Source organism: Strix aluco, chromosome 4 (genome assembly GCF_031877795.1).
Source record: "Strix aluco isolate bStrAlu1 chromosome 4, bStrAlu1.hap1, whole genome shotgun sequence".
Classification (NCBI taxonomy): Eukaryota; Metazoa; Chordata; class Aves; order Strigiformes; family Strigidae; genus Strix; species Strix aluco.
Genome location: NC_133934.1, coordinates 87645452 through 87787179, shown reverse-complemented (window position 1 = coordinate 87787179; position 141728 = coordinate 87645452). Strand labels below are relative to the sequence as shown.

At 48.3% G+C, this 141728-nt stretch overlaps 4 protein-coding genes across 4 annotated transcripts in view; 2 read left to right on the top strand and 2 right to left on the bottom strand.

Moving 5' to 3' along the window:
• The window catches only part of SPI1 (Spi-1 proto-oncogene), a 20774-nt gene extending 15299 nt beyond the window's left edge, over window positions 1-5475 (bottom strand). Inside the window, exon 1 of the mRNA XM_074823950.1 lies at window positions 5155-5475. Within this exon, the coding sequence (XP_074680051.1) occupies window positions 5155-5199 (45 nt within the window). The 5' untranslated portion in view covers window positions 5200-5475. The remainder of the gene's footprint in view (window positions 1-5154) is intronic.
• Window positions 5476-41094: 35619 nt separating this feature from the next.
• SLC39A13 (solute carrier family 39 member 13) lies at window positions 41095-61852 on the top strand. Its single transcript, XM_074823948.1, has 10 exons — window positions 41095-41348; window positions 48240-48539; window positions 48976-49089; window positions 50773-50894; window positions 51005-51157; window positions 56495-56584; window positions 56949-56999; window positions 57215-57347; window positions 57478-57577; window positions 59088-61852. Exons 2-10 carry the CDS (start codon window positions 48272-48274, stop codon window positions 59161-59163), a joined length of 1107 nt encoding a protein of 368 aa, XP_074680049.1. The 5' UTR covers window positions 41095-41348; window positions 48240-48271; the 3' UTR covers window positions 59164-61852.
• A 2352-nt stretch (window positions 61853-64204) lies between these two features.
• On the top strand, window positions 64205-78391 carry LOC141923230 (transmembrane protein 178B-like). Its single transcript, XM_074823949.1, has 4 exons — window positions 64205-64589; window positions 73323-73436; window positions 74825-74962; window positions 76725-78391. The coding sequence occupies exons 1-4, from the start codon at window positions 64211-64213 to the stop codon at window positions 76967-76969; spliced, it is 876 nt and encodes a 291-aa protein (XP_074680050.1). The 5' UTR covers window positions 64205-64210; the 3' UTR covers window positions 76970-78391.
• Window positions 78392-78857: 466 nt separating this feature from the next.
• Window positions 78858-86782, bottom strand: PSMC3 (proteasome 26S subunit, ATPase 3). Its single transcript, XM_074823947.1, has 12 exons — window positions 86575-86782; window positions 86413-86493; window positions 82560-82685; window positions 81696-81800; window positions 81540-81602; window positions 80979-81116; window positions 80707-80850; window positions 80339-80487; window positions 79734-79830; window positions 79443-79588; window positions 79183-79264; window positions 78858-79071 (listed from the first exon to the last, which is right to left on the bottom strand). Exons 1-12 carry the CDS (start codon window positions 86599-86601, stop codon window positions 78961-78963), a joined length of 1269 nt encoding a protein of 422 aa, XP_074680048.1. The 5' UTR covers window positions 86602-86782; the 3' UTR covers window positions 78858-78960.
• Window positions 86783-141728: the final 54946 nt, after the last annotated feature.

The following is a 141728-nucleotide window of genomic DNA, read 5'->3' as shown; positions in this document are numbered from 1 at the left end:
TTTTTTCTGGTGAAAACTACATCAGAGTTACCACTGCTCATTAACTCTACTCTAATTCTTCTAGTTAACTTCTTCAGTGCATTCTGTTGGAATTTGGGGATTTAGAGATTGTCCTTTTCTAGGGATGTAATTTCTATGATGACGTTGAAGAAATGAGATCAAGAAAAAGAGAGACTTATTCCCAGAGGATTAAAATGTTAGAACACAAAAAATATAGAAAATACTTTTAGAAATTAATTTGGACCTTGGTAGATCCTTAGTAGCAGCTGCATACCATATTAAAAAGCACTAGTAAGATTGCCTAAACCATCATGACTTCCAGAATACACACTAGCTGGGCATCAGATCCATGGAAAATTCAAAAGCCTCAGGAGCAAATCTATTGCCTGGCTGTCAGCTCCCAATATAATCTGTGGTGGGGGATAATTGTTTTGGGGAAATCTTGAGAAGATAATAACCCACAATAAAGACAATCTAAGGGAAAGACTAAGTAAAAGGAGCAAATCATCATTTAACTGTATCCACAGCAGGGATACCAGTGACGGGACTCCTCTTATTTCTGGTCTCCAGAGGATGTAGGTGCAGTTTCCCTTTCCAAAACAAGATGTTTCCAATAGAATTGTCCTTCATCTACACAGAGATGTAATGGGAAGTGTAACCTATTTTCCAGATTTCAGAGGGGTGGTCAAAGGAGACAGTACAACATGGATTCTTTGTTGCTTCTGGTTTTCCTCTACATATTTTCTTTGTGTTCTCTCTAACCATGACTGGTTATATGAATTCACTCATCCCATTCCTTAGACCTGTGGTGTACTCTGATCTCTGACAAGAAAAAGTAATAAGACTGTGTTTTGCTTTCTTCAGGATAAAGGTCTGAATGGAATTTCTACTTTTCATTCTCTTTGCAAATTAGTTCACCGCACTCCCCCATTTCCTTTCCATAAATATATGCTTCCTGTTAAAACATGTCAACCTGAAGAATATATGAAGTTTTTGCCTTCATATTCAGAATTTTTAATTTTTCATAACTCAAAGGAAAGCGTTCGTATTCTGTAAAAGGAGAGACCTCAACATCCAAATGGAAAATGCACATCATGCTAGTTGGGAGAAATGGAGGTTAAAAAAGTCATATGAATTTACATAGTTTGAAAGAAAATCTTTGTTTCCTGTCAACTAAAATATTAGAAACTGACTGAAATGATAAAGATTTTCATATCTAAATGCATCAAAGTTTGTAGCTCTGATAAATATTTACCCAAAAGTAAACAAATTTCCAAAGAAATCAGTGTCCTGTCAATTTAGGCTTAATATGCTATATATAAAATTTCCACTGCTACAACAAAAACTCTGTCACTCATATCTTTACAGAAGTATAGCTTGGCAGGAAGGCCAAGCATCCATCCAAAAGTAGATAAACAATACATATCTTAGGCATGGGAAAGAACATTTCACTTTTCCTAGTTGTGCCCTTTCATTGTTGTCTCTTCTTCCCTAGGATTTTCCAAAATCCCCCATTTCAGTCTAATATACTGTAACAGGCAATAGTGTTTCACAGTCTGAGAGCTGAGATTGAAGTATTTCTACCATTCAAAAGCTAGTTTTACAAGTTTAGATGTGTATTCAATAACCAGAGCTAAAGGAAGATGTGTTAAATAGACTCTTTAAAAAGTGATTCCCTTAATATTTACAGATCTGGCTGAATGCAGAGTGAGTTACAGATACTCAACATCTAAAAACCAGTCTGCTTTTTCATAGATCATTGTTTTTTTACATACTCTGTTTTGAAAGTCTGGGACTTAAAATCTCTTTATTATGGATTGTGGAGATTTTCTTAATTGAATTTGTTTTCTGTTCAGTTGATAAAATATGTATGTGTATGTCCTGTTAATTAATGCAACCTGGACCAATCCATCCCCACAAAGGACTTGAATTGACACCACTTTCCATCTTGCTGTCTGATCTTCAAGAGTACAGTAACTAATATGGAAAGACATATATAAAATATTTAAAAGTTTATGTATCATGAACTTAATCAGATGGTGGCCAAAGGAGACAGTACAGTGTGGATTCTCTCTGATTATCTTTATGCTATGGGAAGGTGGGATATTTTCCTCTATTCATCAGAGAAATTATTTCCAATAACCTGTTTTTAATCTCTCTCTGTTTTGTTTTGTTTTGGTTTTAAGTTTTATTAAAAGCTTTTTCTCTAGTTAGAAGAGGTTTCACCATGTGCTGCTGTTGCCTCTTGTACCAGTCTTTACCCATTTGCCCTGTCCTTCTCTGGAACCTCCCCACCCACACACCCATTTCATCATCTTACTTACTAATAGCACTTCCATGACACTGAACTGTTTTGTTTCCCCTGACAAAAAGCAAAGAATGGCTTATGTTACAATTTAATATTTAACTGATGTCAATGGCCATTTGTTCTATTAATTGTTTTCATGTAAAAGAGTGACAGAAGGCTTTGTTAGGAAGTCATAGCTGTGGTCTGTTGGTATCTCCTTTCCTACATGCCTGAGGTGCAGTATGCTTTCTAAAACCATATTCCAAACTCAAGCAAGAGGTGAACAAACAACAAACTATCTGTCACAGACTTCGATAAATGGAGAGTTGCCTTCATCCTCCTTCTTTGCCCTGAAAATCAAGGGAAAAACCACAAAACTACTTGGAGAAAGCTTGGTTGGCATTGGTTAAGAGACATACAGGGGACTCAACTGAATAGCAATCTGAAAACTCTTTGTTTTCACTGAGACTTTGTCAGATGATTCCAGGTGATTGTAAATTCACTAAATGCTGATCTTTTTTTTGTTATCCTGACATAACTATTCACTGGCATGTGATTCAGAAATCCTCCACACAGTTTCCAATGATGTGCTGTTGAGACAAGCTTTAAGGCCAAGATTAACTGTGTTTCCTTGGAAAAAAAATTAGAGCATAACTATTTTAGAAAAGATGAGTAAAAATATTGACACGATCACTCATTGGGCCAGCCTCACTGGACCATGCTGGCAATGCAGTTACATGGAACACAGGGCTTCTGTAGGGCATTTTTGCTCTCATACCAATATACTTCCATTCAAAGCCATGACTTCTACAGGTAGACGTAGGGATTCACATATAACTGGGGCCCTCTTTAGGCAAAGGTGTTCGGCTTAATAACTTTTTGCCCTGTAGCACAGCTAGATTCTATCATGCACTGGAAGACATGTCAGTTTGCAGAATTTTTCCATACAAAATCCCTAACCTTCAGAGAAAGATGCAGTACTTCTGAATTATTTGAGCAGTGTTTTCCAAATGAAGGGTAAGAGTTTCCTAGTGTAGTCAAAAGGAAGGCAGTTACTGACCCACCCTCAACTGAAATGGGAGGAGCAGAGGAGGGAAGTACTGCTTCACAGAAACCCGTGTCTAGAAACAGGCTTATGTCTCCCCTCTGAAAAAGTCCCAGGAGGCACAGACATTTATAACGATGCCATGTGGGGCTGTAACTGGCAGTGCTCAAAGTGCACTTAAAACAATTTTGAAAGTACAAAACACAAAATTATTAATTTGGGGGCATTTTAATCACAAAAATAAAAACCAAATTACCCTGTCAAGTGCTCCTGTAAGATGTAATTGTATTTTCACTGCCTGTTGGCTGAACAGAGTTCAGCCAGAATATTAATTGCAACACAGATTAGAATATGGGCCAGACTCTGTGAGATTTTCATTCCATTTATTCAGTGTATGCCCTGGAACTCAATACTGGATAAAAGAGTCCAGAAAACTTGGCTATGAGTGAATGAGTGGACAGAAATTTAACTTTTTTTTTTTTTTTTTTTTTTTTAAAATGGAGAACCTGGTTTCTGGGGTAGTTGAGGACAAGGTCTGAGTTTCTTTTTCATTTTTTTTTATAGCCCAACAAGTAACACATTGAGAAATCTCTGTGTACTTTTAAAATTTTCTCAGTTTCTTTTCAGATTTCTATCCTGACGCATTTACAGTAGATCCACTGGGCAACTCAGTGTGTTTAAGAAAAAATATTTTTAGGGTCTTCTCAGTCTTTTCAGGGACTCTGATGATGAATTGCTAGAATAAAGGGTGTTCTGAAAAGAAGATATGTATTTTCGGTCAACATGGATACCGATCATGAAAGGAATTCAAAGGGCCATCTTCCAGGGTGGAAGATAAAGAAACACGTCTTTAGCCTTCATTAGATGGCTCAAGACAAAAAGAAAACTTGATACAAGTTTTGTTAAAAGGACTCTTGAATCTGCATTGTCTCTTTTTGTTTTCTGGACGTATATAACAATTACTGTAAGTCATCTACCACATAAAAAGCCAAGTGAAAACACCTTATCTGACAACTCTTCAGCTTTTACAAATTTAAAATCTAGTTAGGGCCTCTTATACCCATTCTGCTTAGAGATTTCCCATTAAGATTTGTTTCTGAACAACAGGTTAATGACATTATGTTCTTCATAAATACTAATTTCCAAACTCTCCATACGATAAATTACAGCAATGTAACAATGCTTCAGAGTTAAAGAAAGGATAGAAACAGCCTCATAAGCATACAGAAAAATTTGTATCTTAAACATTGAAAGACCCAATTAGGGGATGCAGGTTTTCCCCCTCATTCACCAATTGCTGTTTCATAGCAAGTGAATTCAAGAGAATTAGCTCAAGAGAAATTGAAGTTAGAAACTAAAATACCATCATTGCAAATTGCAGTCCTAAAATCTGCAATACGTAAAATCAGCACTCAGAAACTCTTCTCTCACAGATTAGTAGATTGTTAAATACATAAACTATGTCTGATACTCTAGATTATTAAGAATTACAACTTGAAGAAAGACTTGGCCTTACATCATAAAGCCAGCACTGAAGAAAAAAAATTTACTGACTTGCTATACGCATACTGTGCAAAAATACCATACATTTAATCTGTGAAAACAAATGGAGATCAAAATCAGATACAAGTTTAGGGAGGAAATGTTAATTTCCCATTCATTGCAGTGTTGTCACTAGCTTTATATATTGATCTAAGACCAACTTCCTGGCATTACAAGTACAAACCAAAACAGAGATATTCTCAAATAATAAAATCTGGTTTACTTTGCCTTTGCCACTGAGCACAATGATCCATATTAGGAATAAACCCCATATACTCACAGGGGGAATGAGGGGAAATCCTTCCATTTTGCAAGCTTGCAACATTCAGCCAACTTCTGAGTGAATTTTTCTTAATTCAGTTTTCAAACATCCAGAATAACTGACTTGAAAAAATCACATGAAACAAAAAAAAAAAAAGGAAAAAAGAAAAAAAAAAGGGAAAAAAAGGAAAAAGTGAGATCCTTGGACTCTGTGAAGTCCCTTTGCAGTGATGGATCTCAGGATAGGAAAAGGACCCTAACAAGTTTTCATAGTTTGCCCTAATAGGTTCTGAGGTGAACTTCTTCCCGAGTTGTATGTGAAGTTCCTGATTTTATCAAATGTCTGTAGAAGGGAGATAGCCCTTGGGTCTATCAAGTGCACTGTGACATCACTGGCAAAAGTTTGCATAAATCTCATTTCAGGCAGCCGCGGCGCTGTAACAGGAAGTCTGTCCTGAGCCAGATCTGCCATGGGCAGGTGCTTACTGTATAATCAGCAACCCAGAGCCTGGGCCTGCTACCAATAAACAAGCATATGGGTGCAGTGCTCTGTGGAAGACTATGTGCTTCCCACTGTAGATGAACCATAACAATGGTGCTGCTCTCCGGTTTAATGATGTATCTCAGAGACACGGTCCTGACAGGTTCTGTGAGGACGGTGCAGTGGCATGGATTTGCTTTAATAATCGTTCTGTGTCAGAATTAAGTGGCAATACTTAGCAGAAGGGAAAAAAAAAAAAAGATTATTCAGTTTCAAATATACAGTCTTAGGTTTCTACAAAATGCTTAAGCCCATGAGATTTTCTTCATAAAGTTTTCAATAGAGCGAAGTGATTCATTGAAAGATACTTAGTCCTCTTATTTGTTTCTTGTGATTTCTTTTCTTTTCTAGCTCCTGCAAGGAGAAAGTGAGTGGGGGAAAAGGAGAAAGTATTACATGTCCCATGCAATTACTTGACTTCTCTCAGATCCTCAGTGCCTTTAACAGTGAATAGTGAACAAGATTTGTAGATTTGTATCTGAACAGTCAGGTGCTGCAAATTCTTGTAGTGATTTTTCCTTCAGCTCTTCTCACATGGCCTTCTCCCCTCTCTTTATCCCACTATTTTACTTGCATTTGGCTGCATTGAACAAATGCCCTTCATACTGAGGTCCTGGCAGGGGCAGGGGTGAGTGGGCCATGGGGCAGGATGTAGAGGGTGGGGCCTTGTTACACGGGGAGAACGCTCTCATTCTGCAAAATGACTTCTTGCTTTGCAGTTAGATACTAATGTCTTGGAAAAGTGAAGTTTCTTTGTCTGGGTTGTTCCCCTTCAATCTATGCCCATGTGCCACAGGTTCTGCTTTTGAAAGTAGTCTGTTCACCACTCACCTGGGTCTATGGGTGAGGGGGAATTTCAGCCACTACAGACTTCCTCCCTGGTACACTGGTAAAACCAGAGCCCACTCACAAGTTCCTCTCATTCCCCACCCTAAGGAACTCAACAAGCAAACCATATTAGCAATGGGATAAGATCAAGAACATGATGGGAGATTAACTCTTGAAGCCCCAAAGTGAATTTCACCAGCTTCACTTGATACATAAGAATGACATTCTCATTTTATTTGTACCATGAAGTCTTGACTTTAACCTAGAAATAAACAAGCTCCTGAACTTCTGTCTCCACTTCTGTCTCCAAGATGGTTCACAGGTCTCCCCTTGGATACCAGCCTGGAAGTGATCAGAACTAGCTGGGGAAAAAGGAGAGAAGCAAAGTACAGTCCCGATGATAAAATTCAGTGCAAACAGAAGAGAAAGGAGTGAGCAACAGCATACACAAATCTTAAAGTGGGTAATTGTATAATAGGTGATAAAAGTAATTGTGGAAATTGTGTGCCTGTTAAAAAGGCTATTCAGAGCAAAGAAGATATGCTATCTGAATCATCATAGACTGAAAGATAGCTTAACCATCTACTGGAAGGTTTAAAAATGTAATGGTTTACACAGAGGCTTCTATTAAAGTGGAATGCAACTATATTTCATACACTGGAGGATATTTCTGCACTGTCTCTTAGCACAGGAAATTACCTAATAAGGATAGATATTTTGCACCAGCCTTACTGCATGCAGGGAATGCTAGATTACCAACATTATCAACCATGTTTAATATATGAATAATCATAAGCGCACCAAAGTTGTCAATATAGTAATGAAATTGATTCTCTGCATGATGAATTAGAACCAGATGATAAACCATAAAGCTTGAGGACCAGCAGAAAGTCCAGAAGTTGAATAATCTTCCTAGGAAGGAGAGTATCTCCATAAATGGAAAGGTTAAAAGTGAAATAAAATGCTTGTCTACACTATCATATTTGTATAGGAACATCACTAGTAACAATCTTGCTAAAATTCAACATGGATTACTTTTTCACTGTTGCATGTAACTGGTGTTTTATCCTATGTTTGTAATCACAGAATCTTCTCACTCCTAAAGGAAGTGATGATACTTTTGGCCCAGATCCTTGCAGTACCTTATTAGATGACTTACATGCAGAAAACAGATGAAATTACCAAACGATTGTATATTAGAGAACCACTTTCCAGAGGCATATAATGTGAAGTGCTGCTCACGAAGTGTAATCTGACCTTCAAAAAGGCTTTTGAAGTAGGGTAGGAATCCTTCCCCATGATAGGAATTTGAAGAACTAGAGAAAAACCTACTGAGTCAAAAGATTCATTTTCTGAACAATTATTTCTGAAAACATTTAACATTTATATTCACCTGAGACATTTTCCCTCTAAGCATCACCTCACTGCGTGCAATTTTTTGAAACAGTTTTTCCCCTACCTCTACCCATTTATTCTTCAAGCTATTTCTAACCACAAGCTACCAAAGCAAAAGGGTTTCAACTTGCAGCCACATCACAGAGAGGTCCCCTTACCTCAAACCTTGTTTGGTGCTTGAAAGGTAATTTTTCTCCCTACTAAAACCACATACAACATCACTCATCCTGAAGTCTCTTAGTCAGAAACAGGTATTTACATAGATGCTGCTACTGAGTTTTCTTGTAACAGTAAGACAAGACCTCTAAGCAAGGAATCTCTCGTATGTTCCCTATTCTTCCCAGAGCTATGTTTTCCATTGAACTTGTTTCATCTAGAGGTAATATAGCTTGTGAGTCTTGTATATCAACCTTTAACATTGAATATCCATTCAGATGACATGATGGGGTCTGCCCTCTTTTCTTAAGAGAGCCTGTGAGTCTCTCTGACTGTGGAACTTGTGGGGTCTGGAGCTCTAGACCACAATCCTCTGCATTTAACACTTCATTACATACACTGCTACTGAGTTGAAGACATGAGTTAAAATACCTTTGTTGCATTTTTCCATAATAAGAGAGTAGGAGCCAGAAAATGGCTGCTGCAAGTTACTGGCTGAGAAAAAATTGTTACCACTTTTTCTCATGTGGAGCTTCACCTTAGGATCTTTAACAGTCTGAACATAGACTCCACTGAAATATGTGCTCCCCTAGGTTATCACTCACTGATGTTCCCTTGTGATACCCACAGGTTTATTGCCATGGCTACATTTGACCAAAGACTTCTCCTCACTATGTGGGCATCCCCTCCTAGAGTTGATGCAGCTCCTAGTAGCATAAAAGTCCTTTTGACAGTCCAGCTTTCATGAGTTCCTGAGTTGTATGTAACAGCGTCTGTACAAGGACTTTTGCCAGTGGGAAATATCATAAAAATATCATTAAAATATCACAGTCTTAACTAACTTTGCTATATTGTCAAAGATTTTCAATCATAGACTAGACTAAATCCATATCAGAATGAAGATAACCATTTTCACTGGGAGGAAGAGGAGTAATTTGAGTCAGTACTAATCCAGAAAGCCTCATGGATTTTTTAAGAACCATTATGATATGTAGTCACCTACAGAAATGAAAAGCACTTAATTTCTGATTTTATTTGTAACTTTTAAACTGTCCATAAAGCAGAATTCAACAAAGAAGAAAATCTCCCTTTGGTAATTTATATGGCTTCAAGATCAGTTTACATCTCAGCTACATTTTATTATTTACTGTATTTGGAAAAACTTGTTTTGGCTTTAAGGCATGTTCAAATAGATGTAAAATTTGATGTCAGTTTTTAATGATCTGCATTCTGCAGGCAACAGATTTTCAATTTACATATTCCTGCTCATTTATAGTCATTCAGTCTCAAAACTTTTGTATAATTTCAAGCAATTAACATGGAAGAGTGGTCTAACACCATCTACTCTTGAAGTCTACATCCAGTCTACAGACTACATACTGTCAGTAGCACCAGTAAGGTGCAAGCAGTATTGTCTAGCACTCCTTCATAGAGTTGTGCCTTGAACTTACGGTCCAACTGAAGTTCCACCTCCCCCCCAAATCAGATACTTTAATAGTCAAAATTAAACTATAATGATGAGGTGCATCTGAGATATACTCAATAAGAGCATATCTGTAGAGATGAAAAAAGTTGTTGCTGAAGGCTCAGCAACCACCCTGTATTTCCCTTGGGGGGTGGCACTTCAGACTGGCTCTCGTCTGATGCCATGGACTGAATTCCCATTTGCAGCTGGAGTCCTGAGCCACATCTTCAGTTTCATCTGAAAAGAATCCAGTTTATGCACTCTAATACTGTTACGTGGTGCAAATTAAAAGTGGGGAGGATCAGGAAATTAATTTTAGAAGTGCACTTATGATCTGAACTGGATTGCTGATCTACACTCACCATTAGAGAGGATTCCTTCCCGAGGTCTGTAGTGACCTGTGTCAAGCTGTGTCAGAATTACCTCTGCTGGAGTTTGAGTTGGATATTTAGGCAGCAGTTCTTTCTTGAGAGTGCAGCTGTATCTAGGAAGAAGTCTTGCTCTCCTAATGTAAATAATACTTTCCAGACTTGCATTTTATTAGGATTATATCTCTTCGTAATCTCTCTGAATTCTAAAGAGAAAAACACAATTCACAAATAAACATGTCTTCAGGTATCCGGTGGGTTTACAACTGTGCTTCCTGTTCTCTGCCACCACTTTCACAAGGACTTTGTATCTGGAATTCTGCATAAACAGAGGAACTGAAGTACTAGAAGCCAGTGCTCTTTATACACCCTCACAGCAGACATTTGGCTGTATAAGAGGTGAAGGATGCATGCAAGCCTCATGTCACAGCTTTATGTATATGACTAGGACAGGTGTGTATGACTTGTGTATGACACACTGTAGTATATTATCTATAGAGACATTTTTCTTACAGAAGTAGTTACTGATAAGAAAAATTGTGTTTGGATTAATTACGTTTCATTCTTTTGTAACCTTAGACTATATTTACTGTATAAGTCCCATGCAGTTAGATTCTTTAGTCTTCATTTTTGCTTTCTTTCTTGTGGGTTTTTTCAGGTGCTTTGAAATCTGCAGGTTTGGTAAAAAACTGACATCTTTCAGTAATCTTCTGGTAGAAAAAATTAGCAGTCTAGAGGTAAGTAGCTCCATCTTAAGCTGTTCAGTTTTTTAGAAGCACAGTTTGCTTACCATTTTGACAAATGCTACATCAGCCATATAAAGACTACAGGCCCATTGAAGGAGTTGATAATTTTTTGGTTGGTTGTAGTTGTTTTGCTCTGTATTTTCGTACTATTTTTCTGGTAAAGTTCTTCTGCTAATAATATATGGGTTGATACTTTATTTCCTCCCTCCTGTTATTCTCTCAACTGTGGTTATTGGTCTTCTTATTTTGCAATTTTTTTTTTTAATACAAGCAATTTTCTGTGCCTACAGTCCAGTATTTGACTGCACTGAACTGTATTTAACTTTTCTTCTTGTTGTGCCAGAAGTATTACATCAAAGATTAAACAATTACATTATTGTATCATATTATACATTAAAAAAACAAAGACTAGGGAGGACCAGTTGTGTGAAGAGTCTTAAAAGGACTTCAAAATTTGGTTTTAATGTGGTATTTGAGAGGAATATAGTGAAGAAATACAAAAGATAGTGTTCGAACAGTATCTTGATCTCCCCTTACACTGGAGAAAGGAGAGAAAGGGAAAAGAGGGTCTGAAGCCAGGAAGGCCAGAGAGAAGGAGACTGCCATAGTTCAGGCCATTGGTGGGTGGGAGTTTAGGCAATGAAAGGAAAGTGAAAAAATTTCATCTTACAGGTGTCCTGCCAGAGGAAGCTGCACATCCTTGATAAAGCCTGCTTGTGTAGGTTGGCATAGTGTCAGAGACAACACCCAAGTGACAGCAAGAGTAAGAAGAATAGCTTTGCTAAAAGGGGGTAGAAGGGAAGGAAAACAGAGAGGTTTTGTTTTGACCATGTTATATTAGTGGTAGCAGTGAAACATTTCAAAAAATGTTATAGAGGAATAAGCTAAGAGGCATATATTTATCTCAGAAAATGAGAAAAATGCAATTATTTTCCCATTTTAGGAGAAGAGACCTCCACAAATCTGACCCAGTTAACATTGTGGAGAGCCTAAGGTCTCATGACTAAGATTTCACTGCAGTGACAGAGGGGTGCAGAGGAGCTGAACGTGTTGGATGCTGAGTGCTTGTATATGGCTGAAAGGGAAAAAGGGAAAGAGGAACTTGGGGTATCTTAGTTTGTAGGACTGGATCAATTCACAATAACTCCCAGAAGGAGTTAAACATTTTCTGGGGTTAAAGTGAATCAGAATCTGTACACCGTGTGCTGGAAATTCCCTAAATGACTTCAGTGGTCATTAAGAAAAGGGAAATGGTTCTTTTCTGAGTAGGAGATGGTAGGAGACAGAGGAGTAGACACCAAAAGAGAGCCACGACAGAGTATTTATAACTCAGCTGACTCTGTCCCCAGATTGCAGGATTCCTGCCAGCTGAGAAGGGGACAGACTTTCCCAGGGGCTTTGTCTGTTGAGGGGGGTCTTGTTAGTAACCATTGTGACCCATTGTGACTGATAACACAATGGGCTGAGATAGTTACAGCAAATATGGGTAAAGCTGCTGATAAAATGTGCCCTGCTGATAAAAGGAGCTTCAGCTCTTCTACAGTCACCTTATTCCCTCTCCTAGTCACCTTATTCCCACTCCTATACCCCTGGGTTTACTCAAGTTTTTTGTCTCTTCAGTCACAGACCTCACCTACATACAAAGCTTTAACTGATTATTTAAAATTTGAGTACTGGATTGTTTATTTTAAACAGTGATTAAATTTAACATAGTTTACAGTTGCAGTGTGTTATTACCAGTGGTGTTTTCATTTAATTCAGTAATGCAGAAATCAGTTTCACTAGTACAAGTACTATGTTTAGGCCTATATTTCCCAGTCATAATTTACTGACTTTTCAACTCATGCTTTGTAGGCCTTTGGAAGTCCATGGAGTATTTCTGAGGGATCTGAGAAAAATAACAAAAAGTAACCCTGTTATCAGTGGGCTTAAACTGACCACGTAAATTGCGTGTATGTTTGCATGTACATGGAAACATTTTAGAGATCTGCAAGTAAAAACGTTTTTGAACTCTGTGACCTAGAGGAACCTCTGATTTTATTTTCTTTGTATAGCTTTTCTTCTGAGTACTGTTTGCCTCCAGCCAAGATCTTGCCATCATCCCCCAGTCCCTAACTGGCTGTAGGATTTCTGTTGTGGTGAGAAGAAATACAACATGTCTGTCCCAAGTTAGTTTCTCCACCAAACCAATGGCAAAGTTTGCCTTTGGAGCAGCAGGCAGCGGACAAAGACTTCAGGAGTGCTGGTGCTGTTTATCTCGCTATCCCAACCCACAGTGTTTCCTCAGTCCTAGTCCTGATCCTTCTCCTCCCTGTTGTTACTTCTGCCTACTTTCCTAGTAATCTCTTCTTGATGCTGTGGCTAGACAGAGCTTTTTCACTGTTTTATTCCTAATCGTTCCTGTAATCATAATCTTTCTGGACAGCACTTTACTCACCCATCCACCCTCTCTCTGGTGTTAAAGATGTCTGAGGTATTGTGTAAGATTCCTCTACAAATTAAGATCTTCTCAGTATTGCTTTTTGCTTCACAGCTATTGTTCTGGTCATGATATCACTTTGCACGCTCAGTGCAGATTACTGTCAACCTAGAATAACCCAACATTACTGACCTCCCTGCCGTGGTTTAACCTTCCAGAAGCCATCACTCCCATATGCATTGTGCAGAAGTTCTTTACATTTATGGGAATGCATTTCCACTTTTAGTTTATGCTACATAACTGCATACATTTAGTGCAAAATTCTGCTTTATACTGAATATTTTTTAATATGCAAAGCTGTTTGAGTGTTCTGGAATGAAAATTATGGTGGTGGGTACAGAATTTAAAGCAAATCCGGTCTGCAATTAAACACCAACCCACAGCAGTAGCTGCTGGACTGAGCTCACCATGTAGTTTCCAAACAAGCTGACAGCAGTAGGAATCGTGGTTTATAAAAAGCTGCTAGCAGTGCTGAGCTGGTGAAGAGAAAGAGGAAGCTACAACGGGAAAGAGAAAAAAAAAGCACAACCAAAGGCAACTTCACTTCTCTGCCTTTACTGTTTTTAAATAGATTTGGCTCTAAGTTGCTGTTGAGGGTGCTGTGAAGAACAGCGATAACCTCACAAACTGGGAGCCCCACAATGTTTATCCCTTTCTGAACACCCTGCAAATCACATCCCAATTCTGAAGGACTCCTTTATGGTTCTGTGCATACATGTGAGGATCTGTGTATGTATTTAACTATGAATATACACCATGTTACCAAAACTATTGCTCAATAGCATGCATGCCAGTAAATAGTTTACCAGAACAGCTTTTGCCATTTTACTCCTGCTTTGCACGATATGCTGAGCTGTTCTCCTGAGATTGTTTCCTGATGTCACCATCCACTTCAGGCTGTGGATTTCACTGGATTATTCTTCTTGTCCTATGAAAAGTGAAAGACTGGTTCTCACCCTCAAACCACCAGTAGCAGGAACTCATCTAAGGCACTGTTGACTGCATCGTCTTGTACTGGGTTTTAGGACTATGGGAAGGTGCTCTTGAAGAGTTCAGTCAGGGATGGGGGCACAGACTGACTCCTTTCACTTTGGGAAGGGAATCTAGCTGATCAGAAGCTCTCTAGGCAGAAGGCAAGCCTCCTGTGAGGCTGTATCTTGAGTCTTTTTACAAGTGCTAAGCCAGGTGGTGGAAGATACGCTGTATCAAAGGGAGAGTGTAATTGGAAAGCTAAACCCAGAAAGCAGAGGAATAATGTGAGAAAGGCTGGTGATTAAAATTGGTTGGATGAGAGTCTCCTTTATTTTGTGCCATTCTGGGATCATAGCTTTGATTCTGTGTATTTTAGTTGAGATGGGATTAACTTTTTGTAGACCCAGTCAGAAGACTTCAGGAAAAAGAAAACATTGCAGAGTGAGAGACCTTAGTGGCTCTGCAGGTTAACTGCATTTTGTGTTACACTGTGTAGTTAGCTCTCTCAGAGAAGGACCTGGCAGAGTCTCTGCAATGTTCATTGCTCTGAATCTGAACACAAAGAATCAAAATGAAAACCATACAAAGATGTCATAATCTGTTTCAGTAGCTGTGCTAGTCCTAGGAAGAGGGCTGCCACTGGCGTTCCCTAGAAGAATTGGGCATGATCCTTGAGGATAAACTGAGGACATGTTTAATCTGCAGTATGGGTCACAACACTAGTCAACTCTCCTCTGTAAGTGGGAGGCAAAAGGCAGTAACAGAACATGTGAATCCCATGACTTCCCAGCATCTAGAATGCTGAGTGTAGTTGCAGAGGGTTGTTTAAGCACCCAAACTTTATAATGATTACTTCTTTCCCTTTATTACTGACTTTTCGGCACCAAACCTATTAGTACATTTGCTTGTAGTGCCTGAGATATCAGTATATATCAAAGTGGTTTTGGCTCTGGTGGCAGAGCCCTTTGTAGTTACTAAACAGTTATGAGTGGGATCTGCAGTGCTCTTTTTCTTTTCCTTGCTGAAACATTAACACCATGTCTCTTCAAGAGAGATTCTTTTCCTTGCTGAAACATTAACACCATGTCTCTTCAAGAGAGACAATCCTAAAATTACTTCCTTTTGTAAGTTACCTCTTGACAATGAAAGGATGGCCTAATGGATATGTATTCTTCCTCAGAATCTCCTTCAGAGAACATTCCCCGTTTCTTTCCATTCCCATTTTGCATGAGGTCAGAAGAGACAAGGCTTTTCTTTATGACGAGTGTGTGTAGGCTTGGAGAGAGACATTGTGTAGCTCCCTTTCCATCCAACAGATACATTTAGTTCTTGTGCAATGTGCGCAAGCCTGGGATCACTCCCAGCTGCCTTTCTGCTATCATGGAAAGAAAATTTCCTAAATATTTTTCTGTTTATTCTCCTGATCCATTCATTTTTTGGAAAGATCAAAATTAAATGCAGCTATTCATAGTTGCTCATAAAACCAAGATTCCTGAGACAAGAATAGTGAACAGATCCTCGACACCTTCATGGTCAGACATCACCAAATGGTCTAGATATGCTTTTAAAGAAACAAGGACAAATTTTTCACCTTGACCCCAAAGGACTACATCTGGATTGGTGTTGGAAACATTACTGATGAGAGATGCTTGATTGAAATATAAAAAATAATCCAAATCAGGAAGTCATTATCATGCTGTTTCAGCAAAAAGAAATGTAAACCATTTTCAGTGGTTTCTTTCAAGTAAAGTCTTAATCCATCCCAGATTAATTTTCAAAACCTTTATTCTTTACATTCCTGAAACCATCAAGACTTAACTTTTGAAATTAGATATGTTAGCCTGTAATCCCAATTTAAAAGGCATTATATTCTTCTTAAGTCTGATTCATGCTTATTTTCCTATAGGGAACCACCTCCATTTTGGAAATGCAAAGATCTGATGAGTCAAATTTTGTTAAATCTGTGATAGTCTATTTATTTACCACCTTTTCATCGACAACTGTTTATTGTTGCTATCACTTCAGAAAAGGCAAGTTGTCCGAAAATAAGTTCTCTTGGCAGATCCTCAATACAGGGTGATCTTGTGACAATAAAGCCTCATGCAAGAGTAACTAAAATAGCTACTAATTTAAATGTCAGTGAGTTTACAATCTCTCAGGGATCTTTCCCTAAAATTTATTCCTATGTGCTATGATGCTAAACACACACCTCAGAGACTGAGGGCCTTCTATTCTCACCATAATTCTAAATAGTTTAGAGGGCCACAGTAGGATTATCCATACCCCAGAGTGCAGTAGCATCGTCAAGATCCTGCAGACAAACTGGTATACCTACATAGTAAGGCACTAAGAAGAAACTTCACCTCAGCCATGGGTCTGGCCATGCCACTGTACGTCAGGTACCTCCCCCAGGCATCAGTCTGAAGATCTCTGCACAATAATATATTATTCATGGTAGACATACTTTGTGACAGTTTATAACATGCTGAAAAAAATGTCCCCCAGAGAATTTGTCTCAATCCTAGGACAATTTTCTCACAAATCCTGTCAGCCATCAGGACCATCCTCTTATTTTAGCATTTTAGCACACTCCCCTGAGGCTAAAACCTCAGCCTGTCTAAGATGTATTGCATTTGCATTACATTACTCTGTACCTGACTGACAGATTAGATGTTAGATTTGGGGGAGACCTCTTCCAGAATCTGTAGTAAGGACTCCAGTGGTCATCTTCCTAGCAGTCAGAAATTGCTAATTTGTCATTAGGAAATCCACTTGGAGTCAATGTGAATATCTGAAGTGGTTTTAAAGTGATTATGTACTTCTGCAGTTTCTGATACTTCCATTTTTATGCGCATGGATCCCCAAGCCACTTTCTTCCTTGACATTTGTTATATGCCTTTCACCAATGAGATGTTGGATTTGTTGTGGAACATATGGCTATTAGGACAAGGAACTACTTTTCTTTATTTTTCTTCCAGCTGGATAAGGATAAAGGACTCACATCCTATTCAGTACTGATTATTGGACAAAAAATTTAAGGCCTCTCATGCATACGCGTGCACCACAAGTATGACCTACGTTCGCCAGCCTTGCACAGGAGAGGAGTTTTCTTTCTTTCTTACAACAGAGCCTCTCCTTCTCTGGATATTGATAAATCCATAAATTACTTATCTCTAGATTTTGTGTATATGTTTCAGGGGAGCATGTTCATTGTATTTGACTGGACTGGAAATGCAAGGAATTTCCACAAAGTATTTCTTTAGTCATGTTTCCCCTGGGTCCAGTTTCTTCAAATTGCATATAAAACTGTTCATAAAACAATCAGAAAACATACCTTGGAACAGTTTATTGCTGAGCTTTGCTACTCCTTTCATATTTCGCAGTGGCTTTGGTTGTATCTGTCTCCAGCATATGCTTATGCCCATATATAGAAGGGAGTCAAAGAGGTTTCACCCAGGCTAGGAAGGTTTGTTTTTTTTTTCACTAGTTTCTTATTACAGTGTTGAGAGCATATTACTTGTTCTCCCAGTTTGATTAGAAAAGGAACTTGAAGAGAAAGAGTGAAAACAAGATGAAGGAAAGGACTTTTGTTTTTTAAAAGTAGTAGTATCTTTTCACAGGCCTCTTACATCAGAACAGAAGCTCTTGCTCTTCTTCCATATTCCATACCATTTTACCCAAATTACAAAACTTGTAGGTTTGATATACACACATGGTCTTGGTCCTGAGCAGAGAAGAGAGGTTACCTGGAAAATGAGAACTGGGCCCTGAATGCCTAACTACTTTTTTGAGTTGTCATCCAGTTGGGCCCTGCAACTTCATGTTCTTTTATGCAGTGATATGAATTTGTTAAATTCTGGGAAATTCTGTCACCACAACTTTTCCCCTTTAACAGACTTAAGATTTATCTGTCTGATAGCTACAAGCTCAAGCTTGTATTCATGCCCGTACCACCTGACCACCTGAAGTGAAAACATGAAAGTTATGTGAAAGGACAAGACTGCAGACAACCAGTGTCTGGAGTGGACTCTGCTGATGATTAGCTCTATGGGAAAGAATAAGGTTCCAGATTGCCCAACACTGCATATGCATGATTTCCCTAGAACTCCTACATCCTGCACTTTGCTAGTGCTGTCCATATTGGTGTTGATCAGTCTGTGTTTATCAAGCCTTGAAGAAGAGAGGAGTAGGATTGTTTTTAGTTACCTTATTCATGGACTTCTGCTGGAGCACAATCCATGGACACAGTGCATCATCTGTTACCATAATGCAATTTAGAGGCTCTTTCTGTAAAAACCTGCTGTTATTTCATGTATGTTCTTGCTGCTGATAATCAGTGGACAAACAACTTTCATAACAACACTGCAACCCCCCCACCCCCACCTAGAAGTCTGACAGTTGACTTGATGGTTAGCCACGGACTCGTAGCAGTCTTGGGTAGCCAGTTTCCAGATAGCAGCCTGCCTTTCTGGTCAGTATGGGCTCTGTCACTCATGGTATGTGGTTCCAAAGGACCAGGCAGGTTTATCACACAGGTCTGCAAAGGCCTGCCTCCTCATGCGGAAGTTTTGGAGCTGCTATTGTACATCAGTAACTGCAAAGTGGTGTAATTTAATCCTCTGTGTTAGTTCAGTTCCAGAAAACACTGTTGGACATTTTGGGAAAGTGAGTGTAATTCATCATGTCATCCAGAATGATGGACGCTGATAAATCCGTAGATGACACATCACTAGATTTTGTCTTTTTTTACCACCATCCATATGCATTTTGCCACCCTCCACATCTTTTACCATTGCATTTCCTCTCAAGTTCCAAGACCTGTCTGCACCTCTCTACACTGCTTGACCAGTTTGTGAACACCTCAGTTGAGGTTATAAGGAATTGCTCTGCAAGCACCATGCTAGGTCCATATTGATGCAAAGTGAGCTGCATGCCAGACCATCAAAGATGTATTGGGGACTGCAGTCATTCTGTTTTTAAAGCCAGGAAGGAAAAATAAATAAGTTAGTTACCTTATAATGCACCATAGTCTGAATCTCAGAGTTTTGCTCAGTGGTATGGTAAGGAAACTGGGATGTGCCCCTTCTTATTCTAGTGTTTTATATGCAAAACCCTGTGGAGATACTGGTAAATAGGCTTGATGAGATTTTCAGAAAAGAATGTGAGTAAAGAAATGGATGCTTGAAGTTAGAGCCACAGAGCCAGATGAGGAGATATCTAATGGCATGTCCTCATTTCTTGCATCCTCTAGCAGCACCAGTGGCTTCATCCTATGAACTGGGAACTCAGGAACCCTCCACTTGAGCTCAGAGAGCTTCAGATTAAATCAGTAAGTGAAAAGAGGAGAAAGTGAAACAGATGCAGTGTGAGGAGAGGAACTCAAACTCTTTCGTATTCACTTCTCTGTGAAAACTTAGGGCAGGCCCATGACAAGAATTCAGAAAGCAAAGGGACATTCATCCATATTGAATATTTGTGTAAAACAGAGTCTACGACTATGGGAGACCAGGGAAGAGTAGGGAGGGTGTGAAGGTCCAGGAAGTGGAAAATGATGTGCAAATATTTGGGAGTATTTTAAACAATGTATCATGTGGTTCAAACAGATGGTTAAAAGCAGAGGTGTTAGCATACAGGTAACAGAATAAAAAAGCATTCTCTAGTATGTGTGTTAAATGCATCCAGCACAATATAAACATTTGACAGTCAGTTGGATTGAACATATGATCTCTTTGAGGCACGAGACTTACAATAAGATCAAGGAGTAACGGAGCTATTAGGTTTAAATAGTAGTCTCTGTTCCTCTCTGGGCTGGCTCCAAATGTCAGGAGTGACCACACATACCTCCCCAGGAAGGTTGCACCAGTCCTTCCTTTGACCACTGCTTCTTTCAGCCTTAAGAGAGATTTTCTAGGCTCTTATTTTCTCACTGTCTCCTTTTCATTTTGTGTAGGTCTTGTTTCCAAAATGTAGACCTGGGCTGCTTTTGGGCATGGCACTGAAGACAACAACAATGAATTAAGACTTTAGTCATGAAACTATCTGGAGCAGGCTGGGGTGCTTAGATCTGAACTGAAACAAGTTTAAAAAAAAAATCACGTTAGTTTACTAAAAACCTCTAGATGGATATCTTAAAGCATAGAGGAAAGCCTAATATTTAATTCAGTGAGCTTAGTGCATGGTAAAGTGCACAATGCCCTGTCTATGCAAGATTTCTCAAGCATATTTATTAACATATGTTAGCTAACAGGTGTTAGCCTCAAATTTCTAGACAATCTAGGGGCTGATGTGAGTCTGGTACAGTCTGAATTTAACCGCTTTTTTGGTTTGGTTTCTTTTTTGTGTTGGTGTTGTTGTTGTTGTGGCTTTTTTTGTTCTTGCAAGCAGGTGCTTCAAATATTCATTTCAGTTTTGAGAGCATCCTGCTCAGGAAAGCATCTTCTGTAATCCTGGTTATATTGTAGTTATTTGTAATAGGTATGGAGAATGTCTCATGTTGATACAAAAGTTTTAATAATAACCAGTTTTAACAGGATAGATTTATTCTGCAACTTTTATCCTACATCAGAGGAATTTTTTTGTCAATAACTCTTCCCTTCCTTTCCTGTCTTTTACCAAAAAGTTCCCTTCTTTTATCAACAAAATTAATTTGATGTGTCCTTGAACCCTCCAATGGTTTGAATGTTTATTGGTCAAAAGTCTGTGCAAAGGTTGTTCTGGGTTTCAGTAACCTTCCTGTCCATCTAGTGTTACTAACTTGTGGTTTTATTAAAAGTCTTGTGATGATACTTTGTGTTTTCCAGATTAAAAAAGAAAGCATTTCTTACTCTTATTGCAAAGAATGGGATGTATCTCAAAGAATGGAAATTAAGTGAAGAGAAAAAAATCTCTTCCAAAAGTTGTATAATTTTTGAACAAATCTCATGATCCGTTGTGGTCTGGCTCTTGATTTTTGACTGTTAGGTCCACCCTCTTCTTAATGCACGAGTAAGTAGCCCAACGCTACCAGAGTTAGAGTTCCAACTCTGGAAAGATTCGGGATTTTTCTGTAAGATTGGGATGGTGATTCATTCTGAGCTCTCACAAGACAATCATGCAGCTGCCCGTTTCAAAATCAGCAGCCCCGCCAGCTCGTCTCCATCAGCCTTGAGAAAACAGGAAGCACAACGGCCACCACAGGAAGTGGTGCGCTCTTACACCCACCCCAAAAACTTTGCTGCTGAACCTATTGCAAAATGTTAACAGAACACTGCAGGGTACACAGAGAAAGAGAGGAGAAATCTGCTGACCTCTGGGTGCCTCTGCAATTCCTGGCTTCAGTTTCTCAGGCCTATAGACTAACTCGGCCCCCAACGTGTCCTGTGTTTCTCAGTCATTGCAGCTTAAATTCCCTATAGTAGGATGCTCTTACCCAGGATGTGAAGACTGTTTCTTAATTATTTTGTTTCATCCCCCAAATTTGTACAGAAATGCAGTAAGAAGCTTCTTGTCTGGAGGGCTGACAGACTGCAAGATAGAAATAGAGAAGGTGGAGACGACTATTTTGTTCATCATGATTAACTATGTACTCATTTCCTTGGCAACATGGAAGAAATGGGTGTTTTTAGGGTGGAGAATTATATGTATATCTTGTGATTTGGATGTTTTTCATACTAAACCAGAAAAAATAATTCTCACTCTCATGGTTGTGGAGAAAGGACTGTACCATAACATTTCAGACAGCTGAGGTGCCTTCTGCATATAAAAGGAAGAGCACAATGAACTGCTTTAAGTAGGAAACACCATTCCTTGGGGGTGCTGTGGGGCATGGAATAGAATTAGGAATGGCTGAAAGAGAACAGGGTGTTCCACAACAAGCAAAAGAGACAAGAGAGATACAGCATGCAAAAAGATTTTAAATTTGAGAAGGTTTTTTATTGTGTTTGGGTACTAAAATCATCTTGAAAATTTGTTCTGCAAAATCAAAGGGGAAAAAAATGCAAGTTTATATGCTGCATGATTTGCAAGTAAAATTTTAGTAGGGGCTTTTAAATTAAAAAAGCAGGATTTGTGAATTAGAGAAGCTGCTGCAAAAGAAGTGCAATAATATGAAGGCAGGAGATGATCAGGAATGGAAGATGATGTTAGCTATTGAGACTAGATCTAGACATTATTTTTCTGCTAGATGTTTCATTTGTACAATAAATGCAGATTTGAGAATCTGGTCCTGGAAACCAAACAATTTGTAAATTCTTGTTAAATTTTCTGAATTCTTTTGTCAACAGTTGAAGCTTTTGAAAGCTGGAATTTTTTTCTTGTTTCAAAATTTAACAAAATTTAAAATGAAAAAGTGTGTCATTTTGGTTTGACACAAATGTTTCATTCAACTCATAATTAAATCATGGGGGATTTCCATTTTTGTAAGAAAATGATAAAAATTATTTAGAGTGGAAATTAATTCCCTAGCTTGCTTTTTTTTTTTTTTTTTTCCTTTTTTTGATTCAGCCAGTAAAACTCAATTTATTCCCACAACTCCAACCAAAAAGAAAAAAGCAGTCAAAAAAGAGAAAAGCAGTCAGATTCCTAAAATCTGGTCTTCAGCATTACTGGAAGATGGAGAATATGAAGAGCTATATTGCAAGAGTGCTGAAAGTCCTACACAGAGGGTAAATGTAGATTTGAAGACAGTGTCACCAGAGCATTAGACAAATGTCCCTAGGAAGTTGGTTAGGTTTTACTAAAGCAGCAAAGTTGTATGTGGAATCTTTAAGTGATCTTGCCTGGATGTGGATTACAGACAAATACCCTATTCAGCAGCATGGATCAGTGCTTTATCTCTTTGTCTCTCAGCATTAGCTCTTAAGTGCCTTCTTTCTCTGTCACAATTCAACTGATCTTACTCTTCGGTGAATGGAAATGCAGTTTTACCAAAACCAAATTTAATATTTTACCTGCTGCTATTACCATGGGAGTCTTCTATCCAGATTTCTGTTCTCCAGATTGCTTTAGAATGGAGTTTATAACACTTTCAGCACAGTTTACTTTTGAAAATACTTAATCTGAGATGAAAACTCCATAATACTTCCTTTTGAAGTAACTTATTCTATACAGATTGTTTCTGTTTTGCACAGTCACTCAGCAGGCAACTTCAGTTTGTCTTGTAACTCCCCTCATTACGTTAACTCTCTTAACAGCACACACTTCGGAATTTTTCTAAAGCTTGTAACTGTGGTTTTTTCCTGCCATGAAATACATTTTCATTTCAAGTGTGCACAGAGATTAGCAACATGACTACTTCCAATATTAACACATGCATATTCTCTTCATTTTGATCTAACATCTCTCTCTTCCTGCTGGTTATTCTGTCTGTTGGCTATTTTCAAAGTTCTAAAAATATTAATAAAATCATGAAGTTTACTGGACAGAATACTGCTGTACTGTTCATGTCTTGTCTTCTGAAAACTACAACACAGCTATCATTTTCTCTTGGTGGCAGACTAGGCAAAATATACAGCTGATCCTGTTTGTTTCTAGTAAAATGTCCCAGTTCACACACTTGTCACAGATTTTCCATGGAGTGCTTAATGAATTTTTTTTTTTTTACAAATTAGCATATCCTTAAACTCCAAGACACATCTTACCACTCTACATACACACACACACAAAAAATCACTAGCTCACTTAAATTTGAGGTCTGCACTGAATTCTGTACCTTTGGGAATACTGTGCATGTACTTGAGATTGGACTTCTGGGATTCCATCTCCTGGCCGTGTAAATGTGAAAAATAGCCTGTCCTGAGCAAGGAAGAGATCTTTATCATGCCTGTTACTGTGAAAATCAGTTGTGGAAACCAAACATTCAGAAACAAACTATTCCACCAGTTCTTCCTCATTTATTTTATTCAACTTTGACTACAACTCACAACTTGCTTCCAGATGTTTTCCAGAGGTCTGATGATTTGTCTCAGCCTGTTTCTAGCTTAACATTTATTGAGGATGATTTTTTCCTTGTGACCTATCCAAAGTGAGTATTACTAAATTTTGCAGATAAGAATTTAAGTACTGTGAGGAAAAAATCACACATTAACATTAATTTGCATTGCACTAAAACACAAAGCCAGTGAAGGTGATCAGGGAAACCAGGGGTTTTCAGTCCTCTTAAACTTTGTGTGTTTATTAGACTAGATCATGCTCTCTGAAATTTGTACCTTATTAGTGGTCTAATATGCGGTATGAAAATAATCTAATGTGTGAGGCAAGAAATAGAAGGAAAGGGGTGCATTTTATGCAAATGAACTCAGAAAGTGTTCAGGACTAGTGACTTTTAAGTGCTTAGGAAGCTGAGAGGTTCTTTTAGTCAGAAAGACTTTTTCCGTGCCTCTCGGTGGAGAAAGCATTGATTGGCTGGATTTGACATAGCCCTTTGCAAGTCAAGTAGGTACAAAATTGCCCTTAAGGCTAGAAAAAACGCCCGCTGTGAACAGAGGTATAACTTGTATTAAACTGTATCATGTAGGTGCAGATTGGAAAATGGAAAATGGAAAGCAGTCTTTCAAATGTGGACATGATCAGTGTTTTGAAGAGCAAAATGTGTCTTTTAGGAGGCTGTTAGTTACATTTGATTACATTTCAATCAATTATTTCTTACTATTTTTTCAGAGAGAACTTTTAAAAATGCCAAGCTGTGGGCATCCCTCCTGCCTATGACAGTGCCTGGGCAGTCTCTGAGCTGGCTCCTCTAGTTTTCCTTTCAGTTGTTGTTACCAAGATTATAGAAGGCTTCAGGTAAGGACCATAAATGCGTAACTTTATAGGCCTTCACTGAGAGCAAGAGGAAGCATAATTTCTCTGGTAGTCATTCTATAATACACATTTCTTACTTCAAAACCATCTGTTCTGATTTTTTTTTTAATTTGAAAATTATTCTGCACACTTCACTCTGTCCCTTCATTTGTTCTCTTCAATTTCACTGGCAAGGTAACAACTCTGGTTGTTCTGTACCTATACTGTGTTTTCAGCAGTCAGCATCTTCTTTTAACCCCTCATAACCTGATTTTGCTAAGCTAGAACCCTTTAGAACTCATTTTGTCAAATATAGTTCAGGTTTATTTGGTTATTTTGTTGTCTGGTTGTTTGTATTAATTGACAAAACTGACAGACCAAAAAAGAATTGGAGCAATGGAGAAAGAGAAAAATGAAAGGAAGGCTGAAAGCTCAAAACACAGTTTCAGCACTTTCAGACTAACATATATTTTAGTCCAGCAGTTTCTCAATTCAACCTTAAGTCAAAACATATTCTTATTACATTAATTGAAGCATAATTTTGTTTAATACAAGTTCTGGCCCTGTTTATTGTTTCTACAGTGTGAAAGGGAAATTCTTACACAGTTAAAACTTGATTTTCATAGGTCCTGAGCTCTCTTTATTTCAACTGCAGTTGTTGGAACATTTAGACTACTAGATATTTTACCAATAAATAATCCAATCCTCTTCGGAGCTGTAGATGATCTATAAAGTATTTGATAGGATCAGTAGTACTTTTGAAGCTAAACCAGTGCAGAAAAATACTTTCAGCTTTTCTTGATATGATCAGAATTTAAGGGAAAACTCATCATTAACTTCATTTATTGCTTAAAGAAAATGCTTTAGCTTTGCTTTAATAAAATCAATATCTAAAATATGCAAATTGTGTATTTTGAATGACGGAGGGTTTCTACCTGCCAATTCCATTCTGGTTTCACCAATTTTTTTTAGAGGGAGTAACTTCCATATGTCAGGATTATGTGACAGAGCTAGAGCTATGTTTGGGATAGACCTGACCTCAGAGAAAGAGCAGATTTTTGTTTCCCTTCTTTGTGAGATTTTTTTAGCAGTTTTAGCCTTCTTTAAAATTATGCTTGTCCCAGGTTTCAATTATGCAGATGCTCACAGTACTTATTCCCTTTGAGTGGACAGCTTGAGTCTGAATCAGATGACAGAATGGTTGGACAAGGTTGTCCAAAGACAGTGGTTGTTCTGCTCTGGACATTGCAAAGGGAGGGACTGCAGCTGCCATAGACCTGCCTGGTGAATCCACACTTGCTTATTCTACAGCCCTCAGGAATGTAAGATCTTCCCTTACTGCATAAAACTTCAGAAGATCAGGTAGAAGATTTTCCTTAAAATGGGTTAAGGACCACTTTGAGGAGATCAGCTCAGATCTTCTCTGGTTTTTCAGTGATTCCCATCTTACTTTTATTTATTGTTTTCCACTAAAGAGTTAAAGATTGATTTTGGTGCAGCATCTTCCAGAACCATTAGTTTCAGTCTCTAGCCTTCAAAACCATCAGTCTTGGTCTCTCTGATTATGGGCTTCATTTAGGATTTGCATTTCCTGGGAAGAAAAATAATTAAGACTTGCATGAAGGAGGAAAAAAAAAAAAAAAGATAAAGCAACCAGAACATTTCTACTCTGCATTTTTTCTAGTTGGTGGTAAGATTGACTGTATCTCTCCCCCACCCATGCAAACATTGAGCTTTGTTTCTGCAGGTCACAAATGGCATGATTTTGCGTTTCTGCCTGCCTGCTGGTTTGGGTGAAGTAAAGCAGTGGGGCTTTGCAGAGTGGGACAGCTGGGTGAAATGCTTCTTGGTCTCTTGATTCTTTCTTTCTCTTTCAAACTGAGTTGCACTAGTCCTTGTGGGAAGGAAGGAGAAGATGGTGGTTTTGCACAAACATTCTCAGTGACTTCTTTTCTTTGGCAATCTTGGAATTTCCCTGAAGGCTTTTGTTACTTGGAGCTCCTCTGATATATTTTTTTCTTCAGATTCTTAAGTCTCTGAGCCCCGAACAAACCTGGTCGCTCTCTTTCAGTAATATAATGGAAGACTAACCTTTGACCCATCCAGACCCTTTGGAACACCAGGACTGTAATAAACTACAAAAAGATGTGGAGGTATGGCTGCTGCTTGCCTCTGGTAGATGGATTTTATCAGAAAAGGTAGTGCTGATTTATATCACCCAGCCACACCAAGGTTATACAAAGAGCAGCAAAGCCCCAGGAGCATAACAGTCGGTCTGCTCTTAACCTCAACCTTTATCTCTCACAGCCAGCTTCCTTCCCACACCACAAGCACCACGTGTTTTTTTACACTGAAGCAACACTCAGCAACTGAGGTCTGTCTGCCCAAAGAATGGGAAGGGAAAAGGAGGATGACATGAACACGAGATGGGTGGGCGGCATGAGGACTAACAATTATGGAGCAATGCTCTTACAAACCACTGCCAATCTACTACCTGACACAGTGTGAGAACTTCGCAGTGGTCGGGATGGGCTCTTCATCAGTCATTTCTTTTTGTCTCAAGCTGTTACCTTCACTTTTAGGTGATGAGCAGTGAATTTGACTAACAACTGCTGAATGAAATGAGAGGGAGCTGAAGGAATCAGAGGGTGATAGCACCTGCTTCAGTCTGCCGGAAGGCACCCATGACTAAATCAGTGACCCCCCCATGCCCCAGGGGGATATATATTCATTGTATTCGGAACTTGGTGGCAGCTCCTCTAAGGTTCCATCACTAAAAGGTCACATCAACCCACATCTGATTTGAAATTTGTGGAACCCCATGAATAAGTAGGGAAAGTGATTGTACTCCTTTATGCGTTTCCTGTAAATCAACTCTACAGGGGGAAGAGCAGTGCTTACTGGACTTCACAAGGAGTGAGGCCTTCTAAAGCCTTTGGCAGGAGCTAAATCCCTGAGATATGTGCCTGGAGAACAAAAAGAAAACAAAGGAAAATCTGAATCCCAAGGGTGAAAGTCTGTCTGAGTAAGAATGTGTTGGTATTTACTATTTAAATACTAACAAACAGGACACATATTTGGTTGCTGAGGGTTTTGTGATGAATACGTTGCAGAAATCAGAACAGTATTTCTTACTCTTCATCTCCCTGATCTGCAACAAAAAATTATAAGCCATTTATAAACATGAGATGGGGTAGGCAAAAAAAAACCCCCAGAGACAGCTGCACAGACCAGCAGCTGTGACACACACAGGAAATTTGGATGGAAAGAACCATTAGTGCATTGAGACCATCTCCTCGCCTGTTAGCAGGGCCAGCCCCCTTTTAGCAGACTTTGAAAAAGCAGCTCCTTCATGACAGATATGGGTGACTTTAAGATTTTGTGCTTCTTAAATAACCTCTCAGGGAAAAAGCCTTTTGCCTTTTCATGTATCAGTCTCTGCTTCACCTTTTCTAATTTGAACTTGTGTCCATCCTGCAACAGAAATAGGCCTATCCTCTGTATTTGAAAGACCTGACAAACTACCATTTGCTCTGTATTATCCAAATAATGACTCTTTCTTTGTTGTTCTACAGCAGGTTCAATTACATGACAAAGCCCATCCTAGGATAGGCATATGATGACTAGGAACAGCTATTTTGCATGCAGTTTGTCGAGTGATGGATGTGTATCTTAAATGTTAGAGGAAATAAATAGCAGGCAAGATTGTACATGACTGTGGGCCAAAATGCACATCTCCCATCAAGCCTCAAATATTATAGTTTTGCTTTGCAGACCATCTGTTTATCCTCTCAGTCCCTTAGAAGTGGAGAGTATTAAACGGTTGATAAACACAAGTTCAAATTTTAGAAACTTTGTGACAAGTCTGTACTTGGGTCATCCTGTTTTCCTGCTGATAATCTGACTGATTTCAAATTAATTCTGAGGAAAAAATCCAAAGTAAATGTTCCATGTGTGACTCGATAAATTTCATGGCCACTCAGTGTCCAAGAATATTCTATCCAAAAGTAAAACCTTTTATTTTATCCTATTGCAAACTACTAAAGATATTCAGTGGAAGTTTTTTGAAGAGCCACATCTGGGAAACTACTAATTGCATTGGCTAAATAAGAGCTCTGAAGTCTGGCCTGGCTCTTAAGCCCAGCCTATCATCTTCCCCATCTTGCCAAACATAGAAAACCATGTGTTTTCTGTCAAAGTCCCACAGCAAACCATGTGGAAAACAAAAGGCTATAAATAACTCCTCCTCAACATGAAAGGTGACTAATCTGCTGCTTCCAATAACATCACCCTCCAAACCCCAACAATTTTACTTTGCCTTCACCTGTCTTTGTATTAAAGCCATATTGCTGTGCTCTTTTCCTGAACACCTCTCTCTTAACATCTCAGCCTACTACATTTGGTATTCTCTTTCAGTCCTCAAATACTTGCAAAAATGTCACTTTAATTACCTGTAACCTCCAAATTACTTTTGTGGAAAAGTAGATTTCATAAAAGAAAATGGAATTGCAAATTTTAACATAGGAGAGTATGATCCACTGTTTGGGGTCAGGCTTGTAATCTAGGATATTGGGTTAATTTTCTGGCTCCTTGACACATTAGCTGGCCACTTGCATTCTCTCTGCCTTTATTTTTTCTGTTGGTCATGGTGGGGTACATGTTCAGTGCCTTATTTGAAGTAAAATACTGTGTCTAAAGAAGAGTAAAATGTTTTGAGATCTGTTGATTAAAAAAAAAAAAAAGCAAATATAAGCACTAAATATTACTACCACAGAGAGAAGTGAGCTGAAACTGTGCTACAGAGCTTAAAATCCATACAGGTCTGGGGAAAAAAATACAGGGAAGGATTTCCTCTTGCTGTCACTGCCATCACTCACCCTTTATCAGTTATGGGGCATAAATCACCCACATGGTCTTGAATCTGTCCTACATTTAATGGAAATACAGTGCCAAAAGTGGTGCTGTCTTTACTAAGCATATGCTAGTGATTTCAAAGGGAGAATAAATCAACAGCTGATGACGTTATAGCACGGTTCTATAAACCTTCATATAATAGTGGTACAAGAGGATGTTTTCTCAACAGAATTGGGATGGATATGTTTAAAACTATGAGATACATAAAGCACACGATAGGGAAGTTTATGCAGAGTTTTAAGGCCTGCTTTAACTAACCACTTAGTAATGATTATGTAAGTATTTTTAATTTTGTACTGTGTTTTAGTGTGCTATGAGCCAAACAATGATAGTTGAACTGAGCAAGGGAGATGATTTCATTTGTTGTTAAAAAATAAATTTTTCACATGATTGAAGTCACACAGTTAATGTAAGTCACTAGCCTTATTTTTTAAACTTATCTTTTCTCCCCAGTAATTTCTTCTGTAGGTTCTGTCATTCACTTGTTGCATTTGATTTCAAGTTAGGTTACAAGATTTTTCTTACACATGTATCATTTCATCAAATGTTGTTCTCACCTACTGCTAAAATAATAATAGCAACAATAACAGTTCTGTAATGTGTTGAAAATCTGTCGTGGTTTAATCCCAGCTGAACCCAGATCAAAAACAATGATTTGTGTCAGCTACAGTATTTCATAATTCCAGAGCAGTTTGTTATTTTGAATTTATTATGTATTTTGATAATCTTAGGGTGAGTCATAGTTAGTGGGGAAGACTGTCAGTAAATGAAGAACTGAAATCTTTATTGCTTTTCCATGTTTTCTTTTTGAGTACAGCTTTTTGTCTGTTTGTTAGCTGGTTGTAAAATCAGAATTTGGAAGAGACCAGCAGAGGAACAGTATTCCAGTGAAAGAAATTACAACTTTCTTTTCATTTGTGAATTTTCCTAGATTTTTCTAACTGATGTCACAGTTTTAAACTAAATTTCTGCAAGAGATCTATAGGTATCTTTTCCTGATAAATTTGTTTAAACAGTCAAAGTCTGGAAGTTTCCCCTGTATACTTTAGCAAATCTATATGGACTCTATATATTAGTTTAAAGTAGGACAGTTAAATCTCACTGGGCTATGAAAAGATGGCTTGGAAAAGCATTTATCTGCACATAAAAATTTTAAATGCTTATGACTTTATACATAGAAAATTTTGATCATTATGAAGTTTTTTGGATGGCTTGATAATAGTGTATTTCTTTCCTCTTGTTTTGCCAGGCCTCTCGGACTTCCTCTTTGAGAAAACTTACTCTCGTTCCCTGTATATTTTAATATTTCATTTTTCTGTAACTTCTTGTCTCTGGGCATCAGTGTCTTCCTGACTATAACCATGGCTCCCCCTGCCTCTTTCTTCTCTTTTCTGTGTCATTTTTGTGTCTTTCTATGTTGTGTAATGCTTTCCAAGTCGTTCTATTCCATGCATCCCTTTCCAGGTACTGCACCATTTTCTTTCCTCAACGCTCTGGTTTGCTAAGGAATCCAGTTACAGTGCTGAAAAGGCAAACCATAGTTCAGCTCCATCTACAGCCTTAGGAATAAAGTCTGTTGTAACTAAGCACCCTAACAAAATATTTTTGCAGTGCAAATAAGTCCTCTGTGTGGGAGGCCAACTTTTCAAATGTGCAGTGTATAATTTGAAAAATTCCCTTGGGGCTCTGACCTTGTAGGCAAATCTCTTAGAAACTGGTTCCAAATGGCTTTTCATGGTAAACTGTCCAGACAGTGTCTGCTCAGCAAGGCTGCCTTTTAACAGGCCAGAATCAAATGTTGGTTGTGTCTGTACATGTACTTTATCCTAGCCTGAATGAAGAGAACTCAGCCTGCTTCACCCAAAGTGCCAGGGCAGGAGGAGCTAGGACAAAAAATCAGTGACTCCATTTTAACACAGGCAGGAAACAATGAGAGGGAGGGTGCCTTGTTTCTACAGCATAAACAATATTTCTGTGACTCCCATATCATGATTCAGCAGCTCTGATGTCAAATTACAGTAACAAAGGAGACAGGAGATGGTCTGTGTGGGAAGGAGTGTTGACAAAAGCATCTTGTACAACTTCCTCTGGGCTCCTCAGCTGTGTTATCAGGGGTGGGCAGCTGTGTAAGACAAGCCCAGCATTAGGGGAGCAAAGCCCCAGACTGCTGAGAAGAGGTCTGGGGCAATAGCAAGAAATAAGGGTGGTAGATAAGCTTTCAAACTCAGGATCTGTGATCTTTGTGGGGCCACTGGCTCTGCCAACCTGCAGATGCATTTGCTCAGTGTAAATGCCTGTGCTGGAAAAAACGTGCTGTGCACTGTTCAGAGCATACCCCATTTCTCATAATGCAAAATCTGCGAAGCTCAAAAATACAGGATGAACCTAAAAATGTCATAGTTGGTTAAAAATTTTTTAGATCCTTGCAATATTAATTTGGGGTTCTCTTTTTTTGTGTTTAGATTTTTCAATTTTGGCAGTTTCATGTTTTCAAATTTTTCAAGCTGCCTGATAAAAAATTTCTGAAAAAAAGAGAAACTGAGATTCCACAGGACCTCGCAGTATGCTGAGAACACAAAACAAAATATGAAATACAAAACACTTTGTGTGAAGTTCTGGGGAGAAAAAAGATTTGGCAGTACTGTATCACAACTTTTCTCAGCTATCTTTTCTCTGTCAATGCAATTGCATGTAGCATGGGGAATAAACAAGAGGAGCTAGACTGCGCAAGCCTGCAGGGCATCACGGATCTTCTTGGCATCACGGAGATGTGGTGGGATGGCTCCCATGACGAGTGTGGGAATGGAAGGATACAGGCTCTTTAGGAAGGACAGGCAGGGGAGACGAGGAGGTGGGTCACCCTCTATGTCAGCGACCAGCTGGAGTGCACGGAGCTGACCCAGAGTTTATGGGTCAGGATTGAAGGGAGGTCAGGGACAGGAGACGTTATAGTGGGGGTCTGCTACAGGCCACCTGACCAGGAGGACCAAGCAAATGAGGCCCTCTATGGACAGATAGGAGCAGCCTCATGTTCACAAGCCCTGGTCCTCATGGGGGACTTCAACCACCCTGATATCTGTTGAAGGGACAACACAGCAGGGCATAAGCAATCCAGGAGGTTCCTGGGATATGGTGATAACAACTTCCTTCTTCAAGTGATGGAGGAGCCAACAAGGAGAGGTGCTGTGCTGGACCTTGTTCTCACCAACAAGGAGGGGATGGTGGGGGTGTGAAGCTCAAGAGCAGCCTTGCCTGCAGTGACCATGACATGGTGGAGTTCAAGATCTTTAGGGCAGCAAGGAGGGGGCACAGCAAGCTCACTACCCTGGGCTTCAGGAGAACAGACTTTGGCCTCTTCAGGGATCTGTTTGGTAGAGTAACATGGGATAAAGCCCTGGAGGGAAGAGGGGCCCAGGAAAGCTAGTTGATATTCAGGGATCACCTCCTCCAAGCTCAGGAGCAATGCTGGCCAACAAAGAGGAGGTCAGGTAAGAACGCCATGAGGCCTGCATGGACGAGCAAGTAGCTTCTGGACAAGCTCAAACACAAAAAGGAAGCCTACAGAGGGTGGAAGCAAGGACAGGTAGCCTGGGAGGAATACAGAGAAACTGTCTGAGCAGCCAGGGATAAGGTTAGGAAAGCCAAATCCCTGATAGAATTAAATCTGGCCAGAGATGTCAAGGGCAACAAAAAAAAGCTTCTATAGGTACATTGGTGATAAAGGGAAGACTAGGGAAAATGTGGACCCTCTCTGGAAGGAAATAGGAGACCTGGTTACCCAAGACATGGAGAAAGCTGAGATACTCAATGACTTTTTTGCCTCAGTCTTCACCAGCAAGTGCTCCAGCCACACCACCCAAGATGCAAAAGACAAAGGCAGGGACTGGGAGAAAGAAAAACCACCCACTGTAGGAGATCAGGTTCGAAACCATCTAAAGAACCTGAAGGTGTACAAGTCCATGAGACTTGATGAGATACATCTGTGGGTCCCAAGGGAACTGGCAGATGAACAGACACTATTCAGTATTGGAGAAGTTGTGGCTGTCTGGTGATGTTCCCACTGACTGGAAAAGGGGAAACATAACCCCCATTTTTAAAAAGTGGAAAAAAAGGAAGACTTGGGGAACTACAGGCCAGTCGGTCTCACCTCTGTGCCCAGCAAGATCATGGAGTGGATCCTCCTGGAAACTATGCTAGGGCACATGGAAAATAAGGAGGCGACTGGTGACAGCCAACATGGCTTTACTAAGGGCAAATCATGCCTGATGAATCTGGTGGCCTACAACAGGGTTACAGTGTTGGTGGATAAGGGAAGAGCAACTGACATCATCTACCTGGACTTGTGCAAAACATGTGACACTGTCCCATGTGACATCCTTGTCTCTAAATTGGAGAGACATGGGTCTGATGGATGGACCATTCAGTGGGTAAGGAACTGGCTGGATGGTCACACTGAAAGAGCTGTGGTCAACAAGCAGAGAGCAGTTATGAGTGGCATTCCTCAGCAGTCGGTGTTGGAACCGGCACTGTTTAGCATCTTTGTTGGTGACATGGACAGTGGGATCGAGTGGGATTGACACCGAGCTGTGTGGTGTGGTCAACACGCTGGAGGGAAGGGATGTGCCATCCAGAGGGACCTGGACAGGCTGGAGAGGTGGGCCTGTACAAACCTCATGAAGTTCAACAAGGCCAAGTGCAAGGTCCTGCACATGGGTTGGGGCAACCCCAAGCACAAATACAGGCTGGGCAAGGATTGGATTGAGAGCAGCCCTGGGGAGAAGGACCAGTAATGGAAAAGTGACTGTGAGCCAGCAATGTGTGCTCACAGCCCAGAAAGACAACTGTGTCCTGGGCTGCATCAAGAGAAGTGTGGGCAGCAGGTCGAGGGAGGAGATTCTCCCCCTCTACTCCGCTCTCGTGAGACCCCCCTGCAGTGCTGTGTCCAGCTCTGGGGGCACCAACATCAGAAGGACACGTCCCTTCTCGAGCGGGTCCAGAGGAGGCCATGAAGATGATCAGGGGGCTGGAGCACCTCCCCTGTGAGGACAGGCTGAGAGAGTTGGGGGTGTTCAGCTGAAGAAGAGAAGGCTCCGGGGAGACCTTAGAGCAGCCTCCCAGTGCTTAAAGGAGCTACAGGAGAGGTGGGGAGGGACACTTGATCAGGAAGGCAATGGTTTTAAACTGACAGAGGGCAGATTTAGACTAGATATAAGGAAGAAATTCTTTGCTGTGGGGGTGGTGAGACACTGGCACAGGTTGCCCAGAGAAGCTGTGGCTGCCCCCTCCCTGGAAGGGTTCAAGGCCGGGTTGGATGGGGCTGTGAGCAACCTGGTCTAGTGGAAGGTGTCCCTGCCCATGGCAGAGGGGTGGAACTAGATGATCTTTAAGGTCCCTTCCAACCCAAACCGTTCTGTGATTCTATCACTATTGTAACTGATACTGTCCATATCCAACTACAGTAAGATCAGTTTTCTAGACCTCATCTTTGAGATGCTATGCCTGCACCCCAATTTTCTCCTCATAAGACTTACTTTGAGTTGGTCTCTATACAACCTTTCTTGCCCCAGGCTGCTTGTTTCCTTATTCTAATCAATCCTTTTAATGTCTCTGCTAAATTTACTTCTGCCTGCACCTTTTCTTCATTGATCATAGCACCAGGAAACCACTGCTGTGTACTAGATTGCTTATCTTGGATGTTGCTTGTGAATTGTTCTGTTTAACCAAAACTTCGAGTTTCCCAGATTACTGGTAACAATGAATGTTAGTTGAGCTTCAGTGGCAATTCTCTTCGCTATTCTTGTTCTGAATCCTCCTCCATAATAATGTCTGCCACTGAGTTTCAGTGTTGCCTGTGACACTCCCACTATTACTCCAGTCCTGGGTTTCTTTGCCAGCTAGAAAAGAAAAAAAAAGGGCTTCCCCCACCTACTTTGAAGTACCTCAGATGAACTTTGCTATCAATTGCATTTTTTTTAGTGCCAGCTTTATACAACTTCTTGGACAAACAGAAATGGAAAAACCCTGATCTCATAGTTTTCTTCCGTCTTTGAGAATGTATTCCATAATGCAGCATGTCAGATTGAAACATAGCAGGAGATGTTCTCCTTGGTCTTCTTAAAGAGCTGTTTGTACCAACCTACTGAGTAGTTTTGTATTTTAACCAAATGGAGACTGCATAGATTCATCAAGAGTCTGGAAGGAGACTGTGAACCACTGACCTCTACACCACTGTGGCCTCCTCATTAGAAGAAAACTGGACTAGGCTGCAATACCTGGACTTAAGTGGTGAATACTAATAAAGGATCCTCCTGCATTTAAGAAGCTGGGGAATTTAATTCTGTCTCTGCCACCACCCTGAGGTGGGCATTGTTCTCAATCACAGTATTACTGTTTTGGAGAGCCTTTTGCACTCCACAAACCCCTTCATCACAGGGGGCCTGATATTTAACCCTTTCTGCACACCATGCCTTAGCAAGTAAACACTAATCTCACAACTCTGCCAAGTGATGGCTACTCCACTTACAGGGTATGTAGCACTGTACAGTCTGGAGCTTGCAGCACTCAGGGTGAGCGACAGGTCCCACTACTCGCAGTAGCTCAGAGTGTGAATCTCGGCACTAGCGTTCAGAATATAGACCTCACTAGAGAGGGATGTAGATCTCACTCTGTGCAGAGAATGAAAGTGTGAATGTTGGTTGTAAAGTATTTGTATGCCTGCAACACTGATATTGAAACATCCATACTGAACTGCAGCCTGTCCTCTGTCAACTGAAGGGCAGGAACCGTTGTTTGGGCTGTACCCTGGAGACAGGAAGAAGATGTATTAGGTTGTAGAAATCAGGATTTTCATTATTGAATGCTGAAGAACATAAGAAAACCCTCTTTCATAGTCAGAACCCAACATTAACAACATTTACATATAAGATAAGACCGTGTATCAAACACATAACACATACTGATCCCCAGCTGGGCAGGGTAATATTGTGGCCTCATTATTTAAGTCTGAAACGTCAGCAAAAAACGCATGCTGGTCTTCTGCTAGAGGTCTAGATTCTGCTAGACCTTCCAGCAGTATTTGTTGTTCACGGTCATATAGATTTCCCTTCATTTTCTTGCTAATGTTTGTTAAGACTAGGTAGAGCACCTTTCCGTGATGAATCTCCGTTCTAACTTCTGTAAATCCTCCATGGCCCATCTGCCCCATTTCACTCATTTCACCCTGGCAGGTTTCTGCCCTAACGTGCTCTCTTTCCCAGACCAGACCCGTCTTTTTTCTTCTTTCTCCAGCATGACACTGAAAACTGCCCAGATTAAATAGCACTCACCAGGCAGCCCATTTACTCCTTACAAACACTAGTGAAGTGCAGCGCCTCAGACTGAGCTCCCAGCTGGAAGCTGTGCATCTGTGCATGGAGGCACGCCTAAAGGAGTCACTGGGGCTGGCTGACAAACTTGTGGTACACACAGAGTTAATATGCTGACAGAAACACTGAGGTTTACATCTGAAAAACCAAATATAAAAATAATATGATGAGTAAGACTAAAATTCCCTGTTCTGAGCTTCCATGGGGCCAGCTCCCCTCCCCCCCATTGAGGGCTCAGCAGTCACTTCTCCTTTTCTGCTGTGCCTTGCAGAAATGTGTTCTGGGATGAGTCAGAGCAGGACTTCCAGGCAGTAGCATTACTGCATTTGGCTCCCACCAAACAGCAGGCAAAAATGCCTACTCCTGGGGCCTGGCAGCTCCTTTCATGCACTTAGTGGGCTCTCCCTCTGATTCATTTGTTACCCCTTGATACTGTTTTTTTCTGAATCGTAGGATCATAAAAAACATTAGGTTGGAAAGGACCTCTGGAGGTCACTGAGTCCAGTCTCCTGCTCAGAGCTTCACAATTAGATCAGGTTGCTCAAGGTCAAGGCCAGCCAAACCTCTGAAAATCTCCAGAAAATACCACAGCAACCTTGGACATCTCTTCCAGTGCCTGACCACCTTTATTGGGAAGAACTTTTTGAAATCTTCCTGCCCTATCCACATTCATGGTCTGTCCCTGTTCCTCTGCTTGTCTGTGCCCCGTCTGTCAGTGCGTAACATCTAGCCTTACACATGTGGGCCCTCCAGAGATGTTTTTATGTGCCCTTTCCAGAGATTTTGCTGAGGCTCTGGTACCTTCTCTTTGCAGCTAGTGCACTTTCAGGACACCATTCATGTCCTACCCTTTTTCAAAAGCAAGCTTCTGACTGTATGTTTAAGAATGCCCTGGGGACAGAGTGCAGAGAGTACTATCAGGTGTGAAGAAGCATGAATCTACTGAGCCACTCTGATCCCTTTATTAGCAAGTTTTATGGTGGAAATTCAGCTGCCAAAACGTCTTCCCGGGAAAGCACACGCACCCCCCTGCCCCGTGGTGGAGAGGGAGCCAAGAGTACTCCAGAGGGTCCCCTCCTCCAACCAAAGCAGATGCTTGCCAGGCTTTCATGAGACACTCAGGGCCTAAATCCCACTGAGGCTGTGCCTGGCTAAAGGAAAGTCTCCCACAGCACCCGAGTGACCAGAGGAAGGTTTAGCACTCCCTGGGCTTGGGGTGTTCCCGTCCTGCCAGCCCCAACCCCGACTGCACACAAAGCCCAGGTACCGTGCAGAGCTGTAAATCCCGACGGCAAAACAAGTCATTACCAAGCTCTTGCTGCAAGGTGCCAAATACCCGTGGGTATTTGGGGGTATTTCACAAAGGCCACTCATGTAGTATTACCCTTGAGTTTAATTGCTTGTGTTCAGTAGCTGTGTGAAAGATCTGATCTAATCTACCAGCTTGTATCTTCTTCCCTGCCCTGACGCTGGTGAAATTCCCTATTTCCCCACCAAAACACGCTTTAGTTCTAACCCGGGCAGGGAAAGGGGAAGTCGGTCCGGGCCCAACGATCTCTTTTTGCGGGCAGGCGGCACCTCCCTGCGGTGTCCCTGCAGAAATACAGCTTTACCAGGATCGCCGCTTTCCCCAGCTCCCTAGCAACAGAGAGCTACAGACTCCAGAAACCTCAAGAACTAATTAAGCGTGTGAGCATAACTGCTTTTCCATTTTTTCCTCTTGCAGTTATTCCCCTTTTTTTTTTTCAGTCTGAACACTCTAAACGGGCTTTTCAGATTGGTGACCCAGCCAATAATGTACTACTGTATCAAGCAAAGCAAGGCTTTAAAAAATAATAGTAACAATAAAAAAAATCAAAAGTAGTGCTTTTAAAATCAACCTGTTTGCAGCATTTGTCATTAATTGACTAATACTTTTGAGTGACAGAATTTTTCAGTAAACAAATTATTTGCCCAAAAGATAGCTCCACTGATATCTCTTGGCTCTTTGGAGGCCATACATGATGTGTACCCCATGCCTCTGTCTTCATGGGCGCCAGCGAGCTATAATGGGTTCACATTTTTTTTCCAGAAAGCTCTTCGGTTCCATCATTGTCCCACTCTAGCAAGAAAGACACAAGAGACCACAAATTGTAAACAAGGGTAAGCGTTGGAAACATCCAGGTAAAGATCTTAGAGAGGCAAGAACATCGGTTACAAGTCAGTGAGGACTGGATATACAGTGACTGGTTTTGCTAGTCTGCCTTTAAAAGTGATCTATTTTTTTTTCTCCTCAGCTGAGGAAATAATTCCGTAAAGAACACAGAAACATAAATGTCGTTTTCAGAGAAATCAGGTTGAAGCAGCTCTGTGGCTTTGGGGGGGGGGGGGGGGGGGGGGGGCAGGAGAAGGTCCTAGGCCCCTTCTCCAGTCATCTAGTTGCTATTGTGACAAAATACCAGCTTTTGGACCCAGCCTGCTGGGCTTTGATTTTGCCACACTGATCTCTAGACCATCACTGAAAATTTACTCATACAGCCAGCAACTGTGAAAAAGCTCCATCTGATGCATGTCTATTAGCAGCTGCCACCTGACGACATGAGCTACTGAGTGCGCATTTCATCCAGAATTCTTCCTGTGTTGGCTTACGGCGGGATGTCATAAAAATTGAAAGTCTTGAAGTCCTACATCACTGAAGTCAAAAGCAAACTCCCACTCATTTCTCTGAGACCATGATACCGCAAGTCTGAAATTCTCGGTGTGGCTTGATTTACCTGAGGGGGTGTCTGTTGTAACTGTGCCAACCACAGGTATGATCCAGCAGCACAGGGAACCGTGTCCCTGGAGCAAGGCTGGTGACAGTTATTCAAGCAGTGGGAGGGTGGCTGTGGACCACAAGAACCATAAATCCCTCAACCTGAGAACAAAATGCAAAATAGCTTTCCTTTAAAAATTCACTTTCAGAGTTCAGCTTTCTATATAAACATTCTGCTTGCAAGTGAGAAAGAGAAAACTTTTCTTAAACTGCATTTGCAGTGCAGCAGCATGTAGGATTGTGTTCCCGTTACGTGAATGCAGAGAGAGCAGCTAAACCAGTGCAGGCAACTGGGGCTGACTTAATTCCTAAATCCTGCTCCGGGGCATGGCATCTGTATGATGCAACGAGGCTAGGGTGAAACTGTAGAAAGAAGTGTCAGCATCAGCAGTGTCTCCTTGGGCAATGGGATTCATTCCAAAAATTGGGAGTGAGAAACCAGTTCTCGGGGAGAATGGTAAGAAGTGGAACTAACATCTGTACGTTTTGGAAAGTGTCTGTATTGGAAACTATATAGCTCCAGACTAGCTCAGCTTGTATAAAGTAAATCTTTGTCCTCCTCTGACCTAGTTGCGTGAGCACATGCACTTTCTGCAAATCTCTGTAAGAACCTTCACCACTAACAGTCAGGACGGTAATGCTTATGGAGCCCTGGGGTTACGCAGGTGTCATCGTGAAGGTTGTAACAAACCTGTAAGGAGGGGGAAAACTGTTTAAAAGTCATCGTATCTTTTAAAAACATTTGGAGGCTAAGCCCTAGAGAGCTGCTATACTTTCTTGTGCTCTAACAACTTCCAGAAATTCTGCTCAGAACCAGGTTTCCACGGTGCTCCTCTTTACACATCTGTAGCCCGTAGAATTTATAATCCAATTAGGCAGATTTTAAAAAAAAAACCAAAACAAACAAACAAACCACCCCGTAAGCACATTCTAGAAGGACGGGTCTTCCACAGCGTGCCTGTTTCTGTCCCGCTGCCCAGAAAGCTCGTCCCGGGGCTGTGGGAAAAACCCCTCCCTCTCCGTGCGCGGTGGGAACGGAGCTCGGTCTCCGCCGGGGCAGGACGTACCCCCCCGGGGGCTCCCCCAGGCACCCGGGCCCCACCCCGGGAGGCGGCGGCGCTGGGGGGAAGGGCGGGGGGGCTCGGGCCGGCCCAGCGAGCTCCGCTTCCGTCCCGCCGGCCCGGGGCGGGGGAGGCGGCAGGAAGCGCGCCCGGTGCCCGCTCCCCCCAATTCCCCCCCTCGGCGGTGGCGGCGGCCGGAAGCGCGCGCGGCGGCGGGTCCCCGCCGGGGCGGCGACGCTGGTGCCGAGGAGGCCGGGACCGACGTGGCCGGGCGGGGGAGGCGGAGCCGAGGGGCCGCCGGGCGGGGCAGGCCCGCGCCGAGCCGCGGCTGGATGGCAGCGGCGGCCCGGGGCACGGCGGCGGCGGCGCACGGTAACGGCGGCTGGCGGCCCGGGGCGGGGGGGGGGGGTGTCGCCGGGCTGCCCCCCGCTCCGCTACCGCGGTGGCGAGGGGCGATGGCAGGGGCCGGCGGGACGGAGTCAGCGGCGGCGGAGCGGCGCGGCCCGGGGCAACTTTCGGGAAGACGTGGGGGGCAGCGCCTGGCCGGGCCGCTGCCGCCGGGCTCCCGGGACCGGCGCGTCCCCCCCGCCGTGCGGCCGCCGCTGCGGGCGTACCCGGGGCTGGGGGCTCGGCCCCGGCGGGACGCAGTGGGGAAAGTTTTAGAAGTCGCTCCTCCGGCAGCCGATGCGGCGGGAGGGGCTCGGCGGCGGTGGGGGGGGGGGCCCGCTCCCTGCCCGCCCCCCCCCGCCCCGGATATGTCCCGGCTGCGCGGGGTGGCCGGGGGCTGCGCGGCCACCACAGTGGCACATGGACCCCCTGAGGGGCAACTAACGTAATGGTCCAGTAAGGTGCGTGAACAGGGTTAATTACTCCCCCCCTTCCCCCCTCCCCGGGGAAATATGTCTTGCTTTGCGTGGGTCAGCATTCCGCTAACGGCAAACCCATCTGTCCCGGCAGCCGCCACCCGCGGTGCTGTTAGAAACAACTGCAAGAGCGGGGCCGCCGTCTTAATCGCCCGCAGATAAGGGCTGTGCCGGGGCCTGCCCGGCCTCTGCCCCGGGCTGCTGGGGGGAGAGAACCCCCCCTCGCCCTGGGGGGGTGAACGCCATTGCCTGACCCGCAAACTTTCCTCTTTCATCCCGAGTAGGATGGGGAAGGAGTCGCTGTCTCCCAAACGACGGGGGTGCTCAATCAGCGTTTTAACCGCCTCCCTTGCCAGCTCTTGGGTTTGCCCGGGGTCTGTAATCCCTTCGGATCTGCGATACCCCGTTGTTCTTAGTCCTGCGCATCTCCAGGTTTGGGCTGCGCACGCTGTGATGTGCGTGATTTGCAGGAATGCGGGGCTCTGCAAAGCGGGGTTTTGTGAGAGGGGTGGGGGAAAGGGGAAGGGTCCCACCGGAGCAGCGTGTTCCCTGAAGGTGGGCGCTGGCTGAGAGAGAAGGGAGCGCTTGGAGGGACTGGAGACCTTTGCTGCCTCTGCCGAGGTCAGGGCTTCCAGGAGGAATTCAAAGCTCTCCACAGGGCTACTGAAGGGAGGCAGCTCGTGGAGAGTTTTTTGGCTGAAAATTATGCTTCCTCCCTGGAAAATAACTTTTTTTCCATTCCATACAGTACTCTTTTGCAACTGTAAGACCAGGCAACGAGCTTCCAGGGAAAACACTTGTAAAAAAGCGTTTTCTTTTTCATTTTTTTCCCCCTAACAACATCTAAAATGTCAGTGTGTGGCAATGAGCGATTGGGCTGAGACTAAGATGAAGCTGTGTGGTCTGAAAAGACAGAGTGTCTAAGGGGAGGAGGCGGGTTGCTGCAGGAATCGCTGTTGTGTCAATATTTTATTTTTTCTTTTCCAGTAGGTTTTTGCCTTGGCACTTAAAGTTTTGTCCTTGTTTTTTCAGACAATGCCTGCTACAGAGGTGCTCAGTGAGTGCTGTGAGGGGAGGGAGGCCCTGTGACCCTCTTGGAAGGAGAGCAGGAGCTCTTCTAGAATGGTTTGGGTTGGAAGAGACCTTCAAGACCATCTAGTTCCACCCCCTGCCATGGCCAGGGACACCTTCCACTAGCCCAGGTTGCTCAAAGCCCCGTCCAACCTGGCCTTGAACCCTTCCAGGGAGGGGGCAGCCACAGCTTCTCTGGGCAACCTGTCCCAGTGAAGGAATTCTTTCCTATATCTAATCTAAATCCACCCTCTTCCAGTTTAAAACCGTTACCCCTCATCCTATCCCTACACTCCCTGATCAAGAGTCCCTCCCCAGCTTTCCTGTAGCCCCTTTAAGTACTGGAAGGCTGCTATAAGGTCTCCCTGGAGCCTTCTCCTGTCCTGGCTTGGTATGCAGCCTCCCCCTGCCCCTACTCAAGGAATGTAAATTCTTATTCTTTTGTTTCTTATTCGTTTGTTCTTCCTGATCTGGGAAGACCTCATGGTTATTCCAGTGATGTGGCAGAAGGAGCTGAGCAGACCTGGCTCCTGAATGCTGGGCTGGGAGCCCTGCGCAGGACACATGGTGCTCTGGAGACTGCTCCAGTGGAAATGGTGACAGGGTTGTGATCCGACATGGCTGGGAGCTGTGATCCCAACCCATGGTGTTGTCAAAACTGACAAGGGAGTGATGCACTGGCTATTTCTCTCCCATGCATGTTCTTAAATAGGTTGTATTACCCTTCCTGAGAAAAACACATCTCTATAAGCTTGTTATGCCTCTGTCTCATAGTGACCACAGACTTCTCTGAGAACCTGCAGGTGCTTTCTCTAGAAATTTCTCAAGACCTTCTTTAGCTGGGTTACTAAAAAAGATGCTGTTGTCTAAAATAAGGGATAGGTAAAGACTTCTCCCACCGTCTGCAACTTTAGTGACAGGGCATTATTTTCTCTCTTGAACTTTTTTTTTCCTAGGACTACATATTGACTGCTCCTTTTCTTCCTCTTAAATATTTTTCTTAGGAGCAGCCAGTTTGAATTTAGAGACTTTGCAAACACTAGGTAAACTTCATGTCTCATGAGGAGCATGTACTAGTGAGATAGAGAAGCAAAGGGGCTATAGAGACAAAAAGTGCATTTTTTTAGAGCAAGTGGTTATGATAGGAAGAAGCAAATGCTGGGAATGTGCTCAAAATATTTATCTGGGCACAAAGATCAGTTCAGGCGTGTCCTGGATGATGCACCAAGTTCCTCATAGATGTTTTATAAGCATTATTGCATGAGATATGGGGATGTTCTTGAGCCACAGGGTAATGGTCAGGCAGCACAGGTGTAAAGAAACGTACTGTTTTTCCCTTGTGTAAGTAACAAGAGAAGAAAGACTAGTGGGCCACAGAAAGTTGACTGACACAAATGTGAGTTAGGGGAATCGGTTTTCTGCCCCTTTATTGTCCATCACCATCTCTTTTTGGAGGAAGCTGGTCCCTTTTGCTGCTGGAAGAAGGACATGAAGCCAGGTATGCAGCCTGTTTTCAGAGCCCTGAAATGCCCGTTATCCTGTGTGCTGTTGCCTCTCTCCAGGATTTTGGTCACTTAGTCTCAAAGACCCTTTCAGGTGTCCCTCGGAACAGATGTGGGCTGCGAGTGTGGAGAACGAGATGGAAGAAATGGACCTGTTGGATCGGTTGCAGTGATTACTTTTCCAGACTGATTCTCAAAATCTGTGACGACAATGTTGCAGAAGAGGCCAGTTTGTGCCACTTCCCATCATTGCCGTGCTGCAGAGAACAGTCGTTTTGCTGTGTGTGTTTGTTGCCTCTTCATAGGCATATGGTGGTTGTATAAATCCTGATTTTTTTTTTTTTTTTTCTCTGTTCCTCACGAAGAAGCTGTTCTCAATCATTTTCTAGGTCTAATCCCATCATAAATGATGAGGACATCTGCCAGGCCTGCTCTGGGATTGGAAGGGGTGCCTGTCTTTTTTAAAGCAGGAAATTCTCTAACTGCAGGTTGTTATGCAGCAGCTAGTAAGCAGAGAGAAAGGCTGTGGCTGGTGTAATCTGCCTGCAGAGTCCCATCACCTCCCTGTGCAGATGCCTCTGTGGCTTATGGTTTCAGCCTGTGTGGGTCCTCAGGACAGAAGAAACTCTGTTCAGTTAGGGGACAGCTAACATTTTAAGAGCTTCCTATCTTTTTGTGGGTTTGTTGGTTTTTTCCGAAGGAGAAATTTGGGGGGTTCTGTGGCGTAGTTTTACTGTAGTTGTGTGTGTCTGTTTGCATAGCTGTGGGGGAACCTGAACCCCGGTGAGGGGAGCCAGAGGGCCTGGCAGCGTCCCAGGGGTGTGCGTGTGGTGCAGCTGGGCAGAGGGCAGCATCTCTGGCCTGTCAGGCTCTCCTCGCCGTTGTTACTAGTGCCCTGAGCATCAGCCCAGTGCCTCTTCACCTCAGGGTCTGAGGTGAGTTGGTGTGTGGAGGTTGTGAGAGATGAAATTGTCCCTTGCTGCCACCCCACCCCAGCCCTTCCCTGTTGTTTTGAAGTGGTTGTGCCAATAGTGATTTACAGCTGAAAACCTGCCCTTTTTTGTAGGGTCTTGCCAGTAGAACAAAGATCTCACCAGCTTACATCAAATCACAGGTGCAGGGCTGGAGGGTCTTCAAGAAGGAATCTAGTCTTTGCAATGACATAGCATCTGCATCAGGTGTTTATTCTTTTTCTCAAAAGAAAAAAACAAAACCACACAGTGCCAGAGATTCTGCATCATAGGGAACCTGTTTCAGTATATCACCACTCTGGCACTATGTAAACTTGTTTCTTCCTCTCCAGTCTGAATCTTGTTTACCACTTGAGCTGATGCTACAATGTGGAGGAAGAATTGAGAGCTTTCCCCCTTTCTTGTGACATTTAATATATGCAGACTGTTCTGTTCACTTCAGTGTTATCTTTTTAAGACTAAACACACCCAGGTCCTTCAGTCATTTTTTCCAAGTCATGCTTTCTACACTCTAATTTTTGTTTCTTTCCACTGTGATGTCTCTTGATTTTTACATCTGTTCTATAAAGAAGAGTATGTGAGGCTGGGTGTGGTCTGTTTCCTGAGGTCTTGTGTGTGGAGGGGAATGGAATTACTGCTTCTGTGTCACACCTACAATGTAGTTACTAACATGTCCTAGGATGTCATTTGTCTGCTTTGTAGCAACATAAGCCTGCTGGCTTGAAATTAATTTCTGAATCAATGTAATGCATGAATGCATTTTTATTTTGTGGCACATCAGAGTTACTGTTCTGTCATGTCTGATTATTTTTTTTTTTCCCACTTAGTATACAGTTTTATAGTGGCCTTTACTGAGATTGGTTTGATAGTATGCTATAGGTAGGTTTAGGGTTCCTGCAGCCAGATCAAAACACTGCAATAAGATGCCACAAAATCCAGAGCTGGTTTGAACTTGCTATGTTGAAGGATTTTCTTTTCCCTGTCAAAAAAAAAAAAAAAAAAAAGAGTGATGGGTTTTGTATGGGTCAGTAGAGTTTACACTTGATCGGACATTATCTTGCCACAGAAAGTTTTAGTGGTTCTTGCAGAGCTAACCAAGCCAGTGTCTTCCTAGGTTCCTCCTTGCATCCTTCCTGTTCCTATAGTGCCCACGGTCGCTGTGCTTGGAGCTCAGCACACTCCTTCATGGGAGCCTGTCCTTTAATTTTTTTTTTTTTTTTGATTGCTCACTGCAACTGGGTCTTCCTCCCGCAGTGACTGAATTCAGGGACTGAATTTTGAAAAGGGCCAAGCCTTTAAAGAAATAGTTTTTCCTGATAGTTTGTTCTGAGCCTGTTCACTCATGGGGTCAGGTGTGAGCATGGGGAGGGGATGCGTCATGAGGGGGGGTGGGGGACAAGGGGCAACCTCGCTCTTTTCAGCTGTAGTGAGCCCTTAGATCAGTTCCAACACCCTGAATTTTGTCTTGATAATTTCAGGCCCCTTTCTGTCTGGCTGTTACTTAATGCTTTGCTATCTTTATCACTTTCTTATCTTGTAGGTAACTACAAACTGATCATTTAACTTGATCAAGAATCTTTCAGAGGATTGAAGTTACTGGTAACTTCTTAAGTCTTCTCCCACCTTTTTTTTTCTTTTTATAAAGGTAGGTGAGGCATGATGCTTCTCCAGCCTTCTGTGGCCTTCCCATATTCCTGTAAATTCTCAGAGATGGTCACTAATGCTTCAGAGATTACTTTGACTGGTTTCTTACATGCTTTCAAGTGAATGCCGTTATTCCCTCTCAATCTACAGCTGTTTTGCGAATATTTGTTAAGTTGTTCTTTTATAACCCGCTATTTTCTTCCATTTCCAAATTAATTTTGCTTGTCACATTTCACTTTTTCTTTTGGAGACTGAAGGAGCATTTATACTTCAGCCTTTGCATCATTTGCTTTCCTTTCCTGTTTGCCAATGAGAGGGTAATTATCATTAATTTCCTCTTCTAACATGCCCGCTTCTCTTCAGTTTTCTTGTGACTGAAGAGTTCTTAGTAACAGCTGTGCTGATTTTGACTAAGAGACCATCTAACCCAGGATCCTTCTAGGAAAGACTAAAAATAAGACGAGTATGTATATTTTCCAGCTACTCTTCCAGCCTCCAGCTCCTTTCAGATAAGGGGATTTCCTGAGTCTAATGTGAGCTCTCTAACCATGAACGATCAATAGGTTTGTCTTTCTAGTACTTGTCCTGCCTTTTGTTGAATCCATGTAAAATTTTTCATAATTTTTGGAGAAGTACTACCACATGAGTTACCTGCTGATGAAGAGTCACATTTTTTTGTTTTGTTCTGAAGCTGACCCTCACTGGCTTCATGTGATTGCTCTTAGCACTTACGTCTGAAGAGACAGTGAATAATCTACCCTTTCACCATCGTTACGCCACTCATGATTTTACAGACCTCTGTTATGTTGCCTGTTTTGCATCCTAATTTGTTACATGGATGCAGTTCCATGGCAAAGAGAAGACTTATCTGGGTAGTATCTCTGGTCAATACCTTTCTCTGAAGCCTGAGGACACTGAAGGGCAAGGACAAGGATACTTGGAGTCCTTGTCCAGCCCACCTGAGGGAGATGCTGAAATCCAGACTCTTTCACAAGATGTCTCATGTGCAGTTTCGTACACCCGATGATAAACAGCCTCTCTGTCCTTTAGTGCTGTGTTGAAATCGGGAAGAATTTCAGATATTCCTTATGGGGATCCCTACCTGTGCTAAGGTGCTGAGGGAGGGGGTGGTGTGACCGAGGCCTTTCCTCCGGGACAGTGGGAGGGAGTCTTGGGCATGCTCTCAGAACTGCTCTCCCCTGCTCTTTTCAGAGATCGGCCAGCCCGGCTGAGACCACTTAGCGATGACCAAACAAAAGCTTCTGCTTGATGGGACGCTCTCCTTGTTTCTGTTCGTGGCCTGTGAAGCTCAGCAGCTCCCAAGGAGTCATGTTGCTGCTAGTTCTGGTCCTCTGTGCGAGAAGGAGGCAGAGTCCTGGGGAAACCTTTTCAGCAGTGAGCGGCTGGATGCCTGGATCTGTTCCCTCATCGGTTCATTCATGGTGGGGCTGAGTGGGGTCTTCCCCTTGCTGGTGATCCCATTTGAGACAGGAGCTGCTCTGCGGTCAGAAGGTAAGCCTGATACCTGCATTAGCCTTTCTGAAGCCAAAAGTCCTGGGTTGTGACTGAATGGCACGGTGGTGAACGGGACCTTGTCACAGAAGTATTGTCCTCTGAAATAGACAGTCCATTTCTGGTACTTTAGGCCATACCTGCCAGTTTGATAGGGAGTCCTCGGACAAAAGCCCTGGGTGGAGCTTGTACAAAGGGTATTGTTTGTTCTCCACCCTGCGTGCTCCAGGACCCTCCCACACGCTGCTGTCCCAGCCACGTGGTGCAAGGGCTTTTTCTTGCACTCCAGCTATTTGTTTTGTGCTCTCACCTTTGAAAACTTGCTTTGCAGATGCTTCCAATTTAGGTCTCTTTGTGCGAAATCTCAGCTGGAGATGTTCTGGCTCCCAGCTGAGTTGTGATCAGTTTTTGTTTTGGGTGTTTTTTTTCTTTTTAGCTGGATCACACCGTTTGAAGCAGTTGTTGAGTTTTGCAATTGGTGGACTACTGGGGAATGTGTTTCTGCACCTGCTTCCTGAAGCCTGGGCCTACACATGCAGTGCAACGACGGGTATGAAAGCCTTATGTACCAAGAAGCAGTCCATGCTATGCCTACTGCTACATTTTTTGAGTCTGTTCCATCTTGAAAATACAAGATCAGCCAGGCTGGGTCAGCCCAAAAACTGGTCTAGGCTGGTATTCTCTTTCAAACAATGTGTAAAAGCAGATGCCTAGGGGAGGATATAAGAACAATAAAAACATATGTAATACTTCATCTTTGTACTCTGCAGTCCAAAGATTTTGAGATTGGAGGCTTCCTGAGTTGGCCATGGTTTCTTTATGTTCAGTAACTTCCAATGGATTTCTTATCTATCGACTTTTCCTATGTTACCCCGTACTCCTGTAAATCTCTGTTGATTTTTCTTTGTCCTTTCTGTAAGAAAAGGGAATGCTGCTTTAATCTGGTGGGAAATTGTGAATGTGTGTGTGGTCTGGTACATGAACATGTGCACCATCTCAGGTGGGGATTCTGCCCCATCAGATGCAGCTTGTCTAAAAATCTGTCCCTATAACAGTGTTAGTCCTAGAGCCTCTTTCTTGGGACTAACTGGAGTCCCTCTGCTGGGTACTTCGATCTATGGGAGCCCAAATGTGTTGCCCTCTCAATCTTTGCTCAAGGAGAAGTCATGGAAAATTGTCCACAGAGCCATGACTAAGATGGAGGAGTGGGGTCAGGGGGAGAAAAAGGAAATGAACGTGACAGAAACCTGTGTGCGCCTGCAAACTAAACACTGTTTGGGTTGGGATAGATATCAGTGTATCTCCTTCACCCCTCAGATAGCCAGGGTTGTTGAAAGCTGTAGTGATTGCATCTCTCTGCTTCAGCAAACTGATAGCATAGAAGGCAAGTGCTGCTGCATCCCACCTGTTGAGAGACCAAGAAATCATTTCTTTGCTGAAAACATGAGAGAGGGAAAAGGATGCCCTGGGTTTCTTGGACTTCCTTGCACATATGGCCTTGGATTTCAAATCTGCTGGGCCTTTGGTCCTCTTCCTCATGGCTCTAGCACTGCCAGCAGAACCTGCTGTCCTTTTTTTTCCCCGTTTCTACAGTGGTTCCCAAATGACTCTGTCTTCCTGCTGTAGCTTGTTTGCTTCTGCCAGACTGTACTGAAGCATAAAGGTTTCCTTGACCCATGTAAGCCCCATTACAGAGTCGTTCTGTTCTTCCACTGCAATGCAATCTCCATTTCTGCAGCCAGGGTGAATGGATGATTATCTCACAAGCTTGGCTGTAATTGAAAAGAAAGTTTATAGCTTTGGGCTTAATAACTTGCCTAGGTGTGGCAGAAAGGGGAAGGTGAGTTTGTAGCTCCACTAATGCCAGATTTCATGTCAGGGCTTGCCGCTCAGTAGATACAGCTGCAGGATTTTTGTGATGTAATCTTCACTTGCCTCTGGAAGAAGGAAATTCCTAGTGTTGTCAGGAAATACTCTGGATTGCACTATTGAAGCAAAAGGGGTAGGGGCTCTCACTCTTAGTGTCCTGAGATGAGGATATGTTAGATCAAGAATGAGCAAGTTAAGCTAATTTGCTTTGAGATATGTTTGCTCCTTATTCCTTGCAGGAGGTGTTTCTATTGTCTTGTTTTTTGTCTTGGAACTGCTGGTTAAACTCTCTGGTGCGGCGTGGGTTTACATGTGGGAAACACTGTGTACTTGATAATGACATGGTTTCTCTCTTGTCCCTCAGGAGAAGGGCAGAGCTTTCAGCAGCAGAAGCTTCTGGGTCTCTGGGTGATTGTTGGTTTCCTGACCTTCCTGGTGCTAGAGAAGATCTTCCTAGAGAAAGAAGAGAAGGAATGTCCTGGTGTGGTAAGTTAGCAGCCAGAGGGGAGGGAGTGCTGTTAGGTTTGGAGCACTGTACTAAGCGCCTCATCTGCCCTGACAAAAAGGCAGTGACAAGTTGTTTTCCCTTAATTTAGGGCTGTGATTCCAAAGCATCAGCTGGAAAGGTTCCCAATGGCAGTGGCTACCCCCTACCGAAGGTGACAGGCCAGCCCCAAAGAGCAGGAACAGATTCAGCTCAGTGTAATGGCTCCTCTCTCCAGTCTTGTCCAACAGACAACAGAATCAAGGTAAGAGACCCACAAATTGACCTTTACATCTTCTGTTTTCGGGGTACGTATTTTAAAATTCATTCAGGAGAATGAGTTGTCTGTGAAAAGAACTGTGTCTGAGTGGGGAAATCAGTGTTTGAGTGAGTTGTGCTTAATTTTGCTCTTGTCAAAGTGTCTGTCCAGGTCACAACAGGGAGGAAATAGCGGACTTGGGAGAAAATCTGCACTGCAGTTTATGCGCAAGAGGCAGTCACTATTGTGAAGGCATAAGTCTGATGATGTTAGTTTTGGCTGAATCCTGAGACCGAAGTGCAGTACTTTCACGTTTTGGTACTCTATATCTTATAGTCATTATATCTTTGCTTAAATCTTTGTGCCATGATTTCTCTGTTCTCTAGTACCTGATTTGTATCACTTGTGAACTGCACGTTTCCTTTTAAGGCACCTTTTGGCAGCATTTTGACAGTTGAAGCTATCCACTGTAAAACTTAGCAGTTCAGTTTCTCAGATAAACTATTTATCTGCTGCCAAAAAGGGCTGCTTGTCCACCTCTGCCTCCAAACCTGTATTTCCCATTACTTCCTTTGCACTGGACCTCATCTGACCCCACAGTGAGCCTATTCATGGAGCTAAACAGGCGAAGAATTGACTTTTTTCTTTTTTTTTTTTTTTTTTTTTCTCCATCCGCCCCAGGTTTATTTCTCTCTTAACTTCTTGAAGCAGCTTGGCATGTTGACAGACAGCCTATAGTGCTAGGATAAGGGAGATCATCAAGCTCATAGGATTGGAGGTGGAGCAGGGAAGAGGAGGAGTACTGTACCATTGGGCAGTGGCTAACCTTTAGATCGGCTTTGCTTTCAGTTTTATGTTACTATCTTTGCACTGCAGAAACCCTTGTCTGGGTGAACATCACAAGAAAGAGAGTAAATGACCACTTTGGTGAAGGAGGACCTATAATTTGAGTTTGAAAGCCCATAAAAATCTTCAGGATGGTAGGAGAGTAACTATGAACAGAAAGCGTGGTTGCATGAACTAGCCCAAACCTGGATATGTGGTCAGACAGAGGCCCTTCAGTCTTTCTATTTTAAAATTGTTTTGCTATAACTTTATAGCTCTTACTACGCAACGTGACAGATATGGTGAGGTCACTGGGTATTTTTGGTATGTCGTATTCGTGTAATCTGTACAGAACCCTGCACAGACTGCAAGGTGCCGCGTTGGTGTTTCTAGATGTGATAGTGGTGAAGGAGCCAGTATTACTGGGATATGAAACATTGTGCCATGGTTTTAGAAAGGTTTATATAAGGAACTGTGGACTTAGAGGATGGTTAGTCTACCACTGATCTCAAGTAGAAATGAAACACTGGTGGGGGACACAATTGCTCAGGGCCTGGTCCTAATGTAAAAAAAAAAAAAGGTAATTAATGGTGCTAATTGATATGATCTTATGGAAGATAAATACCTGTCAACCAGACATCTTTCCCTGCCTTTTATTCGGTCATCAGATTGTTTGATAAAGCTAATGACACTGACAAAAGTATATAAACCAGAACTTTAGCATTCTAATGAAACCAGTACTGCATGAAATCAACTTTGCTCATGTTAGCTGTATTAAATATCAGTTATTCTGTATTATCAACAGGGACTGGATTAATGCAGCCCCCCCCCAATCTGTTCACTGGTTATGATTTTTTTCCTAAGTGATTATAAAACCAGTATATCTTCACATTTGCAGATACTGTAATATTACTTAAATGACACATTGTGACTGGATGAGATCAGTGATATCAGCTAAACTGAGTAACTTCATCAGAGCTGAATTTTTAACATGTTTTGATACATGCAAATATTAAGGAATAGATTAAGAAAGAATGCAGGTCATATTTACAAGATAGGGGTGGTTTCTAGGAAGTCAGTGCCTTGGAAAAAGGTGTGAGAATCACAGTAGGAAGTTGTTTGAATGCATTCTTCCATTATGATGCTACAGCCAGGAGGATGGGTGAGTAGGAAATAGTATGTATGAGAAGAGGCAAGTGTTCCTCTTTCTGTACAGCAGTAATGAAATAGGTCTCTGACTTTTTCCAGTAGCATTATTCACAATATCCAAAATACTATGATAATTTGTAAAGTGGTCAGGAGAGAGCTGAAATAATTAAGTCTGCAGTACGTGATAACAAGTGGTTTTCTTTAGTCTTTAGCTCTGTAGACGACAGATCAGGGGTGACTTAAAATACACAAATACCCATGTAAGAGGCGTGACTAAATTTTAATAATTAAACCTATACCAAACAGTAGCAGACTAGAAATCAAAGACAACTCTGTAACTGAGGGAACTTGCCAGTGGACCAACTTACCTTAGAGACACGGTAGATTCTTTGTCACTTGTGGGCTTTAAACTGTGATTTAAGCTGCTTTCTGCAAAGTACATTATAGCTTAAGAAACTGGGCTTCGTGCAGAAATTGAATGAGACTCTTTCAGCTGTGTTATGTAAACTGTCTAGACAACCATGGAGAGCCCTTCTAGCTTTAAAATCCTAACACCTCTGTTCAGTCTTATAGCTGTTGTCAATATAGCATGAAATAGAAACTAATGAGTTAATGTGTGTAGTTTTAACTTTCTACCTTCTGAGCATATAATCTGAATATGTTAATAGTCTTTCTGGTAGGGGGGAAATTACCAAAACTACCAAGATATTCCTGCGTTGTTAGCCTGTTTCCTTAGGCAACAACATAAGCAGTCATTCCATCTGTCTGTCCATCTGTTCTGCCCTTCATTTTCAATAACTTTTGAACCCGTAATTAATTTTACTTGAGTTCAGAAGAGGATAGAAGTCTTGAGGGTAATCAAATTTCTGCAAGTTCCATAAAAACCAGCATGGTGATAGAGCAGGAATGCAAACTAATGCCCTACTGAAAAACTGGCAGAATGTAGATGCTGCATGCTGCTTGACAGGTCCGTGGGGCTGGCAGAGCAGCAGGTCAGCCCCACTGCCCCTGCCTGGTGGGGAAGTGGCTGTCATGGAATGCAGGGTGGCAAAGGGGTGTGCAGGGAAACGGTGTTGCTGGAAGCAAAGTAGGTGCTTGCAAAGAAAAGAGAGAAAGCCCTAAGAAGCCAGACTTCTTTGGTTCTACTATTCACCCAGGAACACCCCCCCCCCCCAACTTTTCCCAGAAAACAAAAAGGGAAAGATACTATTTAAACAAACAAAGTCACCCTTCAGGGCTTAATGATTAGTAAGCTGTAATCAGTTGTTCTTTGTCCATATATATTAGCACTTCTGCTCTTTAGCTGCTGCTGTAATAATTTGTCCTGGCTTGAAAACTGCAGGTGGGAGGCTTCCTTTGTGCCCAAACATAGATCAGTTCTGTCCCGCATTGCAGCCTTTATTCCTTCAACAAGTAAAAACATTGTGGAGTACTTTTGCCTTGCTTATTCTTTCTTTTTCCCTGTGGCACATGGGGTCCTTGCTGATTTGTAGAAGTATGTTTTATTGCATAGTGACATTAATTCTGAAGCATGAACATAAACACTTCATCTGGCTGTGCTCTTTATGAGCAACGAGAACATCCTATTAGGATTCACAGAATGTAAATGTCAGAGGCTCATAACTGTCAGATCAACCCAATTTATTTCTGAGCACTCCAAGGCTTTGCTTCTTTCAGTGACAGCTTTTGCCCAAGCCACTGACAAGAAAAAGTCATAATGTTTTAATCATGAAGTCTATTTTTTCCCCTGTACAGTGGTATGGGAAAGCATTTTTGTGTAGAACTTATGTGAATAATTATTACTAGCCTTTGGGGAAGATGCAATCACATAAAATCCCAACATGAAAAGGAGAAATTTTAGACAGTCATATTCGACTGAAAATGAGGAATGAGAAGTAAAACTGCTGTGTTCATGGGTCTGCCTGCACGCATCCCCTTGCGTTCCCCTTCTTAAAAAAACATGCAGGAAACTCTTCTGCATCCATTGTGGAGATGTTACTTAGATTATTTCTTAAATGTGATCTGTAGTTAGACTTTGCTTAATTCTTTCTTTTCATATTTAATCATCAGTGCACTCTTGAAAGTATAGAGCCTATAAAGGTGTCCTGAGATTGTGCAGTAGAAGTGCCCTGCAGAAAGGTGGTGCTTTGGAGAGAGAGGCTTGGCAGAAAGCCTCACCTAAGCTGTGGAGTACAGATGGCAGAAAGAAAAGATGCCCCAAGCAGAGGTTGATAGAAACAGGGTAGAGCAGACCAAAGCGGGGTCATGAAACCCATCAGCGCTTGTGTTTTTCCAGCTGAACTTCGGCATCTGATGCTATGGTGAAGTAAGAGGTTAATGCCTCACAGTTTCTAGACAGTCTCTCCACTCACTGGATGCTGCCCTATATGTGGGGTTAATGTATGCCAGCTTAGTTCTTGCAGTCCAGAGACAGCCTGATGTATTGGCTTACACCTGGTTTGATAATAATTTAAACTGCAGTGCTGTATACTGAACTGCAGTATCTCAGGACCCACACGCAGTGGTTTTTGTTAAATCTGATGGAAAAAACCACAAAAACCTGTGAGCAAAAGAGCTGGGGGTGGTACCCTCATAAATCACTTCAGGTCAAATACTCAAAATTTGTCTGGAGATGACCACAGTTAGCATGATAGGGAAGTCTAACATGGAGATGGACTTGTGAGGAAGGAAGCTGTTTTATGCTTGTAATTTTAAGAAATGTGTCTATATGCAAATGGATATACAAGCTATCCAGCCTTCTAGTAGGTGGTTTTTTGGTGACTGTCATCACTATCTTCTCTTTTTATTCTTTGTTAAGGGAAAGCAAACCCACAAGCACAAGCTTTTTTAGTACAATGTTTGAGATTTGTTTAGTTATAAAAAGCAATTTCAACAGCATTTGTTCTGTTGCATTGTTCTTGCCAGCGTTTGAAGAGGAGATATTTAACAGTTGAATATTAAAGTACCTGACTAGAAAACAAGGTCAAGTCATATTTGAAGCCAATCACCTGTGTGAATTAGTCAGTGTTACCTAAAATTGGTTCAATTTAGAATAAGATCTATTCTTGCATTTTGGCTTTCTTCTTTTTCCTTTCTCTTTTTCTGTTTCTAGAGATCTTCATCATTTGCATAAGATGATTATCCTAATCCTGGACAATACTTTCTTACCCTAAAACTTAGTTTACTCTAAAACTGAACATAACATTTAACTTGTACTTGAGCACTGACACAGCGTAAGATCTTCACCAGAAGTCCTACGTCCTGACCTTTCCCATCTAATTGTGACTCTGTATAACCTGTATCTAAGCCACGTGCTTTCTTTTATCTTATGTCTCTTCCCTTATCAGGGGCTCTTTCTTCTCTTTGCAGATTAGTGGATACCTCAATCTGCTGGCCAACACCATTGATAACTTTACACACGGCCTGGCAGTAGCAGCCAGCTTCCTGGTTAGCAGAAAGGTAAGGTTTCTGTTGCCAGCTGTGTATTGGAGAGGCCTGTTCTCAAGTGTGATGCAACATGCAAAAAAACCAAAGATGTGAGGAGTCCCTCCTATTTTCTGGAAGTTTCTGAGAAAATGGAGACTACAGTAAAAAGCAACCCTATCCTGACCCTCTGATGCAGAGCTCCTTCAAACTTGGGACACGTTAGTCATTTGTACTGGCCTTACAGGAAGGGTTAGCTCATCTACCCTTTCGTTGAATAGTTCTAAGCTCTGAGTAACAAGTCTTAACTTGGAGAAAGGGGCCCTGACATGCTGTTGAAAGTCTCATCTCTCAGTCTTGGGGGGACTGTTTCCTAATCACCTTTTCTCCTCTGCTGCAGGTTGGGTTCCTAACCACGATGGCCATTCTTCTGCATGAAATCCCACATGAGGTGAGAGGGCTTTGTATTGTGCCATCATGAGGGATTGCAAGGGTGCTTCATCTACTGAGAGGAGGGCTGGGTCTGGTTAATGTTTTCTTGTCCCTTTGAAAGCTGCTTTCTCTGAGAGACTGGCAGCATGGAAAAATAGAAATGGTCTTGTTACGGATGGCCTTTGTGACTGAGAATGTTCATATTCACTAACTGTCAGCTCTTGGTTTTCTTAGGTTGGAGACTTTGCAATCCTACTTCGGGCTGGCTTTGACCGCTGGAGTGCAGCCAAGATGCAGCTTTCCACAGCTCTGGGGGGGATTCTAGGGGCCTGCTTTGCAATATGTGCTCAGTCACCAAAAGGAGCAGGTGAGGCTCCCTGGGACCTCTGTAGCAATAGGAGGGTGGGCCTATTGTCCCCATGTGTGTATCTTGTTTCCCTTTGTTCTCTCTCTTAGCTTTGTTTACATAATAACAAAAGTCTTGTGTATTTGTGCAGGGGAAACGGTAGCCTGGATCCTTCCTTTCACTTCTGGAGGATTTCTGTATATTGCCTTGGTAAATGTTGTGCCTGATCTCCTGGAGGAAAAGAATCCCTGGTAAGTGCTCCTGCCTGTTATGTCGGACAATTCTTGCTGCCAGGGAGCAGGGAGTTAACCCTTCCCCATGCCTGTTCTGGGAGCGCATGAATGCCAGCTTTCCAAATTCCATGGGCAAGGCTGGAATCTAGATAAACTGCTCTGCTGGCTATTGTGGGACTTATTATGGGACTACAAAGTATTATGGGACTACAAAGACCCTATAAAGCATGCCAACCTTCAGCTGTGTCAGTCCCAAAGATTGTGCTAGCACAGTATGTAGCATGACCAGCTAGAGCAGGTTGCTCAGAAACATACCCAGTAAGGTGATCCGTCCCCCAGTCTGTTGTGTCAGCTTCTGGCATATACTGATTTAGGGACTGTCTGAACCAGGGCCTCATAGAGGTGTGTGTGTCAGGTAACCACACATGAACTCATCCTTCACATGCTTCTCTCATCCGTTCTTGACACTATCCATTACTTTGGGCTTCTGCGATTTCCTTTTGGCAGCAAGTTTAATAGTTTGACTGCACTGTGTGAAATGATGCTTATTATTATTTGCTTTTTAGCCTTTTGCTTATTAATTTTGATTAGATGTTGCTGTGTGAGTAGAAAATAAGTTTTCTTCTCTTTATCGTTCAGCATTTCACAGTCTGTTATTGTATCCCACCTCAGTCACCTCTCTTCTACACTGGTGTGTATATATATATAGTGGTATATTTGGCCTCCCCTCATCTGTATTGTTCTAGTTTCTTGCAGTCTGATTAAGGCTGCAGCAGGTCCAAATCCAGCTGTACTACAGTAAAGGCCCTCTCAGATCTGCTGGGAGAGCTGCCCCTGAATATTGCCTTCTGTTTCAGTTGTAATCAGACAGGTAACTTCCATAATTTGAATAAGAGGCCTTGGCTCACCTCATTCATTTTGACTGAAACACTTAAGGAAGTACTCAGAAAACAGCTCCACAGTTTTATATCTGAGGAAGCAGGAACTTCTGGTGGAGAAATGTTAATGACCACTTGGGAGCTTGCTTTGGGTTGGTAACTTCTCGCTGGCAGAGCTGTTGGCAGAGTATGCAGAGGTGGTAGGTACATAGTCACTTCAGTCCAGCATAAACCTGAGATGGTGCTAAAAGAACAATAACATTTACCAGCTTTTTTTTTTTAAATTTTCATAACCGTAGTTGTTAGCTAGATGAGGTCCCTAAAGTACCCGCAAACATGCTGCAGAAGTGCTGGTTCTCTTGTGAGAGAAAGGACAGGAATATATACCTGGGTAGCTGCATGACTGAATTGGCTTAAATTGTTTTTGAAACCTGAAGTTGGGCCTTGCAGCTGAGTGGAACATGTCAGTTTATAGACAGCTTCTTTGCTTGGGGTGCTGGGAAAGAGTCTTCTCAGCTGTGTTAGTGACTTCACGTTATGTTCTTGTGGTAAATTTGAAAGGGCAAAGAACAAACCATTCATGAGCCTCTATGCTGCTGCCTGTTGGGACTGGTTTAAGGCTCCTCCTAATTTTGCTGTTTCTTTCCCAGGAACTCCCTGCAGCAAATTCTGCTCCTGTGTACAGGCATTACAGTCATGGTGCTACTCTCGCTCACAACTGAGTGACCTCTGCGCAGACCTCATGATGCCTCCCAGAGCCACCACAGTGACTCTGAGCTGTTACAAAGCAATAAGGAACACTAATTTTATTTCCTATGTGTGTGTGTGCAGATCTGGCTGCTAGTATGAGAAGCAGGTGAGAAAGAGGTCTGGGTGTGCAGGACTTCATTCCCTGGCTCTCCTATCCCTGTTCTGCTAAAATCCACACATCAGGGCTTCCGTTTTTTTGTTTATTTTATGGAGCAAAAGATACAGCGAGCAGAAGTGAACTGAACAACTGCTCCACAGTGAATGGACAATGTTTCATTTGGTTCATTCTGATGGAACTGCACCTCCCAAGCTCTTGTGTGAAAACAACAGAGGCGATTCCTGTAGCTGATGAAGAGGAAGTACTTTTCCCGCCACTCTAAGGGCTGGAGTCAGAACAGGGATGGCAAAGCAACAATAAACAGCTTTAGCCAGAACTCCCTACCCATGAGAAGTTAATGGTGCTATGAGATAGAGGGGAAAGGACCCTTTCCAACTTGATCTCCAGCTTTTCATTGACATCACTTGTTCCTAAAGGTAGCACTAGCCTCAGCAGTCCACCTTTTTGGTCTATTTTGTATTTGTTTATGTTGAAATCGAGCCAAAAGCTTGAGGCACTTTAGGATAGGTCACTACAATTAAATGGCTCAGCTTGGAGATTACTTGCCTCAGCTCTAACCACTCCAATAGCCAGCACAGCCTGTTTATCTGAAAAATGGTCAGTAAACCTTTCTTCTATTGACACACTGTCAGCTCACCTTCATCTGGAAGGAAAGCCATGAAGCTGTTATGACTGAGCTCCCTCTCCTCATAACCATTAGCTGAACGTGGCTCTGAGCCTGCCTCGAGACCCAACTCACCCACCATCTGTCCTACACCACGTTTCAGAGCTCTCTTGAGGTGTAGTGTGCTAGCCCTGCCTGTCATGCTACAGCAGCTCTAGACTGTCACGGCAGAGATCTGGGCAGTTTGGGCAAGAGTCGAACACTACAGCCTGGTCAGCAGCCGATAACCCCTGGTTAGCTTTTCCTCTGTTCAGTGTAGACTATTTAAGAGCATGCTATAACCAAAAATATAGATGGTAGCTGATTTCTGGGCTTCTTACCTCACAGTGGAGTTAGTCCAGGATGAATGGATAAGAACTAATACTGACAGCCCTTAAAGGAAGGGGCACAGCAGCAAACAATACTGGAGGGAGGGTGAAGTGGGAAGGGAGAAACTGCTGGTGAAAAGGTTTTAAAAAATGGGTCTGGAAAAGCTGTGTGCTAAGGAAGGAGAGAAAGGGATATGAAAGGGTGACAATAAGTATATTTTAAGAGGAGTTTTCTGTTGTATGACACTTGGGATAAAATTTTTGGTAATTTGAGACCAATAAAAATAAATGACATTTCTAGTGCTTTGCTGCATCCCAGCTCATGGTGCTGACCAGGCCATCATTCCACAGGGGCGCTTTGTCGTCACAGAGATGTGCGCAATTCCTAGATGATCCTCTTTTTTTTTTAAATCTGTTTAAAAACAGGTCTAACTGAACTAGCGGAGTCACTGGACGCAAAACAGGTGCCACAATGTGAATTGCACCAACTCAGCTCTGTCTTTAAACAGCTTTTGTAAATCAGTACAGCTCTGCAGTCTGCACAGGGCCTTATCGAGGGGGCTTGTCCCTTGAGAGGGCGATTTGGGTCAGAGCAACGAGGCAGGTATGCTCCCCACAGCAGAGGCATTTACTTCCCTAAGAGATTTCTGAACTGTTGACACAGTTCTTTTTTTATGACATCTCCTGTCCTACTTTTCAGAGAACGTTGGAGAGCTCATGCTTGTGGTTCTCTCTGCCCAGGAACTGCTGTCTAAAATTCTTTCAGCTTTCCTTACCCCAGGCTTACATCAGTAACTAGCTTCACTGCAACAACGAGGGAGGTTTAGTGCAATTTTTTTATTCCTCTTTATGAAGTTGCCTTCCTCTGCCAACTACTCCCTCCATCATGCCATTGTCACGAAGTCTGAAGGTAGCATCTGCTTCCTGCTTTCCTGGAAGGAGGATTAATCTGATTAGCCTGCAGGGACTGGGGGAGTGTGCTAACCCTCTAGTTTCCCCCCCACCCCGGGACTGCAGCTAAACGGACCCTGTAGTAGGGCTCTGGAGGAAGCAGGTTTGCACAGAAGGATGTGCCTGCTGTTTCCCAAGACGTCTTTCACAAAATGAGGCTGGCATTTAAGTTGAAGCATTGCCAGGTGAGTGCCCATGAGTTGGCGTTGTTGCATCAGCACTGAGCCTTGCCAAGACAAAACCACAGTCAGGATTTTGTGCTCAGCGTTCAGGAACGCGAAGTGGATGACACTGAAGAAAGAATTTCTGAGTTTTTCTTGGCTGCTACCACAGGCCTGGACAGTCTGTGGTTCTTGGGAAGATAACCTGGTAGGAGGTAGCACAGGGCTTGTGGGAGAGAGGGGCTTCTTAGTTTTCCACTACGTCAGCCCTGGGGCTGAGGATGGAGAGCCTTGGGAGGAGATGGAGCATCACTCCACCACATTTGTCACTTTTGGAAATGCAGAGAGAATCGTATTTTCTAGCTCTATTTTTTCAGCTGCTCTTATGCATTTTCCCCCTTCATCTGTATTGGTCTGCTCTGCATGGAGACAATAGAGATGAAATAAATAATTTTCCATGTGGGTTTGTGTTTTTTTTGTTGAAGCAACTACTTTTCTTTGAATTACAAATTTAAATCAAATTTCATTTGAATTACACAGCAGTATCTCTGGGTTAGTCTAGAGAAAGCTGGGCTCTGTCTTGCCCTCCTTTCTACTCTTCAGAGTTTCACAATTGAAAGAAAAGGTTGTGTAATCCACTTTCCTGTTGCTATTGCTGTGGCACTGTGGACCAGGAGCGGTGCGGTCTCATCATAATTCTTGGCTGCTAGTCTGGCTTCCCTGAAGAGCATCACTGAGTGCATTGCTCCTCTTTGAGGGGAGAGCTTGCATGGTAACCGACTATCCAGAGACTTCTGCAAGCATACTTCGTTGTGATCCGTTATTTGTTTAATCCAAAAAACTCAAGGCCTATCTGGTGTCAGTTAACACTAAGCTGGCTACTTGTCATGTGGGACAAAGGTGCGCTCATCAAACGTGTGTAGGAATTGCCCAGAAAGGTCTCAGTGGATTTTCTCTACCCTTCAAAAATGCAGGTTCAGAGCATGTCTTACCCCACTCTTAATTTGAAAGATTTTCAGCCTATAAATACTGAATGGTAGTACGTGGTTCTCCGTTCTCACCATAAAGTGTTCTTTAAGAAGAAGGAAAACCATAACCCAAGAGCTGGAAGAAGATGAAGGTGGGTAGGTGATTTGCAAAGGCATGGTTTCACAGTCTGGGGACTTTGACAGCACACGTTTTGGAGTCTCTGTCCCTGGCTTTGCTGTGCTGCACTCTGGCTGTGCTGGCGCCCCTGCCTGTGGGGCTGTGCTGTGAGCCTCCCTTCCCCCTTCCTTTTTTCTTCTCAGAAATAAACAAAAATAACATGGATTAATCAGCTGCCTGGTTCACAGGCTTCACAAAGAGCTCTGACAGTTGCAGTAGTGCAGAGGAGAGAACAATTTGAAGGAGTGTTGTATGTGGGAACTTTCTAAGGTGATGGTCTTGCCAAAGCCCCTGTCTTCCAAAACTATAGCCTGAGGAACTGACGTAGAGAGTAGGGTGGCATAATAGGATTGCAGATTTAAGAAATGTGAATATTCGGATCCTTCCAGGAAAGAGCTGTTATAATTGAAGGATTTTTCCATGTTATCTGGAGCAGTGATTATATTTGAAAATTATTTTTCATTCTTGATGTGGAAGGCTTAATTTAGTTGGCATATGTAAAAAAAAAAAAAAAAATTCTTTTGACAGCAGCCCTTTCAGTTTGTCTGCCTTGAAGGCACTAATGTGCAGCTGCATGGATGGTAATCCTGTCTGTCCAGTGCAAACTGCTGAAGAGGATCATGCTGAAATGTTAAAACAAGCTTTGTCTGTGGCTGCTGCGTGTTTCGACCAGGCACAGCACTCTGGGGAGAGAAGTAGTGCTCTGTTGTTGGCAGGGTCGCTGGGAGAAGTGCTGGGGAGGGCATTTAGGTTGTGCTTGGTGTGGCCAGGAGAGCAAGAAGCGACAAGGGGGTGGGGGAAAGGATCTGACTCGCCTACAGTTGAACAGTTGCTCCTGGGAAACAATTTAAAGTACTTTTAACCAAAGGAAGGATTTTAAAACTGGACATTGAGTTTGTAATTTAGGCTTACTGTATCACTAGATCATTTTATCTGGAGGCCACACTCGAAAAGGCAATGCCCTAACCACTGGCTTTGGGGGCTGATAGTGCTGCAGCTGGAGGAACAAACAGGATCAAAAGGGATTTTGTGCCCTTAGAAACGTTGTATTTAACTAATGGCTCGGATTTAGCCGTTGCATAAAACAGATTGCCGTTTTTCAGCTCTTCAGGTCGTATCTTCCATTAACTGATAATGAAGGCTTGAGGAGGAATGGTAATCAGAATGCCAACAAATGCCGCTGCTAACGGGCTTGCATTTCATCCACGTTCTAAAAACTGCAGGAGCCGCGGGCCCTCGGGGGCGGCAGGACTGGGCTCTGCCGTTCCACCCCCCTCCCCCGAGCGGGCCGGCCCCGGCGGCCACCTCTGGCCTCGGAGGGCCGAGTACGAGGCGAGAGGAGGCTGCGGAAACGGTCGCGGGCCCCCGTCGCCCGTTCCCCCCGGTCATCCCCCGTTGGCGGCCCGTAGCGCGGGCCGGGCGGGGCCCCGTACCGCCGAGCAGGAGCCGGGCGCTGTGGCGGGGCTTGGCGGCGGGCGGCCCCGGGACCCCCTTGAGCCCGGGCCCGGAGTGCCCCGTGGGCTGCGCCGGCGCAGGACCGAGCTCGCGCCGCGGGCCGGTGTCGGGGAGCGGGGGGCGCTGGCCCCGTTTCCCTTCCGGGGGCGACGCGGCGGGCGGAGGCCCCCAGCCGGGCTGCAGGGGAAGCGCCCGCCCCTGCCGCCCCCGGCGCGGTAAGATGGCGGCCGCGGCTCAGGCGCTGAGCGGCTCCGGGCTGCTCCTGGCCGCCGCCGCCCTCGCCCTCCTGGCCGTGGCCATCGGCACCGACTCCTGGTACGAGACGGACGCGCGGCGGCACCGTGAGCGCTGCCGCGGCTTCGGCCACAAGCGCAGCGACCCGCCCGGCTCCATGTCGGCGCCCAGCTCGCACCTGCCGCTCCGCGCCCGGCCCCCGCGGGCCCTGCTGCCCGGCCGGCCCCCGGCCCCCGCCCCGGCCGCCGCCGCCGCCGCTCTGGACTCGCATTGCGGCCGCCGCTTCAACTCCACCGTCTCGGGGCTTTGGAGGCGCTGTCACCGCGCGGGCTACGAGCCGGACAGCGAGGAGCTCATCCGGAAAGGTGCGGCGACGGCGAGGGGGTGGTGGGGGCCGCCCCGGGCCGGCGGGAGGGCGGCGGGGCCCCGCCGCTGTCCGTGGTGCTGAGCGCGGCTGCCGGCGGGGCCCCGCGGCTGCGGGCGGGGCGGCGGCTGCCGCCGCGGCGGCGTGACCGAGCCGGCGGAAGGGCGCGGATGCGGCCCCGCACGGCCCCCGGGGCTCCCGGTGTTCCTGGTCGTGCGGGAAGCGGCGAGCCTGGCCGTGACCCGAGCCCGGGGTCCTGTGCGCCTCCCTGGCTGCTTCCAGTGCTGCAGCGCTGGGTGGGACCGCGTCCCCGGGGAGCCCCGGCTGCGGCCCGGTGCGGGGCCTGCCGCTCGAGCAGGGTGCGGTGGGCATGCCCCCTCCCCTGACACCTGCTTGTGACTGAGCGCTGAGACACGGACGGGATCGTCCAGAGCTCCGCGGTGTTTGCAGCCAGGGGAAAGGGACCTGTTGTTCCCGTTCCAGCACGGGGGAGTTCTCGTTGTGGCAGTGGGTTGATCGCCAGGCCTTCGCGGTAGCAGATGTCGCTCAGGGCTCCAGGGGTGACAGGAGGGAAAGCAGTGGATCTTCTGCTATTGTGGCGGGTGGTACAAAGCCAGGCAGTTCACAAAGTATGAATAAAATTCCTGGACTGGATGGTTCAAATAATGCAGTGGCCTGACCCTTTAAGTCAAAATAAGTGACATATAAAACAAGCTTAGGAGAAGAGGTGCCAAGTATGGTTAATGATAAATAACAGGACTTATTGTTCCAGCAGGTATGTGTTAGCACAGGGAGAGTAGGTGTTGGGAGAAGTGCTTCCATTGAGGCACAAAATGGAAATGCTATCTTAAGAAAGTGGGAGCAATTCTTCAGCGTGGCTTCCAACTGTGACGCCAGTCCTGCACAGCAGAGGATGGATAGACTGACACTGTGAAGCTCAGCTCGTCTTTGTCTGTTCTCTCCAATGCACAGCTGCAACTTACGTTTAGAAACTCCAGTGCTGTGTGATTAGCTTCTTTCTATTTAATCTCCTGGGACCCATTTTACATGTTTTCATTTTTATTTCCATGTTGATCTCATTTCACTGAAAGGCAGCTCATTAATTTCTTTCTATTAATTGTGCCTGTCATGTAAAATATTTATCTATTTTTTGCTTCTCATCAAGCCAAATGCTTTCAGCTCCCACTGAGATTAGTAAAGGTTGGGGGAAGGGATGGGAAGAATACTAGTATTCTCAGTGTTTCTGTTTCTGAGGTATTTTCCCAACACTACAGCGATTAGAGAGGCTGGAGTCTGCATTCTGCATGCATGAGGGTGTTACAGGGTGGTGAATGATCTTCCACAGGGTCTGATGTGCAAAACTGGAGAGACATCAGACCCAAAAGGTTTTCCTTCTACTTTCTTTTTTTCTTCAGCTGTTCTAATAAAAGACCTTGCCTTTCACTACAAGCCTTGCCTCTCTGATATTCTTTGCCTATTAGGTCTGCAGTTGCTCCTGTAAAGATTTATGCTTTATCTTATAGAGGGAAATTATTAATAATAGTTCTTGTGGAGTCAGATCTTTAAATAGACATGCCTCTCTTTTCATCCCTTCCCCTGACCTGCTTTGGTAGCAGCCTTTCCTTGTTCCCACTGTGTCTGTCTTTTCTCTGACAACTGTGATTAAGCAGCCTTTTCCGGCCGATGGTCAGGTGTGACTGTGGCTGAGCTGTTCTCTCAAGCACGATACTAGATCTGGGGCTTCCAAAAAGAAGAAACAGGCATTTTTTTCCTAGTGTGAGCTGAAGATCACTACTGTGCACCTCTGAAAGTCCTACTTTCTCCTCAATTTGCAGTAAGTTTTCAGCTAGCTCTTTGGTGATGTGTGATGCCTTCTTATACTCCTAATAGGCCTTAACCTAGGGATTTTTATAGGCTTTTAGTGGCAGAGAAGTAAGTTTTGTGGGTTTTTTTGTGACAGTCCTGTGGTAATTTTGGTTTGGGTTTATACTCTCCATAGTACCTCTGGAATAAGGTTTCTTTCCTTTCTGGGTCTTTATTGAAGTATGAGTAAGTGACTAAGTCCATAAGTACCCTTATCCATGTAGATAATTCCATGGATTTCTAGTCCTGCATTTATCTACTGCTACTAATACAAAGCAGTTCTGTTGAAACTTTCATACTTGAGCATTTTAGCTGATGATGCATAGGTATGCATACATTTCTATATCCAAAATATATATACTTTAAAAAATGGAATATATATTCACTTCATATATTTAAAAGGAAACAGCAGAAGACAAAAAATGTAATGCAAAGCTGAGAGGTGGGAAATGTTTAAACGTGAAAGAGGAATGATGTGTGGGATTTTTCTTAAAATGCAAAATGACTGTTTTGAAACTGTGGCAAAATAGATAGTTTCATTTTAAAATACAATTAAGAAGGCAAAAGAAGAAATAATGAACAAACCAAATGGGGAAAATGGAGATTAGCAATCAGTAAAAGATAGCAGCCAAAGAACTGAAACACTTTGGTGGGGAAACTAAGAGGATGTGTCTGTGTGTAGGGAAGGATGACGTGAGTGTAAGAACTTGAGCACTATACATCATCTTGTAGAGCCTGGGCTATGTGGATTACATGCTGGATAACTGCAACAGAAACCTTTTGCGTGGAGAATTCTTAAGTAGTGAGGTCCTGCAGGGATTTATTATATGCTCTTTAGTGGTCTTCTCTATTAGTATGAAAAAACTGTTGCTTACAAAGTGGTGACAGTAGAAAATGATGGGGAAAGATGCATTCTAATGGGCTGCTTTGGATAACTTGGTGGGTTCATTTGAACAACATGCATTTTAACACAAGTAAATTGAAGGAATTAAAAACCAGAAGGTTCATCACTGTTCATAAACTGGGGATTTTACTGCTTTTCAAGCTTGCTCTGAAAAAACTCTGGGGTGGGACTGGTGCATCTCACATATACCTGTGCCGCAATCACAGAGTCACAGCACGGTTTGGGTTGTAAGGGACCTTAAAGACCATCCAGTTTCACCCCTCTGCCATGGGCAGGGACACCTTCCACTAGCCCAGGTTGCTCACAGCCCCATCCAACCTGGCCTTGAACACTGCCAGGGAGGGGGCAGCTGCAGCTTCTGTGGGCAACCTGTGCCAGTGTCTCACCACCCCCACAGTAAAGAATTTCTTCCTTATATCTAGTCTAAATCTGCCCTCTGTCAGTTTAAAACCATTGCCCCTTGTCCTATCCCTACACTTCCTGATCAAGTGTCCCTCCCTACCTTTCCTGTAGCTCCTTTAAGCACTGGGAGGCCGCTCTAAGGTCTCCCCAGAGCCTTCTCTTCTCCAGGCTGAACACCCCCAACTCTCTCAGCCTGTCCTCACAGGGGAGGTGCTCCAGCCCCCTGATCATCTTCATGGCCTCCTCTGGACCCACTCAAGCAGGTCTGTGTCCTCCTTATGTTGGTGCCCCCAGAGCTGGACACAGCACTGCAGGGGGGGTCTCATGAGAGTGGAGTAGAGGGGGAGAATCCCCTCCCTTGACCTGCTGCCCACACTGCTCTGGATACAGCCCAGGACACGGTTGGCTTTCTGGGCTGTGAGTGCACATTGCTGGCTCACAGTCAGTTTTCCATCCACTAATACCCCCAAGTCTTTCTCTGCAGAGCTGCTCTCAATCCAATCCTTGCCCAGCCTGGATTTGTGCTTGGGGTTGCCCTGACCCATGTGCAGAACCTTGCACTTGGCCTTGTTGAAGTTGATGACGGTCCCACCTCTCCAGCCTGTCCAGTCCCTCTGGATGGCACATCCCTTCCCTCCAGCATGTCGACCGCACCACACAGCTCAGTGTCGTCAGCAAACTTGCTGAGTGTGCCTCGATCCCACTGTCCATGTCACTAACAAAGACGTTAAACAGTGCCAGTCCCAACACCGACCCCTGAGGAACGGCACTCATCACTGCTCTCCACTTGGACATTGAGCTGTTGACTGGAACTCTTTTGAGTGTGACCATCCAGCTAATTCCTTACCCACTGAGTGGTCCATCCATCAAATCCATGTCCCTCTAATTCAGAGACAAGGATGTCATGCAGGACAGGCTCAAATGCTTTTCACAAGTGCAAGTAGTCAGCATGTCAGAAATGACTTCTTAGTAGCATGTAGCTGAGAAACTGAGAACCGCTGGCTGCTTAAGCAGAGAAACACAACAGTTTGTGGCAGTAATGAGTCCCTTGTGAGAAAACTGCTCAGTCCTGGTGTCTGTACTTCCTGTCCTTTCCAACTGATGATAAATTGGAAGAGTTACAGGAATGACTGTGAGGTCTGTAGAGCATCTCTTGTAGTGGCATCTTTAATAAACTCAATCTGTTTTGTCATGGCTGTTCATAAGTATGATCTGTCAGTAAATATGATCTGTAAGAGTTTTAAAGGAAGGTCGGTTTACCAGATCTAGTGACCTTTGGGTGACATCATGGACAGAGTGATCCCATAGCTGTGATGGTCTCCACAATCTTGGGCAGAAATGGTAGGAACAGGCCAGGGAGCTTCAGTGGCCACTTGGTCCTGAGGCATGAGGGGGAGGAGGGCCAGACCTCACATGGTAGCTCAGTGTTAACTGCCCATGGCTGCTCCCTGGCCTTGCTCATGGTGAGAAGAAGAGGGTCTCCCAGCTCTTTGAGAGCCAAACTGCTCTAGGATAGGACCGGACCAGGTAGCAGAACTGAAAATCTGAACCCCTCCGTTTCCTCCTCCTAACAGTGGCACACAGGTGGTGTAGAGAAGAAGATCCACATTTTTCAAAGTCAGAGAGAGACAAAAACTAAACTGAAGGTCAGGTGTGTTAAGACCAGGGTTACAAATTGAATGTGTCACAGCAGGCCTGGGTTTCCAGGTGTCTGGCAGCCCAGGGACAAGGGGCCTGTGCTCAGCCTGGGCATCTAGAGGTCCAGAAATTCCTTCTAGCCAGCACCCTCTGATCTTTTCCAGCTTTTGTGTTCAGTCAGAAGAAAAGACTCATCCAGGGACACTCACATGTAGTGTCCCAAGGGTTGTGAGAGGGTATGGGAGGGGAACCTGTCTGCAGTTGCAATCCTGAGGGGAAAAAAAACCCCATATTGAGGACAAGGTGTGAAAAATCATGTTGGCTGTGGGAGGGCACAGGCGTATAGCTTGGCCATGAAAATGTCAACGTGACACTGCCGGATGCAGTTCATTGTCTCATGTTTATTTTTTAATCAAGAAAATTGCACATGCAGTGCAACTTTCATAGTGTTCTTTTAATGCTCCTTCGAAATGCTAGGATCAGATTGTCTGTGTAACCATTTTCTTGTACAGGTGCCTTATGGTAAGCTAATGACATGAGCACCTGCCCCCTTCTGTCCTGCATTCTCAACTTGTGTGCCAAAAAAGACAATGCTCACTTAGTTGTTGTTCACCACATGACTCCATTCTATTCAAGCCCTTGCCTGAAGGTGAAGTTTTTAATTTTGGCAAGCTCTCTTATGGTGCTCCTCTGAGTGTGTTATAAACAAAAGTGAAATCACTTTGCTAGCAGGTTTCTGAAATGGAGGGCAGGATGCTGTCCCTGTTTTATAGACTGCGATTTAAGGTATGTAAGGGCTTAGAACAAAGGACTTACTGGAGTACCTTTGAAATACCTTTGACTTTGTGATAACTTCAAGACTGCAAACCTGATTTTTATTTTTATTTTTTTTTTCCTTGAGTACTTGGAGAACAAGGCGTCATGTGTGTCCTGCTCTGGGGGCCCCCAGCATAAGAAAGACATGGACCTGCTCGAGCGGGTCCAGAGGAGGCCACAAAGATGATCGAGGGGCTGGAGCACCTCCCCTGTGAGGACAGGCTGAGACAGTTGTGGGTGTTCAGCTGGAGAAGAGAAGGCTGTGGGGAGACCTTAGAGCGGCCTCCCAGTGCTTAAAGGAGCTACAGGAAAGGTGGGGAGGGACTCTTGATCAAGGAGTGTAGGAGTAGGACAAGGGGTAACGGTTTTAAACTGACAGAGGGCAGATTCTTCCCTGTGAGGGTGGTGAGACACTGGCACAGGTTGCCCAGAGAAGCTGTGGCTGCCCCCTCCCTGGCAGTGTTCAAGGCCAGGTTGAACGGGGCTGTGAGCAACCTGGTCTAGTGGAAGGTGTCCCTGCCCATGGCAGGGGGGTTGGAACTAGATGGTCTTTAAGGTCCCTTCCAACCCAAACCGTTCTGTGATTCTGTATCACTCTAAATACAGCCCCAAGGAGTACCTGGCTGTATGTGAGTGCATTGGTGTCTCTGCAAATTAGAGATTCACTCAGAAAATGGCAAGCATGAACTGCTGACTGCAGATGCCAAATCTGGCTACTGAGGATTGCCTGGGTGCATGTTACAATTTTCTGGGAGAAAGTGGGTAGGTATTCAGCCGAGAGATTGCCCTCACTGCTTCCCTGATCCCCTGACTCTCTTGCCTACCTGTTTTGGCTTTCCCAGCAGACCTATGGGAAGAGGCCTCCCTTGCTTTGCCCGTGGTGGCTCACACTGGAGCAGGTCCAGCCTGTGCTCTCAGTGGAAAGGGAATCTTATTGGAAAAACGGCTTGTGATGGTGTAATCAAAGGCTGTCACCAAGCCCATGGATTAGATGTCAGCGCTGAGCATAGACCCTAAAATTCGCCAACTCCTGAGCTCTTTGTTTTGCAAACTTGTGGTTTTGATATAATTTTATGTGCTACCTACATAAAATTAGCCCTTTGAATTCTGGAGAAGAAAGGATTAGGAGTAAAGTTTTTAAACCAGAGGCAGAATAAATTGATATTTGAAAAATTCTAAATAACCAGATTTATATAAGAAGGTGGAGAGGTTTTACTTTCAGTCTACATGTAAACTCTTGTAATAATACAGAGCAAAGATTTTCTCAGTGACATTTTAGCTGAGGAGTCCATAGCTTTGATCATAAGGGATGTACATCTCTAGTCTTTGATTTTTCTTTAATGAGCTATAAAAGTAGTAATCCTTGCTCTTATATAAAATACTGCTTCATAGATAGTACATTTGTAATTGGAATATGTAAGTGCATAGATCTTACATTTAATGAACCCAGTGCACTGTAATCTAAAATCGGATGTCATTAGTTTGTACCACAGACATGCTTCTCAACAACACATGTAAATCATGTCAATATTGAAATTGCATTCAGTCAACAGCTACAGGTGAAATTTAATTAGATACTGTGATGTGCTGCATATGGGCCTAAGTTCTTAAGTCAGCTGTTCGCAGAGCTTTTGCAAATGAACTGACATCCTCTGTTACTGGGTTGTCGCGCTGATCTGTTTGCTCAGGTGGCGTTCCAGGCTTTTCTGAAATAACGGCGAAGAGGGATCACTGCTCCATAGGTGAGGGCGAGTGGCTGAAGGTGAAGGGCAGCAGCTCGTTGTGTCGGTGTATGGCTGTCGATGGAGACGGCGGAGAGCCGCAGCCGGGGAAGGGGGCGGTGGGAAGCACAGCCGAGGATGGCGGCCCACTTCAATGCTTCGCTGCTCGGAGGCTTTGGGAAGTCTAGCTTTGAGTTTTCCCCTTTTGGGGGGTGTTCTTTACATGTCTGCTTGTTTCATTTGTAATAAATGTCACTGGTTTGTTAATGGGGGGAAATTCAGATCACCTTTCCCTCCCTGGCCCTATGGCTGGAATTAGCTGGGCATCTTGTGAATCTTGTGAAGTGGGGGCTCCCTCTCTGCAGGTCCTTGGGGGACCCAGGGCAGTGCAGTCCCAGTGAATGTTGTTGGAGAGCAGAACTGTACTTCCCACTGTGGTGGGAACAGCACAAAGCCCATTTCTTCTCCTGGGTTTTCTAGTGTCCTTTGCAAAGTTAATCACTGAGTCTGCAGCTCCCTGCTAGTTATTGTTCACCAGCTTAATTAGCTCACTGGCCAACTAATTGTTCCGGAATAGTTCTTCTGCCCCATCATTCAAATGGCAGTTATGACCCTGTAGCCATTGTTTAAGGGGAACTTTTCATACTATTTAGCTCTTTTACATTTCTGGCTGTTCTCCTCCACCCCACCATCCGTGTTTATTCTTTGTCCTGGCCCTGGCTTTATTTATAATAGTGTGGGCAAGGCACCTTCCTCTCCCTCCACCCCCTAGTATCTTCTCTGTTACTGATTGTTTTCTAAACTAAAAATCCCTTTCAAGGAGAGTGTGCATGTAGGTTCACATTTGCACCTGGGGTACACTTTTCTCTAAGCTATAATGGAAAAAAGCCTACCTGGGTACTTTTGTTCATCAAAAGCAAAGAGCCAATGACTACTGGACTGAATTCAAACTTTTCTCCCATGCAGTTCACTTCCCAGCATTCCTTCAAAACTTTCAAAGTGATTCAACTCTATCTTCTTAGAGACAAAGCAGTCAGTCCTGTTGGTACTCGGCCACGTTCTTGTTTCCTTGCCATCCCAAAGAGATCCTACCAGTTCCTCTAGGAAGCTTCTGGAGTGGTTTTTGGTGACTGTTTGCCTTCAGCTGTTCCTTCCTGGAGCCTGCCTAGCCCAGCACCTTGCTCCCTCTTTGAGAGTGTTTCTTTGTAGCAAGGCTCCCTCCCTTCCTGATCCCCAAAGCCTTTGAAGTAAACAGCTCTTTTTCGGTTACATTTGCTCTGTTACTGAACTAAGGTTTCCCCTGTGCGAGCTCTGCTGGGCCAGCCAACTCAGCAGCAAGTGGAAGGCACAGGGGTTCCATGCTGTTTCACACTGATGTCTCTTTTTACAGGAGTTATTCAGCGCTGCACGGCTGTGAAGTACCACTACACCTCCAGCTCTCTGCCTCGCAACTTGCCCATCAACATCACAAACACCATCCGGCAGGATGAGTGGCATGCGCTCCGTAAGTAACCCAAAGCAGCGTGCAAGACAGACCGGATTCCTTAGTGCCTTACTGCAGTGCCAAGTGAGGGCTCCGAGTCAGCCAGCCCTCACCGGGCTCTGAGCATGAATACAGGTTTGTTAGTGAGGAAGGGCAAGCAACTAACAGTAGAATTGGAAGGGGACACGTGGTTTGGAGGGGCGTAAGCGGTGAATTCAGGAATACAGGCATGTGTGTAGTGTGTTGCAAGGTGTAATCATATTCTGGGGAAAGACAATTTCTAGCTGGCTTACAGCAAAGGTGTTGCATCACTGTGTAGTCTGTATAGATCTTGTTGCGTTTTTCTGTGTGCACACCAGTGAGCTGGTACAGCCCCCTGGCAACCAGCTCTTTTAGGGAATATCTGTTTGCCTTTGCAACCTCCTGCCACCAGCTCCTGTCCCACAAGCTGCCTCATGCCCAAGTCCTTCCCACACAGATGACTGACCTGTAGCCTGTCACTGAGATTGATTTAATCAGTTTTTTCTGCTCCCTCTTCTCTCTGTGTTTGTTTTCTGGTTCTGTTGCCTCACATAATTCTGCCTAGCCACTGTCATGTGAGGCTCAGTGCTGAGGAAATCCAGCTAGGGACTGAACTAGGAGGAGACAAGAACAGCACTTGTATTATGGATGACAAAGTGCTGTTCATATCACTGGTGCCCAAGGTTTTTTTTTTAGAGCTTGTTACTGGAGTTGTTTCCATCATACTGTATTGATCTGCTGTCTGCTTCTGTCCTCCCACTATTCCTCTTTTCAGTTCACACTATCTGCCTTCCATGCGCTAGTCCTTTATTTCTTTTCAGCATCCCCTCTCACTTCTTTTATTTCTATTCTCAGCAGACACTCACCCAGCAAACTCCATCCCAAAGAAACACACCACACACACACACATAAAAAATAGCCCTCGCAGTACTAACATTTACAAATTGGGTTGCTGGGTTGACATAGCGCTGAGGGATCTGGTGGAGTTGGGAACTGTCAGTGTTAGGTTAATGGTTGGCCTGGATGATCTTCCAGGTCTTTTCCAACCTGGATGATTCTGTGAAATTGTTGCTGTATTCATAATGGACCCCTTCTGTCCTATGTTGAGGAGTGTTTGGCCAGTGTTCCTCTTGACCAGGACAGAAATGCTCTCTAGTTGTACCGTGCCCAGCAGAAGGGAGGCAAGTTAGCTGGATTCCTTTAGTTTCAGTGTGATGGACAAACTCTCTACCTCAAAGAAGCTACAGGAGGAGTTGTCTGTGGGTGAAGCGCAAACTTTAGAACCAGCAAATCTAAACCTGCCTGGACTTTTCCCTGGCTGTCCTGTCTGGGTGCTGCCATCTTCATGTCTGTCTTCTTTCTTGCTTTTCTCCTTTCTCTTTCCTCAGATCTGCGGAGGATGACAGCTGGCTTCATTGGCATGGCAGTCTCCATCATCCTGTTTGGGTGGATCATTGGTGTGCTGGGCTGCTGCAAACAGCAGGAGCTCATGCAGTACGTGGCTGGGCTGCTCTTTCTAATGGGAGGTGAGAGCCTTTTGCTTCTACTCCTGAAGTCACCAGCCAGTATCTCTGGCTGGGGAGGTGCTCTTAAAAGTCAAGTCAGCCCACAGCAAACACACAAAGCAGTTGTTCTTTAGTGCAGCAAACCATCAGCGCAGCATTACCGCTTCTGGCACTGGGCAGGACCTGTGCTTGCGTGGGTATTTGCACGTGTCTCAGTAGACCCCGCTGTATGTACATGAGCCTTCTGTTCTGGAGAGCTGCTGTGTAGCCACGGGGACCACACACCCAGTGAGCACAGGCCTCTTGCCTGCTCCGAGTGTGTGGAGCCTGCGGCTCCTGTCAGACAGCTCAGCTGTTTTCCCTAGGGAATCTTAACAAACAAACAAAAAAAATCAATATGTACAGCACCTTTCTGCTGCTCTTCAGGTAACAATACAGTCCAAACCCAGCCAAGTCTGGAGAACACAGGCCTGGTGATGAAGACGTGAGCTCAGTGCTTGCCCAGGGTGTTACATCTGTTCCTCCTGGCTGGGAGCAGACTTTCTGCCTGGCCAAAGGTTTTTCTGAACTTCCAATTGTTCGGCTCAAAAATGGGCAGTGTTTTGTCTTTATTTGAAAGGGGCATAGTAACAGCAAGTGCACCAAAAGGGTGAGCTACTGAGGTGCTCCAAAGATGGGGCCTCTTAAATTGCAAGCAGAAAATAGGAAACTTTCAAGAATAAGAAGCAAGACTCTACTTAAAAGCCAGAGCTACTGCCCTATAGGTCCAGTGTCAGCATCTATAATGGCTGCAAGCAAGGAACTTGGTGATATAACAGCAGCTGTATCAATTAAACAAGTAGGTGCCACACTGGTTTGGTGCCACTTTTTTTGGGTGGGGGAAAGAATTGTCCCTTGCCATCAGTGAGCCTTCCCAAGGTGTGTTTCTGGGGAGCTGCATAGAAAAGCACCTGTTGCCATGGCGTGATGCTAGAAAGGCTGGGAGTTAGGCTTGTGCTGTCCTTGTTCACCCCAGGTGCTGCTTAACTGAAGTTTCCTTTGGGAACATTTTCATTTCTTTAGCACACAGCAGTGAGAGAGTGAAGTATTATAAAAGTGGAACAGGTAGGCTGGGTGCCCTTCGAGTGCTCCTGCACGTACCGCGATGGGCATGCCCTCAGCAGCAAGAGCTTTCATTCATTAGTATTTTAGACACAGATTCAGAGCTGGAGAGAATAGAACGGTCGCCTCGACCTTGGGTCTAGCGTACTAGTGTCTAGGAGGCATACTAGAGTGCCTTGCGTTACAAGTTTCTTTTGAGTTTTTTGCTCCTCTCTATAGGTGCTTAGTAGATGTGTAGCAGATGACAAACTCTGGGCCCTTTCCCCGGGCCTAGGCAGGAGGCTGGATGTTCCCAGTAGCAACCAAGTGGTGCTGCACTTCGCAGCCCTGGGCTTCAGCTGTTCACTGCCCGAGTGCTGTCTGGAACCTGGTGACATTAGTCACAGGAAAGAAAGAAAGTCTCGAAGACTGAACCATACATGACAATGTCAAATAGCAACAGAGGGAGCTAAGGCAAGATGGGTTATCTGACATGAGTTATTCTGTAGGCCTATATATTTTGCCTTTTTTTCCCCCCCCACTTTGTAAGAAGAGTGACTGGTAGAACTATAGGAATAAAAAAAAAAAAAAGCCTAATTCTTGATTTTGAAAATTCATTACTTTGAGAATACCTAGGGAAAAATCCGGAGCATAATTAATCTGTGTGAGGGCAGTGTAGAACCCTCTTGCTTTTCTCCTGCAGGTACATGCTGTATCATCTCACTCTGCACATGCGTAGCTGGGATCAATTTTGAGTTGTCTCGCTACCCTCGCTACGTCTATGGGCTGCCAGAGGACATCAGTCATGGCTATGGCTGGTCCATGTTCTGTGCCTGGGGAGGCCTGGGCCTCACCCTCCTGGCTGGCTTCCTCTGCACCTTGGCCCCCTCCCTCAACACGTCCCGGGCGTCCATACAAAAACCCAGACAAGAAAATGGGGCCGTGTGACCTCAGAGGGAGCGAGGAGAGACTCTGGGAAGCGCAGCCTGGGCAGAGCTGGGGGTTAACACCAGGAAGAGGTGGCATGTCAGCGCGGGGAGAGCAGTGCCAGAGCTGTGGGAATACCAGCCTCGGGGATGCTGCTCCAGCCTCCAGCCGCGGACACAGACATTGCAAGTAACTCCAGGTTTGAATTATTGGCGATTTGCTCATTGATGGTTTAAGGGGGACAGTTCTTTTGATTTGTTTTTCTTCTGTTTACAAGGGATTAAGTCCAAGGCTGTGTCTTTTTTTGTGCTGTTTTTTGAACTGTACCTCCATGGTCCTGTTATTGTCCAGTTGTAAGGGATGTTTACGCACCAACTCTATTGCTGCAGGTCTGTTTAATTCAGACCCAAATTAGGGCAAGGAGCTACGTGAAGTTGGCTTGAACACTTTTGCAACAGGCATTGTCTAGTGTTGGCTCAGGCCATCATTTCCCAAAAGAACCTTGATCTAAGCCGAGGTTTAGGCCAAAGAATTAGCCCGTTCTTAGTATTAATTCATTTAAATCAGAAATCTGTGCTACTCCATGCTGTGGTATCAGCTATTTACTCACTACTAAAGCTGTTTCCAGAAGGAGCCGGCTGTAACTGAGCAGCAAGACTCTAAAAAAGACCTCTTGCTGGCTTTAGGAAAGGAGGGGAAAGTTTTCCTCAGCTTCTTACACAGGTAAGGCTACTCATTTGGCTAACTAACAGAGCCTTGTTTTAATGGGGAGATGTATGCAACATGCAGCTTGTATTCCACTAGAGGCCAGGGTGTATTTCTGAAAGTATGTCATCATTTGAGCAGCTGGGATCAACCTTCACCCCCCAACTAACTTGTGGGTGCAACTGCTGTTCTGTGAAAGGAGATGAGTAATTCTCCCCGAGCTCAAACAGCAGTACTGCTAAAATAGCAGCAGATGTACAGCCCCCTCTAACATTAATGTCCAAAGGAACCGCAGTGTATTTTCCTCAGGAACGCGTGGCTTCTGCTCACTTCACCACTCACCCCCTTCTAATGTCAAACACCCCCCGAGCACAGCGTGTCCAGAACACGCGCGCTCCGCTGGAACAAGCTCCTGCTCCAAAACGAGCAGTAAGGGCCTTGGAACCAGTGCAAGTACTAAGGCTAACTCAGGAACATCAGCCAAAGTATTCTGGGGTGCATTTTTCTTTTGTTCATCTATTCTTTCTTCCTTCACATCCCCGCCCCTCTCCCAAGCGTCCAAAAACTGCACAGGTAAAGATGAGATGGCCAGCATTTGGAGATGTTTACATTGTATTTAAAATACAATACAGTGGCATGTAAGATACTTAATGCTAAAGTCAGTGTATTTATGAAAAGTGTAATTTTTAAATGGAAGTTGTAATTCTCAACTGGCATTAAAAGTACTGAAAGACTTGCTCAGTGGATGAAACCTTGAATTCTTTCTAATTACCAGACTGATTCACCAAGAGCTCCCGCACATATCGGCAATGGTGTTAAAGCTTCCAGAGTTAAGTTGAAATGAGAGAGTTAAAACATCATTCATGTGTGAATTGTATTCACTTCTCCCTTGCAAAATGAATGTTTGTTAGTTCAGAAGTTTCAAAGACTCTAACAAAGCTGTACAGGCCGTTCACGGGCTGCACAAGTGAAAACAGGGGGTGCTGTCTGAGCTGCAGTTCATCAGTGTCAAAAACACTTACTGCAGTATCACCTGTCAGTCCTCAGCCAGAAAGAGCAGAGCAGGATTTAATCCAGTTCTAGCAGGAGGGGAGGCTCCAGAGGCAGCGTGATGGGCACCGTGGACAGGAGGTCTTTACCTTCCCTTTTGCAGATGTAGAACCACCGAGCAAGGGCGAAATCCCCAATACATCATGGATTTGGCTTTAGAGGGAAAAAATGCTTTATTTTTTCCAGACAGAGAGTAAGTGGTACAGTCCAGTCTAGTCCTGTCCTCTGCCAGGACCACACCCTCGACTGGGCAGAGCTCAGGCATAGTACTGCAGATTGGCTTTTTTCTTTGCTTGGACTTCCAGGATTCCCTCCATGTAGTCCTCGTGGGTGAGCTCTGTAGCTCCACGGCGGAGGGCAATCATCCCCTGCCCAACGAGACAGTGTTTAGAGAGGGCGTGTGAGCACCCCGTCAGTTCACAGTCATTACTCCACACTAGCTTTCACATTTCCCTCTGGGCAGTGCTGGCAACACTTACCGCTTCAACGCACACGGCCTTGCACTGGGCTCCGTTGAAATCATCTGTACAGCGAGCCAGTTCCTCGTAGTTCACATCAGGGCTGACATGAGTAGGAGCGGGGACAAAAACAGAAGTCTGAGAACACGCACCAAATAGAAAAAGCGAGGTATGGGGCTTCCTTAAAACCCAACAGTGAGCTCTCATAAAAGAGTGCTCCACAGCCCTGAGGTACCATCATGAACGACAAACAGCCCCTCAAGGCCATGCCTCTTCCATACCTGACATTCATCTTGCGCGAATGGATCTGCATAATTCTGGCTCTGGCCTCCTCATTAGGCATTGGAAACTCAATCTTGCGATCTAATCGTCCCGAGCGGAGCAAAGCTGGGTCCAGGATATCCACCCGGTTGGTTGCAGCTATCACCTAAGTAGAAGTAAGGTCATCAGTCTGAGGCACCTGGGGGACAGGCCTCTCCTCCCCAAGGATTCACCAAGCTTCTTCCCCGGACACTGTTTTCCACCCCCCCCACTAAAGCCCCCTCCAGAAGCACTCTCTGCTAGATCCCAACCTTGACTTGTGTGTTGGGCTGGAAACCATCAAGTTGATTAAGCAGCTCCAGCATGGTCCTCTGCACCTCCCGATCACCAGCCTTCTCACTATCAAACCTGAGGAGGAAACAAGGGTAAAACTATCAATCAGCATGAATCTGACCACCCTGCCCGTGTGCTGTGAATCACCTAAAAGGACAGAATGGCTGCAGTGCACACTCCTTGGCCAAGGTCTTCCAAATTCCTCCCTGAAACTACAGAAGTCCTACCCTGATGAGGACTGCCACTACGGTAACTTGGGCAGCAGTGAAGTCTTATTATGTCCTTAGAGCTGAATGGGGCTAATGTTGTCCAGGCCCAAGTAGTAAATGAGGGTAAACATCTCCATGTGCTTGATGCAGTTATCAGAAAACAGTTTTATACTGCAGTAGACCATCAGATCGATCCCAAGTCTCACGAACTTCACTCATGAGCCCAATGATTGAGGCAACTGCTATCTATCTGTGACTGGCTTTACTCTGTTTCTGAATAGGCCATGCTTTAAACTAGGCTTCTCTCACATACACAGGCAAAAGGGAGCTGCTAGGCAGCTCCAAAGAGCTTTACAACATGGCCCACACCCCACCTTTTAGTGCCAATGGCATCCAGTTCGTCAATGAAGATGATGGAAGGAGCTTTTTCCTTGGCTAGAGCAAAAGCATCGCGTACCAGCTTAGCTCCATCGCCAATGAACATCTGCACAAGTTGTGGACCCGCCAGCTTCAGGAACGTAGCCTGGGAAGAGAAAGAGAGTCCTGTGCCTCATTTCTCAGTAGGGTCAGTTCTGAGCTACAAGAAGCCCTTAATTAAAACAAGCAAGCAAGCAAACAGACAGGAAAACCCCAGTCTCTGTAACACCAGTTTGTATGTATGAGCCCTCTCCCCTTGGAGGAGTTCTAACTCTTTTTCAGGTACTACCCCACAGCAGCACACGCTTTCAGAGGTTCCTTTTACCTTGGTCTGGGCAGCACATGCTCGAGCTAAAAGCGTCTTCCCTGTTCCTGGAGGCCCGTACATAAGGACTCCTTTGGGTGGCTGTATACCCAAGTTTTCAAACTTCTCCTTATGATTCATTGGCAGGACAATAGCCTCCACGAGCTACAGCAAAAGAAAAATATTAATACGCAAACTCATTCTCCTTCACAGATCCAGACAACCTGCTCTGAAGTTCTGAGCTGAAGTTCAAAAACCATTGTCCTCAGTCACATCAGAAACTAAAGTATCACCTCTTGGATTTGTTTATCCAGCCCCCCGATGTCACTGTACTGCTCTGTGGGTCTCTCGTCCACCTCCATGGCTTTCACCCGTGAATCATACTCAGTAGGTAGAGTCTCCAGGATCAAGTAAGAGTCTTTGTTCACCCCCTGTAAACACAAGTCCTTTGCTTTTAACAGGCCCTTCAGATAGCAATTAATAAATACATAATCAAAGATGATTCACTAGACCTCAAGGATGCAGAAATAACCGGCTTTGCCACTTACGCTCATCAAATCACCACAGCCTGACACAGTGGACAATGCCACAGCTAACCTAGCACAATTTTAAAATTTACTTGTGGTACAAAAGATTGGGTTTAGAAAGCTTACAAGGTGATATCTAAACTGTCAGCACCTAAAGAACACACCCCCCAAACTACTTTTACATACTACAAATATGACTGAACCCGTAATATCTTTTTATTAGAATTTTAGTACAGAAATGGTCTTGGGGAAATCCTTTCTAAAGGGCAAGGCATATGCAGTTTTCTGGCCAACATCATATCTAACAGCCACAACAGCATCACTCACCACTAGGTCTCCAGGCTTCAACTTCTCAGCATCAACCAACCCAATAACAGGCAGAAAATATGTCTGTAGGAAAGAAATCAAATTAAGAAAAACCACCTGCACTAGGAGAAGGTCTTCTCAGCACCCCTCACCCCTTGCTAGGCACACGGGCCTCACCTGGCGCGTAGAGGTCTTGATCACAGCACACTTGCCCTTTCTCTGGGAATCCAGGTCAATGTTTGCTCCATCCTCCTCCTGGTCGTTGGGGTCAACATCCAGCAGCTGAAAACCAGAGCGAGAGATTTCATGGCAATGTAATCAGGCTAGCAGGATGACCCCAGGATTAATGCTTCTAAATTACATGCAGTAGGAGAAATGAAATTTCCCATCATCCATCAGCAGTAGAATCCTGAAAGCATTAAAGCCTCCTATAAAAATTAATTTCTTCCTTTCCTTTCCTCATGAAGCAGCACACAATGGCGCACAGACACTATAAAGTTCAGAACAAAGTAGTAGCTAACAGCACTGATTTCTCCTCCCATTTTGGCAGCTTACATTAAGCCTTAATTTCATTGTTTTAAAACACTAGCACAAACCAACCCCCTTTTTTAAGAAATAGAAAACTATGAGCATTTTTTTGGCCTATCAGGAAAATGACTGAATTACAAAAAGAATGTGACGTAGTTAACAGAGCCACTGCTTTTCATTTGCTGCGTCATAAGTTTTGGAAAGCACATACCAAACTTCACGTGCCCAGGCGTACGCTACACAAGGCCGTGTCACCCTTGATGGCTCTGACACGTACAGATGAACAGGAGCCAACACCTATGAACGACCTGGACAAGAAGTGGGCAAGCGATATGTACTTCCAGGTCACAAACAAAACCAACAGAAAAACCTGAAAGCCCCGGCTTCAGAAGCATCCATAGTTTGAGAATGTGCCATGTCTCAAATTACTCATGAGCTCCCCTGCGCTTCTCCTTCCCAATTATATATTGCACAGAGTTCTCCCATTGCTGCAGAAAAGCGTGCTGCTCTCACCTCGATAACGTTAGAGACAAGGTATGGAAGGGTTTTGTTCACTTTGATCTTCTCACTGTTCTCCTTGATCTTGTCTTTCATGGCCTGAAGCTCATGGGTCACTCTCAGTACTTCACTCTTCATGATCTGGAATCAGTACGCAGAAGCAAGAGATAGGAATAATATCAGAAGACTAAGGCAAGATAAAAATCATACATTATTTCAAAAGTAAAACAGTTATAAAAACCGAAGTCTGAGGAAACAGTGGGTAGAAAGGGAAATGTAACATAAAAAGAGGAAAAGCCAGCAAATTAGCCCAAACTGGGTAGGAATCAAGGCCACGCAGTCCATTCTGGTCTCCAACTAATGGATATCCCTAAGTAATTTCTTCCCGGTGTCACTGGACAACCTTAGCCTCATCAATGCATCTGCTTACGGGGCTGCAATCAGACCTAGATAAGGATATGACCTAGGTAGGACAACTGTGTTTTGGGTTTTATTTTTTAATATATACAGATGCACAGGTAACTAGATATACATACATACATGCATATCTATATGCATCCATATACACACCTATTCTAAAGTTATGATTTGCTGGGTTTAAAAAAGAATTGAGGCTTCTGTCTACTGAGAGCAGTGGGACTAGCAGCACCTCTGCAAAGAGATGTACCACTACTGCTTCCAGTGAAACAAAGAGAGAGATGCCATTTTTATAAGGCTGTTCTGTTTTGCAAGACCACATATATTGAGAAACAAACATCTCAACTGCCTCTGTAGGAGAAAAATACTTTTTGTTCTCCTTCAAACATTCAACACTGGAGTAATATCCAGTACTTGTTCCCCACAGATAGCCAGGTCCTTTGGAAAACAGTGTAACTCACAGGACAGCTCAGGTTGAGAAGGACCTTAGGGAGTCTCTAGTTCAACCTCCTGCTCAAACCAGGGTCAGCCGTGGGCTCTCACTAGGTTGCTCAGGGCTTTGCCCAACTGAATCTTGAAAACTTCCAAGGATGGAGACTACACAATTTCTCTGGAACAACCTGTTCCACTGTCTGACTGCCCTCACAGTGATAAGGTCATCTTCATACCCCTGTGGAATCTCTCATTTTTTCAATTTGACCAGTAATTTATAGTTTGAATTAATCTTGGTCTAGGCTTCTAATATCTTCATCAGTGACACAGACAGTGGGATTGAGTGCACCCTCAGCAAGGTCGCGAACGACACCAAGCTGTGTGGTGCGGTCGACACGCTGGAGGGAAGGGATGTGCCATCCAGAGGGACCTGGACAGGCTGGAGAGGTGGGACCGTGTGAACCTCATCATCTTCAATAAGGCCAAGTGCAAGGTCCTGCACATGGGTCAGGGAAACCCCAAGCACAAACACAGGCCGGGTGATGAGTGGATTGAGAACAGCCCTGCGGAGAAGGACTTGGGGGTATTGGTGGATGAAAAATCGACTATAAGCCACCAATATGAGCTCGCAACCCAGAAAGCCAACCGTGTCCTGGGCTGTAACCAGAGCAGTGTGGGCAGCAGGACGAGGGAGGAGATTCTCCCCCTCTGCTCTGCTCTTGTGAGACCCCGCCTGCACTGCTGTGTCCAGTTCTGGGGGCACCAACATAAGGAGGACACAGACCTGCTTGAGCAGGTCCAGAGGAGGCCACGAAGATGATCAGGGGGCTGGAGCACCTCCCCTGTGAAGACAGGCTGAGAGAGTTGCAGTGTGGAGAATAGAAGGCTCCGGGGAGACCTTATAGCAGCCTCCCAGTACTTAAAGGGGGCTACAGGAAAGATGGGGAGGGACTCTTGATCAGGGAGTGTAGGGATAGGATGAGGGGCAATGGTTTTAAATGGAAAGAAGGTAGATTTAGATTGGGAAGAAATTCTTCCCTGTGAGGGTGGTGAGACACTGGCACAGGTTGCCCACAGAAGCTGTGGCTGCCCCCTCCCTGGAAGGGTTCAAGGCCAGGTTGGACGGGGCTTTGAACAACCTGGTCTAGTGGAAGGTGTCCCTGCCCATGGCAGGGGGTTGGAACTAGATAGTCTTTAAGGTCCCTTCCAACCCAAACCATTCTGTGACTCTATGATTCTACTAACTGTAAGGGAAAACACCTATAAGAAAAGAAGTTCTGTACTCACCATCCAACAGTAAGTACATTTATACCCAAGACTAACGCACCCAATACAGGTGTTTCTCAGTGCTGCCTGGCTGACACCCACATACATTTTCCTCCCTTTCCTGGTTAGTCACACAGTTTGAAAACACAGAGTTTGTGATCCCCACAGAAGCGACTGTAGCACCCAATGGTCTCAGAAGAACTCGTTGTATCTGAATTGGCTTATGTGATTCTGTTTAATGGGGAAATACAATCTTTTCTAAAAAACTATCTTTTTAAAACTCTCAATGACTAAGGATAGTACTGTGCTGTAACACATACTTACTCATAGGACAGAACTATTACAGGAGCCAATAAAGAATTTGTTACATAAAAATACAAAAAAATTTAGAAATTTTTAATAAACATAGTCTGGGAAACATTGAAGGAAAAGTGCATGAAGGGAGGGTGCATTTCTGAATTATGATGCTCTTACTATAAAATAGAGAAGGCTGCTTTTACTCCTTGCTGTATTCTGCAGTTTAAAAATAAGAAACACATTTATCTTTGCTGTCTTTAAAGAATAAGAAAGTATCTTAGTAAGTCAGAATTACATGTGGAGCCTGAAGCAGCAGGATGAAGTTGCTCTGTAGAATTTATGAGATAACTTATCTCCACATTGTTAACATCAGGCAGTAGAGACAAACTTACACTAAAGTTACACGTGCTCCTTTATGTGAAATGGGTCTATCTTGGGACAGGTCTACCCAGGTCTCTCCTAAACCTCTTTAGGAATGCCCTAGATAAAAGGATGGCATGCTCTCTCATCATGTTTGCAGATGACACCAAATTGGGGAGCACAGTCCTGTGCTCAAGGGCAGGGCTGCCACTCAGAGGGACCCTGGGAGACTGGAGAAACAGACATACAGAAACCTTCCAGAATTCAAGGACAAATGCAAACCCTGCACTGGGGAAGGAAAGCGCCTGATACCAGCTGCAGGCCAGCTCTGGGGAAAGGTACCTGGGGGTCTCCATGGACAACAAACTGAACAGGAGCCAGCAATGTGCCCTGTCAGCAAGGGGGGCAAACAGCATCCCGGGCTGCACTAACAGGAGTGTGGCCAGTCGATGGAGAAAAGTGATCAGCCCCCTTTACTCAACACTTGTTAGATCTTATCTAGAGTGCTCTGCCCAGTTCTGGACCCCCTCCATACAGCAAAGACATTGATAAACTAGACTGAGTTCAGCACAGGGCCACCACGATGGGCACGGGCCCTGGAGAAGTGGCTGAGGGAAGCGGGCTTGTTCGGCTGGAGGAGAGAACTACTGGGGAAGGTACCAAGGAGAACCAGACATTTCAGAGCAGGGCACAGCAGGTGGCTGAGACAGCAAAGGCTGAAACAAGAGAGGTTCAGGCTGTACGTAAAGCAAATTTTTATCCTCACGAGGAGTCAAGCAGTGGCACAGAGCGCCCAGAGAAGCCGTGCAACCTGTCTTTAGAGGCTGCCGAGGTCCAAGCGGATAAAGCACTGAGCATCCCGGGCAGGAGGCTGGATGAGAGATCTTCTCGAGTCCTTCCCAGCCTGAACTACCCGACGGTCCTACCTGACCCAGGCCGTGGAACAGCCATCCCCCTCCCCTGTGCCGCCGGGAGCATCTGTGGGCCTTGAGCCCCCCCCCCCCGCCCCGAGCACCAGCAGCACAGGGCTCCCGAGAGGCGGCCCGGCCCGCTCCGGTCCCCGGCGCCTCCGCGGCTGGCGGCCCGCGGCCCTTACCTTGATCTCGCTATCGAGGAGACGTGTGCGCTGCACGATCTCCTCCGTGGACATCTTCAGCACCTCCTCGCCGACACCATCCTGCGGGGGCACAACGGCAGCGTCACTCGCGGCCCGACCCGCGCCGCGCCTCGCCCCGGCCCCCGACCCGCCGCCCCTCACCTCAGACTCGTCCCACACCGACGCCATCTTTCCCCCCTCCAGCCAGAGGCCGAGCGCACAGCGCGCCCGGTTTTCCGGGCGGCAGATTCGTGGCGGCCGACCCCGCCGCTCGCTCGCTCGCCCTGGGAAGCAGGGCGGGAGGCAGCGGGACAGGCGGCTCAGGGACACCGCGTCCCCCCCTCTTCCTCAGCGCCCCGCCGCGGCCCCCCCCCGCCCTGGCCCGGCGGCTGTGCCGAATCTGCCGGCGGCAGTAGCGAGGCAGGGGGGGATGTGTGGGCGGGTGAAACGGCCGCGCAGGTCACGTGCCGCCGCCCAAATCTGCTGAGTGATGGCCCCCGGCGCCATCTTGGTGCGGGGCAGGGGCGGAGCAGGAGTCGGGTGCTGATGGCCTCCTCTCCCCCCCACTCCCGCCCCAGCCCGGCCCCGTCCCACGCGTGAGGGGCGGCCCCGCGGAGCCCGGTGGCGAAGATCGGCGGGCGCTTTCCCGGCGAAAAGCCCTTTATTACAGTCACTGCCCGTACAGAGGAGCGAGGGAGCTGGGCGCGCTGAGGGGAGACCGAGGAGCCGCGCCCCCCCCCCGTCCCTCCCCGCCGCCCCCAGCAGGCCCCGCGGCGCAGGCCGAGCCCCACGGGCGGGTCAGACGTAGCCGGGCTTCACCGACAAGCGGCGGCAGTTGGGGCAGCCCCGGGTCCCGTTGGTCTGGAGGCACCTGCAAAGGGAGGAGGTCGGTTCGGGGGGGCTCTGCGTCCCCCAGCGCCCCTCCCGCTGCTGCTCTATGTATTAACCACGGAGCACAGGACAAAGCTCCCTCCCCTCACGGGCAAAGATTTTTTCGACCCGTTCCGTGGAGGCACTTCAGCACGTTCCTCTACACAATTAAGTTCCTGTACTGCCGGAGACAAATGTAGAGCCTCGCCCTAGCTTGATCCTATTTTGGTGTCATGGTGAGGCTGTGTTTTTAAATTGTTAGTTTTCAGAACCGAGTGTTTTGTTACACGTACGTTTCTACTAGAAACACAACGATGGTACAGCTAAGTTCATGGCAGTAGCACAAACAAACCGAACACCTTCTTCACCTCAGTGCACCTCTAGACAACAGAGAAAGTGGGGGGATTCAGGGGAAAAATCCAAACGGCCCCTGGGAGCGAAGAGCTGATTCCCCCAAGAGGAATTAGATAAGAACCTGTGAACTGGGCAAGGTGAGGACATCAGTGCACAATCATTTAGAGGACAGAAGTGGGAGGGGGATGAGTATTAACGGCTAAACCTCACCCTTCAAGGTCATGAGATTCACGACACCGCAATAGGATCCTGCAGGGCACAGGTCAGCAGGACAAAGACCTGGAGAACAGCATGCATAGGACTGTCCTGCTCTGGACATGAACAGCCCTTTCCTGCGACTAATGTCACAACAAGGATCTTTAGTACTTTCAGCTCATTACTTTAAGTGGAAGAAGTGGGAACAAGGCAGCGCCTGGAGCTGGTTGTTCTTCTCCCCAATGGACTCTCCACACATGCCACAGTACAGCTCCATCTCCTCCACGCATTCATGGAACTTCACTACATGGTCACGCAATTCTCGCTGCTGCCCCTTTGTGCGATAGATCCTTTCACACAGGCAGTGGAGCTTCAGCAGGCCAAGCTGCACGTGAAGGGCAGAAACATAAGAAAAGTGAACAACAAGGTGAAGACAGGCCAGTAACAGGAGGAGTGGAAACCCCTACAGCCCCAGCTAGAGAACTATCAGCACAGAAAGCTGCCCGAGGGGTAGGATCCATGTAAGGACATCTGGTCCCTCAGCACTTCCTGCCATTAACCCTACTTCTCCCTAACACAAAAGGGGGACACCAGGTTTGAGGCACACTCCAGCTCTTTCATCAAGATTGTTTTCCTGCGCTACCCATGACATGCACTGTGTTTCACTTCCCTTCGCCTCCAGCCAGCACACAGCTCAGCTTCTGCTCAGGGCAATCATGTTTTTCAAGAAGAGACCCCTAATCCTCTAGGCTCTCTGCTTGTTTCATACCGCATTTTTACTGCTTCCTATCCCCCTTTGTTTATCCACCTGTGACTCCTCCCTCACTTTTCAGACTTGCACACTGATGATCACCTGCGCAACTGCCCACAACAAAGCAAGTCCCAAGCATCAGCTGGTTAATATGGACACATTAATAAGCAATAACAAGTCTGGATACTTCAATGCTTGGCTTCTTAGGTTGCCTGACAGAAAACTACAGACAGTGCTGAAGAGAAGCTGTAAGATCCTACCTTGTTCCCTAGTCCCTCTGCCAGCTCCTGTGCCTTTTCAATGCTTTCCAGAGCCTGTGAATGGAGAGCACGCATCATCAGTTCTCAGTCTGATATATCAAAACCAGACTTGCATGAGTGCCCTATGGGAATCATTAAAAGAAAAGGGTAAAGAGGTACAGAGTAGAATTTGGGTAAACAAAAGCATCACTGCAACTCTGGAGGTGCAAGATAGCTGTCTGGCAGGTTTCCCTCCCCTCCCAAAAGTTCATCTGTAAGAAAAGCTTGGTTTCTGGAAGACCACAGATAATCCAAGAGCTGCATTTCTGTTCCAGCCACACAGTGCAAAGTAGGGGTATGATGTTGGCAGAGGCTGGTGTTTCCAAGCAGAGAGAACACAGACTTATTTAAACTCGGTCACACATGCTCATTGGGGTTGGGACGAAGCACAAGCAAAGCAAGCCTTTTCCCCATCCTTCCCTACAGGCTCAGTAATCCTTGGGCAACTCCAATTTCACTTGTAGAGGAGGGGAGGGAAGGGATCAGCACCACCAACACACCACGCTCTTCCATTTTTTCCCTGCTGTTCATATATCCACTTTGTCCTCCTTACACGTGGTGTGATGTAGGAGTGTACTGCTATCTATCTTTTTCAAGCTGAAGGAAAGTATTTAGCATAGCAGCTGTTAAACCAAATGAGTCCCTACTTTCCCCTAGATGCCACAGTGTTCTTCACTGTTCTGATCATCAGTCTCTGTTTTCCAGAACTACCGAGATCTGCTTCAGATTGTCCACGGGAAGATGATGTCTCCCCTGTGATGCAGTTCAGGAGGAACATTATAAAATTTCTACCCTATAATTTTCCATTGCTGCTATTCTAGGAGATGAAAACCAGATGAGATGAAAGAATGCACTTTGAATGTGGAGGAGATGGCAGTAGACTTGTGCTGGCAGCAACAGCCTAGGATAAGGAACTTGTAGAAGAGGGAAGCAGGAACTGAAGGCTAGCAGGTAGAACATAACCAAGAGCTGTGCCTAGGAAGAGTGACTGGAAAACCCTGAAATTAATGACCGGCACTGAGAATCAAAATGAAGCATGTGGGGTGGGAGAAGAGATGCTGAGAAGTCCAGGGAGCAGTTTGTCTTGGACAGGAACATGAGACTGCACAAGAGTCTGGGCAAGCAGGCTACGCCAGCAGCCTGGGAAGATCTGCAACACTAATGACTACATGCAAATGAAAGGAAACAGACTAACTGGCCAAGGAGACCAGGAAGATGGAGGAAGCTAGGACAAGAACAGGGAATCTGCAAGTGGAAAGTTAGCAAACTGCTTTATTAGGTAACTGATACTGGGACGAGTAGCATGAGAAATGGAAACTGGGACTGGCAAGATGAGGAACAGGCTTGGGCGAGTATTCGGGACTGTGACATTTGGGTAGGCCACATTTGGGGCAATGGGCATAAGGTCCCTGACCCACCAGGGCAGACTTTCCTCTAAAGCCTGGAACAGAATACAAGATTCATCTATTCATTCTCTTCTTTCGTGGGTTTTGGTAAGATGAGGACTCTGCAAATCCCTCACAGGTGAGAACTGCTTGTGATAACAGAGAGTGACAATGGCTAGAGGTGGATGTAGGGGTTTGATAAGTGCTCTGAAAAGAGCAGAGCTCCAGCCAATGCTGCAAAATCCTCATCCAGCACATGGGCCCCATTCTGGGCCCCATTCTGGGCCACTGCTGGACTCCTGGTTCTGCTCCTCGGGCTGTGCTAGTGGCTCAGGAAAAGGAACCACTGGGTTGGACAGCAGTGGCGGAGAGCTCCAGCAAATGCTCCAAGTCGACATACAGCACTTACACTTGGTTGGTGATGAGCTGAAGGAGGCCACACGTGAGCTCATTCAGGAGCGTGTGGGGCAGCTGAGCCAGGAGACTGCTCGGTCGAGCAGGAGCTGCCGGAGCTGGAGCAGAGGACCAAGGAGCAAAGCGGCTTTGCCTAGCGAGCCCTGGTCTTTTCTGCCTTGCAGCAGTGGCAGTTCTGGGCCACTGCTGGACTCCTGGTCCTGCTCCTCGGGCTCTGCTGCTGGTGGCTCAGGAAAAGGAACCTCTGGGTTTGACATCAGCAGCAACAGGGAGAGCTCCAGCAAATGCTGCAAATCCTCATCCAGCACATGCACTTGATTGGTGACGAGCTGGATGAGGCCACGTGTGAGCGCATTCAGGAGCGTGTGGGGCAGCTGAGCCAGGAGATTCCTTGGCTGCTGCAGGACATGCAGGACCTGGAGCAGAGGACCCAGGAGCAGAGCGGCTTTGGCTGGCGAGCCCTGCTCTTCTCTGCCTTGCAGCAGAGGCAGTTCTGGGACACTGCTGGTTTCCTGGTCCTGCTACTGGGGATCTGCTGGTGACTTAGGAAAAGGAACCGCTGTATTTGACGGCAGTAGAAAAGAGGAGAGCTCCAGCAAATGCTGCAAATCCTCATCCAGCACATGCACTTGATTGGTGATGAGCTGGATGAGGCCACAAGTGAGCGCATTCAGGAGCATGTGGGGCAGCTGAGCCAGGAGACTGGTGGGCTGAGCAGGAGCTGCCGGAGCTGGTGCAGAGAACCTAGGAGCAGAGCGGCTTTCCCTGGCAAGCCCTTCTCTTTCTTGCCTTGCATCAGTGGCAGTTCTGTGCCTCTGCTTGACTCCTGGTCCTGCTACTCGGGCTCTGCTGCTAGTTGCTCAGGAAAAGGAACCGCTGCATTGGACATCAGTGGCAACAGGGAGAGCTCCAGCAAATGCCGCAAATCCTCATCCAGCACATGCACTTGGTTGGTGATGAGCTGAAGGAGGCTGCGCATGAGCGCATTCAGGAGCGTGTGGGGCAGCTGAGCCAGGAGACTTCTCGGCTGAGCAGGAGCTGCCAGAGCTGGAGCAGAGGACCAAGGAGCAGAGCGGCTCTGCCTGGCAAGCCCTGCTCTTTTCTGCCTTGCAGCCGTGGCAGTTCTGGGCCTCTACTGGACTCCTGGTCCTGCTCCTCGGGCTCTGCTGCTGGTTGCTCAGGAAAAGGAACTGCTGAATTGGACAGCAGTAGAAAAGAGGAGAACTCCAGCAAATGCTGCAAATCCTCATCCAGCACATGCACTTGATTGGTGATGAGCTGGATGAGGCCACGCGTGAGCACGTTCAGGAGCGTGTGGGGCAGCTGAACCAGGAGATTCCTCGGCTGCTGTAGCAGCTGCAGGAGCTGGTGCAGAGGATCCAGGAGCAGAGCGTCTTTGCCTGGCGAGCCCTGCTCTTTCTTGCCTTGCATCATTGGCAGTTCTGGGCCACCGCTGTACTCCTGGTCCTGCTCCTCTGGCTGCTGCTGGTGGCTCAGGGAAAGGAACCTCTGGGTTTGACATCAGTGGCAACAGCGAGAGCTCCAGCAAATGCTGCAAATCCTCATCCAGCACATGCACTTGATTGGTGACGAGCTGGATGAGGCCACACGTGAGGACGTTCAGGAGCATGTGGGGCAGCTGAGCCAGGAGATTTCTTGGCTGCTGTAGCAGCTACAGGAGCTGGAGCAGTGGACCCAGGAGCAGAGCAGCTTTGCATGGCTGGACTCCTGGTCCTGGTCCTGCTCCTCGGGCTCTGCTGCTGGTTGCTCAAAAAAAGGAACCGCTGTATTTGACGGCAGTAGAAAAGAGGAGAGCTCCAGCAAATGCTGCAAATCCTCATCCAGCACATGCACTTGATTGGTGACGAGCTGGATGAGGCCACGTGTGAGCGCATTCAGGAGTGTGTGGGGCAGCTGAGCCAGGAGATTCCTTGGCTGCTGCAGGACATGCAGGACCTGGAGCAGAGGACCCAGGAGCACAGTGGCTTTGTCTGGCAAGCCCTGCTCTTCTCTGCCTTGCAGCAGAGGCAGTTCTGGGACACTGCTTGTCTCCTGGTCCTGCTACTTGGGATGTGCTGGTGGCTCAGGAAGAGGAACCACTGTATTGGACAGCAGTAGAAAAGAGGAGAGCTCCAGCAAATGCTGCAAATCCTCATCCAGCACATGCACTTGATTGGTGATGAGCTGGATGAGGCCACGCGTGAGCGCATTCAGGAGCGTGTGGGGCAGCTGAGCCAGGAGACTTCTCGGCTGAGCAGGAGCTGCCGGAGCTGGTGCAGAGGACCAAGGAGCAGAGCGGCTTTGCCTGGCCAGCCCTGCTCTTTGCTGCCTTGCAGCAGTGGCAGTTCTGTGCCTCTGCTGGACTCCTGGTCCTGCTCCTCGGGCTCTGCTGCTGGTGGCTCAGGAAAAAGAACCTCTGGGTTTGACATCAGTGGCAACAGGGAGAGCTCCAGCAAGTGCTGCAAATCCTCATCCAGCACATGCACTTGATTGGTGACGAGCTGGATGAGGCTGCACATGAGCGCATTTAGGAGCTTGTGGGGCAGCTGAGCCAGGAGATTCCTCGGCTGCTGTAGCAGCTGCAGGAGCTGGTGCAGGGGATCCAGGAGCAGAGCGTCTTTGCCTGGCGAGCCCTGCTCTTTGCTGCCTTGCATCATTGGCAGTTCTGGACCTGTGCTGGACTCCTGGTCCTGGTCCTGCTCCTCGGGCTCTGCTGGTGGTTGCTCAGAAAAAGGAACCGCTGGGTTTGACATCAATGGCAACAGGGAGAGCTCCAGCAAATGCTGCAAATCCTCATCCTGCACATGCATTTGATTGGTGACGAGCTGGATGAGGCCACGCGTGAGCACATTCAGGAGCGTGTGGGGCAGCTGAGCCAGGAGACTGCTCGGTCGAGCAGGAGCTGCCGGAGCTGGAGCAGAGGACCAAGGAGCAAAGCGGCTTTGCCTAGCGAGCCCTGGTCTTTTCTGCCTTGCAGCAGTGGCAGTTCTGGGCCACTGCTGGACTCCTGGTCCTGCTCCTCAGGCTCTGCTGATGGTGGCTCAGGAAAAGGGACTGCTGGGTTGGACAGCAGTAGAAAAGAGGAGAGCTCCAGCAAATGCTGCAAATCCTCATCCAGCACATGCACTTGATTGGTGACGAGCTGGATGAAGCCACATGTGAGCACATTCAGGAGCGTGTGGGGCAGCTGAGCCAGGCGTTTCCTCGGCTGCTGCAGCAGCTACAGGAACTGGAGCAGTGGACCCAGGAGCAGAGCGGCTGTGCCTGGCAAGCTGTGGTGGTTTAGCCCCTGCTGGGGTCTGAGACCACGCGGCCGCTACCCCTCCCCCACAAAGGGAGTGAAATACAAAGCCCCACGACTCAAATAAGGAAAGGTTTAATATGACAATGCAATAGCAACACAACAAACAACAACAATAACAATAACAGTAATAGTGATAGCAATGAACAGAGCAAAATAGCTACCAAATACAGCAGTGAGAGGAGCAGATGTACAAAACCACGTGTGCACCACGCTCCCGTGCCAGGAAATGTGACGCGCCAGGATGAGAAGTCCGCATGGTATCTGAATAACCCGGCTAGAGCTCCCCCCACCACTGCTGGGGAAACTTAACCCTATCCTGGTTAAACCAGGACATAATCCACCCCTTTATTCTATACCATGTGCGTCACATCCAGCTGCCACTTAGCAATTAGCATTGACAAAGAAAAATTAACGAAAGCTCAGTATAACTCACAGTGTGTTTTCACCCACAATCAAGTCCCCTTGTGGTACGCATCGGACCTCTCCATCCTTCTGCATCACCCACCAGGTGCACCCAGGTCCTTGAGCAAAAACAGTCCCGTGGATGGGTTTGCCTTTGCCCGGCGCAGGACTAACCCAGACCATTTTTCCCAGCAGGTCCCTCATGCGCACCACAGGGACTCTATCCCCGTCCACAACACATGGAAGTTTTGACTGAGCCGGGCCAGCTTGATTGGCAGATCCTCTTGTGTTCACTAACCAAGTGGCCTTTGTCAGATGTGTGTCCCAGTGTTTGAAGGTTCCACCCCCCATTGCTCTCAATGTAGTTTTTAACAGTCCATTGTAGCGCTCGATCTTCCCGGAGGCTGGTGCGTGGTAGGGGATGTGGCAGACCCACTCGATGCCGTGTTCTTCTGCCCAGGCATCTATGAGGTTATTTTGGGAGTCCCATTGTCTGACTCAATGCTCTCTGGGGTGCCGTGTTGCCACAGGACTCGCTCTTCAAGGCCCAGGATGGTATTTCGGGCAGTGGCGTGGGACACTGGATAAGTTTCGAGCCACCCAGTGGTTGCTTCCACCATTGTGAGCACGTGGCGCTTGCCTCGGCGGGTCTGTGGCAGTGAGATGTAGTCAATCTGCCAGGCCTCTCCATATTTATATTTCATCCATCGATCTTCATTCCACTGGGGCTTCACCCGTTTGGCTTGTTTGATTGCAGCACATGTCTCACATCTGTGGATGATCTCTGCGATGGTGTCAATGGTGAGGTCCACCCCTCGATCTCGAGCCCACCTATATGTTGCATCTCTGCCTTGGTGGCCCGAGGTCTCATGGGCCCACCGGGCTATGAACAGTTCACCTTTATGCTGCCAGTCCAAGTCCACCTGAGCCACCTCGATCTTAGCAGCTTGGTCCACCTGCTGGTTATGTTGATGTTCATCAGTGGCTCGACTCTTGGGTATATGGGCGTCCACATGGCGCACCTTCACAACGAGGTTCCCCACCCGGGCTGCAATGTCCTGCCATACTTCAGCGGCCCAGATGGGTCTGCCCTTGTGTTGCCAGTTGTTCTGTTTCCATTGCTGCAACCACATCCACAGGGCACTTGCCATCACCCACGAGTCAGTATAGATATAGAGCCTCGGCCACTTTTCTCGCTCAGCAATCTCCAAAGCCAATTGGATGGCTTTGACCTCTGCGAACTGGCTCGATTCACCTTGTCCCTCAACAGCTTCAGTGGTTTCTCGTGTGGGATGCCACACCGCAGCCTTCCATCGTCGATGTTTTCCCACAATGCGGCAAGACCCATCAGTGAACAGGGCATATTGTTTTTCTTCCTCTGGCAGCTCGTTATATGGTGGGGCCTCCTCAGCACGTTTCACCTCTTGTTCTGGTGACATCCCAGCATCTTTGCTCTCTGGCCAGTTCATGATCATTTCCACTAATCCTGAGGGGTTGCGGTTGCCTATTCGAGCCCGTTGTGTTATCAGCGCAACCCATTTACTCCACGTGGCATCTGTTGCATGATGTGTGGAGGGAGCCTTTCCTTTGAACATCCATCCCAGCACCGGCAGTCAGGGTGCCAGGAGGAGCTGTGTCTCAGTGCCGACCACTTCTGAGGCAGCTCGAATTCCTTCGTACGCTGCCAGTATCTCCTTCTCAGTCAGGGTATAGTTAGCTTCAGAGCCTTTGTATCCCCGGCTCCAAAAGCCTAGAGGTCGGCCTCGGGATTCCCCATCTGCTCTCTGCCAAAGGCTCCACGAAGGGCCATTCTCCCCGGCTGCGGTGTAGAGCTCGTTCTTAATCTCCTGCCCTGTCTGGACTGGCCCGAGAGCCACTGCCTGGGTAATCTCCTGCTTAATTTGTTCAAAGGCTTGTTGTTGCTCTGGGCCCCATTTAAAATTGTTCTTCTTGCGGGTTACGTGGTAGAGAGGGCTCACAATCAGGCTGTAGTTTGGGATGTGCATCCTCCAGAACCCCACAGCGCCCAGGAAAGATTGAGTCTCTTTTTTGGTGGTTGGTGGGGCCATGGCTGTTATCTTGTTTATCACCTCCATTGGGATGTGGCGACGCCCATTTTGCCATCTTATTCCTAGGAACTGAATCTCCCTTCCAGGCCCCTTAACTTTCTGTTGCTTGATGGCAAAACCAGCCTTCAGGAGGATTTCAATTACCTTCTTTCCTTTCTCAAAGACTTCCTCAGCTGTGTCCCCCCATACAATGATATCATCAATGAACTGCAGGTGTTCTGGAGCCCCACCTTTCTCCAGTGCAGTATGGACCAGTCTATGGCAAATGGTGGAGCTGTGTTTCCACCCCTGGGGCAATCGATTCCAGGTGTACTGAATACCCCTCCAAGTGAATGCAAACTGTGGCCTGCACTCTGGTGCTATTGGGATGGAGAAGAACGCGTTAGCGATGTCAATCGTGGCGTACCACTTGGCTGCCTTCGACTCCAGCTCATACTGGAGCTCTAGCATGTCCAGCACTGCAGCACTCATCGCTGGCGTAACTTCATTCAGGCCACGGTAGTCCACAGTCAGTCTCCATTCACCATTAGGTTTTCTCACTGGCCATATAGGGCTGTTGAAAGGTGAGTGAGTCTTGCTGATCACTTTCTGGCTTTCTAGTCGACGGATCAGCTGATGGATGGGGACCAGGGAATCTCGGTTAGTACGGTGCTGTCGCCGGTGCACCGTCTTGGTAGCAATTGGCACTTGCTGCTCTTCAACCTTAAGTGACCCCACCACCAAGGGGTCCTCTGAGAGGCCGGGCAAGGTGGACAATTGCTCAACCTCCTCCAGGGCAGCTATACCAAAGGCCCACCAGTACCCTTTTGGGTCTTTAAAGTACCCTCTCCTGAGGTAGTCTATACCTAGGATGCACGGGGCATCTGGGCCAGTCACAATGGGGTGCTTATGCCAGTCCTTCCCAGTCAAGCTTACTTCAGCTTCTAATAGGGTCAGCTGTTGGGACCCCCCTGTCACTCCGGAGATGCAGATGGATTCAACCCCACTGTGGCTTGATGGCATCAAGGTGCACTGTGCGCCAGTGTCCACCAAGGCCTTATATTCTTGTGGTTCTGATGTGCCAGGCCATCGGATCCACACCTTCCAGTAAATCCGATTATCCCTTTCCTCCACCTGGCTGGAGGCAGGGCCCCTCTAATCCTGCTCACCATCACTCACTTGATCTAAGAGTGACTCCTGCAGGAATGACTTCCTGGTCCCCTCAAGAGGGTCAAGCATACTGCTGGCCATTCTATTCTGTCTGGGGGATTTCTGACTAGACACTGGAGCTGCATCTCTCTTGGAAGACTCCCCTTTCATGGTGGTCTTCCCTTTCAGTTGCTGTACTCGTGCAGCTAGGGCAGAAGTGGTCTGTCTATGCCACCTTCTCATGTTCTCCCCATTGTCGCGGAGGAAGAACCACAGGGTGCCCCGTGGTGTGTACCTTCTGCCGCCCTTCTCTTGGGTGGGGAAACGGCTGCTTCTAATAGCTGAGACATCGGCCCGTGCAGGTGAAACATAGGACATGTCCTGTTCCATTTTTTGGAGCCTCTGAGACAGTTCCTCTACGGCTGAAACCAAAGCATGTTGGGAGGAAGGGAGACTTCCCTCATAGTGCTGGAGCTGCATAGTCACTTCATCCACTGTCTGAGTGTCTCGCCACCAGGATGCTGCTGCTAATGCTTTGGAATGTTCCTCTGGTCCACTTTGCAGGAACTTCCGCCACATCAGCTGTGTACAAGGGACCAGATCTGGATCCAATGGTGACTGCTCATCATTCAGATCACCATAGATCATATCAAACACAGCCATTTCCCTGAGGTTTTGGATGCCTTTCTCCATGTCAGTCCACTTGCCTAACCGACATAGAGAATCATCCTTGTAGGGGTACCTCTCCCTCACAGCGAGCAGGAGGCGCTTCCAAAGGCTGAGGGTTTGAGCCTGTTTCCCTATTGCCTTGTCAATACCAGCCTGCTTGGCTAAAGGTCCCACCTGCTTGGCCTCTCTCCCCTCCAATTCCAAACCAGCAGCTCCACTATCCCAGCACCGGAGCAACCAGGTGCAAATTTGCTCACCTGCAATGCGGCTGAAATCCTTCCGCATATCTCACAACTCACTGAGGGATAGAGGTCGGATGATTACCTCCGGCTCTTCCTCCTGCTCTCGTGATGGGCCTGGTTCATTATCACCCTGTGCACTGCGAGGGGATTTTTTTGTATATTTGGTTTTCCGTATCGGGGCAACTGATATTGGTACTGCTTGTCCCTCCAGCTCAGCTGCTGTGCTGGTGGAGGCGACCGGTACTGGCGCTGCCTGTCCCCCTGGCCCAGCTGCTGTACCAGCAGGCTCACTTTCAGACCCTGCAGCTCTTTCTCCCCCTTGAGGGCAGTGATCAGTGTTAAGGGCGATGCGGTAAGCATGGGCAAGCCCCCAGCACATCGCAGCGAGCTGCATCTCCCGGGGTTTGTCAGATTGGCAGCACACCTTTTCCAAACACTCCACCAGTATATCAGGACTCTGCACTTGTTCGGGAGTAAAATCCCAGAACGTTGGGGGTGACCACTCACTCAGGTACTTGCCCATCTTCTCCCACATACCTAGCCATTTATAACTATCTGCCCCTGGGGCAGGTTTCTGGGTGGTACTATTGTTGGAGAAGTACCGCATGGCCCAAAACAAGATCTGGCAGACATTCAGAAAGCACAGAGCCGCAAGCACAGTGGCCTGGGTGCTCCAGGGATAGCTGAAACTCTCAAAAACCGAGAGAATCTCTTCCCCTGTCTCCCCACAGAGGGGGTGAGACCCCAAACAAAAGACCAGGCAGCAAACAGGTACCGGTTCGCCCCCACAAGCAGCGAAACGAGCCCATTATAAGCAGACAGTAACCAGTAGAGCAGAACAAGACCCTTGATACATTTTCCACCGAGAACAAACACCAACACTAGGAGAACAGAGTGGAGATGAGGATTAATCCAGCCCCACCACGCAAGCAAATTGCCCAGCATTGCAAACATTTCTTATCAAACAATACAAGTAAAAACAGAAAAAAATTACACCTAACAGATTGCTCTAACACACTTCTCCTTTTGTCCTTATTTCAGTCTTCTCCAGCCCCACGTTGGGTGCCAAAGTTGTGGTGGTTTAGCCCCTGCCGGGGTCTGAGACCACACGGCCGCTACCCCTCCCCCACAAAGGGAGTGAAATACAAAGCCCCAAGACTCAAATAAGGAAAGGTTTAATACAACAATGCAATAGCAACACAACAAACAACAATAACAGTAATAGTGATAGCAATGAACAGAGCAAAATAGTTACCAAATACAGCAGTGAGAGGAGCAGATGTACAAAACCACGCGTGCAACGCGCTCCCGCGCCAGGAAATGTGACGCGCCAGGATGAGAAGTCCGCATGGTATCTGAATAACCCGGCTAGAGCTCCCCCCCACTGCTGGGGAAACTTAACCCTATCCTGGTTAAACCAGGACACAAGCCCTGCTCTTTTCTGCCTTGCAGCTGTGGCAGTTCTGGGCCTCTGCTGGACTCCTGGTCCTGCTCCTCAGGCTCTGCTGATGGTGGCTCAGGAAAAGGAACTGCTGAATTGGACAGCAGTAGAAAAGGAGAGCTCCAGCAAATGCTGCAAACCCTCATCCAGCACATGCATTTGATTGGTGACGAGCTGGATGAGGCCACGCATGAGCATATTCAGGAGCGTGTGGGGCAGCTGAACCAGGAGATTCCTTGGCTGCTGCAGGAGCTGCAGGAGCTGGTGCAGAGGACCCAGGAGCAGAGTGTCTTTGCTTGGCGAGACCTGGTCTTTTCTGCCTTGCAGCAGAGGCAGTTCTGGGCCACTGCTGGACTCCTGGTCCTGTTCCTCGGGCTCTGCTGCTGGTGGCTCAGGAAAAGGAACCGCTGGTTTGGAGAGCAGCGGCGAAGAGGAGAGATACGTGTCCAGTCCCTCAGAGAAAGGGTGCAAAGAGCTATTGAATGCAACCAGCGAACCCCCCCCTCGGCCCTCGCGTGCGCGTGTTAACGCGGGCAGAAGCATTCCAGGATCCGGCTGCTGCTGGGCGGGAGATGGGCTGGGCTGAGCCGGGGGGCGGTGGGGACGGAAGCCGGAGGGTTCGGCCAGTCAGTTCGAAACTCCGCCCCGAGCAGCCTCCTCGTAGGGAGTTTAAACCGCCCCGGGATAATTCAGGTCGATTTTATGATTCAGGAAGGAATCCTCTTTGGCGGAAGGCGTGGGCGCTGGGGGTACGCCGGGCAATATCACATGGGCAATCTGCTGGTAATAGCTCGAAGTTGGTGCAGTTGCTGGAGGGGAGAACTCGCGCACAAAGGAAAAATAGTAGGGTTTGATGTTTTGGCAGGCCAACAATGGTGTTGACCAGATGGCAGAGTGTGGAGTTTTGGAGTTAGGGGGATAGGAGTTGCCTGTGTCTCTCAATATCCATTGCCAACTGCTGCCAAAGAGGGTATTTTTGAGGTGATTAATGATATTGTAAGAAGATTATAAATCGTGCACATTCCCCTTCAAATTCTCCGGTGTGGCCAGTCCGCAAACCAAACGGAAGGTGGCAATTAGCGGAAGGTGAATTATGGGCGGCTGAATGCCCATCCACGCCCTTTGTCAGCTGCGGGGCCTGGCGCGGCTGGGCTGGGCGCAGCCCTGCAGGAGCGCGCCCGCCAGGTCTGGGACGGGCTCTTTGTGGTTCCTTTGTAGGAAGCAAAGAGAGATGGCCTTGCTCCCACGTGGGAGGGCGTGCAATTTACACTTGCACAAGGTCTTCTCCAGGGATATCGGCACTTGCCGACAACTGCTTGCTATGCACTGGCTCAAAAGCTCACTAACACCAGGCCCGGAGAAGGGGTTAAGATCTCTGGAAGCCGCCCTCCGGTGGGAGTCGCGCAGTGAGAAACTGCGAGGAAGTGCTGTGTGCAATTAGATCATTCTTGCCACAAGTGGCAGACAGAGAAGGAAACACCCAAATCCATTTAATCAGGTAGCAGGAGCCACTTTACTGCCGGGGTGGTCCAGGAGTGGGCACACAAGGAATACAGGGGGTTTGCACACCCCGTGCTATCCTCAGGCTAACGGGCATTGTCGACGTGCTTGGGAAGCCTTAGGGAAAGGTGGAAAAACTCACCCTATTAGTGCCCCATGGAGAATTACTAATTTTTAACTTGACGCCCGGGTTCTGATCCAAGGCCTAGTTCTGGTTTTTTGTTAGGATCTGGGAGGAACAGATGACTTTGGCATCCTGCTTGGCAATGGGGATCCATCTGGACAATCAAGACTTGGGCGACAACGTGGTGGCAAATGAATCTTGTGAAACTGGCAGCATTCAGAGGAATGTGATTGAACTTGGTGCTGTTGTGTTCATGCCACTTTAGATCAACAAATAAAGAAAATGGCAAGAGGCAATTGTTGCTCTATTAAGCATTAATTGGTTAATTGGATATGTTTCAATCTTCCTTGTTAGAATGGTCAATCAGCTTCCTTCAATCTTCATTGTAAGACATTGTATAGTTGGTTTTTTTAAGGTTTGATTGTCTAAACATCTAGGAGTGACCATCCACAATGAGTATGGAGACTCACTGGGACTGCACCCCCTTTTAACCTTGGAGGCAAGAGGTCACTGTGAAACAAAGAACTTCACTCAACAGCCAGAATTCAGTTTAACTGTTACGCAGGTATTCTTATTCGCAGCGCTGGGCAGCGCTGGCCATCGTTCCACCACGAGTGCCGCACCTATTAACAAAACACTCTGACTAATAGGCACAAAAAGCATACATGCTCATCAGATTTCTTAGAAAAGGCAGTCTTATGCTAAGGGGTTCTCAGAATTCATTGACGTAGTCTGAGCATGCGTAGTAAAAATAGAGTGAGGGTCTTCTCCCCTCCTTAGTGGTCCACAGAGTCTTCCTCACACTGTCCGTTAGTTGAACTTTAGGTTTCTCGTGTCCGTATATGGTCACAGGGTTACCTCCTCCGTCCTTCAGCTCCTGTTTGTTCCAAGGGGGTTAGTTTAGACCGGCTTCCAGTCGCTTATCTTGACACTGGCGTCTTCTTAGACACTTGCTTTTTAAATTCCTGCTATTAGGGATGTACTCAGGGAACTTTTCAGCCTGTCCAAGGTCTGTCTTATCTCCACTAGGCCAGGAGTTACAGGTTTCCAAACATCTTACAAGTGGGTAATGACTACAGAGGGTAGTTAGGAAGAAAGTATAAATGAAATCACATACATTGCAGCAAAACACAGGAAAAAAAATCAAAGCTAGTAAAACACAAGAGATGGTTCACGTTAAAACTAGAAGTCCTACTTTACAGGTACAGGGGTACATTAGCAATTTCAAGTATACTTGTAGCAACTTCCCTTCCTTGCCACCACCTGTATTATGGTGCTTTTTCATTACAGCACTTCTCTGCCAAACAAATGAGTCGCTTCCCATCAATGATCATCTTCGCAGTGCTTTCCCTTCGCGCGGTCGCTGGCCGTGGTGGCGATTTCACATGGGGCGAGAAACTCCCTGGCAGCTGCGGCTGGGCAGGGACCAAGCGAGAGGCACCGCTGATGTGCCTCCCTCCGTGTGTTCACTGGGGTCCGGGTGGAGAATCTGCCCATCCCAGACACTCCCCGGGGAGTCGGTACCGCAGAACGGAACATGCTGGACACGGACAAGTCGGTGCTCTGTCGGCAGTGGGAGTTGCCCACCGGGAAACCTCCAGCTGCACCAGCCTTGGGAAATGTCTCTTTGGAAGCAACGTCCTCTCGCAGTGGCACAGCAGGAACAGAGAACCTGCCATGGACAGGCCCCATCCCAGCCCCAGGATATGCACCGCCCACACCCATCAGTGTCATGAAGGCACCAAGAGCACACCCACAACCACCAGCTCAGAGGCCAGCACCAAGGGAGCCGATTCCATGTCACGGCGTGGGATCTCAAGGAGCGAAGCATGCACGGGTCACGTCACCTGACCATAGGCTTGCTAAGGGCTTTGTAAAGGAATCCCCGGGAGCACCGTCTGCGGGGTGGGTCTGTACTTTGTGGGTGTCAGGTCTTTGGCCGCCCGGGCAAGTGGCGAGTCGCTGAGCCGGGCTGGGGCTGAAGTTCCGGGGCTGTGCGGCGGGCGTGGCTGTGATGCGCTCTGGCCACTGTGACATCACAATGGGTGATGGTTATAAGAGGCATCAGCCGGCAGCGCTGCCCCAGTGCGTCCTGGGCCAACAGTGAGTGCACACGCGGCGGGAGGGAGGCTGGGCTGGGCGAGGGCCGGGGTAGAAACGCAGCCCCCGGGGGGGTGGGTTCTCACCCTGCAGCCAGGGCCCAGCTGCTTGCAGAAGCGCCTTTGGCAGGGCCTGGTGACGACACCGCCAGGACTGCGCGCAGGCCTTGCTGCCTCGCCCCCTCTCCTACCTGCCCCCAGCTCCCTGCGGCTGCTGTCCCCGCTCCCCCCGCCACCGTCTCCCTGCCTCCCGGCAGGACCGAACCCCTTCTCTCCTTCCTCCTGCAGGCCATGGCTGCCACACAATTCTTCATCTCGTTGCTGCAAGTCCTCATCCAGCACATGCCTTTGATCGAGGACGAGCTGGACGAGGCCACGCGTGACCACGTTCGGGAGCGTGTGCGGCAGCTGAGCCAGGCGATGACTCAGCTGCTGCAGGAGCTGGAGCAGAGGAGCCAGAGCGGCTTTGCCTGGCGAGCCCTGCTCTTTGCTGCCTTGCCGCAGTGGCAGTTCTGGGCCACTGCTGGACTCCTGGTCCTGTTCCTCGGCCTCTGCTGCTGGTGGCTCAGGAAAAGGAACCGCTGGGTTGAAGAGCAGCGGCGAAGAGGAGAGCTCCAGCAGAACTGAGCACGCAGGTCACGGAGAAGACATTGCTCAGTTGGTGCTGGGAATTACTGCCTCACCTCTCCTCCACACAGAAGCTACTCTGGGGCATCTGACCCGATGCAGCTGAAGAGGCCGTTGCAAGGAGGCTGATGACAGAGACTTCTGTTACCACCTGGACAGCAACCGCCCCCACCTCTTCAAGAGCGTCCGTTGCCTCTGGGAGCTTTACCTTTTATTGCAGAGTTTCAATAAATGGCATGTCTGAACAAACACTGCGTCTGTGAGGGACTGTGCATCCCGCTGTCAGGGAATGCAAGCATAGGGAGCTGACTGCTCAGCTGCCGCGGGGTCGGGCAACATTTTGCAGCAGAGCTGATGCGGTGGGCTCTGGTTTCACTGATTCTGGAACTAAGGCTCCCCGGCCGGTCTGTGCTCCTGTGTTGGGGCAATCGGAATAACTGGTCACCCTCCACAGCTGTGCGCATTGCCTGTGTGCGGTAGGGAGCCTTAAGTGTCTTCCTTGGGAGCTGTACACAGTCCAAGCCCTTGGACTCTGTCAGCATTGCCCTTGGCCGACCCCAGTGAGGTGGGCATCACGCTGTCTAAGTGGGGAGCCCTTTGCACAGGGGACAAGTGCCACGACTGCAGAGAGGGGCTCTGGCTGCTCTGGCTCCCGTACGAGCGTGAGACTCATTCCCCATCCGTGGCAGGTGCACCCACCCTGACGAAGACGGGGCCTCCTGGCTCTTGAGACAGAGTGGCTGCTGATTGCTTTTTTGTGCCCTTATTCTCAGGTCTTTATGTTACTTGGGGCCCTCAGCCAATGGGAGCTGGTATTGACCAGAGATCAGATTCATCTTGGGTACAAATGGAGTCCCTTGGAGGGCCAGGTTGAGCTAGTCCCCCCCGGAGCAGCACGCTGCTATCGAGGACTCTCCCTTTGGGTCAGGACGCCGCCCAAGGGAACTCCTTGAGGTTGAGAGCCCTCCCTTTTTCAGTGAGCGATTAAGCGTTCTGGGTTGTCGTTAAATCCTGGGCGTTCATCTAATTGGTTGTGCAGTAAGAGTTTTCGTTTTTCCTCTCGCAGACATTTGGATCTGCTGTGTATGAATAACTGCTGGAGTGCCATTCGAATGTATTTATAATAAAATTTATTTTAATTATTGCCTGTCTCTTTTGGGAGTGGCGCAACAGCGTGCTGGAGACGGAGATGATGCTGCTCATTCCCCATCCCCTCTCGTGACCTGCAAGCTCAGGTTCCCATTACCTTCACAAGGGAGACTTAGCACATGCAGCAGCTGAGCCAGGAGATGACTCGGCTGCGGCAGGAGCTGCAGGGGCTGGAGCAGAGGACCCAGGAGCAGAGCGGCTTTGCCTGGAGAGTCCTGCTCTCTGCTGCCTTGCATCAGTGGCAGTTGCGGGCCATTGCTGGAGTCCTGGTCCTGCCGGGAACCAGGACCAGGACCGCAGCTTCCTAAGCACCCCCTGCACCGGCTCCTACCTAGGTGTGAAGAAAAATGCCCTCTGGTTGCAGAACTCAGTGAGCTCAGACTGGCTGGTGGTACCTCAGTCGCGTTGCTACAGTCTGAAGGTGCTGTCCTTCAGCCGCTCCTGCGGCCTGTTTTCCCCTCTGGCAGTAGGACAGTGGGCTGATCCCGAGAGTGGGATGGAGATATTTGGGGAGAGTCTGATGAAAGTAGCTCGGAGGAAAGAGAGGAATTGCAGGAAAGAAATGTGCGACCTGTCATTAAAAGAGAAAGGCATAGGGGTCCTCAAGGTGGGAAGCCCTGAACCAGCGTCCGTACAACCCCCTGGGCAGGACCCCAGCTTACTGACCTTCAGGTGAAGTTTTCGTGTAAGCCGGGTGAAACTGAAGCCGAGTATTTGTGGAGGGTTTCTTGAATGGGGAGGATGGAATTCTGTTGAGTGATGACGAGGCGGGAGGTTTCTGGGGTCCCGGCGTGTTTTTGAGTGAAGGACCAGCCCGTAACCCGTCGATACCATCTCGAGTGGCTTACTGGGCTGGGGGGTGGACCCTAAGGAGAGGGGGGAACCTGTTACCATCAAGGTGAAGGGACTGTCGGAGCTGGCGGAGGGACTACAAAAGGCGGCTGGCATTCAGGCGATGGGTGAGGGGGCGGGTACGGGATACCGCTTGCCGTGCCGGTGGATCCCAGCCCCCTTAGAGCTCTTATTAGAGGGCTCCCGGGTGCCTTCAAGATACGTGTCCAGTCCCTCAGAGGAAGGGTGCAAAGAGCTATTGAATGCAACCAGCGAACCCCCCCCCGGCCCTCGCGTGCGCCTGTTAACGCGGGCAGAAGCGTTCCAGGATCCGGCTGCTGCTGGGCGGGAGATGGGCTGGGCTGAGCCTGAGGGCGGTGGGGACGGAAGCCGGAGGGTTCGGCCAGTCAGTTCGAAACTCCGCCCCGAGCAGCCTCCTCGTAGGGAGTTTAAACCGCCCCGGGATAATTCAGGTCGATTTTATGATTCAGGAAGGAATCCTCTTTGGCGGAAGGCGTGGGCGCTGGGGGTACGCCGGGCAATATCACATGGGCAATCTGCTGGTAATAGCTCGAAGTTGGTGCAGTTGCTGGAGGGGAGAACTCGCGCACAAAGGAAAAATAGTAGGGTTTGATGTTTTGGCAGGCCAACAATGGTGTTGACCAGATGGCAGAGTGTGGAGTTTTGGAGTTAGGGGGATAGAAGTTGCCTGTGTCTCTCAATATCCATTGCCAACTGCTGCCAAAGAGGTCATTAATGATATTGTAAGAAGATTATAAATCGTGCACATTCCCCTTCAAATTCTCCGGTGTGGCCAGTCCGCAAACCAAACGGAAGGTGGCAATTAGCGGAAGGTGGATTATGGGCGGCTGAATGCCCATCCATGCCCTTTGTCAGCTGCGGGGCCTGGCGCGGCTGGGCTGGGCGCAGCCCTGCAGGAGCGCGCCCGCCAGGTCTGGGACGGGCTCTTTGTGGTTCCTTTGTAGGAAGCAAAGAGAGATGGCCTTGCTCCCACGTGGGAGGGCGTGCAATTTACACTTGCACAAGGTCTTCTCCAGGGATATCGGCACTTGCCGACAACTGCTTGCTATGCACTGGCTCAAAAGCTCACTAACACCAGGCCCGGAGAAGGGGTTAAGATCTCTGGAAGCCGCCCTCCGGTGGGAGTCGCGCAGTGAGAAACTGCGAGGAAGTGCTGTGTGCAATTAGATCATTCTTGCCACACGTGGCAGATAGAGAAGGAAACACCCAAATCCATTTAATCAGGTAGCAGGAGCCACTTTACTGCCGGGGTGGTCCAGGAGTGGGCACACAAGGAATACAGGGGGTTTGCACACCCCGTGCTATCCTCAGGCTAACGGGCATTGTCGACGTGCTTGGGAAGCCTTAGGGAAAGGTGGAAAAACTCACCCTATTAGTGCCCCATGGAGAATTACTAATTTTTAACTTGACGCCCGGGTTCTGATCCAAGGCCTAGTTCCGTTTTTTTGTTAGGATCTGGGAGGAACAGATGACTTTGGCATCCTGCTTGGCAATGGGGATCCATCTGGACAATCAAGACTTGGGCGACAACGTGGTGGCAAATGAATCTTGTGAAACTGGCAGCATTCAGAGGAATGTGATTGAACTTGGTGCTGTTGTGTTCATGCCACTTTAGATCAACAAATAAAGAAAATGGCAAGAGGCAATTGTTGCTCTATTAAGCATTAATTGGTTAATTGGATATGTTTCAATCTTCCTTGTTAGAATGGTCAATCAGCTTCCTTCAATCTTCATTGTAAGACAGTGTATAGTTGGTTTTTTTAAGGTTTGATTGTCTAAACATCTAGGAGTGACCATCCACAATGAGTATGGAGACTCACTGGGACTGCACCCCCTTTTAACCTTGGAGGCAAGAGGTCACTGTGAAACAAAGAACTTCACTCAACAGCCAGAATTCAGTTTAACTGTTACGCAGGTATTCTTATTCGCAGCGCTGGGCAGCGCTGGCCATCGTTCCACCACGAGTGCCGCACCTATTAACAAAACACTCTGACTAATAGGCACAAAAAGCATACATGCTCATCAGATTTCTTAGAAAAGGCAGTCTTATGCTAAGGGGTTCTCAGAATTCATTGACGTAGTCTGAGCATGCGTAGTAAAAATAGAGTGAGGGTCTTCTCCCCTCCTTAGTGGTCCACAGAGTCTTCCTCACACTGTCCGTTAGTTGAACTTTAGGTTTCTCGTGTCCGTATATGGTCACAGGGTTACCTCCTCCGTCCTTCAGCTCCTGTTTGTTCCAAGGGGGTTAGTTTAGACTGGCTTCCAGTCGCTTATCTTGACACTGGCGTCTTCTTAGACACTTGCTTTTTAAATTCCTGCTATTAGGGATGTACTCAGGGAACTTTTCAGCCTGTCCAAGATCTGTCTTATCTCCACTAGGCCAGGAGTTACAGGTTTCCAAACATCTTACAAGTGGGTAATGACTACAGAGGGTAGTATAAATGAAATCACATACATTGCAGCAAAACACAGGAAAAAAATCAAAGCTAGTAAAACACAAGAGATGGTTCACGTTAAAAGTAGAAGTCCTACTTTACAGGTACAGGGGTACATTAGCAATTTCAAGTATACTTGTAGCAACTTCCTTTCCTTGCCACCACCTGTATTATTGTGCTTTTTCATTACAGCACTTCTCTGCCAAACAAATGAGTCGCTTCCCATCAAAGATGATCTTCGCAGTGCTTTCCCTTCGCGCGGTTGCTGGCCGTGGTGGCGATTTCACATGGGGCGAGAAACTCCCTGGCAGCTGCGGCTGGGCAGGGACCAAGCGAGAGGCACCGCTGATGTGCCTCCCTCTGTGTGTTCACTGGGGTCCGGGTGGAGAATCTGCCCATCCCAGACACTCCCCGGGGAGTCGGTACCGCAGAACGGAACATGCTGGACACGGACAAGTCGGTGCTCTGTCGGCAGTGGGAGTTGCCCACCGGGAAACCTCCAGCTGCACCAGCCTTGGGAAATGTCTCTTTGGAAGCAACGTCCTCTCGCAGCGGCACAGCAGGAACAGAGAACCTGCCATGGACAGGCCCCATCCCAGCCCCAGGATATGCACCGCCCACAGCCATCAGTGTCATGAAGGCACCAAGAGCACACCCACAACCACCAGCTCAGAGGCCAGCACCAAGGGAGCCGATTCCATGTCACGGCGTGGGATCTCAAGGAGCGAAGCATGCACGGGTCACGTCACCTGACCATAGGCTTGCTAAGGGCTTTGTAAAGGAATCCCCGGGAGCACCGTCTGCGGGGTGGGTCTGTACTTTGTGGGTGTCAGGTCTTTGGCCGCCCGGGCAAGTGGCGAGTCGCTGAGCCGGGCTGGGGCTGAAGTTCCGGGGCTGTGCGGCGGGCGTGGCTGTGATGCGCTCTGGCCACTGTGACATCACAATGGGTGATGGTTATAAGAGGCATCAGCCGGCAGCGCTGCCCCAGTGCGTCCTGGGCCAACAGTGAGTGCACACGCGGCGGGAGGGAGGCTGGGCTGGGCGAGGGCCGGGGTAGAAACGCAGCCCCCGGGGGGGTGGGTTCTCACCCTGCAGCCAGGGCCCAGCTGCTTGCAGAAGCGCCTTTGGCAGGGCCTGGTGATGACACCGCCAGGACTGCGCGCAGGCCTTGCTGCCTCGCCCCCTCTCCTACCTGCCCCCAGCTCCCTGAGGCTGCTGTCCCCGCTCCCCCCGCCACCGTCTCCCTGCCTCCCGGCAGGACCGAACCCCTTCTCTCCTTCCTCCTGCAGGCCATGGCTGCCACACAATTCTTCATCTCGTTGCTGCAAGTCCTCATCCAGCACATGCCTTTGATCGAGGACGAGCTGGACGAGGCCACGCGTGACCACGTTCAGGAGCGTGTGCGGCAGCTGAGCCAGGCGATGACTCAGCTGCTGCAGGAGCTGGAGCAGAGGAGCCAGAGCGGCTTTGCCTGGCGAGCCCTGCTCTTTGCTGCCTTGCCGCAGTGGCAGTTCTGGGCCACTGCTGGACTCCTGGTCCTGTTCCTCGGCCTCTGCTGCTGGTGGCTCAGGAAAAGGAACCGCTGGGTTGGAGAGCAGCGGCGAAGAGGAGAGCTCCAGCAGAACTGAGCACGCAGGTCACGGAGAAGACATTGCTCAGTTGGCGCTGGGAATTACTGCCTCACCTCTCCTCCACACAGAAGCTACTCTGGGGCATCTGACCCGATGCAGCTGAAGAGGCCGTTGCAAAGAAGCTTGTGACAGAGACTTCTGTTACCACCTGGACAGCAACCGCCCCCACCTCTTCAAGAGCGTCCATTGCCTCTGGGAGCTTTACCTTTTATTGCAGAGTTTCAATAAATGGCATGTCTGAACAAACACTGCGTCTGTGAGGGACTGTGCATCCCGCTGTCAGGGAATGCAAGCATAGGGAGCTGACTGCTCAGCTGCCGCGGGGTCAGGCAACATTTTGCAGCAGAGCTGATGCGGTGGGCTCTGGTTTCACTGATTCTGGAACTAAGGCTCCCCGGCCCGTCTGTGCTCCTGTGTTGGGGCAATCGGAATAACTGGTCACCCTCCACAGCTGTGCGCATTGCCTGTGTGCGGTAGGGAGCCTTAAGTGTCTTCCTTGGGAGCTGTACACAGTCCAAGCCCTTGGACTCTGTCAGCATTGCCCTTGGCCGACCCCAGTGAGGTGGGCATCACGCTGTCTAAGTGGGGAGCCCTTTGCACAGGGGACAAGTGCCACGACTGCAGAGAGGGGCTCTGGCTGCTCTGGCTCCCGTACGAGCGTGAGACTCATTCCCCATCCGTGGCAGGTGCACCCACCCTGACGAAGACGGGGCCTCCTGGCTCTTGAGACAGAGTGGCTGCTGATTGCTTTTTTGTGCCCTTATTCTCAGGTCTTTATGTTACTTGGGGCCCTCAGCCAATGGGAGCTGGTATTGACCAGAGATCAGATTCATCTTGGGTACAAATGGAGTCCCTTGGAGGGCCAGGTTGAGCTAGTCCCCCCCGGAGCAGCACGCTGCTATCGAGGACTCTCCCTTTGGGTCAGGACGCCGCCCAAGGGAACTCCTTGAGGTTGAGAGCCCTCCCTTTTTCAGTGAGCGATTAAGCGTTCTGGGTTGTCGTTAAATCCTGGGCGTTCATCTAATTGGTTGTGCAGTAAGAGTTTTCGTTTTTCCTCTCGCAGACATTTGGATCTGCTGTGTATGAATAACTGCTGGAGTGCCATTCGAATGTATTTATAATAAAATTTATTTTAATTATTGCCTGTCTCTTTTGGGAGTGGCGCAACAGCGTGCTGGAGACGGAGATGATGCTGCTCATTCCCCATCCCCTCTCGTGACCTGCAAGCTCAGGTTCCCATTACCTTCACAAGGGAGACTTAGCACATGCAGCAGCTGAGCCAGGAGATGACTCGGCTGCGGCAGGAGCTGCAGGGGCTGGAGCAGAGGACCCAGGAGCAGAGCGGCTTTGCCTGGAGAGTCCTGCTCTCTGCTGCCTTGCATCAGTGGCAGTTGCGGGCATTGCTGGAGTCCTGGTCCTGCCAGGAACCAGGACCAGGACCGCAGCTTCCTAAGCACCCCCTGCACCGGCTCCTACCTAGGTGTGAAGAAAAATGCCCTCTGGTTGCAGAACTCAGTGAGCTCAGACTGGCTGGTGGTACCTCAGTCGCGTTGCTACAGTCTGAAGGTGCTGTCCTTCAGCCGCTCCTGCGGCCTGTTTTCCCCTCTGGCAGTAGGACAGTGGGCTGATCCCGAGAGTGGGATGGAGATATTTGGGGAGAGTCTGATGAAAGTAGCTCGGAGGAAAGAGAGGAATTGCAGGAAAGAAATGTGCGACCTGTCATTAAAAGAGAAAGGCATAGGGGTCCTCAAGGTGGGAAGCCCCGAACCAGCGTCCGTACAACCCCCTGGGCAGGACCCCAGCTTACTGACCTTCAGGTGAAGTTTTCGTGTAAGCCGGGTGAAACTGAAGCCGAGTATTTGTGGAGGGTTTCTTGAATGGGGAGGATGGAATTCTGTTGAGTGATGACGAGGCGGGAGGTTTCTGGGGTCCCGGCGTGTTTTTGAGTGAAGGACCAGCCCGTAACCCGTCGATACCATCTCGAGTGGCTTACTGGGCTGGGGGGTGGACCCTAAGGAGAGGGGGGAACCTGTTACCATCAAGGTGAAGGGACTGTCGGAGCTGGCGGAGGGACTACAAAAGGCGGCTGGCATTCAGGCGATGGGTGAGGGGGGGGGGTACGGGATACCGCTTGCCGTGCCGGTGGATCCCAGCCCCCTTAGAGCTCTTATTAGAGGGCTCCCAGGTGCCTTCAAGATACGTGTCCAGTCCCTCAGAGGAAGGGTGCAAAGAGCTATTGAATGCAACCAGCGAACCCCCCCCTCGGCCCTCGCGTGCGCGTGTTAACGCGGGCAGAAGCGTTCCAGGATCCGGCTGCTGCTGGGCGGGAGATGGGCTGGGCTGAGCCTGAGGGCGGTGGGGACAGAAGCCGGAGGGTTCGGCCAGTCAGTTCGAAACTCCGCCCCGAGCAGCCTCCTCGTAGGGAGTTTAAACCGCCCCGGGATAATTCAGGTCGATTTTATGATTCAGGAAGGAATCCTCTTTGGCGGAAGGCGTGGGCGCTGGGGGTACGCCGGGCAATATCACATGGGCAATCTGCTGGTAATAGCTCGAAGTTGGTGCAGTTGCTGGAGGGGAGAACTCGCGCACAAAGGAAAAATAGTAGGGTTTGATGTTTTGGCAGGCCAACAATGGTGTTGACCAGATGGCAGAGTGTGGAGTTTTGGAGTTAGGGGGATAGAAGTTGCCTGTGTCTCTCAATATCCATTGCCAACTGCTGCCAAAGAGGTCATTAATGATATTGTAAGAAGATTATAAATCGTGCACATTCCCCTTCAAATTCTCCGGTGTGGCCAGTCTGCAAACCAAACGGAAGGTGGCAATTAGCGGAAGGTGGATTATGGGCGGCTGAATGCCCATCCACGCCCTTTGTCAGCTGCGGGGCCTGGCGCGGCTGGGCTGGGCGCAGCCCTGCAGGAGCGCGCCCGCCAGGTCTGGGACGGGCTCTTTGTGGTTCCTTTGTAGGAAGCAAAGAGAGATGGCCTTGCTCCCACGTGGGAGGGCATGCAATTTACACTTGCACAAGGTCTTCTCCAGGGATATCGGCACTTGCCGACAACTGCTTGCTATGCACTGGCTCAAAAGCTCACTAACACCAGGCCCGGAGAAGGGGTTAAGATCTCTGGAAGCCGCCCTCCGGTGGGAGTCGCGCAGTGAGAAACTGCGAGGAAGTGCTGTGTGCAATTAGATCATTCTTGCCACACGTGGCAGATAGAGAAGGAAACACCCAAATCCATTTAATCAGGTAGCAGGAGCCACTTTACTGCCGGGGTGGTCCAGGAGTGGGCACACAAGGAATACAGGGGGTTTGCACACCCCGTGCTATCCTCAGGCTAACGGGCATTGTCGACGTGCTTGGGAAGCCTTAGGGAAAGGTGGAAAAACTCACCCTATTAGTGCCCCATGGAGAATTACTAATTTTTAACTTGACGCCCGGGTTCTGATCCAAGGCCTAGTTCCGTTTTTTTGTTAGGATCTGGGAGGAACAGATGACTTTGGCATCCTGCTTGGCAATGGGGATCCATCTGGACAATCAAGACTTGGGCGACAACGTGGTGGCAAATGAATCTTGTGAAACTGGCAGCATTCAGAGGAATGTGATTGAACTTGGTGCTGTTGTGTTCATGCCACTTTAGATCAACAAATAAAGAAAATGGCAAGAGGCAATTGTTGCTCTATTAAGCATTAATTGGTTAATTGGATATGTTTCAATCTTCCTTGTTAGAATGGTCAATCAGCTTCCTTCAATCTTCATTGTAAGACAGTGTATAGTTGGTTTTTTTAAGGTTTGATTGTCTAAACATCTAGGAGTGACCATCCACAATGAGTATGGAGACTCACTGGGACTGCACCCCCTTTTAACCTTGGAGGCAAGAGGTCACTGTGAAACAAAGAACTTCACTCAACAGCCAGAATTCAGTTTAACTGTTACGCAGGTATTCTTATTCGCAGCGCTGGGCAGCGCTGGCCATCGTTCCACCACGAGTGCCGCACCTATTAACAAAGCACTCTGACTAATAGGCACAAAAAGCATACATGCTCATCAGATTTCTTAGAAAAGGCAGTCTTATGCTAAGGGGTTCTCAGAATTCATTGACGTAGTCTGAGCATGCGTAGTAAAAATAGAGTGAGGGTCTTCTCCCCTCCTTAGTGGTCCACAGAGTCTTCCTCACACTGTCCGTTAGTTGAACTTTAGGTTTCTCGTGTCCGTATATGGTCACAGGGTTACCTCCTCCGTCCTTCAGCTCCTGTTTGTTCCAAGGGGGTTAGTTTAGACCGGCTTCCAGTCGCTTATCTTGACACTGGCGTCTTCTTAGACACTTGCTTTTTAAATTCCTGCTATTAGGGATGTACTCAGGGAACTTTTCAGCCTGTCCAAGATCTGTCTTATCTCCACTAGGCCAGGAGTTACAGGTTTCCAAACATCTTACAAGTGGGTAATGACTACAGAGGGTAGTATAAATGAAATCACATACATTGCAGCAAAACACAGGAAAAAAATCAAAGCTAGTAAAACACAAGAGATGGTTCACGTTAAAAGTAGAAGTCCTACTTTACAGGTACAGGGGTACATTAGCAATTTCAAGTATACTTGTAGCAACTTCCTTTCCTTGCCACCACCTGTATTATTGTGCTTTTTCATTACAGCACTTCTCTGCCAAACAAATGAGTCGCTTCCCATCAAAGATGATCTTCGCAGTGCTTTCCCTTCGCGCGGTTGCTGGCCGTGGTGGCGATTTCACATGGGGCGAGAAACTCCCTGGCAGCTGCGGCTGGGCAGGGACCAAGCGAGAGGCACCGCTGATGTGCCTCCCTCTGTGTGTTCACTGGGGTCCGGGTGGAGAATCTGCCCATCCCAGACACTCCCCGGGGAGTCGGTACCGCAGAACGGAACATGCTGGACACGGACAAGTCGGTGCTCTGTCGGCAGTGGGAGTTGCCCACCGGGAAACCTCCAGCTGCACCAGCCTTGGGAAATGTCTCTTTGGAAGCAACGTCCTCTCGCAGCGGCACAGCAGGAACAGAGAACCTGCCATGGACAGGCCCCATCCCAGCCCCAGGATATGCACCGCCCACAGCCATCAGTGTCATGAAGGCACCAAGAGCACACCCACAACCACCAGCTCAGAGGCCAGCACCAAGGGAGCCGATTCCATGTCACGGCGTGGGATCTCAAGGAGCGAAGCATGCACGGGTCACGTCACCTGACCATAGGCTTGCTAAGGGCTTTGTAAAGGAATCCCCGGGAGCACCGTCTGCGGGGTGGGTCTGTACTTTGTGGGTGTCAGGTCTTTGGCCGCCCGGGCAAGTGGCGAGTCGCTGAGCCGGGCTGGGGCTGAAGTTCCGGGGCTGTGCGGCGGGCGTGGCTGTGATGCGCTCTGGCCACTGTGACATCACAATGGGTGATGGTTATAAGAGGCATCAGCCGGCAGCGCTGCCCCAGTGCGTCCTGGGCCAACAGTGAGTGCACACGCGGCGGGAGGGAGGCTGGGCTGGGCGAGGGCCGGGGTAGAAACGCAGCCCCCGGGGGGGTGGGTTCTCACCCTGCAGCCAGGGCCCAGCTGCTTGCAGAAGCGCCTTTGGCAGGGCCTGGTGATGACACCGCCAGGACTGCGCGCAGGCCTTGCTGCCTCGCCCCCTCTCCTACCTGCCCCCAGCTCCCTGAGGCTGCTGTCCCCGCTCCCCCCGCCACCGTCTCCCTGCCTCCCGGCAGGACCGAACCCCTTCTCTCCTTCCTCCTGCAGGCCATGGCTGCCACACAATTCTTCATCTCGTTGCTGCAAGTCCTCATCCAGCACATGCCTTTGATCGAGGACGAGCTGGACGAGGCCACGCGTGACCACGTTCAGGAGCGTGTGCGGCAGCTGAGCCAGGCGATGACTCAGCTGCTGCAGGAGCTGGAGCAGAGGAGCCAGAGCGGCTTTGCCTGGCGAGCCCTGCTCTTTGCTGCCTTGCCGCAGTGGCAGTTCTGGGCCACTGCTGGACTCCTGGTCCTGTTCCTCGGCCTCTGCTGCTGGTGGCTCAGGAAAAGGAACCGCTGGGTTGGAGAGCAGCGGCGAAGAGGAGAGCTCCAGCAGAACTGAGCACGCAGGTCACGGAGAAGACATTGCTCAGTTGGCGCTGGGAATTACTGCCTCACCTCTCCTCCACACAGAAGCTACTCTGGGGCATCTGACCCGATGCAGCTGAAGAGGCCGTTGCAAAGAAGCTTGTGACAGAGACTTCTGTTACCACCTGGACAGCAACCGCCCCCACCTCTTCAAGAGCGTCCATTGCCTCTGGGAGCTTTACCTTTTATTGCAGAGTTTCAATAAATGGCATGTCTGAACAAACACTGCGTCTGTGAGGGACTGTGCATCCCGCTGTCAGGGAATGCAAGCATAGGGAGCTGACTGCTCAGCTGCCGCGGGGTCAGGCAACATTTTGCAGCAGAGCTGATGCGGTGGGCTCTGGTTTCACTGATTCTGGAACTAAGGCTCCCCGGCCCGTCTGTGCTCCTGTGTTGGGGCAATCGGAATAACTGGTCACCCTCCACAGCTGTGCGCATTGCCTGTGTGCGGTAGGGAGCCTTAAGTGTCTTCCTTGGGAGCTGTACACAGTCCAAGCCCTTGGACTCTGTCAGCATTGCCCTTGGCCGACCCCAGTGAGGTGGGCATCACGCTGTCTAAGTGGGGAGCCCTTTGCACAGGGGACAAGTGCCACGACTGCAGAGAGGGGCTCTGGCTGCTCTGGCTCCCGTACGAGCGTGAGACTCATTCCCCATCCGTGGCAGGTGCACCCACCCTGACGAAGACGGGGCCTCCTGGCTCTTGAGACAGAGTGGCTGCTGATTGCTTTTTTGTGCCCTTATTCTCAGGTCTTTATGTTACTTGGGGCCCTCAGCCAATGGGAGCTGGTATTGACCAGAGATCAGATTCATCTTGGGTACAAATGGAGTCCCTTGGAGGGCCAGGTTGAGCTAGTCCCCCCCGGAGCAGCACGCTGCTATCGAGGACTCTCCCTTTGGGTCAGGACGCCGCCCAAGGGAACTCCTTGAGGTTGAGAGCCCTCCCTTTTTCAGTGAGCGATTAAGCGTTCTGGGTTGTCGTTAAATCCTGGGCGTTCATCTAATTGGTTGTGCAGTAAGAGTTTTCGTTTTTCCTCTCGCAGACATTTGGATCTGCTGTGTATGAATAACTGCTGGAGTGCCATTCGAATGTATTTATAATAAAATTTATTTTAATTATTGCCTGTCTCTTTTGGGAGTGGCGCAACAGCGTGCTGGAGACGGAGATGATGCTGCTCATTCCCCATCCCCTCTCGTGACCTGCAAGCTCAGGTTCCCATTACCTTCACAAGGGAGACTTAGCACATGCAGCAGCTGAGCCAGGAGATGACTCGGCTGCGGCAGGAGCTGCAGGGGCTGGAGCAGAGGACCCAGGAGCAGAGCGGCTTTGCCTGGAGAGTCCTGCTCTCTGCTGCCTTGCATCAGTGGCAGTTGCGGGCATTGCTGGAGTCCTGGTCCTGCCAGGAACCAGGACCAGGACCGCAGCTTCCTAAGCACCCCCTGCACCGGCTCCTACCTAGGTGTGAAGAAAAATGCCCTCTGGTTGCAGAACTCAGTGAGCTCAGACTGGCTGGTGGTACCTCAGTCGCGTTGCTACAGTCTGAAGGTGCTGTCCTTCAGCCGCTCCTGCGGCCTGTTTTCCCCTCTGGCAGTAGGACAGTGGGCTGATCCCGAGAGTGGGATGGAGATATTTGGGGAGAGTCTGATGAAAGTAGCTCGGAGGAAAGAGAGGAATTGCAGGAAAGAAATGTGCGACCTGTCATTAAAAGAGAAAGGCATAGGGGTCCTCAAGGTGGGAAGCCCCGAACCAGCGTCCGTACAACCCCCTGGGCAGGACCCCAGCTTACTGACCTTCAGGTGAAGTTTTCGTGTAAGCCGGGTGAAACTGAAGCCGAGTATTTGTGGAGGGTTTCTTGAATGGGGAGGATGGAATTCTGTTGAGTGATGACGAGGCGGGAGGTTTCTGGGGTCCCGGCGTGTTTTTGAGTGAAGGACCAGCCCGTAACCCGTCGATACCATCTCGAGTGGCTTACTGGGCTGGGGGGTGGACCCTAAGGAGAGGGGGGAACCTGTTACCATCAAGGTGAAGGGACTGTCGGAGCTGGCGGAGGGACTACAAAAGGCGGCTGGCATTCAGGCGATGGGTGAGGGGGGGGGGTACGGGATACCGCTTGCCGTGCCGGTGGATCCCAGCCCCCTTAGAGCTCTTATTAGAGGGCTCCCAGGTGCCTTCAAGATACGTGTCCAGTCCCTCAGAGGAAGGGTGCAAAGAGCTATTGAATGCAACCAGCGAACCCCCCCCTCGGCCCTCGCGTGCGCGTGTTAACGCGGGCAGAAGCGTTCCAGGATCCGGCTGCTGCTGGGCGGGAGATGGGCTGGGCTGAGCCTGAGGGCGGTGGGGACAGAAGCCGGAGGGTTCGGCCAGTCAGTTCGAAACTCCGCCCCGAGCAGCCTCCTCGTAGGGAGTTTAAACCGCCCCGGGATAATTCAGGTCGATTTTATGATTCAGGAAGGAATCCTCTTTGGCGGAAGGCGTGGGCGCTGGGGGTACGCCGGGCAATATCACATGGGCAATCTGCTGGTAATAGCTCGAAGTTGGTGCAGTTGCTGGAGGGGAGAACTCGCGCACAAAGGAAAAATAGTAGGGTTTGATGTTTTGGCAGGCCAACAATGGTGTTGACCAGATGGCAGAGTGTGGAGTTTTGGAGTTAGGGGGATAGAAGTTGCCTGTGTCTCTCAATATCCATTGCCAACTGCTGCCAAAGAGGTCATTAATGATATTGTAAGAAGATTATAAATCGTGCACATTCCCCTTCAAATTCTCCGGTGTGGCCAGTCCGCAAACCAAACGGAAGGTGGCAATTAGCGGAAGGTGGATTATGGGCGGCTGAATGCCCATCCACGCCCTTTGTCAGCTGCGGGGCCTGGCGCGGCTGGGCTGGGCGCAGCCCTGCAGGAGCGCGCCCGCCAGGTCTGGGACGGGCTCTTTGTGGTTCCTTTGTAGGAAGCAAAGAGAGATGGCCTTGCTCCCACGTGGGAGGGCATGCAATTTACACTTGCACAAGGTCTTCTCCAGGGATATCGGCACTTGCCGACAACTGCTTGCTATGCACTGGCTCAAAAGCTCACTAACACCAGGCCCGGAGAAGGGGTTAAGATCTCTGGAAGCCGCCCTCCGGTGGGAGTTGCGCAGTGAGAAACTGCGAGGAAGTGCTGTGTGCAATTAGATCATTCTTGCCACACGTGGCAGATAGAGAAGGAAACACCCAAATCCATTTAATCAGGTAGCAGGAGCCACTTTACTGCCGGGGTGGTCCAGGAGTGGGCACACAAGGAATACAGGGGGTTTGCACACCCCGTGCTATCCTCAGGCTAACGGGCATTGTCGACGTGCTTGGGAAGCCTTAGGGAAAGGTGGAAAAACTCACCCTATTAGTGCCCCATGGAGAATTACTAATTTTTAACTTGACGCCCGGGTTCTGATCCAAGGCCTAGTTCCGTTTTTTTGTTAGGATCTGGGAGGAACAGATGACTTTGGCATCCTGCTTGGCAATGGGGATCCATCTGGACAATCAAGACTTGGGCGACAACGTGGTGGCAAATGAATCTTGTGAAACTGGCAGCATTCAGAGGAATGTGATTGAACTTGGTGCTGTTGTGTTCATGCCACTTTAGATCAACAAATAAAGAAAATGGCAAGAGGCAATTGTTGCTCTATTAAGCATTAATTGGTTAATTGGATATGTTTCAATCTTCCTTGTTAGAATGGTCAATCAGCTTCCTTCAATCTTCATTGTAAGACAGTGTATAGTTGGTTTTTTTAAGGTTTGATTGTCTAAACATCTAGGAGTGACCATCCACAATGAGTATGGAGACTCACTGGGACTGCACCCCCTTTTAACCTTGGAGGCAAGAGGTCACTGTGAAACAAAGAACTTCACTCAACAGCCAGAATTCAGTTTAACTGTTACGCAGGTATTCTTATTCGCAGCGCTGGGCAGCGCTGGCCATCGTTCCACCACGAGTGCCGCACCTATTAACAAAGCACTCTGACTAATAGGCACAAAAAGCATACATGCTCATCAGATTTCTTAGAAAAGGCAGTCTTATGCTAAGGGGTTCTCAGAATTCATTGACGTAGTCTGAGCATGCGTAGTAAAAATAGAGTGAGGGTCTTCTCCCCTCCTTAGTGGTCCACAGAGTCTTCCTCACACTGTCCGTTAGTTGAACTTTAGGTTTCTCGTGTCCGTATATGGTCACAGGGTTACCTCCTCCGTCCTTCAGCTCCTGTTTGTTCCAAGGGGGTTAGTTTAGACCGGCTTCCAGTCGCTTATCTTGACACTGGCGTCTTCTTAGACACTTGCTTTTTAAATTCCTGCTATTAGGGATGTACTCAGGGAACTTTTCAGCCTGTCCAAGATCTGTCTTATCTCCACTAGGCCAGGAGTTACAGGTTTCCAAACATCTTACAAGTGGGTAATGACTACAGAGGGTAGTATAAATGAAATCACATACATTGCAGCAAAACACAGGAAAAAAATCAAAGCTAGTAAAACACAAGAGATGGTTCACGTTAAAAGTAGAAGTCCTACTTTACAGGTACAGGGGTACATTAGCAATTTCAAGTATACTTGTAGCAACTTCCTTTCCTTGCCACCACCTGTATTATTGTGCTTTTTCATTACAGCACTTCTCTGCCAAACAAATGAGTCGCTTCCCATCAAAGATGATCTTCGCAGTGCTTTCCCTTCGCGCGGTTGCTGGCCGTGGTGGCGATTTCACATGGGGCGAGAAACTCCCTGGCAGCTGCGGCTGGGCAGGGACCAAGCGAGAGGCACCGCTGATGTGCCTCCCTCTGTGTGTTCACTGGGGTCCGGGTGGAGAATCTGCCCATCCCAGACACTCCCCGGGGAGTCGGTACCGCAGAACGGAACATGCTGGACACGGACAAGTCGGTGCTCTGTCGGCAGTGGGAGTTGCCCACCGGGAAACCTCCAGCTGCACCAGCCTTGGGAAATGTCTCTTTGGAAGCAACGTCCTCTCGCAGCGGCACAGCAGGAACAGAGAACCTGCCATGGACAGGCCCCATCCCAGCCCCAGGATATGCACCGCCCACAGCCATCAGTGTCATGAAGGCACCAAGAGCACACCCACAACCACCAGCTCAGAGGCCAGCACCAAGGGAGCCGATTCCATGTCACGGCGTGGGATCTCAAGGAGCGAAGCATGCACGGGTCACGTCACCTGACCATAGGCTTGCTAAGGGCTTTGTAAAGGAATCCCCGGGAGCACCGTCTGCGGGGTGGGTCTGTACTTTGTGGGTGTCAGGTCTTTGGCCGCCCGGGCAAGTGGCGAGTCGCTGAGCCGGGCTGGGGCTGAAGTTCCGGGGCTGTGCGGCGGGCGTGGCTGTGATGCGCTCTGGCCACTGTGACATCACAATGGGTGATGGTTATAAGAGGCATCAGCCGGCAGCGCTGCCCCAGTGCGTCCTGGGCCAACAGTGAGTGCACACGCGGCGGGAGGGAGGCTGGGCTGGGCGAGGGCCGGGGTAGAAACGCAGCCCCCGGGGGGGTGGGTTCTCACCCTGCAGCCAGGGCCCAGCTGCTTGCAGAAGCGCCTTTGGCAGGGCCTGGTGATGACACCGCCAGGACTGCGCGCAGGCCTTGCTGCCTCGCCCCCTCTCCTACCTGCCCCCAGCTCCCTGAGGCTGCTGTCCCCGCTCCCCCCGCCACCGTCTCCCTGCCTCCCGGCAGGACCGAACCCCTTCTCTCCTTCCTCCTGCAGGCCATGGCTGCCACACAATTCTTCATCTCGTTGCTGCAAGTCCTCATCCAGCACATGCCTTTGATCGAGGACGAGCTGGACGAGGCCACGCGTGACCACGTTCAGGAGCGTGTGCGGCAGCTGAGCCAGGCGATGACTCAGCTGCTGCAGGAGCTGGAGCAGAGGAGCCAGAGCGGCTTTGCCTGGCGAGCCCTGCTCTTTGCTGCCTTGCCGCAGTGGCAGTTCTGGGCCACTGCTGGACTCCTGGTCCTGTTCCTCGGCCTCTGCTGCTGGTGGCTCAGGAAAAGGAACCGCTGGGTTGGAGAGCAGCGGCGAAGAGGAGAGCTCCAGCAGAACTGAGCACGCAGGTCACGGAGAAGACATTGCTCAGTTGGCGCTGGGAATTACTGCCTCACCTCTCCTCCACACAGAAGCTACTCTGGGGCATCTGACCCGATGCAGCTGAAGAGGCCGTTGCAAAGAAGCTTGTGACAGAGACTTCTGTTACCACCTGGACAGCAACCGCCCCCACCTCTTCAAGAGCGTCCATTGCCTCTGGGAGCTTTACCTTTTATTGCAGAGTTTCAATAAATGGCATGTCTGAACAAACACTGCGTCTGTGAGGGACTGTGCATCCCGCTGTCAGGGAATGCAAGCATAGGGAGCTGACTGCTCAGCTGCCGTGGGGTCAGGCAACATTTTGCAGCAGAGCTGATGCAGTGGGCTCTGGTTTCACTGATTCTGGAACTAAGGCTCCCCGGCCGGTCTGTGCTCCTGTGTTGGGGCAATCGGAATAACTGGTCACCCTCCACAGCTGTGCGCATTGCCTGTGTGCGGTAGGGAGCCTTAAGTGTCTTCCTTGGGAGCTGTACACAGTCCAAGCCCTTGGACTCTGTCAGCATTGCCCTTGGCCGACCCCAGTGAGGTGGGCATCACGCTGTCTAAGTGGGGAGCCCTTTGCACAGGGGACAAGTGCCACGACTGCAGAGAGGGGCTCTGGCTGCTCTGGCTCCCGTACGAGCATGAGACTCATTCCCCATCCGTGGCAGGTGCACCCACCCTGACGAAGACGGGGCCTCCTGGCTCTTGAGACAGAGTGGCTGCTGATTGCTTTTTTGTGCCCTTATTCTCAGGTCTTTATGTTACTTGGGGCCCTCAGCCAATGGGAGCTGGTATTGACCAGAGATCAGATTCATCTTGGGTACAAATGGAGTCCCTTGGAGGGCCAGGTTGAGCTAGTCCCCCCCGGAGCAGCACGCTGCTATCGAGGACTCTCCCTTTGGGTCAGGACGCCGCCCAAGGGAACTCCTTGAGGTTGAGAGCCCTCCCTTTTTCAGTGAGCGATTAAGCGTTCTGGGTTGTCGTTAAATCCTGGGCGTTCATCTAATTGGTTGTGCAGTAAGAGTTTTCGTTTTTCCTCTCGCAGACATTTGGATCTGCTGTGTATGAATAACTGCTGGAGTGCCATTCGAATGTATTTATAATAAAATTTATTTTAATTATTGCCTGTCTCTTTTGGGAGTGGCGCAACAGCGTGCTGGAGACGGAGATGATGCTGCTCATTCCCCATCCCCTCTCGTGACCTGCAAGCTCAGGTTCCCATTACCTTCACAAGGGAGACTTAGCACATGCAGCAGCTGAGCCAGGAGATGACTCGGCTGCGGCAGGAGCTGCAGGGGCTGGAGCAGAGGACCCAGGAGCAGAGCGGCTTTGCCTGGAGAGTCCTGCTCTCTGCTGCCTTGCATCAGTGGCAGTTGCGGGCATTGCTGGAGTCCTGGTCCTGCCAGGAACCAGGACCAGGACCGCAGCTTCCTAAGCACCCCCTGCACCGGCTCCTACCTAGGTGTGAAGAAAAATGCCCTCTGGTTGCAGAACTCAGTGAGCTCAGACTGGCTGGTGGTACCTCAGTCGCGTTGCTACAGTCTGAAGGTGCTGTCCTTCAGCCGCTCCTGCGGCCTGTTTTCCCCTCTGGCAGTAGGACAGTGGGCTGATCCCGAGAGTGGGATGGAGATATTTGGGGAGAGTCTGATGAAAGTAGCTCGGAGGAAAGAGAGGAATTGCAGGAAAGAAATGTGCGACCTGTCATTAAAAGAGAAAGGCATAGGGGTCCTCAAGGTGGGAAGCCCCGAACCAGCGTCCGTACAACCCCCTGGGCAGGACCCCAGCTTACTGACCTTCAGGTGAAGTTTTCGTGTAAGCCGGGTGAAACTGAAGCCGAGTATTTGTGGAGGGTTTCTTGAATGGGGAGGATGGAATTCTGTTGAGTGATGACGAGGCGGGAGGTTTCTGGGGTCCCGGCGTGTTTTTGAGTGAAGGACCAGCCCGTAACCCGTCGATACCATCTCGAGTGGCTTACTGGGCTGGGGGGTGGACCCTAAGGAGAGGGGGGAACCTGTTACCATCAAGGTGAAGGGACTGTCGGAGCTGGCGGAGGGACTACAAAAGGCGGCTGGCATTCAGGCGATGGGTGAGGGGGGGGGGTACGGGATACCGCTTGCCGTGCCGGTGGATCCCAGCCCCCTTAGAGCTCTTATTAGAGGGCTCCCGGGTGCCTTCAAGATACGTGTCCAGTCCCTCAGAGGAAGGGTGCAAAGAGCTATTGAATGCAACCAGCGAACCCCCCCCTCGGCCCTCGCGTGCGCGTGTTAACGCGGGCAGAAGCGTTCCAGGATCCGGCTGCTGCTGGGCGGGAGATGGGCTGGGCTGAGCCTGAGGGCGGTGGGGACAGAAGCCGGAGGGTTCGGCCAGTCAGTTCGAAACTCCGCCCCGAGCAGCCTCCTCGTAGGGAGTTTAAACCGCCCCGGGATAATTCAGGTCGATTTTATGATTCAGGAAGGAATCCTCTTTGGCGGAAGGCGTGGGCGCTGGGGGTACGCCGGGCAATATCACATGGGCAATCTGCTGGTAATAGCTCGAAGTTGGTGCAGTTGCTGGAGGGGAGAACTCGCGCACAAAGGAAAAATAGTAGGGTTTGATGTTTTGGCAGGCCAACAATGGTGTTGACCAGATGGCAGAGTGTGGAGTTTTGGAGTTAGGGGGATAGAAGTTGCCTGTGTCTCTCAATGTCCATTGCCAACTGCTGCCAAAGAGGTCATTAATGATATTGTAAGAAGATTATAAATCGTGCACATTCCCCTTCAAATTCTCCGGTGTGGCCAGTCCGCAAACCAAACGGAAGGTGGCAATTAGCGGAAGGTGGATTATGGGCGGCTGAATGCCCATCCACGCCCTTTGTCAGCTGCGGGGCCTGGCGCGGCTGGGCTGGGCGCAGCCCTGCAGGAGCGCGCCCGCCAGGTCTGGGACGGGCTCTTTGTGGTTCCTTTGTAGGAAGCAAAGAGAGATGGCCTTGCTCCCACGTGGGAGGGCGTGCAATTTACACTTGCACAAGGTCTTCTCCAGGGATATCGGCACTTGCCGACAACTGCTTGCTATGCACTGGCTCAAAAGCTCACTAACACCAGGCCCGGAGAAGGGGTTAAGATCTCTGGAAGCCGCCCTCCGGTGGGAGTTGCGCAGTGAGAAACTGCGAGGAAGTGCTGTGTGCAATTAGATCATTCTTGCCACACGTGGCAGATAGAGAAGGAAACACCCAAATCCATTTAATCAGGTAGCAGGAGCCACTTTACTGCCGGGGTGGTCCAGGAGTGGGCACACAAGGAATACAGGGGGTTTGCACACCCCGTGCTATCCTCAGGCTAACGGGCATTGTCGACGTGCTTGGGAAGCCTTAGGGAAAGGTGGAAAAACTCACCCTATTAGTGCCCCATGGAGAATTACTAATTTTTAACTTGACGCCCGGGTTCTGATCCAAGGCCTAGTTCCGTTTTTTTGTTAGGATCTGGGAGGAACAGATGACTTTGGCATCCTGCTTGGCAATGGGGATCCATCTGGACAATCAAGACTTGGGCGACAACGTGGTGGCAAATGAATCTTGTGAAACTGGCAGCATTCAGAGGAATGTGATTGAACTTGGTGCTGTTGTGTTCATGCCACTTTAGATCAACAAATAAAGAAAATGGCAAGAGGCAATTGTTGCTCTATTAAGCATTAATTGGTTAATTGGATATGTTTCAATCTTCCTTGTTAGAATGGTCAATCAGCTTCCTTCAATCTTCATTGTAAGACAGTGTATAGTTGGTTTTTTTAAGGTTTGATTGTCTAAACATCTAGGAGTGACCATCCACAATGAGTATGGAGACTCACTGGGACTGCACCCCCTTTTAACCTTGGAGGCAAGAGGTCACTGTGAAACAAAGAACTTCACTCAACAGCCAGAATTCAGTTTAACTGTTACGCAGGTATTCTTATTCGCAGCGCTGGGCAGCGCTGGCCATCGTTCCACCACGAGTGCCGCACCTATTAACAAAGCACTCTGACTAATAGGCACAAAAAGCATACATGCTCATCAGATTTCTTAGAAAAGGCAGTCTTATGCTAAGGGGTTCTCAGAATTCATTGACGTAGTCTGAGCATGCGTAGTAAAAATAGAGTGAGGGTCTTCTCCCCTCCTTAGTGGTCCACAGAGTCTTCCTCACACTGTCCGTTAGTTGAACTTTAGGTTTCTCGTGTCCGTATATGGTCACAGGGTTACCTCCTCCGTCCTTCAGCTCCTGTTTGTTCCAAGGGGGTTAGTTTAGACCGGCTTCCAGTCGCTTATCTTGACACTGGCGTCTTCTTAGACACTTGCTTTTTAAATTCCTGCTATTAGGGATGTACTCAGGGAACTTTTCAGCCTGTCCAAGATCTGTCTTATCTCCACTAGGCCAGGAGTTACAGGTTTCCAAACATCTTACAAGTGGGTAATGACTACAGAGGGTAGTATAAATGAAATCACATACATTGCAGCAAAACACAGGAAAAAAATCAAAGCTAGTAAAACACAAGAGATGGTTCATGTTAAAAGTAGAAGTCCTACTTTACAGGTACAGGGGTACATTAGCAATTTCAAGTATACTTGTAGCAACTTCCTTTCCTTGCCACCACCTGTATTATTGTGCTTTTTCATTACAGCACTTCTCTGCCAAACAAATGAGTCGCTTCCCATCAAAGATGATCTTCGCAGTGCTTTCCCTTCGCGCGGTTGCTGGCCGTGGTGGCGATTTCACATGGGGCGAGAAACTCCCTGGCAGCTGCGGCTGGGCAGGGACCAAGCGAGAGGCACCGCTGATGTGCCTCCCTCTGTGTGTTCACTGGGGTCCGGGTGGAGAATCTGCCCATCCCAGACACTCCCCGGGGAGTCGGTACCGCAGAACGGAACATGCTGGACACGGACAAGTCGGTGCTCTGTCGGCAGTGGGAGTTGCCCACCGGGAAACCTCCAGCTGCACCAGCCTTGGGAAATGTCTCTTTGGAAGCAACGTCCTCTCGCAGCGGCACAGCAGGAACAGAGAACCTGCCATGGACAGGCCCCATCCCAGCCCCAGGATATGCACCGCCCACAGCCATCAGTGTCATGAAGGCACCAAGAGCACACCCACAACCACCAGCTCAGAGGCCAGCACCAAGGGAGCCGATTCCATGTCACGGCATGGGATCTCAAGGAGCGAAGCATGCACGGGTCACGTCACCTGACCATAGGCTTGCTAAGGGCTTTGTAAAGGAATCCCCGGGAGCACCGTCTGCGGGGTGGGTCTGTACTTTGTGGGTGTCAGGTCTTTGGCCGCCCGGGCAAGTGGCGAGTCGCTGAGCCGGGCGGGGGCTGAAGTTCCGGGGCTGTGCGGCGGGCGTGGCTGTGATGCGCTCTGGCCACTGTGACATCACAATGGGTGATGGTTATAAGAGGCATCAGCCGGCAGCGCTGCCCCAGTGCGTCCTGGGCCAACAGTGAGTGCACACGCGGCGGGAGGGAGGCTGGGCTGGGCGAGGGCCGGGGTAGAAACGCAGCCCCCGGGGGGGTGGGTTCTCACCCTGCAGCCAGGGCCCAGCTGCTTGCAGAAGCGCCTTTGGCAGGGCCTGGTGATGACACCGCCAGGACTGCGCGCAGGCCTTGCTGCCTCGCCCCCTCTCCTACCTGCCCCCAGCTCCCTGAGGCTGCTGTCCCCGCTCCCCCCGCCACCGTCTCCCTGCCTCCCGGCAGGACCGAACCCCTTCTCTCCTTCCTCCTGCAGGCCATGGCTGCCACACAATTCTTCATCTCGTTGCTGCAAGTCCTCATCCAGCACATGCCTTTGATCGAGGACGAGCTGGACGAGGCCACGCGTGACCACGTTCAGGAGCGTGTGCGGCAGCTGAGCCAGGCGATGACTCAGCTGCTGCAGGAGCTGGAGCAGAGGAGCCAGAGCGGCTTTGCCTGGCGAGCCCTGCTCTTTGCTGCCTTGCCGCAGTGGCAGTTCTGGGCCACTGCTGGACTCCTGGTCCTGTTCCTCGGCCTCTGCTGCTGGTGGCTCAGGAAAAGGAACCGCTGGGTTGGAGAGCAGCGGCGAAGAGGAGAGCTCCAGCAGAACTGAGCACGCAGGTCACGGAGAAGACATTGCTCAGTTGGCGCTGGGAATTACTGCCTCACCTCTCCTCCACACAGAAGCTACTCTGGGGCATCTGACCCGATGCAGCTGAAGAGGCCGTTGCAAAGAAGCTTGTGACAGAGACTTCTGTTACCACCTGGACAGCAACCGCCCCCACCTCTTCAAGAGCGTCCATTGCCTCTGGGAGCTTTACCTTTTATTGCAGAGTTTCAATAAATGGCATGTCTGAACAAACACTGCGTCTGTGAGGGACTGTGCATCCCGCTGTCAGGGAATGCAAGCATAGGGAGCTGACTGCTCAGCTGCCGCGGGGTCAGGCAACATTTTGCAGCAGAGCTGATGCGGTGGGCTCTGGTTTCACTGATTCTGGAACTAAGGCTCCCCGGCCCGTCTGTGCTCCTGTGTTGGGGCAATCGGAATAACTGGTCACCCTCCACAGCTGTGCGCATTGCCTGTGTGCGGTAGGGAGCCTTAAGTGTCTTCCTTGGGAGCTGTACACAGTCCAAGCCCTTGGACTCTGTCAGCATTGCCCTTGGCCGACCCCAGTGAGGTGGGCATCACGCTGTCTAAGTGGGGAGCCCTTTGCACAGGGGACAAGTGCCACGACTGCAGAGAGGGGCTCTGGCTGCTCTGGCTCCCGTACGAGCGTGAGACTCATTCCCCATCCGTGGCAGGTGCACCCACCCTGACGAAGACGGGGCCTCCTGGCTCTTGAGACAGAGTGGCTGCTGATTGCTTTTTTGTGCCCTTATTCTCAGGTCTTTATGTTACTTGGGGCCCTCAGCCAATGGGAGCTGGTATTGACCAGAGATCAGATTCATCTTGGGTACAAATGGAGTCCCTTGGAGGGCCAGGTTGAGCTAGTCCCCCCCGGAGCAGCACGCTGCTATCGAGGACTCTCCCTTTGGGTCAGGACGCCGCCCAAGGGAACTCCTTGAGGTTGAGAGCCCTCCCTTTTTCAGTGAGCGATTAAGCGTTCTGGGTTGTCGTTAAATCCTGGGCGTTCATCTAATTGGTTGTGCAGTAAGAGTTTTCGTTTTTCCTCTCGCAGACATTTGGATCTGCTGTGTATGAATAACTGCTGGAGTGCCATTCGAATGTATTTATAATAAAATTTATTTTAATTATTGCCTGTCTCTTTTGGGAGTGGCGCAACAGCGTGCTGGAGACGGAGATGATGCTGCTCATTCCCCATCCCCTCTCGTGACCTGCAAGCTCAGGTTCCCATTACCTTCACAAGGGAGACTTAGCACATGCAGCAGCTGAGCCAGGAGATGACTCGGCTGCGGCAGGAGCTGCAGGGGCTGGAGCAGAGGACCCAGGAGCAGAGCGGCTTTGCCTGGAGAGTCCTGCTCTCTGCTGCCTTGCATCAGTGGCAGTTGCGGGCATTGCTGGAGTCCTGGTCCTGCCAGGAACCAGGACCAGGACCGCAGCTTCCTAAGCACCCCCTGCACCGGCTCCTACCTAGGTGTGAAGAAAAATGCCCTCTGGTTGCAGAACTCAGTGAGCTCAGACTGGCTGGTGGTACCTCAGTCGCGTTGCTACAGTCTGAAGGTGCTGTCCTTCAGCCGCTCCTGCGGCCTGTTTTCCCCTCTGGCAGTAGGACAGTGGGCTGATCCCGAGAGTGGGATGGAGATATTTGGGGAGAGTCTGATGAAAGTAGCTCGGAGGAAAGAGAGGAATTGCAGGAAAGAAATGTGCGACCTGTCATTAAAAGAGAAAGGCATAGGGGTCCTCAAGGTGGGAAGCCCCGAACCAGCGTCCGTACAACCCCCTGGGCAGGACCCCAGCTTACTGACCTTCAGGTGAAGTTTTCGTGTAAGCCGGGTGAAACTGAAGCCGAGTATTTGTGGAGGGTTTCTTGAATGGGGAGGATGGAATTCTGTTGAGTGATGACGAGGCGGGAGGTTTCTGGGGTCCCGGCGTGTTTTTGAGTGAAGGACCAGCCCGTAACCCGTCGATACCATCTCGAGTGGCTTACTGGGCTGGGGGGTGGACCCTAAGGAGAGGGGGGAACCTGTTACCATCAAGGTGAAGGGACTGTCGGAGCTGGCGGAGGGACTACAAAAGGCGGCTGGCATTCAGGCGATGGGTGAGGGGGGGGGGTACGGGATACCGCTTGCCGTGCCGGTGGATCCCAGCCCCCATAGAGCTCTTATTAGAGGGCTCCCAGGTGCCTTCAAGATACGTGTCCAGTCCCTCAGAGGAAGGGTGCAAAGAGCTATTGAATGCAACCAGCGAACCCCCCCCTCGGCCCTCGCGTGCGCGTGTTAACGCGGGCAGAAGCGTTCCAGGATCCGGCTGCTGCTGGGCGGGAGATGGGCTGGGCTGAGCCTGAGGGCGGTGGGGACAGAAGCCGGAGGGTTCGGCCAGTCAGTTCGAAACTCCGCCCCGAGCAGCCTCCTCGTAGGGAGTTTAAACTGCCCCGGGATAATTCAGGTCGATTTTATGATTCAGGAAGGAATCCTCTTTGGCGGAAGGCGTGGGCGCTGGGGGTACGCCGGGCAATATCACATGGGCAATCTGCTGGTAATAGCTCGAAGTTGGTGCAGTTGCTGGAGGGGAGAACTCGCGCACAAAGGAAAAATAGTAGGGTTTGATGTTTTGGCAGGCCAACAATGGTGTTGACCAGATGGCAGAGTGTGGAGTTTTGGAGTTAGGGGGATAGAAGTTGCCTGTGTCTCTCAATGTCCATTGCCAACTGCTGCCAAAGAGGTCATTAATGATATTGTAAGAAGATTATAAATCGTGCACATTCCCCTTCAAATTCTCCGGTGTGGCCAGTCCGCAAACCAAACGGAAGGTGGCAATTAGCGGAAGGTGGATTATGGGCGGCTGAATGCCCATCCACGCCCTTTGTCAGCTGCGGGGCCTGGCGCGGCTGGGCTGGGCGCAGCCCTGCAGGAGCGCGCCCGCCAGGTCTGGGACGGGCTCTTTGTGGTTCCTTTGTAGGAAGCAAAGAGAGATGGCCTTGCTCCCACGTGGGAGGGCGTGCAATTTACACTTGCACAAGGTCTTCTCCAGGGATATCGGCACTTGCCGACAACTGCTTGCTATGCACTGGCTCAAAAGCTCACTAACACCAGGCCCGGAGAAGGGGTTAAGATCTCTGGAAGCCGCCCTCCGGTGGGAGTTGCGCAGTGAGAAACTGCGAGGAAGTGCTGTGTGCAATTAGATCATTCTTGCCACACGTGGCAGATAGAGAAGGAAACACCCAAATCCATTTAATCAGGTAGCAGGAGCCACTTTACTGCCGGGGTGGTCCAGGAGTGGGCACACAAGGAATACAGGGGGTTTGCACACCCCGTGCTATCCTCAGGCTAACGGGCATTGTCGACGTGCTTGGGAAGCCTTAGGGAAAGGTGGAAAAACTCACCCTATTAGTGCCCCATGGAGAATTACTAATTTTTAACTTGACGCCCGGGTTCTGATCCAAGGCCTAGTTCCGTTTTTTTGTTAGGATCTGGGAGGAACAGATGACTTTGGCATCCTGCTTGGCAATGGGGATCCATCTGGACAATCAAGACTTGGGCGACAACGTGGTGGCAAATGAATCTTGTGAAACTGGCAGCATTCAGAGGAATGTGATTGAACTTGGTGCTGTTGTGTTCATGCCACTTTAGATCAACAAATAAAGAAAATGGCAAGAGGCAATTGTTGCTCTATTAAGCATTAATTGGTTAATTGGATATGTTTCAATCTTCCTTGTTAGAATGGTCAATCAGCTTCCTTCAATCTTCATTGTAAGACAGTGTATAGTTGGTTTTTTTAAGGTTTGATTGTCTAAACATCTAGGAGTGACCATCCACAATGAGTATGGAGACTCACTGGGACTGCACCCCCTTTTAACCTTGGAGGCAAGAGGTCACTGTGAAACAAAGAACTTCACTCAACAGCCAGAATTCAGTTTAACTGTTACGCAGGTATTCTTATTCGCAGCGCTGGGCAGCGCTGGCCATCGTTCCACCACGAGTGCCGCACCTATTAACAAAGCACTCTGACTAATAGGCACAAAAAGCATACATGCTCATCAGATTTCTTAGAAAAGGCAGTCTTATGCTAAGGGGTTCTCAGAATTCATTGACGTAGTCTGAGCATGCGTAGTAAAAATAGAGTGAGGGTCTTCTCCCCTCCTTAGTGGTCCACAGAGTCTTCCTCACACTGTCCGTTAGTTGAACTTTAGGTTTCTCGTGTCCGTATATGGTCACAGGGTTACCTCCTCCGTCCTTCAGCTCCTGTTTGTTCCAAGGGGGTTAGTTTAGACCGGCTTCCAGTCGCTTATCTTGACACTGGCGTCTTCTTAGACACTTGCTTTTTAAATTCCTGCTATTAGGGATGTACTCAGGGAACTTTTCAGCCTGTCCAAGATCTGTCTTATCTCCACTAGGCCAGGAGTTACAGGTTTCCAAACATCTTACAAGTGGGTAATGACTACAGAGGGTAGTATAAATGAAATCACATACATTGCAGCAAAACACAGGAAAAAAATCAAAGCTAGTAAAACACAAGAGATGGTTCACGTTAAAAGTAGAAGTCCTACTTTACAGGTACAGGGGTACATTAGCAATTTCAAGTATACTTGTAGCAACTTCCTTTCCTTGCCACCACCTGTATTATTGTGCTTTTTCATTACAGCACTTCTCTGCCAAACAAATGAGTCGCTTCCCATCAAAGATGATCTTCGCAGTGCTTTCCCTTCGCGCGGTTGCTGGCCGTGGTGGCGATTTCACATGGGGCGAGAAACTCCCTGGCAGCTGCGGCTGGGCAGGGACCAAGCGAGAGGCACCGCTGATGTGCCTCCCTCTGTGTGTTCACTGGGGTCCGGGTGGAGAATCTGCCCATCCCAGACACTCCCCGGGGAGTCGGTACCGCAGAACGGAACATGCTGGACACGGACAAGTCGGTGCTCTGTCGGCAGTGGGAGTTGCCCACCGGGAAACCTCCAGCTGCACCAGCCTTGGGAAATGTCTCTTTGGAAGCAACGTCCTCTCGCAGCGGCACAGCAGGAACAGAGAACCTGCCATGGACAGGCCCCATCCCAGCCCCAGGATATGCACCGCCCACACCCATCAGTGTCATGAAGGCACCAAGAGCACACCCACAACCACCAGCTCAGAGGCCAGCACCAAGGGAGCCGATTCCATGTCACGGCGTGGGATCTCAAGGAGCGAAGCATGCACGGGTCACGTCACCTGACCATAGGCTTGCTAAGGGCTTTGTAAAGGAATCCCCGGGAGCACCGTCTGCGGGGTGGGTCTGTACTTTGTGGGTGTCAGGTCTTTGGCCGCCCGGGCAAGTGGCGAGTCGCTGAGCCGGGCTGGGGCTGAAGTTCCGGGGCTGTGCGGCGGGCGTGGCTGTGATGCGCTCTGGCCACTGTGACATCACAATGGGTGATGGTTATAAGAGGCATCAGCCGGCAGCGCTGCCCCAGTGCGTCCTGGGCCAACAGTGAGTGCACACGCGGCGGGAGGGAGGCTGGGCTGGGCGAGGGCCGGGGTAGAAACGCAGCCCCCGGGGGGGTGGGTTCTCACCCTGCAGCCAGGGCCCAGCTGCTTGCAGAAGCGCCTTTGGCAGGGCCTGGTGACGACACCGCCAGGACTGCGCGCAGGCCTTGCTGCCTCGCCCCCTCTCCTACCTGCCCCCAGCTCCCTGAGGCTGCTGTCCCCGCTCCCCCCGCCACCGTCTCCCTGCCTCCCGGCAGGACCGAACCCCTTCTCTCCTTCCTCCTGCAGGCCATGGCTGCCACACAATTCTTCATCTCGTTGCTGCAAGTCCTCATCCAGCACATGCCTTTGATCGAGGACGAGCTGGACGAGGCCACGCGTGACCACGTTCGGGAGCGTGTGGGGCAGCTGAGCCAGGCGATGACTCAGCTGCTGCAGGAGCTGGAGCAGAGGAGCCAGAGCGGCTTTGCCTGGCGAGCCCTGCTCTTTGCTGCCTTGCCGCAGTGGCAGTTCTGGGCCACTGCTGGACTCCTGGTCCTGTTCCTCGGCCTCTGCTGCTGGTGGCTCAGGAAAAGGAACCGCTGGGTTGGAGAGCAGCGGCGAAGAGGAGAGCTCCAGCAGAACTGAGCACGCAGGTCACGGAGAAGACATTGCTCAGTTGGCGCTGGGAATTACTGCCTCACCTCTCCTCCACACAGAAGCTACTCTGGGGCATCTGACCCGATGCAGCTGAAGAGGCCGTTGCAAAGAAGCTTGTGACAGAGACTTCTGTTACCACCTGGACAGCAACCGCCCCCACCTCTTCAAGAGCGTCCATTGCCTCTGGGAGCTTTACCTTTTATTGCAGAGTTTCAATAAATGGCATGTCTGAACAAACACTGCGTCTGTGAGGGACTGTGCATCCCGCTGTCAGGGAATGCAAGCATAGGGAGCTGACTGCTCAGCTGCCGCGGGGTCAGGCAACATTTTGCAGCAGAGCTGATGCGGTGGGCTCTGGTTTCACTGATTCTGGAACTAAGGCTCCCCGGCCCGTCTGTGCTCCTGTGTTGGGGCAATCGGAATAACTGGTCACCCTCCACAGCTGTGCGCATTGCCTGTGTGCGGTAGGGAGCCTTAAGTGTCTTCCTTGGGAGCTGTACACAGTCCAAGCCCTTGGACTCTGTCAGCATTGCCCTTGGCCGACCCCAGTGAGGTGGGCATCACGCTGTCTAAGTGGGGAGCCCTTTGCACAGGGGACAAGTGCCACGACTGCAGAGAGGGGCTCTGGCTGCTCTGGCTCCCGTACGAGCGTGAGACTCATTCCCCATCCGTGGCAGGTGCACCCACCCTGACGAAGACGGGGCCTCCTGGCTCTTGAGACAGAGTGGCTGCTGATTGCTTTTTTGTGCCCTTATTCTCAGGTCTTTATGTTACTTGGGGCCCTCAGCCAATGGGAGCTGGTATTGACCAGAGATCAGATTCATCTTGGGTACAAATGGAGTCCCTTGGAGGGCCAGGTTGAGCTAGTCCCCCCCGGAGCAGCACGCTGCTATCGAGGACTCTCCCTTTGGGTCAGGACGCCGCCCAAGGGAACTCCTTGAGGTTGAGAGCCCTCCCTTTTTCAGTGAGCGATTAAGCGTTCTGGGTTGTCGTTAAATCCTGGGCGTTCATCTAATTGGTTGTGCAGTAAGAGTTTTCGTTTTTCCTCTCGCAGACATTTGGATCTGCTGTGTATGAATAACTGCTGGAGTGCCATTCGAATGTATTTATAATAAAATTTATTTTAATTATTGCCTGTCTCTTTTGGGAGTGGCGCAACAGCGTGCTGGAGACGGAGATGATGCTGCTCATTCCCCATCCCCTCTCGTGACCTGCAAGCTCAGGTTCCCATTACCTTCACAAGGGAGACTTAGCACATGCAGCAGCTGAGCCAGGAGATGACTCGGCTGCGGCAGGAGCTGCGGGGGCTGGAGCAGAGGACCCAGGAGCAGAGCGGCTTTGCCTGGAGAGTCCTGCTCTCTGCTGCCTTGCATCAGTGGCAGTTGCGGGCCATTGCTGGAGTCCTGGTCCTGCCAGGAACCAGGACCAGGACCGCAGCTTCCTAAGCACCCCCTGCACCGGCTCCTACCTAGGTGTGAAGAAAAATGCCCTCTGGTTGCAGAACTCAGTGAGCTCAGACTGGCTGGTGGTACCTCAGTCGCGTTGCTACAGTCTGAAGGTGCTGTCCTTCAGCCGCTCCTGCGGCCTGTTTTCCCCTCTGGCAGTAGGACAGTGGGCTGATCCCGAGAGTGGGATGGAGATATTTGGGGAGAGTCTGATGAAAGTAGCTCGGAGGAAAGAGAGGAATTGCAGGAAAGAAATGTGTGACCTGTCATTAAAAGAGAAAGGCATAGGGGTCCTCAAGGTGGGAAGCCCCGAACCAGCGTCCGTACAACCCCCTGGGCAGGACCCCAGCTTACTGACCTTCAGGTGAAGTTTTCGTGTAAGCCGGGTGAAACTGAAGCCGAGTATTTGTGGAGGGTTTCTTGAATGGGGAGGATGGAATTCTGTTGAGTGATGACGAGGCGGGAGGTTTCTGGGGTCCCGGCGTGTTTTTGAGTGAAGGACCAGCCCGTAACCCGTCGATACCATCTCGAGTGGCTTACTGGGCTGGGGGGTGGACCCTAAGGAGAGGGGGGAACCTGTTACCATCAAGGTGAAGGGACTGTCGGAGCTGGCGGAGGGACTACAAAAGGCGGCTGGCATTCAGGCGATGGGTGAGGGGGGGGGTACGGGATACCGCTTGCCGTGCCGGTGGATCCCAGCCCCCTTAGAGCTCTTATTAGAGGGCTCCCGGGTGCCTTCAAGATACGTGTCCAGTCCCTCAGAGGAAGGGTGCAAAGAGCTATTGAATGCAACCAGCGAACCCCCCCCTCGGCCCTCGCGTGCGCGTGTTAACGCGGGCAGAAGCGTTCCAGGATCCGGCTGCTGCTGGGCGGGAGATGGGCTGGGCTGAGCCTGAGGGCGGTGGGGACAGAAGCCGGAGGGTTCGGCCAGTCAGTTCGAAACTCCGCCCCGAGCAGCCTCCTCGTAGGGAGTTTAAACCGCCCCGGGATAATTCAGGTCGATTTTATGATTCAGGAAGGAATCCTCTTTGGCGGAAGGCGTGGGCGCTGGGGGTACGCCGGGCAATATCACATGGGCAATCTGCTGGTAATAGCTCGAAGTTGGTGCAGTTGCTGGAGGGGAGAACTCGCGCACAAAGGAAAAATAGTAGGGTTTGATGTTTTGGCAGGCCAACAATGGTGTTGACCAGATGGCAGAGTGTGGAGTTTTGGAGTTAGGGGGATAGAAGTTGCCTGTGTCTCTCAATGTCCATTGCCAACTGCTGCCAAAGAGGTCATTAATGATATTGTAAGAAGATTATAAATCGTGCACATTCCCCTTCAAATTCTCCGGTGTGGCCAGTCCGCAAACCAAACGGAAGGTGGCAATTAGCGGAAGGTGGATTATGGGCGGCTGAATGCCCATCCACGCCCTTTGTCAGCTGCGGGGCCTGGCGCGGCTGGGCTGGGCGCAGCCCTGCAGGAGCGCGCCCGCCAGGTCTGGGACGGGCTCTTTGTGGTTCCTTTGTAGGAAGCAAAGAGAGATGGCCTTGCTCCCACGTGGGAGGGCGTGCAATTTACACTTGCACAAGGTCTTCTCCAGGGATATCGGCACTTGCCGACAACTGCTTGCTATGCACTGGCTCAAAAGCTCACTAACACCAGGCCCGGAGAAGGGGTTAAGATCTCTGGAAGCCGCCCTCCGGTGGGAGTTGCGCAGTGAGAAACTGCGAGGAAGTGCTGTGTGCAATTAGATCATTCTTGCCACACGTGGCAGATAGAGAAGGAAACACCCAAATCCATTTAATCAGGTAGCAGGAGCCACTTTACTGCCGGGGTGGTCCAGGAGTGGGCACACAAGGAATACAGGGGGTTTGCACACCCCGTGCTATCCTCAGGCTAACGGGCATTGTCGACGTGCTTGGGAAGCCTTAGGGAAAGGTGGAAAAACTCACCCTATTAGTGCCCCATGGAGAATTACTAATTTTTAACTTGACGCCCGGGTTCTGATCCAAGGCCTAGTTCCGTTTTTTTGTTAGGATCTGGGAGGAACAGATGACTTTGGCATCCTGCTTGGCAATGGGGATCCATCTGGACAATCAAGACTTGGGCGACAACGTGGTGGCAAATGAATCTTGTGAAACTGGCAGCATTCAGAGGAATGTGATTGAACTTGGTGCTGTTGTGTTCATGCCACTTTAGATCAACAAATAAAGAAAATGGCAAGAGGCAATTGTTGCTCTATTAAGCATTAATTGGTTAATTGGATATGTTTCAATCTTCCTTGTTAGAATGGTCAATCAGCTTCCTTCAATCTTCATTGTAAGACATTGTATAGTTGGTTTTTTTAAGGTTTGATTGTCTAAACATCTAGGAGTGACCATCCACAATGAGTATGGAGACTCACTGGGACTGCACCCCCTTTTAACCTTGGAGGCAAGAGGTCACTGTGAAACAAAGAACTTCACTCAACAGCCAGAATTCAGTTTAACTGTTACGCAGGTATTCTTATTCGCAGCGCTGGGCAGCGCTGGCCATCGTTCCACCACGAGTGCCGCACCTATTAACAAAGCACTCTGACTAATAGGCACAAAAAGCATACATGCTCATCAGATTTCTTAGAAAAGGCAGTCTTATGCTAAGGGGTTCTCAGAATTCATTGACGTAGTCTGAGCATGCGTAGTAAAAATAGAGTGAGGGTCTTCTCCCCTCCTTAGTGGTCCACAGAGTCTTCCTCACACTGTCCGTTAGTTGAACTTTAGGTTTCTCGTGTCCGTATATGGTCACAGGGTTACCTCCTCCGTCCTTCAGCTCCTGTTTGTTCCAAGGGGGTTAGTTTAGACCGGCTTCCAGTCGCTTATCTTGACACTGGCGTCTTCTTAGACACTTGCTTTTTAAATTCCTGCTATTAGGGATGTACTCAGGGAACTTTTCAGCCTGTCCAAGATCTGTCTTATCTCCACTAGGCCAGGAGTTACAGGTTTCCAAACATCTTACAAGTGGGTAATGACTACAGAGGGTAGTATAAATGAAATCACATACATTGCAGCAAAACACAGGAAAAAAATCAAAGCTAGTAAAACACAAGAGATGGTTCATGTTAAAAGTAGAAGTCCTACTTTACAGGTACAGGGGTACATTAGCAATTTCAAGTATACTTGTAGCAACTTCCTTTCCTTGCCACCACCTGTATTATTGTGCTTTTTCATTACAGCACTTCTCTGCCAAACAAATGAGTCGCTTCCCATCAAAGATGATCTTCGCAGTGCTTTCCCTTCGCGCGGTTGCTGGCCGTGGTGGCGATTTCACATGGGGCGAGAAACTCCCTGGCAGCTGCGGCTGGGCAGGGACCAAGCGAGAGGCACCGCTGATGTGCCTCCCTCTGTGTGTTCACTGGGGTCCGGGTGGAGAATCTGCCCATCCCAGACACTCCCCGGGGAGTCGGTACCGCAGAACGGAACATGCTGGACACGGACAAGTCGGTGCTCTGTCGGCAGTGGGAGTTGCCCACCGGGAAACCTCCAGCTGCACCAGCCTTGGGAAATGTCTCTTTGGAAGCAACGTCCTCTCGCAGCGGCACAGCAGGAACAGAGAACCTGCCATGGACAGGCCCCATCCCAGCCCCAGGATATGCACCGCCCACACCCATCAGTGTCATGAAGGCACCAAGAGCACACCCACAACCACCAGCTCAGAGGCCAGCACCAAGGGAGCCGATTCCATGTCACGGCGTGGGATCTCAAGGAGCGAAGCATGCACGGGTCACGTCACCTGACCATAGGCTTGCTAAGGGCTTTGTAAAGGAATCCCCGGGAGCACCGTCTGCGGGGTGGGTCTGTACTTTGTGGGTGTCAGGTCTTTGGCCGCCCGGGCAAGTGGCGAGTCGCTGAGCCGGGCTGGGGCTGAAGTTCCGGGGCTGTGCGGCGGGCGTGGCTGTGATGCGCTCTGGCCACTGTGACATCACAATGGGTGATGGTTATAAGAGGCATCAGCCGGCAGCGCTGCCCCAGTGCGTCCTGGGCCAACAGTGAGTGCACACGCGGCGGGAGGGAGGCTGGGCTGGGCGAGGGCCGGGGTAGAAACGCAGCCCCCGGGGGGGTGGGTTCTCACCCTGCAGCCAGGGCCCAGCTGCTTGCAGAAGCGCCTTTGGCAGGGCCTGGTGACGACACCGCCAGGACTGCGCGCAGGCCTTGCTGCCTCGCCCCCTCTCCTACCTGCCCCCAGCTCCCTGAGGCTGCTGTCCCCGCTCCCCCCGCCACCGTCTCCCTGCCTCCCGGCAGGACCGAACCCCTTCTCTCCTCCCTCCTGCAGGCCATGGCTGCCACACAATTCTTCATCTCGTTGCTGCAAGTCCTCATCCAGCACATGCCTTTGATCGAGGACGAGCTGGACGAGGCCACGCGTGACCACGTTCGGGAGCGTGTGGGGCAGCTGAGCCAGGCGATGACTCAGCTGCTGCAGGAGCTGGAGCAGAGGAGCCAGAGCGGCTTTGCCTGGCGAGCCCTGCTCTTTGCTGCCTTGCCGCAGTGGCAGTTCTGGGCCACTGCTGGACTCCTGGTCCTGTTCCTCGGCCTCTGCTGCTGGTGGCTCAGGAAAAGGAACCGCTGGGTTGGAGAGCAGCGGCGAAGAGGAGAGCTCCAGCAGAACTGAGCACGCAGGTCACGGAGAAGACATTGCTCAGTTGGCGCTGGGAATTACTGCCTCACCTCTCCTCCACACAGAAGCTACTCTGGGGCATCTGACCCGATGCAGCTGAAGAGGCCGTTGCAAAGAAGCTTGTGACAGAGACTTCTGTTACCACCTGGACAGCAACCGCCCCCACCTCTTCAAGAGCGTCCATTGCCTCTGGGAGCTTTACCTTTTATTGCAGAGTTTCAATAAATGGCATGTCTGAACAAACACTGCGTCTGTGAGGGACTGTGCATCCCGCTGTCAGGGAATGCAAGCATAGGGAGCTGACTGCTCAGCTGCCGCGGGGTCAGGCAACATTTTGCAGCAGAGCTGATGCGGTGGGCTCTGGTTTCACTGATTCTGGAACTAAGGCTCCCCGGCCCGTCTGTGCTCCTGTGTTGGGGCAATCGGAATAACTGGTCACCCTCCACAGCTGTGCGCATTGCCTGTGTGCGGTAGGGAGCCTTAAGTGTCTTCCTTGGGAGCTGTACACAGTCCAAGCCCTTGGACTCTGTCAGCATTGCCCTTGGCCGACCCCAGTGAGGTGGGCATCACGCTGTCTAAGTGGGGAGCCCTTTGCACAGGGGACAAGTGCCACGACTGCAGAGAGGGGCTCTGGCTGCTCTGGCTCCCGTACGAGCGTGAGACTCATTCCCCATCCGTGGCAGGTGCACCCACCCTGACGAAGACGGGGCCTCCTGGCTCTTGAGACAGAGTGGCTGCTGATTGCTTTTTTGTGCCCTTATTCTCAGGTCTTTATGTTACTTGGGGCCCTCAGCCAATGGGAGCTGGTATTGACCAGAGATCAGATTCATCTTGGGTACAAATGGAGTCCCTTGGAGGGCCAGGTTGAGCTAGTCCCCCCCGGAGCAGCACGCTGCTATCGAGGACTCTCCCTTTGGGTCAG

Bases quoted from the DNA above. Each gene is read 5' to 3' on its own strand.
- SLC39A13 (XM_074823948.1), top strand. From the start codon at position 48,272: ATGACCAAACAAAAGCTTCTGCTTGATGGGACGCTCTCCTTGTTTCTG. The intron at 48,540-48,975 runs GTAAGCCTGATA...TTTTCTTTTTAG, and splicing joins AGCTGCTCTGCGGTCAGAAG to CTGGATCACACCGTTTGAAG. The intron at 49,090-50,772 runs GTATGAAAGCCT...CTTGTCCCTCAG, and splicing joins CACATGCAGTGCAACGACGG to GAGAAGGGCAGAGCTTTCAG.
- LOC141923230 (XM_074823949.1), top strand. From the start codon at position 64,211: ATGGCGGCCGCGGCTCAGGCGCTGAGCGGCTCCGGGCTGCTCCTGGCC. The intron at 64,590-73,322 runs GTGCGGCGACGG...CTCTTTTTACAG, and splicing joins CGAGGAGCTCATCCGGAAAG to GAGTTATTCAGCGCTGCACG. The intron at 73,437-74,824 runs GTAAGTAACCCA...CTCTTTCCTCAG, and splicing joins GGATGAGTGGCATGCGCTCC to ATCTGCGGAGGATGACAGCT.
- PSMC3 (XM_074823947.1), bottom strand. From the start codon at position 86,601: ATGGCGTCGGTGTGGGACGAGTCTGAG. The intron at 82,686-86,412 runs GTAAGGGCCGCG...TACTGATTCCAG, and splicing joins TCCTCGATAGCGAGATCAAG to ATCATGAAGAGTGAAGTACT. The intron at 79,265-79,442 runs GTATGGAAGAGG...TACTCATGTCAG, and splicing joins TCGCGCAAGATGAATGTCAG to CCCTGATGTGAACTACGAGG.